Source organism: Phocoena sinus, chromosome 1 (genome assembly GCF_008692025.1).
Source record: "Phocoena sinus isolate mPhoSin1 chromosome 1, mPhoSin1.pri, whole genome shotgun sequence".
Lineage (NCBI taxonomy): Eukaryota > Metazoa > Chordata > Mammalia > Artiodactyla > Phocoenidae > Phocoena > Phocoena sinus.
Window position 1 is genome coordinate 51485312 of NC_045763.1, and position 144179 is coordinate 51629490.

At 38.6% G+C, this 144179-nt stretch overlaps 1 pseudogene; it reads left to right on the forward strand.

The window, feature by feature from the left end:
• Positions 1 to 12500: 12500 nt before the first annotated feature.
• On the forward strand, positions 12501 to 84247 carry LOC116757551 (annotated as a pseudogene).
• Positions 84248 to 144179: the final 59932 nt, after the last annotated feature.

Here is a 144179-nt window from a genome sequence, read left to right on the forward strand (position 1 = left end):
TTGCCTGAGCTGTTTTCTAGGACTTGGAGTCAGCTGTGTCTAGTTTGAGCTGAGCCAGTTAAGACTGGATAAGACCACCGACCCTTCAACTGGGCATGCGCGAGTGTCCACTCAGTGATCTTTTGAACGTGCAGAGGCTTATAGCTCTTAGTTACGCCTGCGCAGAACAACCACTGTTGCACCTTTTCCCAATCACCTTTCTCCGCTTCCCATGCCTCAGGCCTACCACTTCATTATTCATTATCCCATAAATAACCCAAGCCCCTTACCTTCTGGGCGGGGAGGTAGACTTGAGATTTGTTTTTCTGTCTCCTTGCTTGGCTGCCTTGTGAACAAACCCTCTTTGCTGCAAACTTCAGAGTCTCAGCATTTTGACTTGCTGTTCATCTGCAAAATGAACCTGGTTTGTAATATTAACACTTATTGCTCTCAATTGTAATTACTGGTTTATTATCTATTTTCCCTACTCTGTTTCTCTTGTTTATGGTAAATATTATGTCTTATTCATTGTTTGGCCAGTTCTAAGCACAGGGCTGGCATGTAGTATGTGATCATAAGTATATTTTAAATATATGAAAGGAAACAAACATATGTTGGATAATTTGTAATAGCATAATACGAATTATGATAAGTAAAGACCATTTAACAAATGATAGCATCTTCTATTTAAGATGTACAATATGTCAGTCACTGATGTGTGGTATCTCATTTAATTTCAGTAATGTTCCTATAAGGGATATATTATTTATTTTTTCTGTTGAGGAATCTGGTCTCAGAATGCTGGATTAGACAGGACTTTTGATGGTAAATAGGAGAAATTCCACTAAAGCCAATGATAGCGAAAGGGGTATTTCTCATGAAACTCGAGTACAGAAGTGAACTCAGGCCTCTGGCACAGTCAGGGACATGGAGATTTTTTTTTTTTTTTCTTAACCTTTGTCTCTGCTTCTCTGTGTACATCGGCTTCATTTATTCTCTTCTCTGCTATATGTTGGTGTTTTCTGATCCCAGACCATGGGAAAAATTTATCCCCACAATTCATGAGTTTATATTATTTCCATTCAAGAGACCAGTAAACCTAGAATTCCTTGGTTCCATTTACTAGGGTTGGCCTAGTTTGGGTTAGGCCAATTCATCTGAACCAATGAATTGTTGCACTGAGAGAAAGAAGATAATAGCAGAAAGATAAAATTGTTGGAGGAGCCCTTAGCCTTGAGGAAGAGACAGTATCCAGTAAGTTACAAGGTATAGGAACCTGGTAGAGGTTAGTCTGATAGGAGGTTGAATAATTTGCCCAAGGTCTTGCAGCAAATTAGTGGTAGAACAGTGATTCAAATTCACATCTCAGGCTTCCCTGGTGGCGCAGTGGTTGAGAGTCTGCCTGCCGATGCAGGGGACACGGGTTCGTGCCCCGGTCTGGGAAGATCCCACATGCCACGGACTGGCTAGGCCCGTGAGCCATGGCCACTGAGCCTGCACGTCCGGAGCCTGTGCTCCGCACTGGGAGAGGCCACAACAGTGAGAGGCCCGAGTACTGAAAAAAAAAAAAAAAAAAAAAAAAAAAAAAAAAAAAAAATTCACATCTGTCTGACTCTAAAGTATTGCATCTTCTCCTTGGAGCAGCATTTTTAACCTCTAGAGTATAAAAAAAGAGTCCTAGAAAAATGTGGTCTTAATGAAAGGTCCTAGAGAATGACTGCAGACTAGAAGTTCTAAATCACAGAAAGACCATTCTGGTCACCTCTGCCCTGGATTGTTAAGAACATTACCTGATTTTAAGTTTTAACATCTGTAAATCACAGAATTTCAAGGTTGAAAGGAATCTCATAAGTTATGCCCAGTGATTCTGAAGGCCTCAAAGAGGGTATATGGTAGAATTAAGAACACTGACTCTGAGACTGGAAGGTTGGGTTCAAATATCAATTCCACCACTTACTGTTGCATGTCCTTGGGCAATGGGTTTAGCATTTATGCCTTGGTATCCTAATCTGTAAAAGGAGGATCATAACAATAACTACATTATTCTTTTTTTTCAAAGCAATATTTGTTATACACTTATGTGCAGACCCTCTTCTAAGTGTTTTCTATTAACCAACACATTTATTATCATAATAATTCTGTGAGGTAGGGAATATTGTTTTCAATTCAGGAAACTGAGGCAGAGGGAAATTCAATACCTTGTCCTAGATTATACAGTTACTTAGTGGTAGGGCTGGGATTCAAACACATGCAGTCCAGCTTCAGTGCTTATGCACCACCACCATGTTCTACACCTCCCTGCTGCTCTTGGGAAGAAGAAGTGATAAAGTATACATAAAGTGCTTAGCACAGGTCCTGACACACCCTACATTCTCAATAGATGTCAATGCTGCTGCCATGACTGTCCTCCCAGTTCTAATCTTCTTACTGCCAGCTATGAAACCCAAGTGCCATAAACTCCTCAATTCCTGAATGCTTGTGGGGAAAGAAGGAAGCCTGTTTCATTTCCTAATACTGCTTCATGGCCTAGAAGAGGGACCTTGTGTAGATGCAGGACTTTTCAATGCCCAGTATCCCCACCCACTTCTAAAATGGCCTGATTGGGATAATGCTCCCTCTTTTTGGTGGGAAGTAAGAAAGTGGTTGAGAGAAGGAACAATTCTTGATAGAGCCCCCAAATGGTCTAAGTTGATTTTATGATAAAACTTACTATATTAGTATCACTGGTATCTATATCTATTAAATATTTATTGGGCATAATTTTAAGGTACCACACTGAGATGTTGAAGATACGATGATGAATCAGATTTGAATGCCCCTCTCAAGATTACCAATCGGAGAGGTAAAATATGCTCATAAATATTCATAATACAGGACTGGAAAGATTAATATTCTTGAAGTGTCCATACTACACGAAGCAATCGCAGATTCAGTGCAATCCCTATCAAAATCCCAATGGCATTTTCCACAGAAATAGAACAAACGATTCTAAAATTTGTGTGGAACCACAAAGAAATCTAAATAGCCAAAGCAATCTTGAGATAGAAGAACAAAACTGAAAGCCTCATGTTTCCTGATTTCAAACTGTTATGAAGCTGTCGTAATCAAAACAGCATGGTCTTAACATAAGAACAGGCACATGAATGTCTAGATCAATGGAATAGAATACAGAACCCAGAAGTAAACTCATGCATAGATGATCAGTTAATTTACAGCAAAGGAGCCAAGATATACAATGGTAAAAACCAGAATCTTCAGTAAATGGTGTTGGGAAAACTGGAGAGCCACATGCAAAAGAATGAAGCTGGAGTATTATCCTACATCATATACAAAAATCAACTCAGAATGGTTTAGACTTGAGCACACCTCCTGAAACCATAAGACTCCTAGAATAAAATATAGGCAGTAAGCTCCTTAATGTTGGTCTTGGATTTGACACTGAAAGTAAAGGCAACAAAAGCAAAGATAAACAAATGAGACTACATTGAATTAAAAAGCTCTGTACAGCAAAGGAAACCAACAACAAAATGAAAAGGATACCTACTAAATGAGAGAAAATATTTGCAAATCATATATTTGATAAGGGGTTAATATCCAAAATATATAAAGAATTCATACAACTCAATAGCAAATAAAACAAACAATCTAATTATAAATGGGCAGAGGATCTGATTAGACATTTTTCCAAGAAGATATACATGGCCAGGTACATGAAAAGATGCTCAGCATCACTGATCATCAGGAAAAGTCAAAACCTCATTGAGATATCACCTCACATGTGTTAGAATGGCTATTATCAAAAAGATAAGAAATGACAAGTATTGGTGAGGATGTGGAGAAAAGGGAACACTTATGTACCGTTAATGGGAATGTAAATTGGTGCAGCCACTATGGAAAGCAGTATGGAGATTCCTCAAAAACTTAAAAACGGAACTAATATATGTTTCCAGCAATTCCATTTCTGGATATTTATCTGAAGAAAATGAAAAACCTAATTTGAAAAGATGTATGCACCCCATGTTCATTGCAGCATTAGTTGCAATAGCCAAGACAGGGAAACAACCTGTATCCATTGATGGATGGATAGAAAAAAAAATGTGATTGCTGTATCTCTCTATATAGATATAGGAATATTATTCAGCCATATAAAAGAAGGAAATCTTGTCATTTGTAACAAACTGGATGTACTTTGAGGGCATTATGCTAAGTGAAAAAAGTCAGAGAAAAATACTGTATTATATGTGGAATCTAAACAACAAATAAGCAAACAAACAAAAAGTCAAAGCAAAGCAAACTCATAGGTACAGAGACCAGATTGGTGCCTACCAGAGGTGGGGTGGGGTGGCTGAAACAGGTTAAGGGGGTCAAAAGGTACTAATTTCCTGTTATAAAATAAACAAGTCATGGGAATATAATATACAGCATGGTGACTATAGTTTATAATACCATACTGCAGATTTGACAGTTATTATGTAAGTAGATCTTAAAAGTTCTCATCCCAAGAAAAAAAATTTTGTAACTCTGTGTGGTGATGGATATTAACTGGACTCCCAATGATCATTTCTCAATGTATACAAACATGGAATCATGTTGTATACCTGAAACTAATATGTTATATGTTAATTATACCTCAGTTAAAAAAAGAAGTGATTGTATAAGTGTTCAAAGATATAGATGCAGTGTGGCATTTTTTTCTTCTCCTTTTAAATAAATCCTGTATTTAAATCCAAATCTTTTTTTTTTTTTTTTTTTTGGCTGTGCTGGGTCTGTTGCTGTGCGGGCTTTCTCTAGTTGCGGTGAGCGGGGCTACTCTTCGTTGCAGTGCGTGGGCTTCTCATTGCGGTGACTTCTCTTATTGCAGAGCACGGGCTCTAGGCATGTGGGCTTCAGTAGTTGTGGTGCATGGGCTCAATAGTTGTGGCTCGTGGTCTCAGTAGTTGTGGTTTGCAGGCTGTAGAGCATAGGCTCAGTAGTTGTGGCACACGGACTTCGTTGCTCCGCGGCATGTGGAATCTACCCAGACCAGGGCTCGAACCCCTGTTCCCTGCATTGGCAGGCAGATTCTTAACCACTGTGCCCAAGGAAACCCTAAACTTTTTAAAAAAATATTTATGTATTAGGCTGCACCGGGTCTTAGTTGTGGCATGTGAGATCTTCGTTGCTATGTGCACAACCTTCGTTGTGGCATGTGGGAACTTTAGTTGTGGCATGCTAACTCTTAGTTGAGGCATGTGGGATCTAGTTCCCTGATTAGGGATAGAATCCAGGTCCCCTGCATTGGGAGTGCAGAATCTTAGCCACTGGACCACCAGGAAAGTCCCATGGACTTTAAATATAATTTAAAGTATTAGATTTTATACTCCAATAAAGATGTTAGAAAAAAAAGAAGCATTAGATTTTAGATTATGGAACATTCATGTAATGAACCACAGAGGAGTCATTGGAAGTGACGTAATTAAACATAGACATGTAAAGATGATCACGATATATTAAATTTAAAAGTCAAGTTACAAAATTGTATGTGTCATAAATGCCATTTAAAAACATATAGTAAAAATAACATACTCTTGTAATAGAAAAAGAGTTCCGGCAAGACACATTAAAACATTACAGTATATAGTTCAACAATAAAAATATAATTAATTCAATTAAAAAACAGACAAAGGATTTGACATATGTATGAATATTACTCGGTCATAAAAAAGAAGGGGATCTTGCCATTTGCTACAACATAGCTGGACCTCGAGGGCATTACGTTCAGTGAAAAAAATCAGACAAAGAAAGACAAGTCCTGTATGATCTCACTTATTTGTGGAATCTAAAAATAGAAATAAAAAATTAAAAAAAACCCCAAACCCTGAACTCATAGATACAGAGAACAGATTGGTGGTTGCCAGAGGTGGGAGGTGGGTGGGGGTGGTTGAAATGGGTGAAGGGGGTCAAAAAGTACAAACTTCCAGTTATAAAATAAGTCATGAGGATATAATGTACAGAATGGTGACTATAGTTAATAGTACTGTGTTGTATGTTTGAAAGTTGCTAAGAGAGTAGATCTTAAAAGTTCTCATCACAAGAAAAAAAAAACATAGCTATGTGCAGTGGTAGAAATTAAGTAGCCTGGGGTAATCATTTTACTATACATACATATTTCAAATCTTTATGCTGTGCACCTGAAACTAATGTTACGTGTAAAATAAGCATAATACAAAATATACAGTTAGAAGGAGCAGCAAGAAATATGAAAATCTGAAGGAAGAAGAAATCACTTCAGCATAGTGGGATTAGGGAAGGTTTCATTGGAAGAGTTAGCACATGAGTTGGGCCTTTTAAAGATGGCGATTTGATATGTGTGAAGGGAAGAGACAGTATGCTAGGCAAGGGAACGACATAGAAAAAAAAGAGCAAGGAATTGTGAGATGTGGTCAAAGAATGGTGTTTAGTTTCACTTGGAGGATGGTAGAAGGTAATTTCGGAAGGTAGGTTTGGGCCAGTTTGTAGAAGATGTTGAGTATGAGATTAAAATGCATATATTACTTTGGATTAGGACAGAAGGATGTGTATGCTATTTTATGGTATGAGTGAAATGACCTCACCCACAGCGTTAGTCAGGAGGGACCAAGTTATGTCTCTTACGTTGTTAAGAGATGACATTTAAATTTCAGTGGCTTAAGAAAACAAAAGTCAAAAGTTTATTTTTATTTATGCAAATTCTGCCGTGGATTTGGGCAATTCTCCAGGACAATTATCCTCTGTGTGTTGGTTGGCTCCACAGTCTGGTCTCTGTGGACGCTATGGCACCTTCATGTTAACACAGGCTTCCACAATGGCTGTTGCAAGAAAAAAGTTCTGAAAGGTTACCCATTTGGAACTAAGTTACTTTGTTCTAGAAGCCACACACGCACTGCTTCTGCTTACAGCTCATTGGCCAGATGAGTACCGTGGCCCTTCCTAATGCAAGCGGGGCCTGGGAAGTATTGTCTCTGTGTGTCTGGAAATGGGGAGGACATGGATACTGAGGAGCCCTAGTAATGTCCACCACACCCAGACTTGCAGAAAATCACTGTGATTCAGAACAAGATTGTATTTACAAACAAAATAGAGATACGTTAGGCTTCTAATACTCTATTAACAGAAATTTCCCCATCTGTTGCATTTACAACTTTCAAATGAAGGAAATATTGTTTACGGTTTATCCACCCACAACGTATAATGAGAGGAAGACAGCTACTTATTTCTGTAGTCTGCCTGTTATTATCTCTAGGGCAGCACAAATTGGTGTATGTTGTATGGGGCATAAGCTCTGCCAACACACAGCTGACACCTCACTTGGCTTCAGCTGCAAGCTGCAGTCTAGTCATTATAGACCACATCTTCCAAAGGACGCCTCCTTATCAGAATGTGATGAGAGAGAAAGCCATGCTTAGGGAAAGAAGAACACTGATTAAATGTGTATACACACAGTCGCCTGTATGTGGTGTGAACATGTTACACGATCTACATAAAAGGAAGATATTTTGAGAATGGAATGTAGAGCTAGTATGGCCTAGTCAGAAGTGCCTGAGCTTTGGAGTCAAAGATCAATAAGCTAGAATCCTAACTTTATGAACTAATTGCTCTGTGACTTCGAGCCTCAGTTTCTCATCTTTAAAATGGCATTGATAACAACAGAATTCTCCAAAAAGATACTAAGGATAAAAGCTAAATTTAATTAAGAGCCTGGTATGTGTCAAACTTTTTACATGTGATGTTTTATCACATATCTATCATCTATCCTCTATCCATCTCTCTCTATCTTTCTCATCAACATATATAAGGACATTGATTCAGCTCTTATGCAATGGGAGGGAGTGTTCCAGCTTGAGTCTAAACTGGGATTTAATGTATCTGATGTACTGACCTGGTGAATAAGGCCTCAGGTAGTGGGTTTGCATGAGGGATTTTTCCAGGGGTAGAGAGGAGCTACTGAAGGAATATGATAAAGTGGTTTCATGTGGGTTTCTAGGAATTAGCTTGAAATAGGATGGACATTATGGTGTTTGTTGATATTTAGGTATCCCACCACATACCCAAGACTGTACATAGCTAGAAGTAGATGGTAAAGGAGATGATGTGGAGAGACTCTGAGACACAGAGACAGAAGCAGCACTTGTTTGGTAAGTAGGTGACAAAGTGTAACACACAAGAGAAAGGAAGGCTATTTCCCTCCACCTTGGCATGAACACCATAAGAATCAGAATGTGGCTCTGCTAGAGTCTCTTGAGAGTGTGATGCTTTGAGTGCACTGGACCACAGCACCCTTGGGAGGTAATTAATATCCACCTGGTGGGCATCCTCATCTGTGACTGTGACAAGGCTGCGCTATCCTCAAGTGGCTTCCTGATCAGTTACCATATCCTCAAGGGAGAAAAGGAAAATCAACAAAAGTACCATGTTGTTGAGAATGAATGGAATACCCACTGGGAGCCTTTGAAATTTTAGGGAGGCTGTGTGTTTAATAGCCGATCCATAGATTCTAACCCAAGGTCTGACACAAAGGAACTCAGAAAATGCTTTATCAAAGAATAAAAGAAGGAATGAAGAACCATCCCCATCCTCAAGTGAATGCTGTGTTTCTCTGTGGGGACAGTAGTGGAATTCTGGATGGAACATTCTTCATTGTGCAGGACTGTGAAGAACATTTAGCACTAGTTTCCAAGAGCATTTTCCATTCCATATTTTTATTGGCAATCAAAATACCCACCACCCCATGCTTATTGTGGGGATGCTACTCCCTCAGGTTGAAAATCATTGATCTAATGGGACCCAAGACTTCTATGCAGGCTTAGAACCAATATTTCTGTGGGAAGCCATAGAGCTTCTGTAGAGTGGGACCTTTTTCTCTGTATGCTCAGGACATTGGTGACTGGGATTTTCTCTTGCTTCCTTTGGTTGGTGCCCTAGGAATCTCCTAGAAAGGAGCTCTGCTTGACATCCCCATGTGCTTTTCCTGAGCAGTGAGTCCACCAAGGCCATCCCAGTATCATCCTGAGAAGCCAATCCTGGGCCCTCAACACCGCCACCGTCTTGGTCTCTGTCGTCAGAAGTCTAGAAGCTTCTAAGTACTGCATTCCAACTGGTGGAGATTTTTGAAAGAGGAGTCAAATGAGAGTAAAAACATCAGCTTTATTTATAGTCTGGTAGATATTAAAGATAAGGAAGATCAGGGCTCTTTGTCAAAAATGGTTCTGGGACTTTTTCTACTGCATAGTCCGTAAGCCATACAAGAGACTTATAGAATCTGCCTGGAATATTGTGTTTATGTATGTAAGCGGAGGGGATTACTTGGATAGGGAAGGCGAGACGAGTGAGACAGAGAGAAACATGCCTTTTAGGATCATTTGTTTGTGTCTTTTTATTTTATTCTTTTTTCTTTCTGCCTCCTAAAATTCCAGCAGCAATACTGCCAGTTCTAATATTCACCACTAGGTGGCAGTAAAACAGAAATGTCTGCAAAGAAAGCAGAAATCCCTTCAGAATTATAATAAGTTTTATAGACCAAGACAACTACAGTTGTAAAACATTATGGTGTATCAATTGGCATATTTGCTGATCAAATCTTTACAAGGTTCGAATAGGCTCATAAATACCGGTTTCTCTAGTTTGGCCTATTCATGCTTCATGCTTCTGTTTAAGACATTTTGGAGGCTGGGAATCCCGCAAATGGTTGAAATATCAAAGCAATATGCCACTGACAATTTGTTTTCCTGTGATTGAGGGAAAATATATATGCCTCGATTAGAAGCACTACCCAAACAAGCAGAATTTGCTACATTCAAAGATGAGCTCATTTTTCATGCAAGGCACAGCCCAGGCTGGAGTGAAACAACAGCTAAATCGTTTTGCTACTTGATTTTTATGAGTCCAATTCCCTTACCATTCCCACTAGAGTCTTATTATGCAGGGATGTTTCCTTTTTTTTAAATAAATGGTAACCAGCTGATGATAAAATCAGGCTTTAGGAAAAATGCATAAAATCATAGCGAAGGGGGTGACATCAAAATACCCTTTTTCATTAAAGTGTTGGTCTCATGTGGGTGGTTGAAAAGAAAAGTGAATTGGTTTATGACTATCAGCATTTGATAATGGGGAAACTGAGGCCTAGCTGTTAAGTGACTTGCTTAAAGACATGTGACTGATGAGTGATCTAACCATACTGTGAAACTAGGTTTCCCTTAAGGCAATGGGTGGGCTGTGAAACTGATTACCTTTAGAGACCTATTCAAGAATTTTTGGTTACCAAAGCAAGTTGAGTAGCTAAGCTTCTTTCTGTTTTTTGCAGATGTGCACACAGATTGTTTTAGAGAAAAGGGTGACATTTCTTGAAAAGGTAGACCATCATATGGTGACTGCTTATTTTATATACTTAGATAAGGATCTTGTCTCTGGCCAATCACTTGTGATAGACTCTGCCTTAGGGAACATCTCTTTGGCTTCCTTCTCAGAGCTGATGCTTATGTTCGCTTTGCTCTATCTAGAATCCTCTGCTTCTGTTTTCACCTGGATAAATTCTGTTGAAAATGAATTTGGTGGCCCTTTGATGTGTTCCCCAGATATCCTTCCTAGGTACTTTCTCTAGGGAGGAACAGTTCTTTGTCATCATTGCCTGAACTTCCATTAGATGCAAGGTGGAGACCTTATCTGTTTTGCTTGTTGTTATATGCATGGAAGTGCTTGACGCATAGGAGATCCTTGAATAATTACTGTATGAGAGAATAGAGTGATCCTAACCCTGGCTTTTACACAATGATACTCTTTTTGAAGATGGAATATTTATTTGAGAATTTGAAATAATACAGAGTATAAAATGTTTATTGCATATTAAATGTATTGTAATCATTTTAAATAACTGAAAGTTTTAATTTTATCACAGTAATTATATATGCATATAATTATGCTATGTTCATATATATATATATATATAAATTTATCTATCAGATATATATAGACTTGTTTGTTTTGCTCTAGGGAAAGAGAGACTAATAATTATTGATCCTTGCTCTGCAGCAGGCACTGTATTAGGTCCTTGTACATATCGATGCTATATAATCTTCAAATATAAGCAGTTTGAGTGACTAAATTAGAGCTCAGATAATTATATAGCTTGCCACACACTCAGAATATAAGGAAGCTGGGTTCACACCCAGACCTACCTTCCTCAGAAGTTTCTGGTATTCCATTCTCCAGAAGTGAATGGGGCTCAGAGAGCAGGTGTCCCTTTCCTACTGTCAGACAGCTAGTCAGTGGCAGAGCTGAGTGGTAGAATCTGGGACTCCCGACCTTTACAAGATTTCACAAGGCCCAGACTTTCCATCAGCTCTGTTTACACTGAGAAATGCATTAATTTGGCAATTGTCTGGGCCCCATGTGAACAGCTGCTAACTTGTGGTGTTAGCTAGTTCACAGATTCCCTGGTCCTCCTGACTCCAGCTTCTGCAGAAGTTTAGGATTGGGAAATACAGATTTTGTCATTCATTGGCTTGTATGTAAAAATCCATTTTCCAGCTCTCCCACTCCTTAGTCTCGTCCTAAGCCATCTTGCTGTGCATTTGTCAAGGACATTTGCCATTTTCAATTTGGAGAGAATAATTCAAGTCAGAGAAAACTAAGCACCAGAATTCATGAAAAAATATATTAGGAACAGTTTAAAAATGGGAATGGCTGTACTTGCTCTATAACAAGCAGAGCATTAAAAAAAATCAATAATAAGAACAACAACTAATGGTGATAATGTCTTCCCTGACTCATAGGGATATTTAAGAGTAAAATGATGTAATTGATGGGAAACACTTTGAAAAATAAAAGCAGCATGCAGCACAAGACATTATGATGACTATACGATTGTCCTTAAGCACAGCTAAAAGTGAGCCTTATCTCCCTCAGGACCAGATGTCATCAATGAGAAATCATTTGTATAATTCCCTAAGTGCAAAAGATGTCTGCAGGGCTCCAGGCTCTTATACTTGTTGTTATGATCTCTCCATAGGGTGTTCCATGGATGTGGCCCAGGGCAAATTAGAACCTCTCTGAGCCTTTGTTCCCAGGTCTGTGGGATGGGGATTAATCTTATTAGTAATGGCTGCCTTCTACAGAGCAATTATATGTGCCAGGTACCAAGCATCTAGGGTTTATTATTTCATTTAATGCTTACAAAGGAAATGCCTTATTTTATAGATGAGGAAAATGAAGCATAGGGCAGTGAAATATATAGGCCTAGATCACACAGCTGGAGTATCGTGAAGTGTGTAGAAATCCACAGATCTTAACTTAGTCACTGTGTGTGGTGGATTGTGCAGATCTGACTCTCCAACATGCTTTTCTCTATCCCCTCTTCTTCTTTGGGCAGTCACCCCTCCTCCAGAACATAGTCCATAGTATTCCGTGCCTGTCCATGTCACCACAGGGTAAGAGCGTGGCCAGGCCTAGCCAGTCACAATAATACTCTCACTCTAGCCCCATTAACTGACTCAAGGGCTGGGTACAGGATGAAGGCCTGGCCAACCAGGATCCCTAGGATTTATATATATAAAAGTGGGGAGAGAGACTGTCTCTCCTGTAGGATTGCCAGCCAGGATGAGGTACGAAGACTCAAGAAGACTGTTTACAATAGGAAAGAACGAAGCCAACAGAATAACAGAGGTAAGAGATGGAGAGCATTCTGGCTGCATCCTTCAAGCCCCTAGGCCCAGCAGTGCTTGAGGTGAGATCCACCCCACGCTTTCCAGTCATGGGAGTCCGTAAATACCATTTTTTTTTTTTTTTAAAAAGACACTTTTTTAGAGCAGTTTTAGGTTCACAACAAGGTTGAGAGGAAGGTACAGAGATTTCCCATATCCTCCTGCCTCCACACATGCTTAGCCTCCCCCATCGTCACCCACCAGAGCTGTACATTTGTGACAATTGACAAACTTACATTGACCCATCATAATCACCCAAAGTCCATAGTTCACATTACGGTTCACTCTTGACGTCATACATTCTGTGGGTTTAGACAAATTTATGATGACATGTTCCCACCACTGTAGTATCATACAGAGTAGTTTCTGTATGATACTAAATAAAATATTTATTTATTTATTTATTTTTGGCTGCGTTGGGTCTTTGTTGCTGCTCATGGGCTTTCTCTAGTTGCAGCGAGCAGGGCTACTCTTCACTGCAGTGCGCAGGCAGGCTTCTCATTGCAGTGGCTTCTCTTGTTGTGGAGTACAGGCTCTAGGCTCACAGGCTTCAGTAGTTGTGGCTCACGGGCTCAGTAGTTGTGGCTCGCAGGCTCTAGAGCGCAGGCTCAGTAGTTGTGCTGCACGGGCTCAGGTACTCACGGAGCAGGGCTCGAACCCGTGTTGCCTGCATTGGCAGGCGGATTCTAAACCACTGCGCCATCAGGGAAGCCCTAAAAGTCCTCTGTGCTCTGCCTATTTACCCTGACCTCCCTCTCCTTCATCCCTGGCAACCACTGACTCTTTCACTGTCTCCATAGTTTTACCTTTATCAGATGTTGTATAGTTGGAATCATACTTTTCCAGATTGGCTTCTCTCACCTAGTAATATGCATTTATGTTTCTTCCATGTCTTTTCATGGCTGAATAGTTCATTTCTTTTTAAAGCTGAATAATACTCCATTGTCTGGAGGTACCACAGTTTATTGATCCATTCACCTACTGAAGGACATCTTGGTTGCTCCCAGGTTTTGGCAATTATGAATAAAGTTTCTATAAACATCTGTGTGAAGGTTTCTGTGTGGACAAAAGTTTTTAACAAATACAATTTTAAAGCTAATTGAATTAGATTTTTGGCATTTGCAACCAAAAAAATGTTCTGAGTAATATAATAGGTAACAAAGTTTATTTATACACATTGTCTTCCTTGGTTCTTCCAACAACTCTTGTTCCCTGTATTCTTATGAGCGGCTTTTTCTAATAGAAATAGGAACCAGAAAAATACTAATGACACACTTGATATTTATACTCAGTGTTTGTGCCTCCAAAGACCTTGCTCTTTCCATACTACCCTGCTAGGCACAGAAGGTAGAACCAGACATGCTAATGAGCTTTGATTTTACTGTAAAACAAAGGCAGATAATCTGTCATATTAGAACAATCTCTTTTTAAAAATAATTAATTAATTTATTTATTTTTGGCTGTGTTGGGTCTCGTTGCTGTACATGGGCTTTCTCTAGTTGCAGTGAGCAGGGGCTACTGTTTGTTGCAGTGCACGGGCTTCTCTTTGTGGTGGCTTCTCTTGTTGCGGGGCACAGGCTCTAGGTGCCCACAGGCTTCAGTAGTTGTGGCACGTGGGCTCAGTAGTTGTGGCGCACGGGCTTAGTTGTTCCACGGCATGTGGGATCTTCCCGGGCCAGGGCTCTAACTCATGTCCCTTGTATTGGCAGGCAGATTCTTAACCACTGCACCACCAGGGAAGCCCAATAATCGCTTAATTATTCTGATTATCCCCAAGAAGTTAACAAACGTTTTTCTAGTTATTTAGGCAAGTAAATGCCCTGGACTTATTTTAATAATATCTTGTTTTAAATACATTTGACACTTTCGTGCCTTTTTGACAACAGAACTGTAATCATGATTGTACTTTTTACTTGATGATCAGGGTCATAATTTCCCCTGTTATAACAGACAACACTCTTTTTTTTTAACATCTTTATTGGGGTATAATTGCTTTACAATGGTGTGTTAGTTTCTGCTTTACAACAAAGTGAATCAGTTATACATATACATATGTTCCCATATCTCTTCCCTCTTGCGTCTCCCTCCCTCCCACCCTCCCTATCCCACCCCTCTAGGTGGTCACAAAGCACCGAGCTGATCTCCCTGTGCTATTAGGCTGCTTCCCACTAGCTATCTACTTTCTTTGTTGTTAATGTGATTGTTTAACTTTCCAATTAGATGGTAAGGTCCATGTGGGTAGACAGTATGCTGTCATTGTCACTATCATCATCATCGCCATCATCATCATCCCAGTTCTTAGCCCAGTACCTGGTATCTACTGTTAACTAAAGGCCTGAGTCACGAATGCAGGTATAACAAGCATAATTGTAAAATGAAGCTGAATAGTTCTAATGCAATTCAGTTACAGATGTTTAAGAGGCTACTGAAATATGCAAGATTGGTTCTTCATTTAGCCCCAGATCACTAAGGTTTTTGTCTGCTTTTTTTTCACATTCCTTCCTCTTTTCCAAGATGTTTTGCTGTTCATATGGGTCTAAAACCGTGGGTGTTATATGGGTGTGTGTAGAAAGGAATGACCAGTCTCTAGTATCTGATAGGTCCTGGCTCTGTCGTTCAATATTTGTGTGTCCTTGAACACACCCCTTAACATCTCTGACCTTCACTCTCCTCCAATGCAAAATGGGTATCCAATAAGCTACCCCAAAGATGTGTGATAAGGATTAACTGTGATAAGGCTATCAAGTCACCCAGTAGGTGAACCACAAACATGTTTTAATAAGAGTTCCAGAAGAGTAGGACACTGAATGCCAAAGCATTAAAATGAGGTGAGGGACAGTGCTGCCTGGATGGAGGAAGTGCACAGGGGAATGAAGGTATCACTCAGAGGGTTTCCAGTGTGGTTTTGATACTGCACCTGCCAGATCAGCCTGAGGCCAAGATCAGGCTGTGAATAAAGAGGTCTTTCTGAGCAATGGAAGGAACACATTTGTTTTCAAAGCAAAGGACTCTTTCCTTTAGTAAGTGATGAAGTCAGTGTACATGAGTCCCATTGCTTTAGATCCCCATTGCCGTCACCTGTGTGTGCAAACCACAAACACTTCCAGGGACCAACTCCAGACAGCTTTGTGGGACATTAAGCTGTTGCTGTGTCATCACTTTTTCCTTTCCTGAGGAACATCATCTCTGTTCATCAAAGATAAAGGAAGATTTTTTAAAAAGATAAAGGAAGATAAATATTAGGAAAGCAGTTTGGGATTCAGGAGATCCTTAGACCTTGCTACTTACTTAGGCTTTCAAAACATATCTAAATAGATAACTATTGATTACTGTGTTAGCAGGAGAGGGTGGCTGTTGAGAATATGGTCTGGAAGTCACATCGACAGGGATTCACATCCTTGCTTCTGTCTTTACCGGTTTTGTGACTTTGCACAGGTATCTAACCTCTCCAAGCCTCATTACACTCACCCATAAAATAGGTATAAAGTACGTCCTTGGCATGATTGAAGAAGAGCCCAGAGCTTGGTACTTAGCAGTTAACTGACTGTCGCAGTTGCTTGGATTTTTGTACAAGTTATATCAGTGAATCCGAGAGCTAGCAGGACAGAGTTCGCTCAAGGTGGAACATCCCTGGCTGTACTGCATTGTTGGACTCTCCCTCCCTCTCTCCTTTCCTTTCCACTGTTTTTTTTTCAGTCCTTTGTATATTTCTTTCTTCCTGTCTTTGTCAAACATCTCTTTAAAAAGAATTTTTTTTGCAGTATAGTTGATTTGCAGTGCTGTGCCAATCTCTGCTATACAGCAAAGTGACTCAGTGATACACATATTTTTAAAGTCAAACATCTCTTGGTCATTTACTTTGTTCCTACAACGGAGCAATCAAACTTCTTTACAAAGTACTCTTGTGGACATTCATTTTGCTTTTACATATTTTTCATTTTACAAAGTACATTTATATAATGTGTGTTGTTTTATTTCAATACATTTTATTTACCTATGATATATATTCAGAAAAAATGCACGAATCACAAGTGGTCAAGTAATTTTTACAAAGTACGTGTAACCAGCACTGAGATAAAAAAGTGAAGATTTCGTATACCGCCCCCCCCCCCAAATCTCCCCTGTGCCTCTTCCTAACCAAAGGTAACCACTGTTCTGCTTTCCAACAACTTAGATTAATTTTGCCTGTTTTTGAACTTTAGTAAATGGAATTATATACTCTTGTGTTTGGTTTATTCCTTTCAATTAGTTTGTGAGATTCATCCATGTTGTTACTTGTAGCAATAATTCTTTCTTGCTGCTGTATAGTATCTTTTAAAATTCATTCTACTATTAATGGACATTTGGGTTGTTATGAATTCTTCTGTTTGTCTTTTGATATACAGGTAAAACAGAAACACATATCTGCTGGTTATATACCTAAGAGATAAACTGCTGGGTTGTAGAGTGTAAATCTTCAGCTTGATTAGGTACTGCTTAAAGGTTTCTCAGAGTAATTCAAACAATTTATTCCCTCACCAGCAGAGAATGAGAGTTCTGGTAGCTCCACATACTTACCAACAATTCATATTGTCAGAATTTTTATTTATACCCTTTCTGTTGGGTGTGTAGTGGTATTATTTTTATTTCAATTTGCATTTCTCTAACACCTAATGAAGTTGAGTGTCTTTGCATATGCTTATTGGCTATTTGAATATCTCCTTTTGTGAAGTGCCTGTTCAGGTTTTCTGTCTTTTTTCTTCTTGATTTGTAGGCTTTTTTTTTTTTTTTTAATTCTGGATACGGGTTCTTTGCTGTATATATATGGCAAATATATTCTCCCAATTTGTGGTTTACCTTTTCACTCTGTTTATGTATGTATGTATTTATTTATTTATATTTTTAATTTTTATTGAAATATAGTTGATTTACAATGTTGTTTTAGTTTCAGGTGTACAGCAAAATGACTCAGTTTTATATATATATATGTATACATATACACACACACTTTACATCCTCTTTCATTATAGGTTATTACAAGATATTTTGTGTAGTTCCCTGTGCTATATAGTAGGCCCTTGTTGATTATCTATTTTATATATAGTAGTGTGTATACTTTAATCCCAAACTCCTAATTCATCCCTCCCCTCTAACATTTCACTCTTGAAGTGTTGTCTTTTGGCATATAAAATTTCTTAATTTTTATATAGTCTGATTTATAATGTTGATTTTTGTGTCCTGTTTAATAAACTTTCATTTATTTTCAGATCATACAGATATTTTCTTTTTTTCTAGAAGATTTAATGTTTTACTTTCCATATTTAGATCTACTTTTAATCGGGAATTAGTTTTTGTTTGTTGTTAGGAAGGAATTAGAGTTCACTTTTCCCATAATAATTTCCACTTCACTTTCCATTTATTGCAAAGCCCATTATTTCCTGACTGCACTGCAGAGAATATTTGTCCGAACCAAGTGACCGTATATGGATAGGTTTAATTTTGAACACTCTCTTGTCTCCTATTGATATATTTGTCTATCTGTGCACCAGTACTACAATGTCTTAATCAATTTACATTTAAACAAGTTTTGATATTTGGTAGGTAAATCTTGCAGTATTGCCTTTTTCAAGATTGTCTTGCTATTCTTAGCTTTTTGCATTTCCACATAAAATTTAGAATCAGCTAGTCACTTTTTACAATAATAACTAGTCCTGCTACAGATGTCGAATGGGACAGTATTGAATAGTATTGAATCAATAGTATAAGTTTTCCAGTAAATAAGGATGGTATATCCCTCCATTTAAATTGGTGTTAATTTCTCTCAGTAATGTCTCATAGTTGTGAGTTCAGAAATCTTGCACATCTTTTGTTAAATTTTTTGAAGTATTTCATGTCTATGATGCTTCTGTAAATGGTATTATTTAAAATATTTTCTATTTGTTAGTGCTATATAAAAACACTTTTTAAATATCAGCCTTGCTATTTTCACTTATTAGTTCTAATCGTATATTCTTTCAGATTGTCTATTGCATGTAATCATGTCATCTGTGAATAAGGACCTTTTAATTTTTCCATGCCAGTTCTATGGTTTTATTTTTTTTCTTCCCTTATTGTGCTAGCCCAGTCCTCAGTACAATGTTGAAGAGAAATGGTAGTATCAAGCATTCTTGTCACATTCTCCATTTCAGGCAAAAAGTTTTCAATATTTCACTATTAAGTATGATATTTGATATAAGGTTTTAAAGAATAATATTTATCCAATTAAGAAAGTTCACTCTATTCCAAGTTTGCTAGGAATTTTTAGAAGGAAGGGTATTGGATTTTATCAAATGCTTTTATGTATTTAGATTATCATATTGTTTTATTCTTTACTCTGTTAATGTGCTAAATTACATGGATTGAACTTTGAGTGCTAAACCAACCAGGAATTTTTATTTCTGGAGTAAACCCTAGTTGGCCTTGGGTACTATCATTTTTGTATGCTGCTGGATTGGACTTGTTGATGTCTTATTTAGGAGTTTTACCTGTTCTAGAGAGAGATTTCTCTGACATTTTCCTTTTTTCCAATATCCTTGTCAGGTTGTTGAATCAAGGTTATGCTGATCTCATAAAGTTAGCTATTCTTTTCTATTATCTGGAAAAACTTGTGCAAGATTGATGATATTTTCTCCTTAAATATCTGGAAGAATTAACTAATGATGCTGTCTGAGCCTAGAGACTTCTCCATTCAGTGGAATGTTTTAATTGGAAATTTAACTTTTTAAATAGCTATAGATCAAGTTTTCTATTCTTGTGTCAGTTTAGGCAAATTTCCTTCTTTTAGGAATTGGGCAATTTCACTTAACTTTTAAAACTTACTGGTATAAAATTATTTATAATATCCTCTCATTATTCTTCCTCTTTTTGAAAATAGTGTTTGTAGGATATGTTGTGATATGTTCTTTTTCATACCTCAAATCTCTCTCCCCACTCCCCTGTCCTCCTTTCTCTGTCTCTGTCCCTCTCTTCTTGATCAATCTTGCTAAGCATTTATTCTTTTTGTTATTCTAATAGTCACTTTTCTTTGTTTATTTCCTCTACTGTATTTTTTTCCATTTTATTATTTCTGCTCTTTTTGATTTCCCTCCTTCTACTATTTCAGTTAATCACTTAAAACATTGGCTTTGGGCCTTTAAAAATTTCTTTTCTAACATATGCTTTTAATGCTACACATTTTCCTTTAAGTCTGTATTTCAGCAGTATCTGCAAGTTTTGATATGTTTTTTAATAATTTAGTACAAAATATTTTCTAATTTTCATTGTGGTTTATTCTTTAACCCAAGGTTCATTTGGAATTATTTTGCATAATCGTTAGTTTTAGGGATTCTCTGTTTAGATTTTTGTTATTGTTTTCTAGCTGTAAACCACCGTGTTTAGAGGGCATATTATGTATGACTTAAATTATTTGCAAGGCATTGAGACTTGCTTTATAGTCAGGTGTATTGTCAATTTTGATAAATGTTCTATGTACACTTGAAAATACTGTGTGTACTGCTACTGTTGCTCTCAGTTGCAGTGTTCTATAGCTGTCAATTAGTTCCAGAGTATTATTTGTGCTATTCAGACCTTTTTTTGTTTGTTTTTACTGATATTTTTGTCAGTGTATATACTGGTTATTGAGAGAGGCATGCTAATACTTCTATGATTATATATTTATTTTTTCTTATATCAGTTTATATTTCATGTATTGTGAATCTATGCAATTGAGTTCATATTAATAAGTGTTAAATCATCCTTTTCTCCTAAGAAAATTTTTTTTTAATTTCTAAAAATGTGTCTTGGGACTTCCCTGGTGGTCCAGTGGTTAGGACTCTGCGCTTCCAATGCAGGGGGCACGGGTTCAATCTCTGGTCAGGGAACTAAGATAACACATGCTGTGCGGTGCAGCCAAAAAATTTTTTAAAAAATGTGTCTTACCTACATTGTCTGATATAGTTGTTTTTCTTTTTTTTAAATTAGTGTTTGCATGGTATATATATTTTCATTTGTGGCTGAAGCTATGGATGCCCTGCTGGTATCTCCTTAGCACTCAGTCTTCCAGGAAATGCTAAATCATCCTACTGAGTCCCATAAGCACCTTCAACTCTCTGCCTGACATTTTTAATTGACTCCTGTGGCAGGCAGGAAGTAGGGGGAGTTAGTAGTTCTCCAGGCAGAGCCCTCTGCCAATAAGGTGTGGGAGTTTAGCGATAAATACCTCAGTTTTCTAACCCCTCAGTTGAGACAACTGTGATATATATTTTACACCATCCCGCATCAGTCCATAGCAGAATTCAGTTATAATTGCCCCAAGAATTAAACTGTTCATTAATGCATCCAGTATCCTTCCTTTCCCTGTCTTATTTTATCATTCCCTTACATATGATCCTGTCATCACTTAGTAGTAAATTATTTGCACTCAAATACTTGTGTCAGGGTCTGCTTCTGAAGAAATGCAGCCTAGGAAGCTATCTTTTACTTACAGTTTGTCTAATATCTTTATATTTAAAGATGGAGCATATTGTTGTGTTTTGTTTTATTCAGTCTGTTAATTTTTGTTTTTAATCAAAATATTAATCCACTTACACTTAATGTGTATACTGGTGTATTTGTGTGTTCTGTTTTCTCTCATGTCTAGCTTCATTATTTCTCCTCTATTAACCTGTTAGTTATACATTCTTTTACCATGCTTTTCGTGGGTATCCTAGAAGTTACAGGCACACTTAACTAATTACAGTCTAATATAAATTAGATCTTTTACCACTTCCCAGATATTGCTGATTGAGAACATTCATACTCCTTTTATTCTTTTCCTGATTTTTGGTTATTAATGTCAAGCAAAGTAACACATACATTTTAGAGTTCGCAAGACATTATTACCATTGTTTATAGATAATATTCATTTAGGTTTATATACTTGATGTACCTCAACCAATTGTCCTTAATTCTTTCCTGCATTTTGATTTTATTGCTTAGAATCATTTTCCTACTGTCTGAAGAGCTAACTACTTTAGTGGGATTCTGTTGACAATGAATTTTCTCAGGGTTTTTTGTTTGCTTGTATAGAAACATTTTTATTTACTCTTTGCTTTTTTCTTCTTTATATGTGACATTGTTTTTACTTAGGAACAACTTACATACATTCAAAGCACAAAATCTCAGCATTCAGCTTGATGAAGTTTTATGTATACCATCCAAATCAAGGTTTTGAACGTGTAGAGCACTCCAAGACGTTTTCCCATCCTTCCCTACAGACACCACTTTTGCTATAGAAGTAACTGCAATTCTGTGTTCTTCAACAATACGTTAGTTTTGCCTGTTCTTGAACTTCATACAAGTGGTACCATACAACATGTACTTTTGTTTCTGGCTTCTTTGACTCAACATCAGGTCTGTGGAATCATCTTTTATGTGTAATAGTGGGTTTTCTTTTTATTGCCATGTAGTAACCCATTGACTCTATTACAATTTATTTATCCACTCTATTATTGATGGACACTTGGGTTGTTTTTCATTTTGGGCTATTAATAATAAAGCTGTGATGAACATTATTGTACAGGCTTTCTTTTGGTAGGACATAAATACTTATTTCTGTTGAGTATGTACCATTTCTCATCGGTTTTAGCTTTGGGAGTTAATAGTTACTTCCTTTAAGAACTTTAAAAAGCATTTTTATAGTTTTATAGCCTCTAAAGTTTCTATTGAAAAGTCAGGCATTAAGTTTTACTATTGCTCCTTTGAAGATAAATGTGCATTTTCCTCTGGCTGCTTTTAAAATGATTTTGTTTTTGTTTTTTAGTAGTCTTATTATGATATTCCTAGGTGTGGTTTTCTTTTTATATGTCCTACTTTAATCTGTGGCTTAATATCTTGTCAATTTTTGATAATTTTCAGCTGTCAACTTTCAAATATTGCCTTTGATCCTTTCTTTTTCTTCCTCCTTTACACAATTCCATTATATACATGATAGAGCTTTATATCCTCTCTCATATGTCTTTCTTGGTACTTTCTAAAATTTTCATCTTTTCTTGCTCTCCCTGTGTTAGCTTGAATAGTTTCTATTGACCTAACTCCTGGTTCACTGTTATGTCCATATAGAATTCTTAATTTTGATTACTATATTTTTTAGTTCTAAATTTTTAGTTGGATTTTTGTAAGGGCCAGTTCTCTGATACATTCTCCATCTTGTCATCTCCACATTTTACTGACATTTATTTTTTTAATTAAGTTGGACAAAGGCTTTTTAAAAATTTTATTTATTTAATTTATTTTATTTTATTTTTTTTTTAATTTTTGGCTGTGTTGGGTCTTTGTTGCTGCACGCAGGCTTTCTCTAGTTGCAGCAAGTAGGGACCACTCTTTGTTGTGGTGCGCAGGCTTCTCATTGTGGTGGCCTTGCCCGTTGCAGAGCATGGTCTCTAGGTGTGCAGGCCCCAGTAGTTGTGGCATGTGGGCTCAATAGTTGTGGCTCGTGGGCTCTAGAGCACAGGCTCAGCAGCTGTGGCACACAGGCCTAATTGCTCCTTAGCATGTGGAATCTTCCCGGACCAGGGCTCGAACCCGTGTCCCCTGCATTAGCAGGTGGATTCTCAACCACTGTGCCACCAGGGAAGCCTCTACTGACAGTTATTTCAAAATTCATGTCTGATGGGTTCCCAAACCAGGTCATCTCCCGTTCTTTTTCCATTGTCTGTGGTTTTCCTGTTATTCTTGTTTGTTGATATGTCTGTTATGTTTAATTGAATGGCAGACATAATTTATGGGAATTTGTGGAAGCTCTTGGTGATGTCATTTGCCTCTAGAGTGAGTTTGCCATATGCTTAAGATCGTCAATAGAGGGCAGGTCACACGAATACAGTCTGAGACTGAGATGCATTGAAGCTGGGTTGCAAATTTGGTAATGTTCCATTTGCGTCTGGTCCATCCCATATCTGGAGGGTAGACCCCCATAGACATTATTTATTTGATTCTTATATTGTATCAGGTAGGATTCCCTGGGATGCTGCAAGTAAAACAAAAAGTAGCTTAAACAGAATAAATTTATCATCTTACATAACAAGAAGTTCAGAGATAGGCTGGTTCTTTGGCTGCTAATTCATAAATGCACCCCGGATCTAGCTTGGGTTCTTTAAAATTCTCTTGGCTTTGTTCTCATGGTTTTATGGTTGCTGCAGTTATGGGTCTCATATGTAGCTAACACTATCCTGAGGTAGGAAAGTGAAATTGTCTTTATGGGGCTCTGTGTAAGAGTGAATAATCCATCTTCTGGAGGCCTCCTTCCCCCAGAGTCTTCCCTTCATGTCTCTTTGGCAAGAATTTTGTCACATGCCTATGCCTAAACCAGATTTTGTCAGGAGCAACGGAAGGGCCATGTTTGACTTAGACTAGTCAAGATTAACCACTGAGGCCTGGGGAGGGGTCCTTCCTCTGAGCATATAGCCAAGGAGAGTGTGAACACCTAAGCAAAACTGGGACCTGATTAACAAAGAAGAAGGAAATAATATGTATCTGTCACTTGGAGAGATAGCTGGGTCTCATACAGCAATCCTATGAGAAGCATATTATTGTTGTCGATCCAGTTTTAATTATGAAAATTCTGTGATTTGTAGAGTTTGAATACCTAGCACAAGGTCAGTTATTTGGTGTCAGAGTCTCTATTAAAATAAATATCATCTGATTCCAGATTCTGTGTTCCTTTTCTTAAAATTAATAAATAAATTTATTTATTTATTTTTGGCTGCATTGGGTCTTTGCTGCGTACAGGCTTTCTCTAGTTGCGGCGAGCGGGGACTACTCTTCGTTACGGTGCACAGGCTTCTTATTGAGGTGGCTTCTCTTGTTGCAGAGCATGGGCTCTAGACGCACGGGCTTCAGTAGTTGTGGCACATGGGCTCATTAGTTGTTTCTTGCGGGCTCTAGAGTGCAGGCTCAGTAGTTGTGGCGCATGGACTTAGTTGCTCTGTGGCATGTGGGATCTTCCCAGACCAGGGTTTGAACCCGTGTCCCCTGCATTGGCCAGGGAAGCCAATGTGTACCCCCAGGGAAGCCCCTCTGTATTCTTTTGAATGCCTTGCAGTCTTCTGACAAGGATAGAAGTTTCCTTTTTTTTTTTTTTATAACCGCCGCTATAAGATGTTCACACATACAAATTGAGGTAGATGTCACCATTTTCTTCACCCTGCCTTTCCAGATCTTAGCAGAAATGTCATAAATGGTCAATCAGGATGAGAATGTTGTGGGGACGGTGTTAATCACCTATAGATGTAAGATTGCCTAAACTTTTAATTTATATATTTATGTGGCCATTCCTCAATAAGTAGTGGACATAAGCCACCTAGGGCCTAAGCATTATAAGGTGTTGCTATTCAAGATGTAACCACAAGGGACAAATTAGATTTTTCACTTCCATTAGCAAATATGATTTGTGTCCATTCTCTGCTGCCATTCATAATTTTGAACTCCACTCTACTTAAGATGTTCCCTCTCAGCGTCAGCTGAATGATTTTCACAAGAATCTGTCTCTTTGAGAAGTACCCTTAGAATGATGGATTAGTGGTCCTGACAACATTTGCTAAGTTGGGAGCCCGTTAGCCCTTTCCATTTCTCTCCTCCAGAGTGGAGGTGGGGAACCATGAAGCCCTGCCATCAGAAGAATTGGAGAGTAGACCTCTTCATGACAAAGCAGCTGGAACAACCACAATTGCAGCCCTTGAGAGCAGCTCCTGCCACGGGGTCAGAGGAGCAGCATTTTATGTTCCTTTGTATAATAAACTGAATATTTTTATAAGAAACAAATCTTCCATCTATAATCCTGTTCCCATTAGTGGGTCAAGGCAAGAGCAAACCGGAGAGGCTTAATTTACTTAGGAGACATTCAGTATAAATACTATATTCCCTTGTGTGATGTTCTTGTTCTGTTAGCCTTAATACGTGCAAACAAAGATGACTTACCCAAAGTTTTGATATGCTCGAAGACCATCCTTCTTATAACAGGGTGTTCTTTCTCGGCTGGGTGTCAAGAAGATCTCAAAAGTCTACATCAACACAGCATGTATTTTCCCTCTGCTAAACTACCATACAATCTGTAATTGCTAACCCCACAAGTTTGAAAGTTTACCTTAACATTTGTGGGAAGCAGATGGTTTTCATACACTGCCAACCTGTTGTTACCAAAGCATTTTCCAAGAATTGTTTCCCGACCACAGTCACTAGCATATTTAACCTTTCTGTGGATTGAATAAACAAGAAAGTGATCACCGATCTGCCTGAAAGCCAAATGCACCATTCAAGATTTGCCTCAGAGCAAGCTCTGGGACACATGTAAAACCACATGTGGCATGATGAATAATCAAATTTTGGTATGTTTTCTGGTGGCCACTATTCCTTCCTCTGTCTCCTCCTCTATTCCATAGTGCACCCTCTGGTTCTGGTCCTGTGTTCTTATTTACCTGTTTCTGTCTGCAGCCATTGGTCTGGCTAGGTCCCGAGATAATCTTCTGAATAGAATAGTAACCAGGCAAGAAGTGTCTAGGCTGTGAGAGAAAATGGCCTCAGATGTGAAGCTTTAGGATCAGTGCTTCACAGCTGTTTGTTTCCCTACAGGCTTCATCTGGTCTTTTTCAATACCTGTGAATTTCCTGCCGCTGCCCCTACCCTCCCCACCTTCCTGGTCTTTGCCTTGTGTTCTGTTATGGGTATCTTGCTGATTTCTCTCACTCTCTCTTTGGTTTATATTCCACTGTTTCTTCTGACTTTTAAAAAACTTTTTATTTTGAAACAATTATAGATTCATAGGAAGTACCAAAAAAAAAAAAACCCAAAAACCTAACAAACAAAACGTGCAGAGGTCCCATGTATAGCTTTCAATTAGTTTTTCCTAATGATTACATCTCCCATAACTATAGTATAATATTCATACCAGGAAGTTGACATTGGTACAATCCCCCAGGTGTATTCAGGTTTCAACAGTTTTAGATGCACCCGTGTGTGTGTGTATGTGTATGTGCGTGTACATGTGTGTTCTGAGTTTTAAAGAGGAAACATCTGCCTGACTTTGGAATGGCTCAGAGTCAGATTCAATAAACATTCATTAAGTATATGTATGAGACATTGACAGATAATTCACATGAGCTCGGTCAGTTGATCTTCACATCAACCCTTTTAAGAAGAGATTATGTTATTTATTTTACCTGTGAGGAATTCAAGCAAACTCCACAGAAATCCTGTGACATTCCCAAGGTCATCTAAGTAACAACCTGATTCCAAGGCCAGGGCTCAACGATGCTGCTTGCCTGGTCCTTCAGCCTCTGTGTAGACCATGGCCTTTCTTTTCATGCACTTTATTCAAGTCATAGCCTGTCTTGGACCTTAGCTTTGCAGGGGCCTCCTACTTTCCCGCCTCACTGGCTACTGGTCCATAGCCTAGACTCACTCCAGGACAGAATAAAACTCAGGTCTTTTAACTCCTGGTGAAAGTTCTCCACACTGATTCTTGTCAGAGTGGGGGAGGATGTTTTCCCCTTCATAATAATAAGTACCACTGACTGAGGACCTACTATGTGTCATGAGCTGTGCTAGCCTTCTTGCCTCATTTTCACCCTGAGAAGTCCTATGAGATAACTATTATTATTATCCCCATTTTACAGTTGAGGACACAGGCTCAGAGAGCATAAGTGACTTCGCATCAGGCACAGAATTATCAGGTGGCAAAACCGGGACTGGAACTTGTGGCTGTCTGACTCCAGACCTGTATTTGGGACTTATACTTCTTGCTTTGAAATTGTCAACTGAAAAAATGCACAATGTGAGGGTTGTGAGTGAAGTTTTATTGGGGGCAAAATGAGGACTCTAGCCTGGGAGATAGCATTTCAGAGGGCTCTGAGAAACTGCTCCAAAGAGGCAGTGGGGGAGGTCAGTGTTACATACGATGTTAGTGAACGGGGTACGTGCAGTCAAGCACACATTTTGGCAGAGGCTGGCTGCTAGTCACGAGGAGCAGATGTCACCATTAATGATTTTAGTGCTTTTGTAGACATGAGGAGAGGCAAGAATTGGGCTCATAAAATCTCCTGAATATATCTAACTATATGAAGACCTCTTCTGCCAGTTTTTCCCAGAGCACAGAGTGCCTCATTCCTGATCTCCACCCTAAACTCCTTTTAGGGAGTGTTGAAGGTCAGCAGCTACAGTGACTCATGATTTAATTATTGCAGAGGTAGATGGCATGTGCCAATTTGTAGTTGGCAAAAGAAACAAATAATTAACTCATTTTCCTCTAGACATAAAAACAAAACAGAAAAGTTCAAATTGTGTGATATAGAGATAAAAGTTAGAGATTAACCCTATCAAATTACCAATGGAATTTTTCACAGAACTAGAACAAGAAATTTTACAATTTGTATGGAAACACAAAAGACCCCGAATAGCCAAAGCAATCTTAAGAAAGAAAAACGGAGCTGGGGGAATCTGGCTCCCTGACTTCAGACTATACTACGAAGCTACAGCAATCAAGACAGTACGCTACTGGCACAAAAACAGAAATATAGATCAATGGAACAAGATAGAAAGCCCAGAGATAAACCCACGCACATATGGTCACCTTATCTTTGAAAAAGGCAAGAATATACAATGGAGAAAAGACAGCCTCTTCAATAAGTGGTGCTGGAAAAAATGGACAGCTGCATGTAAAAGAATGATATTAGAACACACCCTAACACCATACACAAAAATAAACTCAAAATGGATTAAAGACCTAAATGTAAGGCCAGACACTATCAAACTCTTAGAGGAAAACATAGGCAGAATACTCTATGACATAAATCACAGCAAGATCCTTTTTGACCCACCTCCTAGAGTTCGGGAAATAAAAACAAAAATAAACAAATGAGACCTAATGAAACTTAAAAGCTTTTGCAAAGCAAGGGAAATCATAAACAAAATGAAAAGACAACCCTCAGAATGGGAGAAAATATTTGCAAACGAAGCAACTGACAAAGGATTAATCTCCAAAATATACAAACAGCTCATGCAGCTCAGTATCACAAAGGCAAACAACCCAATCCAAAAATGGGCAGAAGACCTAAATAGACATTTCTCCAAAGAAGACATACAGATGGCCAACAAATACATAAAAAGCTGCTCAACATTGGAGTAGCTTTTGGAGTAATCCAAAGCTGTAATCCAATGTATGCTCCAATCCAGCATCATTGGAGTAATGCAAATCAAAACCACAATGAGGGATCACCTCATACCAGTCAGAATGGCCATCATTAAAAAGTCTACAAACAAATCCTGGAGAGGGTGTGGAGAAAAGGGAACCCTTCTGCACTGTTGGTGGGAATGTAAATTGATACAGCCACTATGGAGAACACTATGGAAGAGGTTCCTTAAAAAATTAAAAATAGAACTACCATATGACCCAACAATCCCACTACTGGGCATATACCCTGAGAAAACCTTAATTCAAAAAGGTTCATGTACCGCAATGTTCATTGCAGCACTATTTACAATAGCCAGGGCATAGAAGCAACCTAAATGTCCATCAACAGATGCATGGATAAAGAAGATGTGGCACATATATACAATGAAATATTACTCGGCCATAAAAAGGAACAAAATTGTTATTTGTAGTGAGGTGGATGGACCTAGAATCTGTCATACAGAATGAAGTAAGTCAGAAAGAAAAACAAATACTGTATGCTAATGCATATATATGGAATTTTAACAAGCGGTACTGATGAACCTAGTGGCAGGGCAAGAATAAAGATGCAGATGTAGAGAATGGACTTGAGGGCAGGGGGTGGGGGAAGGGGAAGCTTGGATGAAGTGAGAGAGTAGCATTGACATATATACACTACCAAACGTAAAATAGATAGGTAGTAGGAAGCTGCTGCATAGCATAGGGAGATCAGCTCGGTGCTTTGTGACCATCTAGAGAGATGGGATAGGGAGGATGGGAGGGAGGCTCAGGAGGAAGGGGATATGGGGGTATATGTATACATATAGCTGATTCACTTTGTTGTACAATAGGAACTAACAACATTGTAAAGCATTTATACTCCAATAAAGATGTGAAAAAAACTAGAGATTAAAATTAATTCATGTAGTATATTAAAATTTTGAATTATTTCCTAATAATTAAAAATTGGGAGATTGCACATAAAAATCTGGATTTCTAGATTTTCATGGTAGACCAACACAACTGGCAATGGATTCTTGGCACAGCCCTGAGTCTATGCCTTCTGGGCTGCCATTGTTCCCTGACAGCCCCTTTTCCCTGCCCTTCCAACCCTGCAGGCTTGTGAATCATTGGTGGTTCCTCAGATAGAGCATCAGGGAATGGGACAAAGTTGTGGCTTTAAATCACGATTCCAATAGTACCTGTGCACCTATGGCAGTCTTGAAACATCATCACGGGTCCTTTGCCATTTCATTTCATGTTTACCTTCCCTCCTCTTGAATTTGCATGTGTTTATGACTGCTTTGGCCAATAGAATCTGGGAGAAGTGACTATGTGACTTTCAAAGTTAGTTTATAAATGTCATGCAGTTTCTTCTTGTTCGCTGGAACACCCTCTTTTAGAACTAACCTAGGACCATCATGCTGGAGAGGCCATGTGTAGGCATTCTGGTCAAAAGTCCCCTTGATCTTGGTAATCATTCCACAATGTATATGTATGTCAAATCATCACGTTGTACACTTTAAATCTAAACAATGATATTTGTCAATTGTATCTCAATAAAATTAAAAAGAAAAAAGTCCCAGCTGAGTCCAGCCTACCAGCTATACCTGACAAAGCACCAGACATGAGTGAAGCCATCTTCAGTCCTCCAAACCAGCCCATCTGCCAGGTGAATACTACTGAGAGATTTCAGTGCTACTTGGAAGAGCCATACAGCTGAGCCCTGCTCAGATACTTCACTGCAGAATCATGAGATACAATAAATTGTTACTATTGTAAGCTATGGGGTAGTGAGGGGTTTTGGCAGTCAATTAGACAAAGGATTTAAAGCTCTGTGCCTTAGTTTGATCAGGTATAAGATAGAATTCAGAAAATATGTCTTGTCCTTTTCATACAGATGAAAATAGGAGCAATTTAAAGAATGGATTTAGCAGCACATTGGAAAATACCAAGTACTATTCAAATAATGTTATTATGATTATAAAAGACTGATGGCTTTGTGACCATCTTTACCACTTCACCAAGTCTCAGTTTCTTTATCTTTAAAATAGAGATATTAATAGCTATCACTGGATGTGATTAAGTACTTAGCACAGCACAAAGCATGTAAGTAGTTCCTTTTCCTTTACTTCTTTTTAGAGCCTTCTAATTATTGTTTCTTCTTTGTAAGGTGTTTCAAGTTTGACTCTCCTTGGACTCATGTACCTAAACTCCAATCTCTCCCTTTTCCACATCAAAACTGAGCAATCCTGAGTGAGCTTCAATTACTCAAGATCCTTCTAAAAGGTATGGTGGGGGAGGGGAGAATGGCATGCCCCTTCTTTCAGAAGCAGCATATTGCAATGAAATGAGCACAAATCTTGAAATCAAGAATTTGGTACCTGTAGGATTTCATGATGCCTCTCACATCTAGGCAACTTCAAATCAAGGCAGCATATTAGAACACTTCACGAAAAGAGATGCAATGGCATGGTAAGGGAAATGGGACAGTTTACTGTCTGTGGTTCTAAATCAAATTAACTCGTCCAGCTCAGGAGAAGAATACTTCCTTGATCTATTTTCAATATATAGCTTTTGATGTGTATTCCAAAGGATCTGATTCCAGATGTTTCAGATTTGCTGGTTGTGGTATGGTTATTTGGTACTTTTCTCTAAGGTGCTCAGCAATTTCAAGGCGAGTAGTTTGTTTCATTCCCTCTGCAATTAGTTTGGAAAACTAATATTCAGTATTTATATCTATATCTGATATGCCCAAGGAGTCTGCCATTTCTTTACTTCCTATAGCCTAAGAGGGAGAAGCCTTCAAGTGATACAGATGTTGTGATAAAGACAAACTTGGTGGGGAACTTAGAAGGCACAACCTCTTTTTCCAAGATTAGATTGTTGATGGTCTGGGCCTCTTCTATTTACTTTCCCAGAGCCTGGGGTAGACCAAGGACGTGAAGATCATATAGGATAAGTGTGCCATGCAGTTTTCGGGCAGATTGTCGTGCAGTTAAACACTTGCTATAGGAGTCCATGTGTTACTGACCCTCCCAAGTTGGGCCCCAACAAGGGTCCTCCTGCTGGGTGTGGCTCATGCCAATAGAACGAGACCGAGTTTGGTTCAGAAGAAAAGGATGATCAAAGAATGGAGAGGTGAGAGCTTGCACTGGAGAATTGTTAATGGGCTTTGCTTGGTGACACCTGAAGTTGGTCTCAGTGTGTGTGGATCAGACTTACGTCATGAAGCAAGATGCAAAAAGCACTTTGTTAGTAAAGCCTGTGAATGTAGTGTATATTTTATGTTTGCTCAGCTTGAAATGCTTTTCCCTACATCCACATCCACATAAACCTAGCAACTCTCATCCATATTTTAAGACATTCTTTTTGCTCTGGAAAAACCTTACTTGAGTCATCTGAGCAAAGTTATTCACTCTACTTGTTGTAGCCCTACTTTTTGTAGTACTTACTTTGATTGCAGGATAGCATTTGTTTCTATACATTGGTCTTCCTGACTAGACTGTGAGCTCTTTCTAGATAAATGCCATGCCTGTTTCTTCTATGATAACTCACTACACAGCACGGGGGTTGATTTTGAGAAAATACCTAATAAATAATTGGATAATTATTTACAAGGCTTTGGAAACAAAATAAAAGCAGAAAAGACTTAAGGGATTTTGGAGAAGAGAAAGGGAACTTGTACAATATTTATTGAATGCCTAATATATGCCATTTAACGTAGAATAACTTATTTGTTCCTCAAAGCACCCTTTAGAAAAAAAAGTATTATTGTCCTCATTTGACAGAGCAGGAACTGAAGCTCAGAAAGTGTAATAAATATATCAAAATCACACAGCCAAGGTTTGGTTAATTCAGAATTTGACTTGAAATCTGTGTGATTCCAAAACCCTAAGTCTTTTATGCTATCTTTTCTACTTCTCAGTGAGGTTAGAACTCATAGTGTATGCTCCTAGTGAACAGGATTTCTGGAAGTCTGATTTATTTTACTCCATTTTGTCAGAAAAGAAGGCTTAGCCACTTCCCAAACATCAGGCCTATCTCCACCTAGTGACTTCCTGACTTACCGGCTACTTCTACGATCCAATATTCTCAGACGGTGAAGAGACCAAGAACTTGATTAGGCTTTGGTTAGCAGTAAGTGAAAGAACTGTGCTTAAATCACATAATTTTTAAAGCTTTATTGAGGTATATTCAATATACAAAAAACACACACATTTTTGAAGTGTATAATTTGGTAAATAGGCATGAAAACATAGTTCCCTTGTACCTCTGTGTAGAATGGCCAGTAATGTTAAATAGAAGTGGTCCAAAGTAGTCCCTTGATTTGCTCCTCATCTTAGGGGAAAGCATTCAGTCTTCTACTATTAAGAATGATATTTGCTTCACAGTTTTTGTAGATGTGGTTCATTAGATTGTGGTTGTTCCTTTCTATGCCTTGAGTGCCGAGAGGGTTTTTGTTTGATTTTGTCTTTTTTTTTCTAGTCAGAATTGGATGCTGGATATCATCCGAGGATTTTTCTGAATCTACTGAGATGATTATATGTTTTTCTTGTTAATCTGTTAATCTAATGGTAAATTACCCTCAAGATTCTTTATAACTTTTAGATTCCATGTATCTATGATTATAGGGTATTTAAATACTTGGATATATCTTATCAAAATTCTAGTATTGTTTTGGACATCATAAGTCTAAAGGCTAATAACTAAAGATGATATAAATATATATCTTAGGTAGTGTAGCAAATTTATACTTATTAGACTTGTAGCTGGAGTTCTTTTCATCACATGGGCTTTGATATTTATTAACTTTTTCTTACCTAAAATAAAATTATTCCTGACTATACAATTCTGTAGGTTTTGATACTCAGAGTCATGCAACTACTCCTAAAATCATGACAGAGATTCATCTCTCTCTCTCTCTCTATGCCAAAATTCCCTTATGTAGTCTCTATGCCAAAATTCCCTTATGTAGTTTCTTTCTAGGTAAGCCCAACACCCCTGTGATTTGTTCTCAATATTTATAGTCTCACCTTTTCCTGAATGTTGTATGCATGGATTCACACAGTATGCAGTCTTTGGGGAGGGCCTTCTTTTGTCCAGTAAAATGCATTTATGATTTGTTGATGATGTTTTGCGTATCCATAGCTTGGGAGCACATTTTCTTGCCAGCTTCCCGTACGGAAATGATTATAAGCTGTTGGGAATGTGGTATATTTATTAAAAGAAAATGGAATCATATACATAAGTGGTGAAGTGGGGAGGCTATGATTTGGTTCATTGTAGTATAAAAGTCACATTTTTCAATATACAAAAAACAAAACAAAGAAAAAATGCGAACTATGGGCCAGCAGGTGACAATATCCTTCAAGCGCACAAACAGGAGGGACCTTATAGGAGGTCCAAGTCCCTGCCATAGTCATTCTCTGTCTATTTTGTGTATTTAGTAGTTATTCATTAAATTCTTGCTTGATGAATTAGGCTGGATTAGATAGCACTGTTGTATGTGTAGCCTATATGGTATTGATAGTGTGAAACAGTTAAATAAAGATGGGGTAGGTGGGGTAAGGTTTAGTGAATGGAGTTAAAGTTTTCTTCCTAATGAGGGATACATTTTCAGCTCAGGCCCCCATTGGTCAGATCCTCTGACAGAATAGGCAGTGTGAGACAAGAACAGCATGAGGCCCAGAAGAGTTTCAGCAATGATAGGAAAAATGACAGATACGGTAGATCTCATTTGGTTAGCCATTTCACTCTAAAGGTTTTCTCTAACCCTTTGGGGAAGTTGAATAGGACATAAATATCAGGTTGCCATTGTATAGTATATTCAATCCAATGCAAAGTGTGCTTTTGTTAATTGTATTACAAACTGAATATTCTTAGTGTGTGAAGGAGATTCAGCTCTCAACTGATGCTCTGGATGTCTCTGTAAGGTCTTGCATAAAAAGAAACTCTCTAGATATTCTGAAGACTGGCAGGTGCATCTCAGGAGAAGCCCTCCCAATCCCAGTACAAGTCATATCTGACCTGTAGCTAGGAAACCTTCAGGTCAGGGTCGCTGGTATTGGTGGGGAGCAGTGAGCTCTGGGGTGGGTTGGGAGACTGACACTGACACTTTGTAGGACATCTGGGAAAGTAAAGTTCCCTCCCCTTAGACAGCAGGGAGCAAATTACTAGGCAAAAGAAGCCCAAACTTACAACAAAAGCTGTCAGGCACTCATTCACAGCAAATGTCAGACTCCAGACACCAACTGCTAATGTGTTAAAAAGCACTGATTAGGAATTATTGAAGCTGCCTATAAACTTTCAATTACCATTATTTAAGAAAGTCTGAAATGAGATGATTCTAATTCCACCAGCATTTTATGTTTTTCTTAGAGGTTTCAAATCTGTGAATGTCAGCATTTACAAAATTTAGTTGAGAGATATAATTATAATAAATGCATTATAAAAGAAGGAAACAGGATTGAATAAATATAAGCATCAACTTTAGATCATATGTACAGCATTAATTTTGGAATTGGTTTGTATGATGTACATAAAAAATGTACATCATTTTTATGGGTAAGTTTCATGAGGGTAAGTTTCATGAGGGTAAGTTTCATGAGGGTAGAATTTTAATTCTATTTTGTTAATTGATATACACTAAGCCCCCAGAACAGTTTCATGCATCCAGTAAGTTCTCAAAATATGTTGAATTGAAGTAGAGATGAGAAAGTAAAATAAAAATAAAAATTTGCAAACCAGAGGGCCTGTATAGTTGCTATGATTGGGCAAGAAATTTGACTCTAAATTTCCTAGAAGCTAAAGTGAATATGAAATCATACTTGGTTACATAGCTTATATTGTAAAAAGGATGCCAAATCCATTAAGGGGAAATTAAGTTCTTCTCGGGCTAAACTTTCTAAGAACTTCCCAATATAGAGATTCATAAGAATCAGCAGTGAGTTTTGGGGGTTATTTTTAATAGCAATTTTCAGTGAAAGTTGAGAGCATAAAGCTAAATTTTAACATATCAGAGATAACCATGAATGGGTGGTAAAAAAAAATGAATAAACAGAAACTTCAATTCAATAGAGTTGGGAGACCAGAAGGGGGGCTCTCATGCCCTGTGACAATAGGCAGAGCCCAACAGGAAAATGAAGGGCTTCCTCTTCCTTGCTGGCAAGAGCTCCCAGTGAGAGATGTCAGAACTCAGCCAATGAAAAGCTGTGGGCTCTTTGTTTACTACAACCCTCCTACTTCCTTTTCCCCTCTATGAAACAGTTCTTCTCTCCATCTTTTCTGGAGACTTGCGCATGGCTCACCATGGTTGCAGACCCCGAAGAGCAATTCTTTACTGATCCTGAGAAATAACTGGCAGTCTAATTGTTTTAGGTCAACAGAAATTATAATATATACTTATAAGAAATTTCTTATACTAGAAAATATCCCTTCTAGTATAAGATGAGAGGAGTGGGGGCAGCAGGGAGTGATATGTGAAATTGTACAGTTAGGTAAAGCCATACTGTGGCTGAAAGAATTTGTCTTCTCAGAAATTGTCTCCCATATGTCTTGTTAGTCATCTCCTGATCAACCTTGTTTTTAATCATTTACTCACTCAGAATCATTAATCACTTTTTATGCCTCAGTTGCTGTAATAGATGCTGAGGATACAAGATAAATTCAACATAGTCTGGTTCTTAGGGAGTTCTGAATCTGGTAAAGGAGAAAAGCAAGTCAATGAGTCATTATGGAGAATAGTTAGGAGTTTGGCCCCCATGGTATGTGTGGGGACACAGAGCAGAGGCATCTAAATTAAGCTGGAGTCAAAGCAGGCTTTCCAGAAGAGGAGACCATAGAGCTGATTTTTAAAGATATATTTGAGTTAACTGAATAAATAAGGGAGAGAAGGCACCCTGAGTGGAGGAGTGGCATGTGTACTGGGAAATTGTAGCTACTGTCTGGGGTGGAGGGCAGTTCTGTAGAATAAGATAAACTTCTGGGGATTAAGGAGAGAAGAAGGCAAATGAGTAGGAAGAAAGGTGATGGAGAGCCTTGTGGGTTTTGTGGGTTAAGGTAAGAATGTTGAACTTTATCCTGAAAGCTATGGACAACCATGGTCATCGGAAAAACAAGATTGTAGTGATTACAAGGCACTTTTTAAAACAATTTTTATTGTTTTGGCTCCATTGGGTCTTCATTGCTGCGCATGGGCTTTCTCTAGTTAACGGTGAGCGGGAGCTACTTTTCGTTGTGCTGTGCGGGCTTCTCACTGTGGTGGCTTCTCCTGTTGTGGAGCATGGGCTCTAAGACACGCGGGCTTCAGTAGTTGTGGCGCGCGGGCTTAGTTGCTCCGTGGCATGTGGAATCTTCCTGGACCAGGGCTTGAACCCGTGTCCCCTGCATTGGCAGGCAGATTCTTAACCACTGTGCCACCAGAGAAGTCCCTACAAGGCATTTTTAATTTAATGATTAGTAGTTTTAATCTTGGTCAAAGAGGGATTCTTAATGCTGTTCTTTTGGTTTTAAGAGGCAGTTAGTAACAAAGACTTAGGAGATCTGAGTTCAGATTTCAACTCTGCAATAATCTTGGGACCAAGAAAGTGATGTAACTTTTCAGAGCTCCAGTGCCTTCATTATAAGTAAAGTTAATAATGACTCCTTAAAATGTAAGTTTGATGCTGAAATAATGTGAAACAGCCCCCAGTTTTCACTGGGCACTTACATCAGTATTTACTGATTCTGAAACTCACATGGTCTGATTTCCACTTTGAGGTTGTTTTCCCAGAGCCTTTTTCAGAAGGTGGTGTCTATATTGTGACTCTCTCTGCTCTTTCTTTAGTTCACAGTATTCCTGTGCCTTTTGGACTCAAGCTCCAGTCATATCCAAACTCATCCTTCAAGCCAGGGCAACTTGGGTCTGTAGAGAGTTCCTTAAAAGTCTCAGAGTAGCAGATCTTGTCACTAACTAGAATTAGAGCAAGTGGCAGAAACATGTGGTTCTCATCGAAACCTCTGGATAAGAACATTGCAAAACTTAACACAGTCAAGATCCACCAGTGCATCAGCAGATCGAGTCGTGAAATCATCCAGAAGTTAACACTGCTCATTAATGATGAAAATGTTATGAGGATGTGCTCTGGGTATGGAGAGGAGGGTGGCTGTGACTTAAATAAAGACAGGGAGGCAGAGGTATATTTTTGAAATCAATTTTTCTTAAAATCAACCCATTCAAAGTAAGTCATTATAAAGCTAACCAAGGATAACAGCTCTATCCATCAAATCTTTTGCCTTCACAGTCGAGTGAAATCTTTTTCTTCCCTTTATAATCAAAACTGAGAGGGCAGTTGAATTTCCCAGTTAGAGGCAAAAGAGTCTTTTCTTGACCCCTGCTCTTTATCTCCATTGAATAGCTCACTCCATTTTAATGTTACATTTTGTTATTCATGTTATTTTTTTGCAAAATTATTCCCAGAGGAAGAAGAGCATAATGAAAAAGTATCAGGCTTTTTATTAGAAGAACTAATCAGATTTCAGGAAGACACACCAGTGCACTGTAGGCTTTCTGGGCAGGAAGCTAAAATGATCTCTTCCTCACTACGGTTATGGTTATGTAAGTACTCGTTTAGCAGAGAATGAGTTTTCTGGCCTTTATAGGGAAGGCTCATAGAAGGAGGTGGAGGGTTCTATTGTTAACAGCAGGAGGGATACCAGGCCCATGTTAAGAACATTTCCTTTTGAAAAATTGAAATATTATCCTAATAGCTGCAGTGTATTAATTCTTCAGTCTAATTCCAGGAAGAAATGAAGTTATTGTGGAAGAGGACTGCCTCAGAGAGGATGCCTGCCTCTTAGTCAAGATAGGTTCATTATGGCTAATGAATTACATGTGGCTTATTGTATTTCACAAAGCCCAGAGTACACAATAATATACTCATGAGACCAAGTTGGATTCAGCCATGTGCTAGGATTCTACCCATAAGGGTAAGAAAAATCAACAAAGAAGTGTGGTTTTTTCTATTTAATATTGTTCTGAGTATTATGTAAGTAAACTGAGCTTTCTGAAGACATACCATAGCTTCAGCATTTGAGGAAATCTAAGGCAGTATTTAATCTAGGGCCTTCATGTTATAACTGAAGAATCAGAGGTGTCTGATTTGCTAAAAGTCATGGAGGTGATTAGGGCCAATTATAGACCAAGAGACTAGGTCTTTTGAATTGCAGTACCAGCCTCTTTCTTACATTGCATCCTTGAGGAATTCCTTAACTAGTCTAACTTTATTAAGAGCATAAATTTGAGGGGTGAAAAGGCATCTAGTACCTGTTGAGCAGTTAATAGATGTTTAGAGTGGTGCTTGGGGGCTCTTAAATTTAATATTTCTTTTAATCTACAGTGATCTTGTGAAATCAGTATTATACTCACTCTACAGTTACAGAAACTGAGGCTCAGGGAACTTGATTTGGTCAAGGTACCAAAGTTAGGATATGGGAACTGGAATTAGCTCCAAGGTCAATTAGGCCCCTAAATTACCACAAACTACTACCTAACACTTAGTATGAATGTAGGAAATCATAAATTCTGAGTTGGTATTGAAATTAGAGGAAACCAACTTCCATCTTCAATTTAAGGCAAGATTTTTCTTTACAGAATTCCTGAGAAATGTTCACCAGTTTCTATTTTAGCATCTCCAGTCATGAAGAACTCTCTCTCATAAGATATCTAACCCTTGTAGATATACAGTATAAAGTATTGCCCATATTTGATTTCTTAGTTTACCCTTATAACTAATATCCCCTAGGTCATACTCTTATATTCCATTCTGCATGATATGCTCAATCATTCATTTATTAATTCAAAAATATTTATTGAGTATCTATCACATGCCAGTCACTATATTCTGAGAATACAATGATAAGTAAAGCAATACCATACCTATCTTCATGGATTTTGCATTGTTTAAGCAAGGATTTGGGTGTAATTCATACTTGAGTAACTGGAAGAGGAGAGAATTAATAACAGAGCAAATAGAATTTTTAAAAAGAGATAACCCAGGCTCTAAAATGTAGCTTGCTCAAAACTATAATAAAATGTTTATGTAGAAGGCAGCTGACATGCCTTTGAGGGTCACTTAGAAAATGAAATATGGGGAGAATTTTTCCTTCGAGAAAGCAATGAAAAAATTTGCTTAGAGCATCTAAATGGCTCCTTAGAGATCTGGCTGAGTTATGGCCAGTGACATAAAGGAATCCCCAGCAAACAGGGCTATATGTTTGGCTGGAGGCAAATTGTGTTAGATGCTAGACTTTCCATTGTGCAAATATTGATTCCAGAACATAGTGTAAATAGGGCTATGGTCCAGTCCTGAAGTAGCACCTGATTAGACAGGGTCTCAGAGGATTCACTGGGAAGATCCAGTTCTATCATAATAGATAAGAAGCAGACCTGGGGAAGGCTTGAACAGAGGCTGCTGGGAAAATACCTTTCCCAGGGAAAGACTGACTAATCTCTAAGCACTTATTGTAAGCTAGAACCTTTACATAGTTATCTCAGATAATCCTCACAACAGTTCTCTGAAAGAAGAATATTATCCCTCTATTATAGATGAAGTAGACCAAGTCTCTTGGAAGGTAACTTACAAGCCGAGGAGTTGGAATTCTCACCCATGTGTATCTGACTCCTAGTGCTATGCATTTTCCTTTACATCATGCTGTTCTCTTCACATTTCTATGAAGGCAACTGGCAGATTCCTTGAAACTCTGAGTTGAGATTTCAGAAGAGGCAGGTTGAAGCTAGAGAAACTTAAGTTTCAGGGCCCTTCATTTGCATAGGACCCATTCAAGGTCTTTTGGGGCCTTAGCAATAAGGTCATATATTTTTATAAACATTGCAACACTGAGATATTTGCATATTCTTTTTCTTAAAGAGTGCCTCCATAATTATAAAAAGTCTTTGCCTCCATAAAATCTGTTCTAAAGCTATTTAGAGAACAGTCATCATTCGTTCAACAAATTTATCTCGAATGCCTAATACATGCCAGGCACTGTGCTAAAGTGCTCTTGATACAGCAGTGAATAACTTAGAACAAAGATCCCTGTCCTCATGGAACTGATAGCCTACAGGCCACGTGCATTGTCAGAGTCCTGTCAGGAAAGGCATGCCACACATTAAATGGATAATTTGAAGAAAATATAATAAAGGGGCTATTTACCAAGATGTGGTTGGGTGTAGGTAAACTGGAAAGAATGGTACAGTGTTCTCTGGTTAGTAACAGGAAAGCACTAACCTGATGAACAAGGGTAGGGAATGGTTACTAACTAGGGACAGAGATAGTTGTGTGAAGAGAACTGCCTGATAGGGGATGAAACCTTTAGTTGATGGCAAACCAACCAGTCATAATGGGAGGTAGGAGGGCAATAAACAGCCTCCTTTCTCTTGTCCTCTGAGTTCTTGCTAGTATTCCCCATTGATCAAACCCAGCTGGAAGTTAGAAAGCAGGTTATTCCATTAGTATATTCATACAGATCAGCCTCCTGGATGACGTGATACAGAATAGTAGAAAGTGGATATGGAGGAGAAACAGATGATATACATCATATGTGTTCAGTTCAACCCTTAGAACTCTGGTGAGGATGTAGTCTGGGGAAAAGGGTTACATCAAGTAGAATGCCAGTTCTCTAATATTGATGTTGCTTAGGAGAATAATATAATACTATTAATGATAAGAGAACATACTTATTGACAGCATACTCAGTTGTAGACATGACCTGAGATTTTGCAGCATCTGATACCACATAAGTTCTCTCCTTTAAACAATATTCTAAAGGATTCTAGAAGTTGTTTTTTTGCCAACTTTGAAGTATTTTCCATCAATATAGGAAGAGTTAAACTTCCTGAGGGATCCTTTCATATCTCTCTATGTTTTATATCTTAGGGTCTGTAGAACAAAAAATAAAAACCATTGTGTAACTGTATATATGAAGAATTCACATTCAGTCAGCCATAGTGAGGATCACAAAAGACTGAGAATCACTAACTACTGAATCAAAATGGATACTCTTTTGCAAATGCCTTAGTTACCCCCTGATTCTCTCTCAGACTGGGTACTTGTTAAAGGTCCATTGGACCTATGAGGCAGAATGTGAAAGACACAAGGCATTGAATAGCTCCCATTTCCTTCTTAAAACATTCTCAAGCAGAAAGGCTATTCCCAAAGAGAACCAAAAAGGACTGACTTATTTATGAGAATGAATTGATTTGTCCACCTAAGAGACATGTATCAAATCACTCATGCCACTAAGATTGGATATGCAAATGAGTTCTTTCAGAATTCCTCAAAGTTTCCCAAAGTAAACTTGGAAAAGTTCACAAAGTTAACAATGACTTTTTCCACATCCGTGACATCAAACATACATTAACCATTACTTAATATCCAGAAAGTCTGATCCTTGTTGGAGTAAATGAGGTACCTAAAAATACCAGGGAAATCTAGACCCCAAAGTATTCTTTGAATTAAAGAATTATTAAGCTGTAAATTGTACTTACAAATTATTCATTGAATGCCTTCATTTGACAGATGAAAAAATTGTGACCTAGAAAAGGAAAATGACTTGTTCAAGGTCACAATATGAGTTAGTGGCAGAGTTGTGATCAGTAGATTTTGTGTCCAGTGTCTGGGCCTATGGTCCTTATAGTTACATTATACTGGCTTTCAGAGACATAGACAGGAAGACCAGCGGTCTGAGAGTCCCTGAAGTTTACTCACTCAGTCCATGAGAGAAAGAATGTTTATCATTCCTCCGATAACATAGAGGGAAAAATCCAGTGTTAAAGAACTCAATTGGAGAAAAACTATAGGAGAAAGGAAGGTGCCCAAAATAGTCTCATCTGTCTACACTTTCAAAAGGAGAGTTTAACCTGTGCAATCTTGTTTGACATCACCAGGTCGTTAGCTTCATGAAATGTGAGCAGGGCAGTCACTTCTGAGACTATCTGTGGGCAAATGATCGTACCTCTAAGATATGTTAAGAAATTTAATCAGTATATCATACTGTACAAACTAGATTAGATGAAAAATGAATAAATGGAGTCCATGCTCTGATAATTGCTGGACAACTTCATTCTTCAAGAGTCATTCAACTGACCCACACAACTGATGATCTACTCCTTTTCTTGAGCAGGCATGGAAAACTTGAGACTTCTGTGTTCAGACTCCCACCTTTCCCAAGACTCCACTATCTGAATTTAGCTTTTGATAAAACAAGAAAATTCAGCTGTGCCCTCTTTTGAACCACCATCTTTCCATTTAACTGGATCTGGTCCAAATGAGTTTACCTGAGCTGTGATATAGTCACACTTTCCAAGAAGCCATTGATTCTACTAGCTGTTATCTGCCTAGCATCAATTGCCACCTGAGTCACAAATAATATGGACTTTTTGTCTGATGTCACCAGGGATGAGAAGCACTTACTTCCTTTCATTGATAGCTAATATCTTGCTCTTTATATTTTGTTATTTTTGTTGACCAGGGGGTCATTTTCTATTCCCATGGAGTTCTCCGAGAATGTCCTTGACTTATTCTTCCAACAGTCAACACTCCCAATGTATTTTCAGTTGGTTGGTGTTGACAAAGCCAACTTATATATTAGAAATGTTGAATCTTGAAACAGATTAAATGGTACAAGAATACTGCCAGAATGGAGAACTGGTGAGCTCTCCTTCTACTTCAGATTGTTATTCTCTTTCTCATTTTGCCTAAACATTAGTAACTTATAGAAATATTCTGGGTTAGCTAGGAAGTTTCTCAAGATGTTAGAGAATGACATTTCTATATTTTGAGGGAGAAAAATAATGCCCTTCTTAGTACACTTTATTTTGAGCCTATGTCAGTTAACTGTTCATTTCCAGTTCTGTTCATGACATAGAAAATCATCCATGCATCCATGCTCTGGACTACAGGCCATGATGAATATCAAAGTTCAGGCTTATTTTTCTATGACTATTAACAAAGGATTGAAGCATATCAAATAAGATAAAGTCAGGAAAAAATGTTGCTTTCAATAGGGAAATTTGGCCCATGGTAGGCAAATAATGAATCCAGTGTGAGTCACTTGTCATATAAACCTACAAAAAGACAATCTGACATTTGTCTTTTTATACATTTAGAAGGAAAATAAATATATCCTGGAAATCTATGAACATTGATATGCTACACCATCAAAAATCCTTTGATGGGGGCTTCCCTGGTGGCGCAGTGGTTGAGTCCGCCTGCCGATGCAGGGGACACGGGTTCGTGTCCCGGTCCAGGAAGATCCCACATGCCGTGGAGCGGCTGGGCCCGTGAGCCATGGACGCTGAGCCTGCGTGTCCGGAGCCTGTGCTCTGCAACGGGAGAGGCCACAACAGTGAGAGGCCCGCGTACCACAAATAAAAAAAAAAAAAAAAAATCCTTTGAAGGTACCTAAGTTACCCTAGATGACCGTAAAAGTTCAACTGTGCCCAACTCATGTATTAAACTCATAGCATTCTGAAGGCTCATCTTTTAGCCACGAATTTATACAATTTTCAATATTAATATTCACTACCGCGGAAGAGCTATGAGAAAGATTGGGAAGGCCTACTCAAATACTGTTTAATAAATTTAATTTGTACTTGACATAGAATCAAACTTCAAATGGGGTGAACCAAGAGCAATGAGAAATGACAGATGGAAAAGTGTATGAAACCTTTTTGAACTGATTAATTAATTGACTTATTGCATCATCCAATAAATACTAAATGAATGCTTACCAAGTTTGACATACTACATCCATTGGGTGACTAAAACCTATGGTCTGTGCTCTTACAGAATACATAATCCAGTAGTCTTTAGATAGCATTTGTAACAACAGTATGAAAGTATATATCAATGAGGGAGCTATATGCTTTCTTGACCATACTTCTAGGTAAAAAAAAACACTTTTGGTATGAGCCCAGAGGTACTTCAAGAGGGGGTACTCCCTAAGCTATCCCTTTGCTTCTAGTTTACATCAAGTGCTGGCTTTGTTTTATTTTTTAATTAAAAAAATTTTTAATACATCTTTATTGGAGTATAATTGCTTCACAATGCTGTTAGTTGCTGTTGTACAACAAAGTGAATCATCCATATGCATACATATATCCCCATATCCCCTCCCTCTTGAGCCTCCCTCCTACCCTCCCTATCCTACCCCTCTAGGTCATGGCAAAGCACCAAGCTGATCTCCCTGTGCTATGCTACTGCTTCCCACTAGCTATTTGTTTTACATTTGGTAGTGTATATATGTCGATGCTACTCTCACTTTGCCCCAGCTTCCCCCTCCCCACTGTGTCCTCAAGTCCATTCTCTACGTCTACGTCTTTATACCCGCCCTGCCACTAGGTTCATCGGCACCATTTTTCTTTTTTTTGCCATACGCGGGCCTCTCACTGCTGCAGCCTCTCCCATTGCAGAGCACAGGCTGCAGACGTGCAGGCCCAGCGGCCATGGCTCACGGGCCCAGCCGCACCACGGCATGTGGGATCCTCCCGGACCGGGGCATGAACCCATGTCCCCTGCATTGGCAGGTGGATTCCCAACCACTGCGCCACCAGAGAAGCCCTTCTTTTTTTTTTTTAGATTTCATATATATGCGTTAGCATACTGTATTCTTCTCTTTCTGACTTACTTTGTATGACAGACTGTAAGTCCATCCACCTCACTATAAATAACTCAATTTCGTTTCTTTTTATGGTTGAGTAATATTCCATTGTATATACGTGACACATATTCTTTATCCTTTCATCTGTTGATGGACATTTAGGTTACCTCCATGTCCTGGCTATTGTAAACAGTGCTACAATGAACATTGTGGTATGTGACTCCTTTTGAATTGTGGTTTTCTCAGGGTATATGCCCAGTAGTGGGATTGCTGGGTCATATGGTTGTTGTATTTTTAGTTTTTTAAGGAACCTTCATACTGTTCTCCATAGTGGCTGTATCAATTCACATTCCAACCAACAGTGCCAGGAGTGTTCCCTTTTTACCACACCCTCTCCAGCATTTGTTGTTTGTAGATTTTCTGATGACGCCCATTCTAACTGGTGTGAGGTGGTACCTCATTGTAGTTTTGGTTTCCATTTCTCTAATGATTAGTGATGTTGAGCAGCTTTCCATGTGCTTCTTGGCCATCTATATGTCTTCTTTGGAGAAATGTCTATTTAGGTCTTCTGCCCATTTTTGGGTTGGATTGTTTGTTTTTTTGTTATTGAGCTGCATTGAGCTGTTTATATATTTTGGAGATGAATCCTTGGTCCGTTGATTCGTTTGCAAATATTTTCTCCCATTCTGAGGGTTGTCTTTTCGTCTTGTTTATGGTTTCCTTTGCTGTGCAAAAGCTTTTAAGTTTCATTAGGTCCCATTTGTTTATTTTTGTTTTTATTTCCATTCCTCTAGGCAGTGGATCAAAAAAGATCTTGCTGTGAGTTATGTCAAAGAGTGTTTTTCCTGGGCTTCCCTGGTGGCGCAGTGGTTGAGAGTCTGCCTGCCGATGCAGGAGACGTGAGTTTGTGCCCCGGTCTGGGAGGATCCCACATGCCGTGGAGTGGCTGGGCCCATGAGCCATGGCCGCTGAGCCTGTGCATCTAGAGCTTGTGCTCTGCAACGAGAGAGGCCACAGCAGTGAGAGGCCCCATGTACCGCAAAAAAAAAAAAAAGTGTTTTTCCTATGTTTTCCTCTTAAAAGTTTTATAGTGTCCGGTCTTACTTTTAGGTTTCTAATCCATTTTGAGTTTATTTTTGTGTATGGTGTTAGGGAGTGTTCTAATTTCATTTCATTCTTCTACATGTAGCTGTCCAGTTTTCCCAGCACCACTTATTGAAGAGATTGTCTTTTCTCCATTGTATATCCTTGCCTCCACTGTCATAGATTAGTTGACCGTAGGTGCGTGGGTTTATCTCTGGGCTTTCTATCTTGTTCCATTGATCTATGTTTCTGTTTCTGTGCCAGTGCCATATTGTCTTCATTACTGTAGCTTTGTATTATAGTCTGAGGTCAGGGAGTCTGATTCCTCCACCTCCGTTATTTTCCCACAAGACTGCCTTGGCTATTTGGGGTCTTTTGTGTGTCCATACAAATTTTAAGAATTTTTGTTCTAGTTCTGTAAAGAATGCCATTAGTAATTTGATAGGGATTGCATTGAATCTGTATATTGCTTTGGGTAGTATAGTCATTTTCACAATATTGATTCTTCCAATCAAAGAACATGGTATATCTCTCCATCTGTTTGTATCATCTTTAATTTCTTTCATCAGTGTCTTATACTTTTCTGCATACAGGTCTTTTGTCTCCCTAGGTAAGTTTATTCCTAGATATTTTATTCTTTTTGTTGCAATGGTAAATGGGAGTGTTTTCTTGATTTCACTTTCAGATTTTTCATCATTAGTGTATAGGAATGCCAGAGATTTCTGTGCATTAATTTTGTATCCTGCAACTTTACCAACTTCATTGATTAACTCTAGTAGTTTTCTAGTGGCATCTTTAGGATTCTCTATGTATAGTATCATGTCATCTGCAAACAGTGACAGTTTTACTTCTACTTTTCTGATTTGTATTCCTTTTATTTCTTTTTCTTCTCTGATTGCCGTGGCTAGGACTTCCAAAACTGTGTTGTATAATAGTGGTGAGAGTGGACATCCTTGTCTTCTTCCTGACCTTAGAGGGAATGCTTTCAGTATTTCACCATTGAGAATGATGTTTGCTGTGGGTTCGTCATATATGGCCTTTATTATGTTGAGGTAGGTTCCCTCTATGCCCACTTTCTGGAGAGTTTTTATCATAAATAGGTGTTGAATAGTGTCAAAAGCTTTTTCTGCATCTATTGAAATGATCATATGGTTTTTCTCCTTCAATTTGTTAATATGGTGTATCACATTGATTGATTTGCGTATATTGAAGAATCCTTGCATCACTGGGAGAAATCCCACTTGATCATGGTGTATGATCCTTTTAATGTGTTGTTGGATTCTGTTTGCTGGCATTTTGTTGAGGATTTTTGCATCTGTGTTTATCAGTGATACTGTCCTGTACTTTTCTATATTTTTAGTATCTTTTCCTGGTTTTGGTGTCAGGGTGATGGTGGCCTCATAGAATGAGTTTGGGAATTTCCCTTCCTCTGCAATTTTTTGGAAGAGTTTGAGAAGGATGGGGGTTAGCTCTTCTCTAAATGTTTGATAAAATTCACCTGTGAAGCCATCTGGTCCTGGACTTTTGTTTGTTGGAAGATTTTTAATCACAGTTTCAATTTCATTACTTGTGATTGGTCTGTTCATATTTTCTATATCTTCCTGGTTCAGTCTTGGAAGGTTATACCTTTCTAAGAATTTGTCCATTTCTTCCACGTTGTCCTGTTTATTGGCATAGAGTTGCTTGTAGTAGTGTCTTAGGATGCTTTGTATTTCTTCAGTGTCTGTTGTAACTTCTCCTTTTCATTTCTAATTTTATTGATTTGGGTCTGCTCCCTCTTTTTCTTTCTTTCTTTCTTTTTTTTTTTTTTTGTGGTACATGGGTCTCTCACTGTTGTGGCCTCTCCCGTTGTGGAGCACAGGCTCCAGACACGCAGGCTCAGTGTCCATGGCTCACGGGCCTAGCCCCTCCGTGGTATGTGGGATCTTCCCAGACTGGGGCACAAACCTGTGTCCCCTGTATCAGCACGCGGACTCTCAACCACTGCACCACCAGGGAAAATCTCCCTCTTTTTCTTGATGTGTCTGGCTAATGGTTTATCAATTTTCTTTATCTTCTCAAAGAACCAGCTTTTAGTTTTATTGACCTTTGCTATTGTTTTCTTTGTTTCTATTTCATTTACTTCTGCTCTGATCTTTATGATTTCTTTCCTTCTGCTAACTTTGGATTTTGTTTGTTCTTCTTTCTCTAGTTCCTTTAGGTGTAAGTTGAGATTGTTTATTTGATGTTTTTCTTGTTTCTTGAGGTAGGCTTGTATAGCTATAAACTTCCCTCTTAGAACTGCTTTTCCTGCATCCGATAGGTTTTGGGTCATCCTGTTTTCATTGTCATTTTTCTCTAGGTAATTTTTGATTTCCTCTTTGATTTCTTCAGTGATCTCTTGGTTAATTAGTAACATATTATTTAGACTCCATGTTTTTGTGTTTTTTACATTTTTCCCCCTGTAACTGATTTCTAATCTCATAGTGTTGTGGTCAGAAAGATGCTTGATATGATTTCAGTTTTCTTAAATTTACTGTGGCTTGATTTGTGACCCAAGATGTGATCTATTCTGGAGAATGCTCAGGGAACACTTGAGACGAAAGTGTAATCTGCTGGTTTTGGATGGAATTTCCTATAAATATCAATTAAATCTATCTGGTCTATTGTGTCATTTAAAGCTCCTGTTTCCTTATTAATTTTCTGTTTTGATAATCTGTCGATTGGTGTAAGTGAGTTGTTAAAGTCCCCCACTGTTATTGTGTTACTGTCGATTTCCTCTTTTATAGCTGTTAGCAGTTGCCTTATGTATTGAGTTGCCCCTATGTTGGGTGCATATTTTATATTTGTTATATCTTCTTTTTGGATTGATCCCTTGTTCATTGTGTAGTGTACTTCCTTGTCTCTTCTAACATTCTTTATTTAATGTCTATTTTATCTGATATGAATATTACTACTCCAGCTTTCTTTTGATTTCCGTTTGCATGGAATATCTTTTTCCATCCCCTCACTTTCAGTCTGTTTGTTTCCCTACATCTCAAGTGGCTCTCTTGTAGACAGCATATATATGGGTCTTGTTTTTGTATCCATTCAGGAAGCCTGTGTCTTTTGGTTGGAGCATTTAATCCATTCACATTTAAGGTAATTATTGATATGTATGTTCCTATGACCATATTCTTAATTTTCTTGGGTTTGTTTTTGTAGGTCCTTTTCTTCTCTTGTGTTTCCCACTTACAGAAATTCCTTTAGCATTTGTTGTACAGCTGGTTTGGTGGTGCTGAATTCTCTTAGCTTTTGCTTGTCTGTAAAGCTTTTGATTTCTCCATCGAGTCTGAATGAGATCCTTGCTGCATAGAGTAATCTTGGTTGTAGATTCTTCCCTTTCATCACTTTAAGTATATCATGCCACTCCCTTCTGGCTTGTAGAGTTTCTGCTGAGAAATCAGCTGTTAACCTTATGGGAGTTCCCTTGTATTTTATTTGTTGTTTTTCCCTTGCAGCTTTCAGTAATTTTTCTTTGTCTTTAATTTTTGCCAGTTTGAGCACTAAGTGTCTCGGCATGTTTCTCCTTGGGTTTATCCTCTGTGGGACTCTCTGCACTTCCTGGACTTGGGTGGCTATTTCCTTTCCTATGTTAGGGAAGTTTTCTAATATAATCTCTTCAAATATTTTCACTGGTCCTTTCACTCTCTCTTCTCCTTCTAGGACCCCTATAATGCGAATGTTGTTCCATTTAATGTTGTCCCAGAAGTTTCTTAGGCTGTCTTCATTTCTTTTCATTCTCTTTTCTTTATTCTGTTCTGCAGCAGTGAATTCCACCATTCTGTCTTCCAGGTCACTTATCCATTCTTCTGCCTCAGTTATTCTGCTATTGTTTCCTTCTAGTGTAGTTTTCATATCGGTTATTGTATTGTTCATCTCTGTTTGTTTGTTCTTTAATTCTTCTAGGTCTTTGTTAAACACTTCTTGCATCTTCTCGATCTTTGCCTCCATTCTTTTTCCGAGGTCCTGGATCCTCTTCCCTGTCATTATTCTGCAATATTTATCTGGAAGGTTGCCTATCTCCACTTCATTTAGTTGTTTTTTGGGATTTTATCTTGTTCCTTCATCTGGTACATAGCCGTCTGCCTTTTCATGTTGTGTATCTTTCTGTGAATGTTCCATTTTTCTTTCTTAAGATTGCTTTGGCTGTTCAGGGTCCTTTGTGTTTCCATACGAATTGTAAAATTTTTTGTTCTAATTCTGTGAAGAATGGCATTGGTGTTTGACAGGGATTGCATTGAATCTGTAGATTGCTTTGTGTAGTGTAGTCATTTTCACAATATTGATTCTTCCAATCTGAGAACATGGTATATTTCTCCATCTGTTTATGTCATCTTTAAATTCTATCATCAGTGTTTTACAGTTTTCTGACTACAAGTCTTTCACCTCCTTACGTAGGTTTACTCCTAGGTATTTTATTCTTTTTGTTGCCATGGTAAATGGGATTGTTTCCTTAATTTCTCTTTCTGATCTTTTGTTGCTAGTATATAGGAATACAAGATATTTCTGTGCATTAATTTTGTATCCTGCAACCTTACCAAATTCATTGATTAGTTATAGTAGTTTTCTGGTAGCATCTTTAAGATTATGTATGTGTAGTATCCATGTCATCTGAAAAGAGTGACAGGTTTACTTCTTTTCCAATTTGTTTTCCTTTTATTTCTTTTTCTTGTCTGATTGCCTTGGCTAGGAGTTTTAAAACTATGTTGAATAAGAGTGGCGAGAATGGACATCCTTGTCTTGTTCCCGATCTTAGTGGAAATGCTTTCAGTTTTTTACCATTTAATATGATGTTTGCTGTGGTTTGTCATATCTGGTCTTTATTATGTTGAGGTAGGTGCCCTCTATGCCCATTTCCTGGAGTGTTTTTATCATAAATGGGTGTTGAATTTTGTCAAAAGTTTTTCTTCATCTATTGAGATGATCATATGGTTTTTATTTCTTAATTTGTTAATATGGTATATCACATTGATTGATTTGCATATATTGAAGAATCCTTACATCCCAGGGATAAATCCCACTTGATCATGGTGTATGATCCTTTTAATGTGTTGTTGGATTCTGTTTGCTAGTATTTGTTCAGTATTTTTGCATCTATGTTTATCATTGATACTGGTCTATAATTTTCTTTTGTTGTGATATCTTTTTCTGGTTTTGTAACAGGGTGATGGTGGCTTTGTAGAATGAATTTGGGAATGTTCCTCCGTCTTCAATCTTTTAGAAGAGTTTTAGAAGGATCAGTGTTAGCTCTTCTCTAAATGTTTGATAGAATTCACCTGTGAAGCCATCTGGTCCTAGACCTTTGTTTGTTGGAAAATTTTTAATTACAGTTTCAATTTCATTACTTGTGATAGGTCTGTTTGTATTTTCTATTTCTTCCTGGTTTAGTCTTGGAAAATTGTACCTTTCCAAGAATTTGTCCATTTCTTCATGGTTGTGCATTTTATTGTCATATACTTATTTGTAGTCATTTGTTATAATCCTTTGTATTTCTGCAGTGTCAGTTGTGATTTCTCCTTTTTCATTTCTAATTTTATTGATTTGCATTCTCTCCCTTTTTTTCTTGATGAGTCTGGCTAATGATTTATCAATTTTGTATATCTTCATAAAGAATCTGCTTTTAGTGTTTTTTGATCTTTGCTATTGTTTTCTTCACTTCCATTTCATTTATGTCTTCTCTGATCTTTATGATTTCTTTCTTTCTACTGACTTTGGGTTTTGTTTGTTCTTCTTTCTCTAGGTGCTTTAGGTATAGAGTTAGAAGATTTTTTGAGATTTTTCTTGTTTCTAAGGTGAGAGTGAATTGCTATAAACTTCACCCTTAGAACTGCTTTTGCTGCATCCCATAGGTTTTGGGTCGTTGTGTTTCATTGTCATTTGTTTCTATGTATTTTTAGTTTTCTTCTTTGTTTTCTTCACTGATCTCTTGGTTATTTAGTAATGCTCTGTTTAGTCTCCATGTATTTGTGTTTTTTACATGTTTTTTTTGTAATTGATTTCCAATCTCATAGTGTTGTGGTCAGAAAAGATGCTTGATATACTTTCAACTTTCTTAAATTTTCCAAGGCTTGATTTGTTACCAAGGTGTGATCTGTCCTGGAGACTGTTCCGTGTGCACTTGAGAAGAAAGTGTAGTCCACCACTTTCTGGTGGAGTGTTCTATAACTATTAATTAAAACTATCTGGTGTATTGTGTCATTTAAAACTTGTGTTTCCCTATTTATTTTCTGTTTAGATGATCTGTCCATTGGTATAAGTGGGGTGTTAGAGTCCCCTACTATTATTTTGTTACTGTCAATTTCTGCTTTCATGGTTGTTAGCATTTGCTTTATGTATTGAGGTGCTCCTATGTTGGGTGCGTAAACATTTATAATTGTTATATATTCTTCTTGGATTGATCCCTTGATAATTATGTAATGTTCTTCCTTGTCTCTTGTAACATTCTTTATTTTAAAGTCTATTTTCTCTGCTATGAGTCTTGATACTCCAGCTTTCTTTAGATTTCCATTTGCATGGAATATCTTTTTCCATCCCCTCACTTTCAGACTGTATGTGTCCCTAGGTCTAAAGTGGGTCTCCTATAGACAGCACATATATGGGTCTTGTTTTTGTATCCATTCAACCAGTCTGTGTCTTTTGGTTGGGGCATTTAATCCATTTACATTTAAGGTTATTATCGATATGTATGTTCCTATTTCCATTTTCTTAATTGTTTTGGGTTTGTTTTTGTGGGTCTTTTTCTTCTCTTCTGTTTTCCGCCTAGAGAAGTTTGTTTAGCATTTGTTGTAAAGCTGATTTGTTGATGTTGAATTCTCTTAGCTTTTGCTTGTCTGAAAAGCTTTTGATTTTTCTGTCAAATCTGAATGAGATCCTTGCTGGGTAGAGTAATCTGGGTTGTAGGTTTTTCTCTTCCATCACTTTAAGTATATCCTGGCACTCCCTTCTATCCTGCAGAGTTTCTGCTGAAAAATCAGCTGATAACCTTATGGGAATTCCTTTGTATGTTATTTTTTGTTTTTCCCTTGCTACTTTTAAGATTTTTTATTTGAATTTAATTTTTTTAAATTTGTTTAATATGTGTCTTGATCTGTTTCTCCTGGAGTTTATCCTGTATGGGACTCTCTGTGCTTCCTGGACTTGGGTGACTATTTCTTTTCCCATGTTAGGGAAGTTTTCCACTATAATCTCTTCAAATATTTTTTCAGGCCCTTTCTTTTTCTCTTCTTCTTCTGAGACCCCTGTAATTCAAATGTTTATGTGTTTAGTGTTGTCCCAAAGATCTCTGAGATTTTCTTCAATTCTTTTCATTCTTTTTTATTTTTTTAATATTTTTAAAAATTTATTTTATTTATGCTCATTTCTGCATGCGGGCTTTCTCTAGTTTCACAGCACAGGGGGTACTCTTCATTGCAGCATGCAGGCCTCCCTCTGTGGTGACCCCCCATTGCGGAGCACAGGCTCCAGGTGTGCGAGCCCCAGTACTTGTCGCTCGTGGGCTCTAGAGGGTAGGTCCAGCTGCCACGGCACACAGGCTTAGCTGCTCCATGGCATGTGGGATCCTCCCAGACCAGGGCTCGAACCTGTGTCCCTCATGTTAGCAGGCAATTGTCAACCCCTGTGCCAACAGGGAAGCCCCATTCATTTTTCTTCATTCTGCTCCTTGGCAGTTATTTCCACCATTTTGTCTTCCAGCTCACTTATTCATTTCTCTGCCTCAGTTATTTTGTTATTGGTTCCTTCTAGTGTATTTTTCATTTCAGTTATTGTGTTCATTCCTGTTTGTTTGTTCTTTATTCTTCTAAGACTTTGTTAAACATTTCTTGTATTTTTTCAATCTGTGCCTCCATTCTATTTCCAAGATTCTGGATTATCTTTACTATTATTACTCTGAATTCTTTTTCATGTAGATTGCCGATTTCCTCTTCATTTATTTGGTTTTGTAGGTTTTTACTTTGCTCCTTCATCTGTGACATATTTTTTTGCCATCTCATTTTTTTTTTTAATGGGCCAGATTGTGTTCCTGTCATACTGGTTGTTTGGCCTGAGGCTTCCAACACTGGAGTTTGCAGGTTGTTGGATAGAGCTGGGTCTTGGTGCTGGGATGAGGACCTCCAGGAGACCTCACTCTGATGAATATTCCCTGTGGTCAGAGGTTCTCTGTTAGTTCAGTGGTTCAGACTCAGAGCTCCCAACACAGGAGTTTTGGCCCCACGCCTGGCTCATGAACCAAGATCCTACAAGCTGTGCATGGTGGCAAAAAAAAAAAAAAAGGTGAATAACAAAGAGTAAAAAATAAAATTAGACTAGGAAACTAACAGATATGTTAGAAAGAATATAAAAATAAAAATATAGATGAAACAACAACTGGAAGGTAAAACAGAACCACAATAGTGAAAAAGAGAAGAGAAAAAAAAAAAGGAAAAAAGAAGGTGGAAAAGACCTTGGCTGTGGAGGGTGGGGCCTAGGCAGGGGTGGGTTTTTGGATGGTGGCCGGGGCCTATGCTTAGGACCCACAGGGCTGGAAAAGGCCCTGGGGGAGTGTGAGGGGTGGGGCTTAGGCTCAACTGAACAGAGGGAGCCCAGGCATGCCTCTGGTCTCAGAGGTTGGGGGACCCTGCCTGGGAGCCCAGCAGGCTTCCTGGGCCCGAGTTTGCAGGACAAATGCACTCTGCTCCTCTCCCACTCCTCTTGTCCTGGAGGGCCCCTCTCACCAGCCTCTCCTGTTCTCCCCTGGCCTCCTTCTTATACCCCCAGGGCCATGTGGCCTGGAGACATCCTCTGAGGACGTAGGACCTGGCCTGAGAGCTGGGCAAACTTCCCCGGCTGATTGGGCAAGGGAAAACATTGCCACGCTCCCCCTGATCTGAGCCTGTGAGGGTCCCTTCAGGTGTGGGAAATGCCCCCCCACAGCCACCCCTCAGGGGTGCCAGTCCTGTGTGGCCTCCACTTCTCCTCTACCCTCAGTCCCCCCCATGTCCTACCAGTTTGCTTGCAGGTTCCTCCCATCTCCTTGGGCATCGAGGTCCCCCACCAGCATCTGGCAGGTGCCCTAGTTGTGGGGAGATACGAACTCTGTGTCTTCATATGCCTCCATCTTGACTCCACCCCCGGCTTTGTTTTAAAGATAAAATATATACACCAGCTTTTAAATAAATTTTATTTTTTGTATATTGATTTTCATGTCATTGCTGTTTCATTGTAGAAGAAGGAATTTATTTTATGGTAGAATTATGTAAAATATATTGTAAGTTTTATTTCTTGATTTTTAAAATAATCATGGATATCTAAACATATTTTCATATCAATGAGATGACAATTCCCAAGCATTCTCTATGAATGTTTGGTTCTATTGGTTCTTTCTTCCCCAGTCTTCTCCACATAATATTAATTACCCACAATATCTTATTTAAGAGTCAGCTTGATATGTCTGTCTATTTTATTTCATGAACTCGTACTGTTATATATGGCTTCCAAACATTTAGTCACTTTCAACATTTTTGCAAACAGGATCCTGTGGCTCATATTTGCTATAGAAGTTGATCTAATGCAATGAGGAAAACCAAGAGCAATGACAAATGAGAGATAGAAGGGAGCTAGTCAGATAATTCCATCTCATTTATCTTTTGGGGGATTTCTCCAGGGTGAAAAATTTCCTTGTAAACCTTCCAAAGAAGTCTTGCAGGTAAAGCAAACATGTGTGACAACAAGCTGCTATAAGTCTTCCTGGCCTATTCAGAAAAAGTGGCCAGTGTCCTAAAGTACACTGCATTTCTTCTCATATTTCCTTGCCCCATTCCCCTTTTCTTTCTCACCTTCATTTCTCTAGGCTTGCTTCTTCTAAATAAAGTATCATCATTTTAATCCTTGCCCCAGGCTCTGCTTTATAGACACTTGGCTGAACCCAGGAATGATTCTAGAAAACAAGATTTTAAAATTGTATTGCCCACTTGTCTAGAAGTAGTAAAACCCATTGCCAGTAGTAAGATGCTATTCATTGCAATCACTCAAGTTTTTACCTGTGGAAAATTGGGGTAGTGCAGTTGGAGGCAAGGCATTGGCACACCAATAAGTTGCAGCCCTTAATTGATATGGGAACAGGGTGTTGGTTTGTTTGTTTCTTTAATAAAGGTTGTAAAGTGGGGTGGCTGCTTTAGGTTGCACTAGAGACCTAGTTTAGAAAAAAGAAAAGCAAAGGAGAGTCAATTTCGACTTAAGGAAGAATGTAAAAACCAAAATGTTTTTAATCAAAGCTCTAACGGTCAGTCTTCTCTGCTGTAGTTTCAGGGATGAAAATCAGGTCCAGGAACTGATTATAAGGGTGACTGAGCTACCAAAAGGATCAGTACTTAGTCTCAATAGGTGTTCTATGCCAAAGCTAGGACCTTGATAGATAAAGAATAGAACCATGAGACCTGGGGTGGTAACATTTGAGTAAGCAAATCTGAGAATCTTGAATCTTCAAATTCTCTCGCACCTTTTTGGCCAGTAAAAGCAGCACTTTCATCTTTTCCAGAGGAGAATAGCCTCCCTTTCCTTGGAGACCAAGTAATTATTTCACCTGGAGCAGGTACCTTATAAAGTGATTATCTCAAGACTCACCCGTACCACCCATCATTACCTCTTGGCTAATGATCAGAATTAGGTCTCAGCACAGCCCTGATAGAGATGTACAAGCATAGCTCTGAAAAGAAAAATCCTCAAGCCAAAGCAATCTCAGGATTTGTCTAATGTGTATCAGGAGTAATAGGGGAGAATAGTTGTTGGGATGTGCAGATCTCTGTGTTTCACATTTAATGCCTCCAGACAGCATCCAGTGAAGGAGGACAGAATGACCTATGCTTAGGATGTCAGCTATATTCTTTCCTCAGTATCCCAGTGCTTGTGCAATTAACAGATAGCCTATGGTGGCAGATATGTAGGCCGTGCACTGACTCAACAACTTAAGCTCCTCCACACCAAGGCTGATCTAACCATTGTCACTGCTAAATGCAAATCTGCTAGCAGAAAATACCAAGGAACAATTCTTCAGGCAGGCCAAGCAGATCTGGGAGTAGATCATAATATCAATGGCCTTCCAGTTTGGAGGAAGAAGTCACTTATGTTTTACTGGAATGGACATGTACTCCAGATTGTGTTTTGACCTCCCTTCCGGTAGAGCTGTTGCCATCAGTGCCTTCTGAAAGCTTATAAAAAGTTTCATCCATTGGTGTGAGTCCAACACAACATTGCCTCTAATGAAGAAACCTATTTTATAGCAAAGGAAGTGTGACAGTGGGCTCATTATTATGGGTTTATGGTCTTACTGTGTACCCTAAAACCTAGCAACAGCCAGCCTGTTAAAAGATTGGAATGGCCTGTGAATGCTCAGCTAAGGCACTGGTGGTGGGACAATGCTTGCAGGGTGGGAAATTGTCCTCCAAGATGTGGCATATAACTTGAACTGGTGGTATTTTGTCCTGTTTAACTAAAAGATATGGCTCTGGAAAATAAGAGGTGAAAGTGGCCACCCTAACTCTCATGCCCTGTGATCTGCTTGTGGGATCTGTGCTTCCATTTCCTTAATCTTAGTCTCTGCCAGGTTACAGAATCTAGTTCTGTGGTGGGGGCACTCTTTTCCGGGGGATAAAGTAGAGTTCTACTAAACTGATTGTTGTAACTACCATTGAGCCACTTTGGACTTCTCACAAGTGAGTAGACCAGGAGGCTAAGAAGAGCATTACTGTACTGGCTGTGGCAATTTAACCTACCTGTCACTATCAGGAGAAAGGGTGACTGCTATACTAATCTAGAGGAATCACTGGGGTGTCTCTTCATACTTCCATGCCTGGTAATGACTATGGTCAACTACAGCAAACATACTTGAACAAGGACAGAGCACTTAGTTGCTATCTACTAGGTATTAAAGTCTGGGTCACCCCACTAAGCAAATGACCCGGATCAGCTAACATGCTAGACAAGGGTGAGGGGAATCTAGGATGGACAATTGATAAAGGAGTTGAATATCAATTTTGCCCTTTAGACAAACTATAGCAGTAGGGCTGTAACTTGTACAAACTCTCTTGCTTTCATGTTCCAGGATATTACAACTGGCCACCATATTGAATGTGAATTATTGGACCTCTCCTCTCAGAGAAGGAGTGATAACACCTTCATGTATATATATATATATATATATATATATATATATATATATATATATATATATATATATATATATTTAAAAAGGATATATATTATAGCCCTGGAGATTCTTAGGACAGGATAGAACAAATGGATCTCAGTGGTGCAAGAGGCTGTCAGTGGCCAAATTAAAATTTGCTTTGGAGCTCAATGTTTTTCTGGATGGATTCACCAGTCCCTGTTTGAACTTTGCTAATCCATTCCTGTGTTTTTGTTACTTTCACCAGATCCTTTTGAATCCATCCCAGATGCTCCCAGCAAGCTCACACTACAACTGACTACCAGCAGAGACAGAACCTACATCTCCCTGGTTAGCTCACATTAATAATCAGTGAGCTAAGTAACTCAAACCACTAACTCATAAATACATAACCTTAAGGAGACTTAAAGATAAAACAGCACAATAGGAACAATAACAGAACACTGATTTGGCTGGTGGTGCATCACTAGACATTTTATTAATCAATTATTAAGTGCCAGACATTGAATTATATAAAAATATACAGTAAGGCACAGATTCCTCACTCAAGAAGGTAACAGTCTTGCAAAAGTGATAAGAAAAATAATGGCAACATAAACTAAAAAGATTCACAGACACTAACAGAGTTGAGAACAAAGCAACTTTGGGATTTTTCAGGGCCTCAGGAAAGGCTGCAGAGGAGAGCTATTTAGAAAACTAGCAGCTGTAAATTTTCATTTCTTTGTTGGAGGTTTGAGAGATGACATGGAAATCCTATGGTAGACAGAAAGTTCCTACTGGTTAAAGTGTTCCATTAGGACATGCTGTTATACTTCGGAGTGTTATAGGATCCTTCTGTTCTTTCAAGTAAGAAAGTCTACTTTCTGCATGCTCCCACAGGGACATTTATTGAAATCTGAGGCAGTTGTGTTATCTCATCAAGTTGTATGCTGGGGTGAGCAGGGGAAAGCTGAGCCCAGTGCCTCTCAAGATAGCAGTGCCCTTTGTTTGAGTCGAAGAGACCATCATATCCTCAGTTTTGAATCATAATTAGCACCAATTGCTCATAGCCATTTCAGACCATTTTGGGTTTCATTGTGTGGACACCAGCATGGAGCTTTCATTTTTGCAGCTTGGAGTTTACATGAAACTCAGCAAGAAGACAAAAATTATAGGAGGAAGTGTGGTACCAAATGTATCTTTCATAAAGATAAGAAAAATAATTTTTGCTCTTTCTTGATATATTTTTCTAGTTTCTAGTTACACTTATGAATGTGTTTAAAAGTTTACTTTTATTTCTTCCCCAACCCCTTTTTCATCATCATGTACATTAGACAATTAATTATTATTGGTTCAGTCCTTGCCTAGCCCAGCCAACTCTTAGAGAGAATGAAGGCATCTCATGGAATTAGAGGAGATTGAAATAAGAAAAGATGGAAATCTGCTTCTGGCTGTTTTAGGAAGCTTGTGGATTGCAGGAAAGCCACCAGGATATCAGTGCCTGCATTGAGGCCATGTGGCTGCCAATGAAACACTAGGACTTACTTCAGGTTTGCAATATCTGTGGTAGGCACAATTCTAAGAGTAACCTCGATGATCTTTCTCCCTGTATAATAAGTGCCTTCCCTTTGAATGTGGGTAGAACCTGTGAATATGATGCGATATCACTCCCATGATTATGTTACATGATTATATGGCAAAAGGAGGTTATCTGGGTGGGTCTAATATAAAAACATGAACCCTTAAAAAGCAGAGAGTTTTATGTGGCTGGTATCAGCAGAAGTCAGAAAGATTACAAGTATGAGAAAGACTCCATGACCTACTACTGGCTTCAGGGGGCCATATGATGAAAAATGTGGGTGGTTTCTAGAAGCTGAGTACAGCTTGAGCTAACAGCTAGCAAGTGATGGGGACTTTAGTCCTACAACCGGAAATAATTGAATTCTGCTCATAACAGGAATGAGCTTGAAAGAAGTCCCTGAGCTGCAGATGAGAACACAGCTGGCTCATATCTTAATTTCAGCCTGAGCAAAGGACTCAGCCATACAGTACCAGATATCTACCCTATGGAGCTGTGAGATAATGAATAGGTGTTGTGTTAAGCTGCTAACTATGATGGGCTTTTTTTCAACAGTAGAAAACTAATATAAAATCCAAGGGTGGAAATAGTTTGAACTGCAGATTTACAGTCACATGTGGGTTCATCCTGAGCATTATTTCTCACATGCTGGGTGACTTCGGGCTTAATTTCAGATGTTTATTTCCTCATCGGTAAAAGGGATAGAATAATACCCACCTGACTCCTGGGGCTGTTACTACACTTAAATGAGATACAGCTTATAAATACAATGCCCAGCTTATAAATACAATAACATAAATGTTATTTCCCACTCCGAAGTAAGATTGACCAGGGCAATCCATTCAGAAGAGATAGAAAAAACCTATGCTAGATATTATGATTTGTAGGAATTAGAACTGTATACATCTTTGGAAGGGGAGGAGGAGAAAGCTCAGAAGACTAACATTTAAGTATTATACAGGGTAGGGAAGCACATGATTCTCCTGATAGTTTGGAGCCAGAATAGAGCCCAAGAGTTCTAGGGTCAATGCTAAGACTTAGTGACTCAAAGCCAGGAGCCATAGAGTCCCACACATTCTGGTCTAGATAGGACTGAAAAATCTATAGACTGGCACTGGTGCCAACATATGTCCCCAGGAAAAAGTCTTTCCATTCATTTATTTATTCATTCATTCATTCACCAAATATTAATTGAGCACTTGTATACATGGTAATTGTACAGTGTACTGAGTTACAGCAGTGAACAAAACATGAAAATTTCTGCCCTCTTGGACTTTATCTTAGTAGGGAGATGCAGGCACTAGACAAGATGGTTTGTCAGATGGTGATAAGCACTGAGGAAAAAAAATAAGTCCAAAAAGAAGGGTAAGAAATGTAAGAAAAGAGGCCCCCCTCAGACCACAGTTTTAAGTAGGGTAATGAATGTATGTCTCACAAAGGAGGGACCATGAAGCAAAGATCCAGTCGATGAGGCAGATGAATATCTGGGGAAACCACACTCAAAGAAGAGGAAACCTGGCTTAACAAGCTCTCCATGATCTGGCTCCAACTAAGCAAAACAATAGCATCAGGATAGCTCTTTTCACAGTGCCCAGACAACATTTACCAATCTAGTCAAGAAGGTGTTTAAACAACAATATTTGACTCTCAGAGTTTGAATAGAGCCCAGCAATATGTCTGATAAGGTCACAAAAGCACATTTAGCTAAATATCTCCATTACTGGGTGTTATTTAAACCCTTGCTATGTGGCAGGCAGTGTCATTAGTGCTGAGAACAACTCCTCGGTGAATAAGTAGATAGGGTCTCCTATCCTTAAGGAGTTGACTTTCCATAGAGAGTAGAGGAGGCACATTAAACACAATTGACAACCTCATTATAAATTGTGATGAAGGATGGACCTTCAGGATGGCAGAGGAGGAAGACGTGGAGATCACCTTCCTCCCCACAAGTACATCAAAAATACATCTACATGTGCAACAACTCCTACAGAACACCTACTGAATGCTGGCAGAAGACCTCAGACTTCCCAACAGGCAAGAAACTCCATGCATACCTGGCCGTGTGGCTGACAGGGTCTTGGCATTCCGGCCGGGTGTCAGGCCTGAGCCTCTGAGGTGGGAGAGCCAAGTTCAGGACATTGGACCAAGAAAAACCTCCCAGCCCCATGTAATATCAATCAGAGAGAGCTCACCCAGAGATCTCTGTCTCAACGCTAAGACCCAGCTCCACTCAACAACTAGCAAGCTCCAGTGCTGGATACCCCATGCCAAACAACTATCAAGACAGGAACACAGCTGCACCAATTGGCAGAGAAGCTGCCTAAAATCATAATAATTTCACAGGCACCCCAAAACACACCACCAGATGTGGTCCTGCCCACCAGAAAGACAAGATCCAGACTCATCCACCAGAACACAGGCACCAGTCCCCTCCACCAGGAAGTCTACACAACCCACTACTGAACCAGCCTTACCCACTGAGGGCAGACACCAAAAGCAATGGGAATTACGAAGCTGCAACCTGCGAAAAGGAGACCCCAAACACAGTAAGTTAAGCAAAATGAGAAGACAGAGAAATATGCAGCAGATGAAGGAGCAAGGTAAAAACCTACCAGAACAAACAAATGAAGAGGAAATAGACAGTCTATCTGAAAAAGAATTCAGTAATGATAGTAAAGATGACCCAAGACTTCGAAATAGAATAGAGAAAATACAAGAAACATTTACAAGGATCTAGAAGAACTAAAGAGCAAACAAACAATGATGAAAAACACAATAAATGAAATAAAAAATTTTCTAGAAGGAATCAACAGCCGAATAACTGAGGCAGAAGAATGGATAAGTGACCAGGAAGATAAAATAGTGGAAATAACTACCACAGAGCAGAATGAAAAGAATTGAGGACAGTCTCAGAGACCTCGAGGACAACAGTAAATGCAACAACGTTTGAATTATAGAATAAGAGAAAAAGAAAGGGCCTAAGAAAATATTTGAGGAGATTATAGTTGAAAACTTCCCTAATATGGGAAAGGAAATAGTCAAGTCCAGGAAGCACAGAGAGTCCCATACAGGATAAATCCAAGGAGAAACACACCAAGACACATATTAATCAAACTATCAAAAATTAAATACAGATTGGTTCAAGATGGTAGAGTAGAAGGACAAGTTCTCAATCCCTCCTGCAAGAACACAGGAATCACAACTAACTCCTGAACAAACATTGACAGGAAGACACTGGAACTCACCAAAAGAGATAACCCACATCCAAAGACAAAGGAGAAGCCACAATGAGATGGTAGGAGAGGCGCAATCACAATAAAATCAAATCCCATAACTGCTGAGTGTGACTCACAAACTGGAGAACACTATTACCACAGAAGTCCACCCACTGGAGTGAAGGTTCTGAGCCTCACGTCAGGCTTCCCAAACTGAGGGACTGGCAACAAGAGGAGGAAATCCAAGAGAATCAGACTTTGAAGGCTAGTGAGATTTGATTGCAGGACTTTGACAGGACTGGGGGAAACAGAGACTCCACTCTTGGAGGGCACACACAAAATAGTGTGTGCATGAGGACCCAGGGGAAGGAGCAGTGACCCCATAGGAGACTAAACCAGACCTAACTGCTAGTGTTGGAGGGTCTCCTGCAGAGGTGGGGGGTGGCTCTGTCTCACTGTGAGAACAAGGATACTGGCAGCAGAAGTCCTGGGAAGTACTCCTTGGTGTGAGCCCTCCCAGAGTCAGCCATTAGACCCACGAAAGAACCTGGGTAGGCTCCACTGTTGGTTTGCCTCAGGCCAAACAAGAACAGGGAGGGAACCCAGCCCCACCCATCATCAGTCAAGTGGAATAAAGTTTTACTGAGCTCTGCCCACCAGAGCAACAGCCAGCTCTACCAACCACCAGTCCATCCCATCAAGAAACTTGCACAAGCCTCCTAAATAGCTTCATCCACCAGAGGGCAGACAGCAGAAACAAGAAGAGCTAGAGTCCTGCAGCCTGTGGAACAAAAACCACATTCACAGAAAGATAGAGAAGATGAAAGGCAGAGGGCTATGTACCAGATGAAGGAACAAGAGAAAACCCCAGAAAAACAATTAAATTAAGTGGAGATAGGAAACCTTCCAGAAAAATAATAAAAAAAATAATGATAGTGAAGATGATCCAGAACCTTGGAAAAAGAATGCAGGCAAAGATTGAGAAGATGCAAGAAATGTTTAACAAAGACCTAGAAGAATTAAAGAACAAACGAACAGAGAAGAACAATACAATAACTGAAATGAAAACTACACTAGAGGAATCAATACCAGAATAACTGAGGCAGAAGAATGGATAAGTGACCTGGAAGACAGAATGGTGGAATTCACTGCTGCAGAACAGAATAAAGAAAAAAGAATGAAAACAAATGAAGACAACCTAAGAGACCTCTGGGACAACATTAAACACAAAAATATTTGCATTATTGTGGCCCCAGAAAGAGAAGAGAGAGAGAAAGGACCTGAGAAAATATTTGAAGAGATACAGTCGAAAATTTCCCTAACATGGGAAAGGAAATAGCCACCCAAGTCCAGGAAGTGCAGACAGTCCCATACAGGATAATCCCAAGGAGAAACATGCTGAGACACATAGAAATAAAATTGACAAAAATTAAAAACAAAGAAAAATTATTGAAAGCAGCAAGGGAAAAATGACAAATAACATACAAGGGAACTCCCATAAGGTTAACTGCTGATTTCTCAGCAGAAACAAGCCAGAAGTGAGTGGCATGATATATTTAAAGTGATGGAAGCGAAGAACCTACAATCAAGATTACTCTACCTGGCAAGGATATCATTCAGATTCGATGGAGAAATCAAAAGCTTTACTGACAAACAAAAGCTAAGAGAATTCAGCACCACCAAGCCAGCTGTACAACAAATGCTAAAAGAATTTCTGTAAGTGGGAAACACAAGAGAAGAAAGGGACCTACAAAAACAAACCCAAACCTATTAAGAAAATGGTCATAGGAACATATATATCGATAATTACCTTAAACATGAATGGATTAAATCCTCCAACCAAAAGACACAAACTCGCTGAATGGATACAAAAACAAGACCCATATATATGCTGTCTGCAACAGACCCACTTCAGACCTAAGCACACATACAGACTGAAAGTGAGGGGATGGAAAAAGATATTCCATGCAAACAGAAATCAAAAGAAAGCTGGAGTAGCAATGCTCACATCAGATAAAATAGACTTTAAAATAAAGAATGTTAGAAGAGACAAGGAAGGACACTACATAATGATCAAGGGATCTATCCAAGAAGAAGATATAACAATTATAAATATATATGCACGCAACATAGGAGCACCTCAGTACATAAGGTAACTGCTAACAGCTAGAAAAGAGGAAATTGACAGTAATACAGTAATAGTGGGGGACTTTAACACCTCACTTACACCAATGGACAGATCATCCAAAATGAAAATAAATAAGGAAACAGAGGCTTTAAATGACACAATAGGCCAGATAGATTTAATTGACATTTATAGGACATTCCATCCCAAAACAGCAGATTACACTTTCTTCTCAAGTGCGCACAGAACATTCTCCAGGATAGATCACATCTTGGGTCACAAATCAAGCCACAGTAAATTTAATAAAATTAAAATCACATCAAGCATCTTTTATGACCACAACACTATGAGATTAGAAATGAATTACGGGGGAAAAATGTAAAAAAACACAAAAACATGGAGGCTAAACAATACGTTACTAAATAAGCAAGAGATCACTGAAGAAATCAAAGAGGAAATAAAAAAAATACCTGGAGACAAATGACAATGAAAACACGAAGATTCAAAACCTATGGGATGCAGCAAAAGCAGTTCTCAGAGGGAAGTTTATAGCTATATAAGCCTTCCTCAAGAAACAAGAAAAATCTCAAATAAATAATCTCAAATAAACAATCTAACCCTACTGGAACCCTACAGGAACCCTAAAGGAACTAAAGAAAGAAGAACGAACAAAACCCAAAGCTAGCAGAAGGAAAGAAATCATAAAAATCAGAGCAGAAATAAATGAAACAGAAACAAACAAAACAATAGCAAAGATTAATAAAACTAAAAGCTGGTTCTTTGTGAAGATAAACAAAATTGATAAACCATTAGCCAGACTCATCAAGAAAAAGAGGGAGAGGACTCAAATCAAAAAATTAGAAATGAAAAACGAGAAGTTACAACAGACATGGCAGAAATACAAAGCATCCTAAGAGACTACTACAAGCAACTCTATGCCAATAAACTGGACAATGTGGAAGAAATGGACAAATTCTTAAAAGGTATAACCTTCCAAGACTGAACCAGGAAGAAAGAGTAAATATGAACAGACCAATCACAAGTAATGAAATCGAAACTGCGATTAAAAATCTTCCAACAAACAAAAGTCTAGGACCAGACAGCTTCACAGGTGAATTCTATCAAATACTTAGAGAAGAGCTACACCCATCCTTCTCAAACTCTTCCAAAAACTTGCAGAGGAAGGAAATCTCCCAAACTCAGTCTGTGAGGCCACCATCACCCTGATACCAAAACTAGACAAAGAATCTACAAAAAAGAAAATTAAGGACCAATATCACTGACGGATATAGATGCAAAACTCCTCAACAAAAAACTAGAAAACAGAATCCAACAACATATTAGAAGGATCATACTCCATGATCAAGTGGGATTTCTCCCAGGGATGCAAGGATTCTTCAGTATATGCAAATCAATCAGTGTGATACACCATATTCACAAATTGAAGTAGAAAAATCATATGATCATCTCAATAGATGCAGAAAAAGCTTTTGACAAAATTCAACACTGATTTATGATAAAAACTCTCCAGAAAGTGGGCATAGAGGGAACATACCTCAACATAATAAAGGCCATATATGACAAACCCACAGCAAAGACGTCATTCTCAATGGTGAAAAACTGAAAGCATTTCCTCTAAAATCAGGAACAAGACAAGGATGTCCACTCTCACCACTATTATTCAACATAGTTTTGGAAGTCCTAGCCATGGCAATCAGAGAAGAAAAAGAAAGAAAAAGAATCCAAGTTGGAAAAGAAGTAAAACTGTCACTGTTCATAGATGACATGATACTCTACATAGAGAATCCTAAAGATGCCACCAGAAATCTACTAGAGCTAATCAATAAATTTTTTAAAGTTGCAGGATACAAAATTAATGCACAGAAATCTCTTGCATTCCTATATACTAATGATGAAAAATCTGAAAGAGAAATTAAGGAAACACTCCCATTTACCATTGCAACAAAAAGAATAAAATACCTAGGAATAAACAAACCTAGGTTGACAAAGGACCTGTATACAGAAAACTATAAGACACTGATGAAAGAAATTAAAGATGATACAACCAGATGGAGAGATATAACATGTTCTTGGATTGGAAGAATCAACATTGTGAAAATGACTATACTACCCAAAGCAATCTACAGATTCAGTGCAATCTCTTTCAAAACACCAATGGCATTTTTTATAAAACTAGAACAAAAAATCTTAAAATTTTATGGAGACACAAAAGACCCTGTATAGCCAAAGCAGTCTTGCAGGACAAAAACGGAGGTGGAGGAATCAGACTCCCTGACCTCAGACTATACAACAAAGCTACAGTCATGAAGACAATATGGTACTGGCACAAAAACAGAAACAAAGATCAATGGAACAAGATAGAAAGCCCAGAGATAAACCCAGGTACATATGGTCACCTTATCTTTGATAGAGGAGACAGGAATATACAGTGGAGAAAAGACAGCCTCTTCAATAAGTGGTGCTGGGAAAACTGGACAGGTACATGTAAAAGTATGAAATTAGAACACTCCCTAACACCATACACAAAAATAAACTCAAAATGGATTAAAGTCCTAAATGTAAGGCCAGACACTATCAAACTCTTAGAGGAAAACATAGGAAGAACACACTTTGATATTAATCACAGCAAGATCTTTTTGATCCACCTCCTAGAGTAATGGAAATAAAAACAAAAGTAAACAAATGGGACCTAATGAAACTTAAAAGCTTTTGCACAGCAAAGGAAACCATAAACCAAATGAAAAGACGACCTTCAGAATAGGAGAAAGTATTTGCAAATGAATCAATGGACAAATGATTGATCTCCAAAATATATAAACACCTCATGCAGCTCAATATTCCAAAAACAAACAACCCAATCCAAAAATGGGCAGAAGACCTAAATAGACATTTCTCCAAAGAAGACATACAGATGGCCATGAAGCATATGAATCACTGCTCAGCATCACTAATTATCAGAGAAATGCAAATCAAAACTACAATGAGGTATCACCTTACACCAGTGAGAATGGGCATCATCAGAAAATCTACAAACAACAAATGCTGGAGAGGGTGTGGAGAAAAGGGAACCCTCTTGCACTGTTGGTGGGAATGTAAATTGATAAACCACTATGGAGAACAGTATGGAGGTTCCTTAAAAAACTACAAATAGAACTACCATATGACCCAGCAATCCCACTACTGGGCATATACCCAGAGAAAACCATAATTCAAAAAGACACATGCGCCCTAATGTTCATTGCAGCACTATTTACAATAGCCAGGTCATGGAAGGAACCTAAATGCCCATTGACAGATGACTGGATAAAGATGATGTGATAATATATACAATGGAATATTACTCAGCCATAAAAAGCAACGAAATTGGGTTATTTGTAGAGACATGGATGGATCTAGAGACTGTCATACAGAGTGAAGTAAGTCAGAAAGAGAAAAATAAATATCACATATTAATGCATATATGTGGAACCTAGGAAATTGGTACAGAGGAACCGGTTTTCAGAGCAGAAATTGAGACACAGATGTAGAGAACAAACATATGGACACCAAGGGGGGAAGCGGCGGGGGGTGGGGGTGGGGGTGTGATGAATTGGGAGATTGGGATTGACTTGTATACACTGATGTGTATGAAATGGATGACTAAGAACCTGCTGTATAAAAAAATAAATAAAATTCAAAAAAAAGATAAAAGAATGTATTTATGTATCCCATACAAAAGTATACTATATAAAGAAGATCAATGATTCTCCTGAAAAAGTGCCAGGGAAAACAGCTTATTTTGAATAAAATATTTTCTTCCATTAAAAAAAAAAAAAGAAAGAAAAGAGTCATGTACCACAATGTTCACTGCAGCTCTATTTACAGTAAGCAGGACATGGAAGCAACCTAAGTGTCCATCGAGACATGAACAGGTACAGAAGATGTGGCACATATAACAACGGAGTATTACTCAGCCATAAAAAGAAACAAAATTGAGTTATTTGTAGTAAGGTGGATGCACCTAGAATCTGTCATACATGGTGAAGTAAGTCAGAAACAGAAAAACAAATACCATATGCTAACACGTATCTGTGGAATCTAAAAAAATATGGTTCTGAAGAACCTAGGGGCCGGAAAGGAATAAAGACTCAGACGTAGAGAATGGATTAAGGACATGGAGAGGGGGAAGGTTAAGCTGGGATGAAGTGAGAGAGTGGCGTTGACATATATACATTACCAAATGTAAAATAGATAGCTAGTGGGAAGCAGCTGCATAGCACAGGGAGATCAGCTCGGTGCTTTGTGACCCATTAGAGGGGTGGTATAGGGAGGATGGGAGGGAGATGCAAGAGTGAGGGTTTATGGGGATATAAGTATACATATAGCTGATTCACTTTTTTATACAGCAGATATGTAAAAGAGTATATATATAAATATATATATGTATACTGACTCACTTTGCTGTACAACAGAAACTAACACAACAATGTAAAGCAATTATACTCCAATAAAGATATTTTTAAAAAATTGTGATGAAAAAAGGAAACAAGGAAGAGTGTGAGGTAGAGACTTGCAGGGTGAAGAGCTTGTTAATGTAGAGTAAAAGAAGAGGGACTTGGAGAAGATGAAATTGAAACTGATTCACCAGTGTGGGAGTGGAGCTGGCAGCCTGTGCAAAGGTGTGAGGCCTAGGGCACTTGGGAAAAGAGTGGAGTTACTGCGACTGTCTTCAGCACTTGACAGATAGATTTGGGTGCATCTAAAATGATCTCCAAGAAGCACTATTCAACAATAGTCAAAAGGTAGGAACATCCAAATGTTCATCAGCCGATGAATGGGTAAACAAAATGTGGACTATCTATACAATGGAGCATTATTCAGCCATATAAAGGAACGAAGTACTAATTCATGGTATATTGTGGGTTAATGTGGAAAACATGATGCTAAATGAAAGATGTCAGCTATTAAATACCACAAATTGTATGATTCTATTTTTTTTATTAAATTTTTTTGAGTATAGTTGCTTTACAATGTTATTTTAGTTTCTGCTGTACACCAAAGTGAATCAGTTATATATATATATATATATATATATACTCTTTTTCAGATTCCCTTCCCATTTAGTTCACCACAGAGCACTGAGTAGAGTTCTCTGAGTTTATAGTAGGTTCTCATCAGTTATATATTTTACAAATAGTATCAATAGTGTATATATGTAAATCCAAATCTCCCAATTCCTCCCACCCTCACCCCCTTTCCCCCTTGGTATCCCTATATTCATGCTGTATGTCTGTGTCTCTATTTCTGCTTTGCAAATAAGATCATCTATGCCATTTTCTAGATTCCACATATGCATGTTAATATATATTTGTTTCTCTGTTTCTGACATGCTTCACTCTGTATGACAGTCTCTAGGTCCATCCACATCTCTACAAATGACCCAATTTCATTCCTTTATATGACTGAGTAATATACCATTGTATATATGTACCACATCTTCTTTATCCATTCCTCTGTTGATGGACATTTAGGTTGCTTCTATGTTCTGTCTATTGTAAATAGTGCTGCAATAAACATTGGGGTGCATGTGTCTTTTTGAACTATGGTTTTCTCTGGGTATATGCCCAGTAGTGAGATTGCTGGGTCATATGGTACTTCTATTTTTTGTTTTTTAGGGAACCTCCATACTGTTTTCCATAAGAGCTGTATCAATTTACACTTCCACCAACAGTGCAAGAGGGTTTCCATTTCTCCACACCCTCTCCAGCACTTCTTGTTTGTAGATTTCTTCTTTTGTGTAGATTATGCCTATTGTATTTTATTTTTAACAATTCTTTTAACATCTTTATTGGCGTATAATTGCCTTACAATGGTGTGTTAGTTTCTGCTTTATAACACAGTGAATCTCTACATAAGAGTATATCCCCATATCTCCTCCCTCTTGCATCTCCCTCCCACTTTCCCTATGCCACCCATCTAGATGGTCACAAAGCACCGAGCTGACCTCTCTGTGGTATGTGGCTGCTTCCCATTAGCTATCTATTTTACATTTGGCAGTGTATATATGTCTTTGCTACTCTCTCACTTCATCCCAGCTTACCCTTTCCCCTCCCTATGTCCCCAAGTCCATTCTCTATGTCTGTATCTTTATTCCTGTCCTGCCCCTAGGTTCTTCAGAACCTTTTTTTTGTTTTTAAGATTCCATATATATGTGTTAGCATATGGTATTTGTTTTTCTCATTCTGAATTACTTCACTCTGTATGTCAGACTCTACGTCCATCCACCTCACTACAAATAACCAGTTTTGTTTCTTTTTATGGCTGAGTAGTATTCCATCGTATATATGGGCCACATCTTCTTTGTCTGTTCATCTGTCAGTGGACACTTAGGTTTCTTCCACATCCTGGCTATTGTAAATAGAGCTGCAATTAACATCATGGTACATGACAATTTTTGAATTATGGTTTTGTCAGGGTATATGCCCAGTAGTGGGATTGCTGGGTCATATGGTTGTTCTATTTGTAATTGTTTTTTTGTTTTTGTTTTTTTTTGTGGTACGCGGGCCTCTCACTGTTGTAGCCTCTCCCATTGTGCAGCACAGGCTCCGCAAGTGCAGGCTCAGCTGCCATGGCTCACAGACCCAGCCACTCCATGGCATGTGGGATCTTCCTGGACCAGGGCACGAACCCATGTCCCCTGCATTGGCAGGCAGACTCTCAACTACTGTGCCATGAGGAAAGCCCCTATTTGTAGTTTTTTAAGGAAACTCCATACTGTTCTCTATAGTGGCTGTATCAATTTACATTCCCACCAACAGTGCATGAGGGTTCCCTTTTCTCCACACCCTCTCCAGCATTTATTGTTTGTAGATTTTCTTTTTTTTTTTTTTTTGTGGTACGCAGGCCTCTCACTGCTGTGGGCTCTCCTGTTGTGGAGCACAGGCTCTGGACGTGCAGGCTCAGTGGCCATGGCTCACGGCCCCAGACACTCTGCGGCATGTGGGATCTTCCCAGATCGGGGCACAAACCCATGTCCCCTGCATTGGCAGGTGGACTCTCAACCACTGCACCACCAGGGAAGCCCTGTTTGTAGATTTTTTGATGATGGGTATTCCGACCAGTGTGAGGTGATACTTCATTGTAGTTTTGATTTGCATTACTCTAATGATTAGTGATGTTGAGCATCATTTCATGTGTTTGTTGGCAATCTGTATATCTTCTTTGGAGAAATATCTATTTAGGTCTTCTGCTATTTTTGGATTGCATTGTTTGCTCTTTTGATATTGAGCTGCATGAGATGCTTGTAAATTTTGGAGATTAAATGGAATATCTTTTTCCATCCCCTCACTTTCAGTCGTATGTGTCCCTAGGTCTGAAGTGGGTCTCTTGTAGACAGTATATATACGGGTCTTGTTTTTGTATCTGTTCAGCCAGTTTATGTCTTTTGGTTGGAGCATTTAATCCATTTACATTTAAGGTAATTATTGATATGTATGTTCCTATTACTGTTTTCTTAATTGTTTTGGGTTTATTATTGTAGGTCTTTCCCTTCTCTTGTGTTTCCTGCATAAAGAAGTTCCTTTAGCATTTGTTGTAAAGCTGGTTTGGTGGTGCTGAATTCTCTTTCCTTCTGCTTGTCTGTAAAGCTTTTAATTTCTCTGTCAAATCTGAATGAGATCCTTGCCTGGTAGAGTAATCTTGGTTGTAGGTTTTTCTCTTTCATCACTTTAAATATGTCCTGCCACTCCCTTCTGACTTGCAGAGTTTCTGCTGAAAGATCAGCTGTTAACCTTATGGGGATTCCCTTATGTTTTACTTGTTTTTCCCTTGCTGCTTTAAATATTTGTTCTTTGTATTTAATTTTTGATAGTTTGATTAATATGTGTCTTGGCCTGTTTCTCCTTGGATTTATCCTGTATGGGACTCTCTGTGCTTCCTGGACTTGATTAACTATTTCCTTTCCCACATTAGGGAAGTTTTCAGCTACAATCTCTTCAAATATTTTCACAGTCCCTTTCTTTTTCTCTTCTTCTTCTGGGACCCCTATAATTCAAATGTTGATGTGTTTATTGTTATCCCAGAGGTCTCTGAGACTGTCCGCAATTCTTTCCATTCTTTTTTCTTTATTCTGCTCTGCAGTAGTTATTTCCACTATTTTATCTTCCTGGTCACCTATCCATTCTTCTGCCTCAGTTATTCTGCTGTTGATTCCTTGTAGAGAATTTTAAATTTCATTTATTGTGTTGTTCATCATTGTTTGCTCTTTAGTTCTCCTAGATCCTTGTAAACGTTTCTTGTATTTTCTCCATTCTATTTCGAGATTTTGGATCATCTTTACTGTCATTACTCTGAATTCTTTTTCAGGTAGACTGCCTATTTCCTCTTCATGTGTTTGGTCAGGTGGGTTTTTACCTTGCTCCTTCATCTGCTGTGTGTTTCTCTGCGTTCTCATTTTGCTTAAGTTACTGTGTTTGGGGATATCCTTTTCGCAGGTTGCAGGTTCATAGTTCCCGTTGTTTTTGTTGTCTGCCCCCAGTGGGTAAGTTTGGTTCAGGGGCTTGTGTAGGCTTCCTGGTGGAGGGGACTGGTGCCTGTGTTCTGGTGATGAGGCTGGATCTTGTCTTTCTTGTGGACGGGACTGTGTCTGGTGGTGTGTTTTGGGGTGTCTGTGACCTTATTATGATTTCATGCAGCCTCTCTGCTACTGGGTTGTGTTGTGTTGGTGTCTTGCTAGTTGTTTGGCATAGGGTGTCCAGCACTGTATGTTGCTGGTCCTTGAGTGGAACTAGGTCTTAGCATTGAGATGGAGATCTCTGGGAGAGCTTTCACCATTTGATATTATGTGGAGGTAGGAGGTCTCTGGTGGACTAATGTCATGAACTCTGCTCTCCCACCTCAGAGGCACAGGCCTGGCAGCTGGCTGGAACACCCAGACTCTGTCAGCCACATGGCCAGGCCCTTGGGGAGTTTCTTGCCTTTTGGGAAGTCTGAGGTCTCTGCCAGGGTCCAGTAGGTGTTCTGTAGGAGTTGTTTCATATGTAGATGTATTTCTCATGTGTTTGTCGGGACGAAGGTGATCTCCACGTCTTACTCCTCCACCATCTTGAAGGTTTCTCCCCTGTTTGTAGATTTTTTAATGATGGCCATTCTGACTGGTGTGAGGTGATACCTCATTGTTGTTTTGATTTGCATTTCTCCAATAATTAGTGATGTTGAGCATCTTTTCATGTGTTTTTTGGCCGTCTGTATGTCTTCTTTGGAGAAATGTCTATTTAGGTCTTCTGCCCAATTTCTGATGTTGTTTGTTTTTTTGATATTGAGCTGCATGAGTTTCTTATAAATTTTGGAGATTAATCCTTTGTCAGTTGCTACATTTGCAAATATTTTCTCCCATTCTGAGGGTTGTCTTTTTGTCTTGTTTATGGTTTCCTTTGCTGTGCAAATGCTTTTAAATTTAATTAGGTCCCATTTGTTTACTTTTGTTGTATTTTCATTACTCTAGGCAGTCAAAAAGATCCTGCTGTGATTTATGTCAAAGAGTGTTCTGCCTATGTTTTCCTCTAAGAATGTTATAGTATCTGACCTTACATTCAGGTCTTTAATCCATTTTGAGTTTATTTTTGTGTATGGTGTTAGGAACTGTTCTAATTTTATTCTTTTACATATAGCTGTCCAGTTTTCCCATCACCACTTATTGAAGAAGCTGTCTTTTCTCCATTATATATTCTTGCCTCCTTTGTCATAGATTAGGTGACCATATGTGCATGGGTTTTTCTCTGGGCTTTCTGTCTTGTTCCATTGATCTATATTTCTGTTTTTGTGCCAGTAGCATACTGTCTTGATTACTGTAGCTTTGTAGTATAGTCTGAAGTCAGGGAGCCTGATTCCTTCAGCTCCGTTTTTCTTTCTCAATATTTCTTTTGCTCTTTGGGGTCTTTTGTGTTTCCATACAAATTGTAAAATTTTCTGTTTTAGTTTTGTGAAAAATTGCTTTGGTTATTTGCTAGGGATTTTATTGAATCTGTAGATTGCTTTGGGTAGTATAGTCATTTTCACAATATTGATTCTTCCAGTCCAAGAACATGGTATATCTCTTCATCTGTTTGTGTTGTCTTTCATTCCTTTCATTAGCATCTTATAGTTTTTGGTGTATAGGTCTTTTGCCTCCGTATGTAGGTTTATTATGTAAAACCTTCAGAATAGGAAAATCTGTAGAGGCAGAGAGGAGGTTATTAGTTGCAAGGAGCTGGGGGAAGGGGGAAATAGGAAGTGACTACTAACAGATATGTGGTTTCCATTTATGATTAAGAAAAATTATGGAACTAGATAGTGGTAATGGTTGCACAACATTGTGAATGTACTTAATGCCACTGAACTGTACACTTCAAATTGTTGAAATGGTAAGTTTTATGTTATTTATATTTTACCTCAATAAAAATGTAGTAAAGAAATGATATCAAAGGCAGATCTGTCTGTAACAACTCTAACTTTCCAGTTTACCAGACTTCTTACACTTCAGCTCACATGCTTGGAAAGCAGGCAATGGATAGCAGAAGTGGGTGGACCATATTTTCTGTCCCTCCCAAACCACTTCCTCTCTCTTGCCCCTTTGAAACTACAAAAAAATTGCATGATTTCCCTCCTTCTCTCTTGAAAAACATGTGTACAGGGAAAAACTGTACCACCTTACAGTTTCACCATAAATAGTGAATGCCAGAGGCAATAATATATCATATAGCAACTGTTTATGCTTCCTATCATCTGTGGGCTCTCAGAAGCCTCTCCCAGGTCTTACTGGTTTTGTTCTTATTGAACTGTGTTCTTTTTCAGAATGTGTGCTTCTAATCATAACTTTAAGGTCAACATCATTTCTGACTGGTAGCATAAAAGTTTAACAAGTATGACTAAACCATGCCTGGCTTCCTATTTTATTTTCCAGTATGTATCAGAAAGCATACTAGCAGGAGATCAAATGCTCAGGGTGAGCTTCATTGTAGAAGTTGTAGAGGTAAAGACCCTACATCTTCTTCCAAGAGCAAGAACAGGAGCAGGCAAAAATATTAACCGTTTAGTGAATGGACAGTGATATCTCATTGATTCATAGGTTCTAGGGCACCTTCTTATGCACTAGCATGGGGCTATAGAGAAAGCACAGGCTTTGGAGTCAGACAGGTTTTTTAAAATCCCAGGTCATCAATTCAGCTAACTGTTGGACAATGGACAAACAACTAAATTTCACTGAGCTACAATTTTCTCATCCATTAAATGGGATGGTTGTTAAAAGAAGTAAGAAGTATATATCAAAAGCAACTAGCACAACATAATAGCTCATAGAAAACACTCAATAGATGGAATATTGATTACTCAATAAAAATATTAATATTGGCCAGAGCAATAACCAGAAACTGCTTTTCAGGGAAGAAAGTAAGCAATTGTTTGAAGTGGTGATTCACTAATGTAGAGAAGACAAAGACCAGCTTTAGCCAAACTCAATTTCCTTAATAGATATAGGCCTATTCTTATTGTCTTGTGTGAGTTTTGGAAAATTGTGTCTTTCAAATTATTGGTCTATTTCATCTCAGTTATCACATTTGTGGTCATCGAATTGTCCATAGTATTACTCCTTAACTTTTTAATGTCCATAGGATATGTAGTAACGTCCCCTCTTTCAGGATGGAATGTTCATTTACAGATTGAAGAAGATTAAGAGAGAATGAATATTTGGAGGGAATATCATCAAATCCCCAGTTTTGGGCTGGTTAAATCAGAGATACATATAAAACATCTAAATGGAGAAGGTGAGTAGCAGTTGAATAAACAAGTTACAATTTAGTATATCCTGTCAGCCTTTCAGTTTGAAGAAGAGGGAGTGATGAACTGTATCAAATACTGCTGGTAGAGCAACTAAAATATGGAGAAGTTTAATCTTTCAATTGAGCAGTCGTGGAATTTGCTGACAAGAACAGTTTCAATGGAGTTGTGGCTCAAAAACTTGATTAGGATGGATTCAAGACAAAGTGAGAGGAGAGAAATGGAGAGTGAGGAAAGTAAACTCTTCAGAGGAGTGAATTAGTTTGAATCCTCTGAGAAGCAGATTCCCAGATGAAATTAAATGTGCAAGGATTTTATTAGGAAACATACCTGTGTTAGAGAAAGTGGGGAGAGAGCTTAAAAAGATTGGGATAGTCCTTCAACTGCTTGTAAGTCTGACTTTCATGAGGGAGAAAGGGACTGCAGGTTGGATGGACACGTCATAGACTACCACGTGGCTAAAGGACATTTCCATAAGGCTATCAGAGAGTTGTAGCCAAAGGCATCAGAGGAGTCTTATTTAGTGGACTAAACGTACCTGCTTTAGTGTTCCTGCTATACTTGGCCACTGACTAAGTTGCTTGTGCGAAACATGGCCTTGGTACAAGTGTAGAGGTAGATTATAGAGCATAGCAATTGGGTTCTTTGTCAGCAGACCTGTAGTTGGAGGTCACCAGATGCATTCTCATAGCTACTGTAAGGATTTTTTTCTGTAAAAGGGGAGAGGGAAGTACATGGAGGAAAACATGTTCTCTTTATAAGATGGGAAAATTTACATGTTTGTGTGATTATGAAAATTTGTGACATAGGAAATAAGGTGGAGAAGTGCAGGAGCTATTCTTGAGTGGGTGACAGAAAGTGGGACTTGGTGTAAAAGTGGAGGGGTTGAAGTCCATAGGGTACATGAAGAGTTTATGTGTCACAAGAAAAGCTAAAGAAGAAACAGGTGAATATATTTTCTGATGTGAGCTTGTTAAAGTTATCTTCTGATTGCTTCTTTCTTCTGAGGGAAATAGTAAGCAAGGTCTAAGCTGAGAGGAAGTATGGGAGTGGGTGTCGTGGTTTGGGGAAAGAGAAAAAGGTGTAGAGTAGTTACATAAGAGAGTAGGAGGATGAGTGAAATTAGCATGAATACCAAGCAATCTTAAAGTTCTGCTTGAGTTTAATGGTCATGAATGTAAAATGAGACCAATCAGCAGGGTTTTGGTTTTTCTCTAATCAGTTCTGCTGTGAGGATGTTGGAGAGTAGGTAGAGAATTTTATTTAACTGGGGTTGGCATTAAAGTAAATTTTAAAATTTCCAATTTTATATTGTGTTTAATTATATTTTTGTGAGTAACTTTTCACTGCATTAGTTACATTATGGTCAGAGAGGATGGTCTGTATGATGACAATTCTTTGAAATCGGTTGAGATTGCATTATGGCCTAGGACAGTTTTTCATAGAGTCTGCATGTGTTTAAATAGGATGTGTGTTCTCTGACATTGATTCAAGACTGATATAGATAAATAGATAGATAGATATTCATTAAATCAAACATGTTAGTTGTGTTGTTCAAATTTTCTAGATCTTTACTGACCTTTGTGCTTATTTTTTCACAGATAATTGTGTTATAATATTCTAATAGGTCATAGGTTTATCTATTTCTATCTGAAGTTTCACTTTCATTTTTTTGCATTACATTATGTTGAGGTTATCTTAAGGCCATATAGATTTAGAATCATTAAAATTACCAGGAATTTAAAACTTACTGTTTTGTAGTAACCTTTTCTATTTTAAAAAATGCTTTGGACTTTCACATCAGTTTTATTTAATTTTGACTAAAATTAAATAATAAATAAAATAAATAAATAAAATATAAATAAATATTTTATAAATAAATAAAATAATATTTTATTTATATATAACTGATATAAATTTCTTTTGGATAGTATTTCCTAAGAAATCTCATTTAATCTTCACAAAAGTCCCTGAAGTGGAACTTAGCATTCTCTCTTCTGCAGCAGGAAAACGGTAGCTCAAAGGGCAAAAGCATCTGTCTCAATGCTAGTAAGCAACAGACCTGGGAGTTGACGTCAGCATTTCCTACTTCTCGTGTTACCCTCACTTCAGCACACTGCCTCTGAGGAATTAAGTGGTGAAGTAGAGTGAAGGACAAGGTGCTCTAGGGACAGGGCAGAGCACCTGGCAATTGATAAATTCTTCCTGGGAAGAATCTTCCAAGGAAGCATCAGACAGCAGGTGATATTGGAGAACAGCCTTGAATAATTAATACAAGTTTTCCAGGTGAACAAGGAAGGAAAAAGCATTCTAGGCTAAGAAGACATGAGGTATATAATGTAGGTAAGTTTTTGTTCCTTAAAGGAATTAATCTAAACTTTCTATTTCATCTCCAGACTTAAAATAGGTGGTTAGTAAGGGTTTATTGGCTTAATTTTATTTAGTCATTCTCTTTGTTCCATGTAGCAGACATGCTATTTGCCTCTCTAATATTGTCCTACCCTTTCTTCTTAGTAAGATAACCCTAGTTACTATGGAGGCAGCAGTGTGCCCAGATAAAAGACTATGTATGGTTCCCAGTTTCCCTTACAGCTTGAGATCTAAACAGAATCTGTTGCAAGGACCTATGGGAAATTCCCATAAGTGATGGAGAGACAGCTGATCTGTCCCTTTTGCCCTTTACTCTATGTTCTGATTCCTGATTAGAATCATAAATTTATAGGCATGGGTCCAGTGGCTATCTGAGACCATAGGTCAGCTGTGAGGATGGAAACTACATGGTAGTGACAACAAAATTGAAAGGCAGAAGGAGCTTGGGTCTCTGATGACAATGTGAAGTCACCATACCAATCCTGAATGTCTATTTTAAAACATATTTTATGTGAAAAATAATGTTTTCTTGTTTATGCCACTATTATTTCTATTCTCTGCTATGAGCAGCCAAATACAATTCTCAACTAATATATCCCAAATTCAGCATCCTTTTCAGGAATGTAGGTGAGTGGCACATTTAAAAATAATTGTGGCTAGAAATTACTATTTGGAAAATGCACAGAAATACCGAGAGAATTTCCCAGCTGGACCCCATTCCCAAGGAGGATCTCAAAGACAGTTTTATGCCAACTGTATAACCTGGAGGAATTCCAGAATCCCTTCAGGAAGAGAAAGTGGCTGCTGTGGCTGCTGATACTGCTATACTTTAGTGGAAACTGAAAGGCTGGAATGATGACCTTTCAAGAAGAACAAATGTTATTAAATAATGGAGTTTTTCCCACCTCCTACAACAGTCAGTAGCAAAAGGATGAAAAGGGAATCCTATTCTTCTATTAATAACTCCTCAGTCAGTCTCATGCTGAGGAAGCGGAAAGCAACTGTAAAATTAGCAGTTTTGCCTGCAAATTAGCCTCTTGCGAAGCCATAAAGAGAGAAAAGGAATTAAGGAAAATTCTATTAAGTCAAGGAGTCAAGGATGGAAAACCAAGAGCGATAGGGCATAAATACCCAGACAACTGATACGTATTTTTAGGAAGATATTACCCAGGTTTTAAATAGCTGCTTATAGCTGTGTATGAAGAGCGTGTTAATTGATAGCCCTTGGATCAGTATCCTTTCTTAATGGCTCCTTGGAGCAAATCTCTCAGAACTTGAAGAACACAAGGTTTAGGTTGATATTAATAAAAACCACTCTGTCCACCTCTAGCTGAGATATTACTACTCCACTTTAGAATGGCAATGCAGTAATTGGAAAGAGGTTTAACTTCAGAGGCAGACAAAGTTAGGTTTGACTCTGGCTCTGCTCCTTCACTAGCCTGGGGAAAGTCTTTCATCATTCTGTGCCTCTACTTTATCTTCTATCAAAGCAGGTGGTGATTGTGCTTCATTGTGTTAAGAGCATTAAATTAAGTACCATGCAAAGAATTTGGTCCCTTGTAGGTTGTTAGAAAACGTTAGCCCCTTTCTACTTTCCCTTCCTCATTAGAGGGCCAGGGACATCAAACCTTCTCGCAAACCTATACAAAGCAGTTAAATTTAGTTCTGAGTAATTCTCCCCATAAGATGATCAGTCCCTACAGAGGAGCTGAACACATTTTCATAATTTATGACTGGTCTCAGGCAACAGGCTCCCATGTGCAATTTTATGAAAATAATAAATCAATATCCAATAATGGGGGATAATCTCAAGAAGGAAACTGAGGCTCCTTTAACACTAAAAAGTCAGGAGGCTCCATTTCCAACAAGGAACATAGGCCAGAAACCTTTGAAATTTGTGCAGTTTTTTAAAAAATTTGCTTTTTATTTATTTTTGACATCTTTATTGCAGTATAATTTGCTTTATAATGGTATGTTAGTTTCTGCTTTATAGCAAAGTGAATAAGCTATACATATACATATAGCCCCATATCTCCTCCCTCTTGTGTTTCCCTCCCACCCTCCCTATCCCACCCCTCTAGGTGGTCACAAAGCACCAATCTGATCTCCCTGTGCTATGTGGCTGCTTCCCACTAGCTATCGATTTTACATTTGGTAGTGTATATATGTCCCTGCCACTCTCTCACTTCGTCCCAGCTTACCCTTCCCACTCCCCGTGTCCTCAAGTCCATTCTCTACATCTGTGTCTTTATTCCTGTCCTGCCCCTAGGTTCTTCAGAACCTTTTTTTTTTTTTTTATATTCCATATATATGTGTTAGCATACGGTATTTGTTTTTCTCCTTCTGACTTACTTCACTCTGTATGACAGACTCTAGGTCCATCCACCTCACTACAAATAACTCAATCATTTGTAGGTTTGGTGGTTTCCACAGTCTTAGGCATCTAATACTTAAATTCTAAGAGCAGGTAAGGAGTTTGGGGCTCTGTTGGAGGGCTTGGGTGAGTCTTAGTCACTCCTGCTTTCTTAGTTCAAGACAGTATTTCACACCTGAAACACATTTTCACTCCTAGGTCTGAAAAATGGCAAGATATAGACAAAGCAATTAAATCCACAGTGCACATGGAGGGCGAACTTTGAAAGTGGATAAGTCATTGAGAAAGACCTTAACAGCACTTTAAAAAAGTCTTTTTCTGGGCTTCCCTGGTGGTGCAGTGGTTAAGAATCCGCCTGCCAATGCAAGGGACACGGGTTCGAGCTCTGGTCCAGGAAGATCCCACATGCTGCCGAGCAACTAAGCCCGTGTGCCACAACTACTGATCCTGTGCTCTAGAGCCCACGTGCCACAACTACTGACGCCCGCGTGCCTAGAGCCCGTGCTGCACAAGAGAAGCCACCTCAGTGAGAAGCCTGTGCACAGCAACAAAGAGTAGCTCCCACTCACCATAGCTAGAGAAAGCCAGCGTGCAGCAACGAAGACCCAATGCAGCCAAAAATAAATGAGTAAATAAATTTAATTTAAAAAATATTTTTCTAATTGGTGGCTGTAGCTTATAAGACTGGGCCAATTTAGAAAAATCTAGCTGTCCTGGTAATACTCATCAGAGTCACCTCCAAATGTTGTAATGTAATGCCAGAATCATTCCCCTCCAAGCTCTTCATATCTTAAGATCATAGAATCTGGCTTACGTGGGACTCTTAAAAATAAGTAATAATTTAAATTCCTCAACAACATCACCACTGAGTAGTCTTCCTACTTGTGTTTGAGCACCTCCAGCAACAGAGAGGAACATTCTTCTGAGAGAATCTCTAACAGGCTAGGCAATACTTTGCACAGAGGATATGTATTCATTTCCTAGGGTTGCCATCACAGAACATCACAAACGAGGTGGCTTAAAAGTATTGAAGTTTAATGTGTCACAGTTCTGAAGGCCAGAAGTTTAAAATCAAGTCAGGGCCATGCTCCCTCTGAAACCTGTAGGGAAGAATTCTTCCGTGTTCCTAACTTCTTACTCCTGCATTGCTACAACCCTACAAGCACACTTTGTATATGTAATGTTCCATACATATATTTGTGTTCCATGCATATGGTTGTGTTGACTTTGTCCTTGGCAGAATTTTCCACTCTAAGTAAAACAAGTCTCCTTAAAAAAAAAAAAAGGAGGACCGAGTTGCAGCTGAAATCCTGGCAGCAGGGCCACGATCACGAACATGAGCTGAATTCCTTCCAAGACTGATCAGCAGTGGAGAGAGACTGTGAAAGGAAGTATAGAAAACTCCAGCAGCTGGAAGAGCAGACCAGGAGGCTGAGAAAGGACATGAAGAGTCCCAGTGCTGACCTGGTCATCAAATCTGCTGTGAAGATGTCCTTAGACTTACTCTCTAATCCCCTCTGCCAGCAAGACCAGGACTTACTGAACATGGTGACCACCCTGGACATGGCCATGAAGTGGATGGATACCTTCAACCAGGAAAAAGTGAACCAGATCTGAAAGACCATTACTGAACCCTGAAGAAGTTTGGCAGTGTCTTCCAGAACCTCAACATGGTGGTGAGAAGGTGGTGGGAAGCAGCCTTCCTATATACCAGGACTATAGGTGATTGCAGACCACGGTGGAAAAGTATGAGGAAAAGGAGAAGGCAGGGCTGGTGCTGCCCAGAAGACCTTTGGCCTGTATGGGATGACCTTGAAGCCAAGAACAAACAGCTCCTGGATGAGCTGCTGAGGTTCTACAACAGCCAACTCCACTCCTTCCAACTCAGTTTTGAGTCCCTGATCCAAGAGCAGGTCAGGAGACACATAAGATCTTTGGAGACTTGACCCAACATCTTGACCAGCCTGGACACCTGGATGAGGTCTGGGCAGCAGGAGACTCTGGGAGAATGAGACCAAACTGAGGGAGCCCAGAGCCTCTCTATTGTGTTTGATGACTAAATCTCTGTTCCCTTCAGAAGATTCCTAGGACACCAGTCAGCCTCTTGAGCCTTTGACCTTTTCAAGTTCAGGTTCAGACATCAACCTAGCAGAAGGCCCTCCCTTGGGAGAAGTATGGTACCTGGCAGGTTGGAGACAGAGGCGGCTCCCACCCTGCCTCACCAGCCCTTTGGAATGAGCTTGGCACCAGGAATCCCAAGCAGGTTGCTGTCTCCCCACCCAATAGCAAGAGCCAGGAAACACAAGTAAGCAGTGTAGAAAACCCCAGGGACTTTCTTATTTCCAAACTGTTCAAAGTATATCCTGGCCTAGAGCCAGAGCAAGCTTCCAGCCTTCAAAGGGCATGGGCTTTCTCAGCTTACTTGAGGTCCTAGTCTTGCCTGAGTGGTTGAGATCACATTTACCTCCAAAAGAACTATCCTGGGAGTCCACGCATCTTTGTTTCCTTTCCACTTCAAAGACTCTCCCCTGTCCCAGAAGAGGCCCTTCCCTCCAAGAATGTGTGTAGCTGCGAATTCAGCCTTCCCTCTGAGAGCTGTGGTCCTGCAGCTTTAACAAGCTCCTCACTCCAACCTCCCAGCATGGCAAAGCCTGGTTTAGCCCACTTCTACGCCTTAGGTCAAGTGCAAGGAAGTGCTCCAAGTCTTGTAAGTTCCCTAGATAACCAGGATTCAACTCATGTAAATATCCTACCAAACAAAATGTCATAGATGGAGTCACAGCCTCAAAGCAAGGACAGTGGATTTGTGCTGGCAGTTGGACTGGGTCAGAAAGAGAAAGCTATGTCCTGAGGCGATTCTTCAGGGAAAGGCACTAGGAACAGGCAGTCCCATGGACATCTGGGATGAATTCTAGACACCTTGCAGCTGCCAGGAGGAACAACTGCCTGAGGATGTTCAACGGAAGATGCGTTTGGGTTTGTGCACCCTTGGACCTTGGTAGACATCGAACTGAGGCCTCAGAGTTCCCTGCCAGAAGCCTGTGTCTCTCTGTTCTGGGTGTTGCCTCGTGTTCAGTTAACTGAAGACAACAAAGGTGGGGTTCAGGTCAGAGAGTCAAACCACACCTTTGCAGCAATCAGCCCCAAGTGGTCAGGACTAAACTGACAGCTTGCCATTTTTGCCCACACCCATCCTCTTAGGACCAACAAGGGGAAGCCAAATATGCTCTCCCTCAGCAGTTACGTAGGATGCCCATCTTCTAGTCAGCCCACCTCCAGCTTCCCCACTCCCTCAACCTTCCATCAGCCTGCACCTTCCCCTTTTGCCACCATAAAGCTTTTCAATTCCTCTTTCTGCCTTGGATTTGGGTCTGTGCCAAATTCAAGCTATAGTCGGGGCTGCCTCCCTTGCTGACAATAAGCAGTGCTTGTTCTTATTTGGGGGTCTTTGTTTACCTCTACAGAGATTGTTAATTTGAGGAGCAAAAAAACACTCAGAATAACATGCGCCCCACCCTCTACCCCCAAATATCTAGGCAGGTTTTCGTTATACTTTGCTTATTGATGGGCTAGTTCCATTTATGAAGGTTTTTTAAAAAACATCTTAATTGGAGTATAATTGCTTTACCATGTTGTATTAGTTTCTGCTGTATAACAAAGTGAATAAGCTATATGTATACATATATCCCCATATCCCCTCCCTCGTGCGCCTCCCTCCCTGCCCCCCTATAATTTATGAAGTTTTATACATCAAAAAGCTTTGAATTTGACCAGGATGTTGATTAATTCATCTCTGAAAAAGTAAGTGGCATTTAATTTAGGTAGTATATTTTATAGCATTAAACAGCTTATGCATTAGGTAGCTTCTCAAGATGTTATTCTATACACAGTGGCATTTAGCAGATTGAACAGAGTGCCATCATCTCATCCAGAAACACAGATGAGTCTCATTTGAGAGCTGTGTGCTAAATAACCGATACTTGGTGACAAAAGTACTCCTAAACTGAGTTTCCTACCACCAATACGGACTTCTTACTCTGAGGGCCTGTCTTTCTGGCCACATTTTATAATGCCAATGAAGACATGCCAGAGATTACCTAGTGTGTAATAACTCGGCATTAGAGCACCAGGTCTGTCCAATGGTGGTGGCGGGCACTATTATTATATCCAGGTAAATAAGCGTCCATTTTTAAAAATGCCAATTCAAGATACACATCAAGGGTATAGGATACTCAGAAATGAGTTTTGAGCAGTGTTGGTATCCTGAAGGCTTCCAAGCTTCAGTTGTTTGCCAGCCATTCTTGGCATTCCTTGGACTCCACTCCAGTCTCTGCCTCCATCATGAAATGGACATATTCCTCCTGTGCAAATCTCCCCTCTTATAAGGACACCAGTCATATTGGATTAAGGGCCCACTCTACTGCAGTATGACCTTATCTTAACTAATCACATCTGCAATGACTCTATTTCCAATTAAGTTCACATTCTGTACTAGGGGTTAGGACTTTGAAGTTCAGCCAAACCCACTTAGTTACCAAGTGACCTTAGCCAAGTTACCTAAGCCACAGTTTCATCTTCTAAAACATGGGACTAAACTTTGAGAAAATTAAATAAATTAATAGCTGGAGAGTGTATATCAAGACGATTAGCACAAGGTGGGCACTAAAGAAATGCTATTTTTTCCTTTCTCAATACCAAGATGTTATTGTCTGATCAGTTTATTTATTTATATATTTTTTCTTTCAGCAAAGATTTTTTGAGCACCTAATATATGCCAAGTACTAAGGTATCATTCATATAACAGAAAAAGACAAACACAATCCTTTTCCTTACGGAGGTTACCATCCAACTCTATCCTGGATTTTAACTGAAGAGTTTATTTAGCAAAATGCCCAAGGACCTTCAAGATAAGAAGAATGTTCATTAGCCCACAGCCTGACTATTGAAGAGTAATAAAAGGAAAAAGAACTAACATTTATTGAGTGTTTATCATGAAGTAGATGCTGTGCTAGATGAGTTATATAATATCTCATTGAATCCCCTCAAAATCTGGGGACATATGTTCAATTAAGTAAACTGGGATTCAGAGAAGTGAAGAAAGCTGCCTATGAGCTCTCAGCTAGTAATTACTAGAGCTTCTTTCCCCTCTGCTACACCTAGGAGTCTATGTGTTGTTGGTCAGACATTTAGTCATCAAATTGAAGACATAGGATGTAGAGATGCATGAAGAAGAACAGTGGCCCAGTCCTCCTTTGTGAAATCCTTGACTCTATGCATTGGGTGGCATTTTATCTTGAAGCAAACTTCCAGGCCATTTTTCTACCCAGTTATGACTTTACTTTCTATACACATATGAGAGCAATTGAAGCAAAGCTGAAATTGTGCCAAATTCTGCTTACTTCATGCTGAATGGGTTTTGGGAGATCCACTAGCACCCTCTAACCATGGTCTCTTGAAATCAGAATGGTAGGGGATACAATCAGTGGCCACATATGTAGACTCATTACAAGATTTTGACCCCTTTAATTCTGTGATCTAAGAAACCAGACACCTATGCATTAGCTGAAAGGGATTCCTTTACAGTCTTCCTTATTGATTGCCAGAGTTTTCCCAAGGCCCTGTATAACTACCCAAGGATTCATAAACACTAGTGCCAGGTAACAAGCCCTCCATATGGTTTGTCTTTTCAGAGAAATCCTAGGAGATTAGCAGCTTGGAAGACCAAGATAGCTGTGGAGTTGATGTCTGTTTCTATGTTCTTTTCCTTCATTTTATTGTCTGTGTGGATCATATATTCTGTTGGACACCAGCAGGAATCCTAAAAGCCTTTCAGAATAATATATTTCTTCTTGTTTTTTGGAATAACCTATTTCAAAACTCTTACGGATATCTTATCCTGAATTTGTTGAGGTTTAATATGTAAGTTACACTTGGTTCATTTGTCCACATATAGTTGTGAATCAAAGTCTATTCAATATTGAAAAAGTTGTCTTGTTACTGTCATTTCTGTCAATGAGAATATGCTTTCAGATCAAAGTAGCAGGAAACTTTTAGAGCAGTGGTTCTCAACCAAGGGCAATTTTGCCAGCCCCCGACCCGGGGGACATTCGTCTGCAGATATTTTTGGTTATCATAACTGGTATGTGTGTTGGGGTGCTATTGGCATCTATTTGGTAGAGGCAAATGATGCTGCTAAACATCCTACAATCACAGGATACTCTCCCAGAAGAAAGAATTATCTGGTCCGAATATCAATAGTACTAAGATGGAGAAACCCCAACCTAGAGAAATATTTTTCTCCTATAACCTTTAGGCATCACCTTGGAAACTGTATGAACCTGTGTTCCAGGCTCAGGTCAACTACTTATTAATTATTTTAACATGGTCAAACAGCTTAATGCTTTTGGACGTGGGCTTCACTACCTGTATGTAAAATGAGGGAAGTGATTTTGGGGAAAGAAATTGGAACATCTTGAGCCACTAGTTACATTTTGTGGTCAAAGGAAAAAGAGGAAAAATGTTTAGTATTCAAAGATGTTTTTTGAAGACTGATTTATAATAATGAATATTATAAGAAAGTTTTTTTAAAATAAATGACTGTTTATCTATTTCATAGAATATTATGAGGATCTTATAAAACATAGTTCTTATACATGGAAAATGCCTTTATTCTAATGTTAAGAAAGAGAGTAATGGGATTCTAATTTGTATGTAAAGTAGGCCAGAGGGGAATTGGTTACTTTGTTTTCTGAGCTGCCTCTATCCAAATTTCTTACTGTTGCACTCATCACAGTGCCCAACACTCACTTGTTTATGTCTATGTCTTTATGACCAGACTGTATACACCATGTCGATGATGGTGGGGTTTTAGTCACTTCTGTATCCCCACTGTCTTGCATATAACTAACTGCATTGTCCCTCAAGAGACAGGTTAGTGCTACCTGCTTTGGTTTCCTCATCTGAAAAACGCAGGCAAAATTGTGCATTTGTTGAGAGCAATAAATGAAGCAATGTTTGTAAATGTCATAACACTCTGTATCTGACACATAATAACCATTCAGTAAACTTAGTTATTGTTATTACTTGCATCCCAGCTCTGTCCATAACAAGAGGTGTAAACTTGGAAAGTAATTCAGGTCTTTTCTTTTTTTTTCTCCTTTCCTTTCCTTTTTCCTTTCCTTTTTCCTTTCCTTTCCTTTCCTTTCCTTTCCTTTCCTTTCCTTTCCTTTCCTTTCCTTTCTTCTTTTCTCTTTTTCCCTCTATAAATGAAGACTTGTACTAGACTTTCTAAATACTTCCCAGATTCTAGATTCTTATATCCTTTGATTCTAAGGATTAAAGGCTTTAGGAGCCTTGTTGGAGACTGTGCAGACTCTTAGAGTTGAAAATGGCTCCATCGACTGTGGTCTAATGAGGCTTTGAGGCTTTGGACAGTCATCAGGAGGGAGAGTGTAGTGGGTGGGCAGGAGATGACCTGGTGTTGGGGAAAGAGCACTGGGTTAGGCGTCAGAGAACTGGGACCTAACTAGCGTGTTGTGTGGTTGCACATATTATTCCTCCATGGCAGCTTCCAGCTTCCTCTCTAGTAATAACAGAAAGAAATAGCTAGCAAGTTCAAGGGCTCTCCCAGCTCCTACCTGGTATGATTTTGGCCTCTTCATGTCCTGTCGGGCATGCTACACTGAATTTACTCTTCTATGCAGTGGTTGTTCCCCTACCCACCATGTGGCTGCCCTCTTCCCTCAATCTTTCTGTGACTCTAGGTGTTGAAGACAACTTGTGTTGTCTTCCCATTTAGATGCTACTTTATTAAGGACTCTTGTTTGCTGTCTAGAAATCCCAGAAGTAATGCAAGGTATTTGTCTGAGTGTCTTAGGGTTCTTTTTGCATCAGAATGACATAATGAGGCTTGTGGGACTAACTGAAATTTAGGGAAAAACCATCTAGTACTGTACTGAGAAACCAAAGGCAATGGGAAAGTCCTTCACAGGAACCAGAGAGGTTCTAGAAATGACAGATCAGAAGCCACCTGGAAACAGATTAATAATGATGAATAAATCATTAAATCTTAGATTTATCCAGTCTTGCTCCAGAAAGAACAGCAGATTAAATGAAGGCAAATTTAAACTCAGTATTTGAATCAAACTTGTAACTAACAACGGTAATCTATCAAACAATGGAACTGCCTACCTTTCAAGGAAGGGAGCCTCCAGCTGGAGAGTGAACAGTTTTAAAGCTGGAGAAGATTCTTGTTTCTGATGAGAGAAAGAATTTAATAATCTCCAAATTCTTTTCAGCTCTGAAATGGTGGTTCTGTCCATGAATGTGGTAATACTTGTTGAGGACTGATACCGTGGAATGCCGTCATATCAGATGCCAGGCACTACGCTAGAAGACTTTACCTGCTCACAATGACCCTAAAAAGAGGTCCTTAATAATTCCATTTTGCAGATAAGAAATTGTGACTCAGAAAGGGAAACTGAGTGTTTTTCCCAAGCTTATAAGAAGTGTAGTAGGGTCTGACTCTATATCTGGTGAAGAATCCTTAAGAAGTCAGAAATCAGCTGGTTCTCAGTGTTTTGACTGTACCAGTTTGGGCTCGTGAGTTCCTCCATAGGGGAACCAATTAAAGGTCAGATTGTTAGCTGCTTTGCACATAGGAGGGGAGAGGAGGAGAAACAAAAGACTCTACGTCTTGGTGAAGAGGCGGAAGGAGGATGCCTGTGGGGAGAGCTTGTCTAGGAGTTCCTGCCACCTGCAACCTGGAATTTCCCCCTCCTAGAAGCCAGACAGACTGTCCCATGCCAGCCTGTCAGTAGAGAAGCTAGCAAGGAGAGAACTCCGAGGCCATCAGACACAAGAGTCTGCCTACAGGGTACACTGTGAAAGGGGGGACCCTGGGAACAGGGAGCAATGGCCAATCCTAGTGGTCAGCAGGTAAAGGAAAGGAAAGGGACACTGAAATGTACTATGTGTCTTAAGTACTGTGTTGTGCTCAGCACTTTTAAAATATTTCCTCTTTTAATTCCTTTCAACAGTCTTATTAAGAAGGTATTATTTTCTTCATTTTTCCGAATGAAGACACTAAGGCTTTTAAGAAAATTGTCTTACATTATTCAGTATGCCTTGGATATTAAGCCAATCTTGTCTGACTCCAAATTCCACATTTTCTACCAAATTATGGTTTTCCAAATTCTATTCACTGGTGTTCCCTTTCTCATTTTCACCATAACTGCATAGCCCTGTACTTTTGTTTAACATTTTTCTGTAAATCAACTTCCATCCTTCTTAAATTTTACTTAAATGAATGCATTTTAAAAGGAAGATGCATAATGCCAACATAAATGGAAAGCAATTTCACTTGACATAAATAGATGGTAATAACAAAAAAAGAGTGTTATTAAATTCCTGCTGTAGAGTCTTATGTCTAGAAGGCTCTGTGCCTAAGGCATAATTTCTTTGTAAAACTGGAGATTAGCAAAGTGTTAGATGCTAAAGATACAGAGCACCAAAATGATGTTTTCCTTGTTGGTATCATTGAATGGATTAAAAGATAACTGAAATTCTTGTCATGTGTTTCAAAGCTATTTAATGCCCTCTCTCTGGCCCATCCCACACCATCTCCAGGACCATCAGTATTCCATAGCTATGCTTTGGGGAGTTCATCATGATAGTGGCAATATTATAAGCTCTTCTGAAATCAAGCAAATGCTCACTTTGAATACCATTGCCCCAAATGAAACAACACAGTTACTAGATAGGAAGCAGAAAAGGATGCAGAAAATAAATAGATCCTTCCAAATGGTTTTCCTACCTCAAGTCGTCCATCCAATGTGTTATAATTAAAGATCATCTGGGCTTCCCTGGTGGTGCAGTGGTTAAGAATCTACCTGCCAATGCAGGGGACACGGGTTTGAGCCCTGGTCCAGAAAGATTCCACATGCCACGGAGCAACTAAGCCCGTGCACCACAACTACTGAGCCTGCGCTCTAGAGCTCACGAGCCACAACTACTGAGCCCATGAGACACAACTACTGAAGCCCGTGCACCTGGAGCCCATGCTCCACAACAAGAGAAGCCACCGCAATGAGAAGCCCGCTCGTTGCAAGGAAGAGTAGTTCCTGCTCGCCACAACTAGAAAAAGCCCACATGCAGTAATGAAGACCCAATGCAGCCAAAAATAAATAAATAAAATAAATAAATTAAAAAAATTAAAGATCATGACAATTTCCTACTAAGAAAAATGGTTTCTTGTTGCAGATATAAGTAATTCTCAGTACCTTATCCTAGAATTTAAGGCCTTGTTAAATTCTATTAGGTCCCACCACCACCATCAGACTCAGGCCAAAGTGAGTCAAAATGAACCACTCGTGGTTTCTCTTATATGTTCTCAAAATGTCCTGCCTCCATACTACTGCTACTCTGTTCCTCTCTCCGTTCCCACAGTGTATCTATGTGGGTAACTGTGGTGGGCAGAAAGAGACAAGCCTGGAAAGATAAGAGAAAGATAAGGTCATTTTTAATTGTTTGTTTGTTTCTTTGTTGTTGAATTGTTGGATAGAATCCCTAGTATTATTAATTAATTCCTAAATGTTCTGTTCTTTCACCTAAATCTGATGGAAAAAAAAAGTTGTGCTAAATAGAATCAGAGTGCTCATCAAAAAAACAAAAACAAAAACAAAAAACACCCAGCATAGCTGACACTTTTAGGAACAGAAAATGGACAAGGTTGAAGACAAATTACCAGTGATTTTGTGTTTAATAACTCAAACATCAAAGGAACTTGTGGCTATGAGGAGAGATTTAATATTTGAAATCTCAGGACTACTCTGGCTATAAGCTCCAGGAATGCTCATGGAAATTTTGAGATTAAAGAAATCATGTGACTGTCACATTGATAAGGTTTATAGCTGTCTTATGAGGAAAATAAAATGATGCATTTTGAAAAAGAAAAAAAACACAGTTGAATATTTTAGAGATTTCTAAATATATACTGTTACCTATTTTTGGCCTTTTCTGTTGAATTTATCTGAAAACATAATTGCAGAAGATTGTGAAAAGTAATAATAAACTTTGGAAGGATTCAAAAAAAAAAGAATAAGAGAAGGAGAGCATGCAAAGATCTGAAAGATGACTATTGGGTTTGGCGATAGGGAAGCTCTGAGACACTTGCTGTAATTGTTTCAGTTCTAGATTAGGGAGGTTGGTGGATTGAGGAGTAAGTAGGGGTTGAGTACCCGGAGACAGCAAGAGCACCTTATCAACTGAGATAAAAGACGAAAAATGAAGTGTTAGGTAGAAACACAGGAGAGCTTGGAGCATATTTTCAGGTTGAGGTTTGGCTCCTTTTCACAGGAGACAAAAAATTAGAGAGGAAGAGGCTTAAGAGCTAAACCAAGAGACTATGAGGGAGAACAGAATCAAGAAGAAATGTGAAGGGCTTGGCCTCGTACCCGAGGAAGGACACATCACAGTAGAGTGATGACTTTCTATAAACAGAATGGAATTAGCAGAATGAATTTGTAGCACACATTACCACTAAGTAGCTGGAGAGACAGGATCTGTCTGGATTTTTGCCATTCAATGTATAATAGTAGGAGAGTCAGCCTGCTAATCATTATGTGGAGTCACAGAACATTTAAGGTGAAAGGAAGTCCATTCCTCTACCTTATATCCAGATCCATGTCATACTGAGCGTAGGCCTACTCTTTTAACTGTAGTGGCAGGAGATTAACATCTACATGAAAGAGAAAATTCCACTTTCAGAAAGCCTTAAATATCAGGAGGTCCTCTTCTAAATAGAAGTGGTATCAGCCTCCCCATCAGATGGTTCCAGTATTGCTCTTAAAAATCCCTCAGGACTTGAATCCCTCTTCAAATATGTATATAGTGATGGATTTTTTTCCCCCTTAAATCTAGATAATAGTCTATTCAATCATTTTTCATATGAAATGATTTCAAAACCTTTCATTGTCTCAGGGATTCTTTTTTGGATGTGACGTCCTAAAATAAGATTGTGATGTCCTAAAATAAAAATATCACCTGAGCAATGGTTTGATCAGAGAAAAGTTTTGAAGAGTTCATTCTAGGCATTAGGTTTCATTAAGTCCAGCCAAATTGCTGATTGAGATTTATGGAGTACTTATTATATGCAGGCAATTTCTTAAGAGGTTTAATGCATTATCTTATTTAATCTTTTCAATAACCCTATGAGGTAGGAACTATTAATGTTCCATTTTACAAATTGACAACTGGAAGCCAAGATGGGCTAAGTAATTTTCCCAAAGTAACTAAGCCAGCAAGTGGCTGAGTTGGGATTTGAACTCAGGTTTGTTTGATTTCACTACGTGATGACCTTCTCACATGTTGGTTTGTTTTTTATTCATTTCCTTTCCATCCTGTACTTGTACAGGTTTCTTGAAGAAAGTGCTGAGCAAAGACTATGGCATACAGAGGCTCTTGTTAAATATGGGTTGAAGCTCCCATTTTGCAGATGAGAAAATTGAGGCTCAGATAAACAACAAATATTTATTAAGAGCCTACAAAGTACCAGACACAGCACTGTAACCAACAGTGTAACAAAAGTAAGCACAGAGGTATATACAAAAAAAGAGTCCTATCTCTGGACTCAAAGGGCAACACTATTTCCATAACATCACAGCTTTTCCTTCCAGCAAAAAATCCTCAGAATCAATCTAGAAGAATGGAGTTTGCCCTCTCTGCAAAAAACAAAAATCAACCAACCAACAGAGTAAAACCTGTCCAGAAAAGCAAAGATGTCCTTAGAGACAAAGAAGGAGTTCTGGTGAGGAAGAACAATAATGTATATTTCAAGGAGTAGAGGCTCTCTTTACCCTCTCCCCACAAATCTAAAACACTTTTTATTAATGCCCCCCCGCCCACAGCAAATGTGGCATTCTTTTAAATATGCCCTAAAAGTGTAAATCAGAGCAAAGACTATATTTCACGCCAAGAGGCTTATATATCCATCAGGTATTTATGGCAGTGCTGTTAGCCAACTCTTCCATCTGGGATGTCTTTAGTCATCTTTCATCTGGTACACCTCTTAGAGAAACTCCAGAGCCACAAAAGGGCTCATCTTTTAGACCTCCTTTGGCAGGAGGGAGAAATCCAAAGTTTTCCCATAAAGCCTGTATTCCGCATTGCGTTTAAAGTGGTTGTTTGATATGATAATGTCTTTGGTGGGATACTTGGCCCTGCCTCCCAAGGATAATAGAGGACAATTATTTTATTCTGTTGTGCCATCTAATGAGGAACCATCTCTTAAAAGCACAAGGGTTTGTGTAATCTACAAATTATTGGGAGAAGAGATTGAAGATTGTCTCTGCATTCCCCCTCCCCCAAACAAAAACTTCATCCAGAAGAAGAGAACTTTTTATCCTTTGTAAATTTGGTAGTGAATACCTGCTATAACCTAAAACCAGTTGGGGAAAAAAAAAACAAAACAGAAGAGGAAAGATTTAATAGACCCTTCCATTAAATATGATTGAATATTCCTGGAACCAAGTTGTTTCCCATATACTTTCCAGTTTGACTCTGTTCAAGCAGAGATGAAATCTAAACATGAGCTTTTTTTTTTAATAATCATTTTGAAAGAGATGAATGCATCACTGAGAAAAAACAACAGCTTTAATTGTCACTTTGGACACCGCAAAGCTATTCCATTAATCCCTCAGCAGAATGCCTCATTATTAAAATAATATGTGGGGAGTTTGTAGTCCAAAAAAGCCAGGAAACAAATTCACTGCTAAAATGTTCCAGAACGTCTCAGAAAGAAATAAAACTACCAGAGCTTTCATCCTATTCCAATCATAGACACCATGTCCACGAGGAATAGTAATTCGTCTTGACATGACTGCTCAAATGGTTCCAAACACACAAACCCATGCTGGAGACCACTCCAACTGCTCCCATTCTTGGCCTGGATGCAGAGACATAGGCCTGCGAGTGTCTCCTATCAATTAGACAGTCAGAACAGAGAGGGGCTGGCTAAATGCATGGGGGTGAGGAAGCTGCAGGGTTTTATACCTTATTAATTGGACATCGCTATTTAAACTCTTGAAGTCTCCAAATGGCTTTGGCATGTGGTCAGACCCATAAAATAAAGGGACTCAAGAAGTGAAAAGGAATACTCTGAGCTAGGCCATTTCCTGTTCCTCCCTAGAATCCTAAACTGTATCTGGTACCAGAACTTCAAGCTCAAATCTCAGCTGAATGCTCAGCCAGCCTTTACATGCTGCTACAACTACAATCAAGACTTTTCTTTTTCTCGTTTTGCTGTAGCCTCTTCAAGAATAACCACCTTTATTTTTAATCAGCCAGTAGGTATGCATCGGTTGAAAGAATTTGTCCAGCAAAATAAAAACTCGCTTGGGTTTTTTTTGTGGCTGGTATTTTGTCAAGCAGTAGTGCCTCCTCAGCCTTTCATATCTGTCTTTCTGAGTGAATCATCCTGAAAAGGTTATCTCTGGCACTAAAACTGGAAAGGTTCTGCTTCTGGGAGAGAAGGTGGTGGGAAAGATCAGTATAGGTTTCTTTCTGTCTTTGCTTCCTTGAAAAGCAAGTCTTCTGAGACCAGATGGCTTTATCCCATGAAAATGAGCAGAGAGTCAGGCAACAAAGTGGACACCTCTCTCACAGCATCACCCCATCGCCAACCCTACTCACACTTGTGAGGACTGATAGCAGATTACCCTTTCACACCTGGTCTCCGAGTGGTGGGCCAAGGGAGATCTCCTTGAGGGTAAAGAGGTGAAGCCAGATTATGAATTGATGGCGTGCTATTTAGAGTGTAAAGAGATAAATTGACTAGAACTATTGGGAAAGCCTGGGAGAAAAATATTATGCAGCTAAATCCAGTTCAGAGGTTCCTTAGCAGAGGCTCTGCTGTGGGAGATTTAAGGGAGGGGAGAAAGAAGCATCCTTTTACTAGCCACCTACTTGGTACCAGACGGACTCTTTAGGGCTTCACAGACATATCACATTTAAACTTCACAACAACACTTTGAGAGAGGTCTGACTGTCCCATTTTATGGATGAGGAAACTGAGGCTTAGAGATGTTAAGATGCATGTTCATGGTGCATGAGGTAAACTTTAAGGTTGGAAATGATATCTGTATATCCCCCAATCGTGGTAACTGCCAAAGGCTCTCTATACCACTTCGAGTGGACAGCTGTGGCCCGCCCTTCCTCAGTGCCTCCTGCCTTCCCTGGTGGTTGTTTCCACCAGCTGTCATCCTAGTGCTTCATACTGGGGTCTGTTAGGTGCCTTCACACTGGGGTCTGTTAGGTGCCTTCACACTGGGGTCTGTTAGGTGCGTCACCTGGACCTTTGCTCATAGTCTTGCCATTGGTAACCAACACTCTGTTTCCTCCAAATAAAACCTGATCTTGGCACCAACATTCCACTTCCCTGCACTCATGTTAGCACACTGTCAGGAAGACGAGCAGCCCAGGCAATAGGCAGAATAGTATGTCGTAGTTTCCATCTGACCTCTATATTCTCTGTTAATTTATGTTTTAATTTAGTGCTAAGAGCACAGGCTTAGGGTTTACTCAGAACTGGGTTCAAATCCTGGCGTTACTTCTCATTAAATGGGTCACCTCGAACAAGTTTCTATGTCTGTTAGCCTCAGTATTCTTGTCCACAAATAGGGGATAGGAATGCTTTTCTCACACTTATTGTTAGGATTGTGTGAGATAATATATACAAGCACTCAGCATAGTGTGGCGTGCCTAGTGAGTACTTAATAAATGGAAGCTATTATTTAGGGTAGATGTTTGAGATTAAATGGTCTCCACATTTATATTAGAGTGATAAATGAAGCTAACATCCCAGGGAAGGAATGAGGCAGTACTATCAGACAATACTGACCCACCTTCCCCTAGGATGCTGAAGTCTCTTCCTACCCTTGGTGGAAATATTCCTTGCACTACAATTTTTCATGTCTAGCAAGGTCCAATCAATACAATTGATTTAATGATTAATTTATTGTGTTCTCAGTAAAAGCCCTGCATCGACTTCTTAAAATGGAATCTTATTGCATTTTAGACAAACAAAGTTAATTGGCAGCAATCATTTAAAGGGGAAGCACAAAGCATTCTAAACACACATACACAATCAATCCCAATAATGAAAAGCAAAATTCTTGTACTATTTTAAAAATGCAAAACTGGAGGGATGAGTGAGAGTATTAGCGTCTTCTGAGTTGCTGAGCCACAAAGAAGATCATCTGGGCCAGTTATGCTCATCTGTGTACTGACCTTAATCATGCCCTTTATTTATTGCCCTCTCTGTAAAGACATCAGGAGAGGTGTTTTTTGGTTTGTTTTTTTCCCCTGCTGTCCCTATTAGGAATAGTTGTGTCCTCTTTGGCTTATGGTTTGTTTTTGTCTCATAGACTGTAACCAATGAGGCCTTCATCCTTTCATTGGTTTACAGAAGACCCAGAGGCAAATCCATGTCCCAACCATACCTTTGGGCTGCGTTTCTTAGTGATGCATGTTTATAGGTTTCAATCTAGACCTGTGTTTTTGTTTCTCTCATTGTTTACCTTTGTTTCATCTTGCTCACCAAATTATAAAATGGATTACCTAACCAAATATCAACACATCTTTTTAAGTTGCCTGTATTTGGAACACAGTTAAGGGATATATAAATTATTGAATAATGAAATACAGAAATTAGGAGGGAAAAGTCTAATTTCCTGTTCTCTCTTTTTTTTTTTAACATCTTTATTGGAGTATAATTGCTTTACAATGTTCTGTTAATCTCTGCTGTATAACAAAGTAAATCAGCTATACGTATACATATATCCCCATATCCCCTCCCTCTTGCGTCTCCCTCCCACCCTCCCTATCCCACCCCTCTAGGTGGTCACAAAGCACCGAGCTGATCTCCCTGTGCTATGCGGCTGCTTCCCACTAGCTATCGATTTTACGTTGGTAGTGTATATATGTTCATGCCTCTCTCTCGCTTTGTCACAGTTTACCCTTCCCACTCCCCGTGTCCTCAAGTCCATTTTCTGTCTGCTTCTTTATTCCTGTCCTGTTCTCTCAGGCCACGAACTAGCTTTGTCGTCAGTTACCTGCAGCAGTATTTGCCTTCTGATGGGAGCAAAAATGGACTCTACTGGCAGCTATCTCAACCCAGTTGTTGGTTCTTTCTCAACAGTTCTGTCCTCCTCAGCACACCCTCCCACCAGGGGCTGTGGGAGGAGATTCAGAGAGGTCCTGGGGAGGGCTGACTTGGCCACTGGGTGTCAGTGTTGCTGCACTTGAGGGAGGCCTCTGGACCTTGTCTTTGGCAGCAAGAAATGCTTCCTGCTTTCCTCGATTAACTCAGGTGAACCGGGATGAAATAACATTCATTAGATCTGTTTTTTTCTGCTCCAGAGAGAAGGGATGAGAACTCTCTTTGATATACACTTTCCCAACTGCTGTGAGTGTTAAGTTTAAGGCAATGGAGGGATCAGTAATTTTTAAAATTACTTTTCTTCACCAGAAAGCTGTCTTGATAGAATTGCCTACCCAGCACCACACCAACAGAGCCCACTGAGACAGCCAAGCACCTTGGCCAAATCCTAGGCTTTGCAGCCTGAAGACCTTGGGTCTTCATCTGAGGTACTTTTTCCTCCACCCCTGTGTTCTAACCAGCTTTGAGACCACCAACAATTTTGAAACTTGCTGTGCCGCAGTTTCCTTGTCTCCAAAATGCAATTTATAATACCTGTTTCAGAGGAATGCTGTGAGAATTAAATTGGGTTGGGCATGTACAGCAGAAGCTCACAATAGGTGCTCAATAAATGAAAGCTAATGTGGATAAAATGTAAGCTGGGGAGAGCTGTGTGGTAGCTCAAAATATATTTTGCATATTTTTTCCAGTGTCCTCAGAAAGCATGCAGAGGATGTGTGTGTGTGTGTGTGTGTGTCTGTGTGTGTGTGCGTGCGTGTGTGTGTGAGAGAGAGAGAGACAGGACGGGAGGTGGGATGAGCTGCGTGTGTGTGAGAGAGGGGCTCTCAGGTGAACATGCACAGGAAGCACAGTGATCACAGTATATCACATGAGATAGTTGCTGAATTTGTATCCTATCCTTTTTTCCCCTGCCTGACGGTTCCTTCTAGTGGTAGTCAGCACTTTTGAGATGCTCACTCGTGACAGAGAGCACGATGTAGAACAAGGAGCAGCCTCTCCCCAGGGCCAGAGCTCAGCATCCCTGGGGTCTACCATCATCTGTACCAACTCTCTGACATCCTCAGACGAGACAGTTTAGTCAAAGGTACATGGCTTTGGAGTTGTGCTCCCATGGTATTTGGATTAGGGATTAAATAAGATAGGACCAGGGAAAGCACTGAGGACAAAGGAAACTGAAATCCCTAGTAATACTCTCCTGTCCGCTTACACCAATGCTGTGAGGACCACTCAATGTGATGCAGGAAGTTGCCTCCCCAGACCTGCAGGATCTCTTCAAACCATCTTGCTTCAGAGTTATGTAGAGGAGGAAAAACACAATTTCTATTCTGAACACATTAAGTTGGAGCTGTCTGTTCGGTAGGTGGAGATGGTTACTGGACAGTTACATATATAGATATATAACTTTGGAAGAACTCTGGGTGAAGATTTGGAAGTCTCCTAAACTGGTCACATTGCACTTAAGCAAATAACTTTCTTCCCAGTCTTCTCTGTCTCACTGTCCTCCTTCAACTCCTTTTTAACACAGGCTGTTAGTCCTTATTTTCTTTCAAAAAGCCATAGGCTAGATGGAGATACTATTCTCTTTCCATTTGGCACATCCGTTCTTTCTGGGAACTGTTACATTACTGCCCAGGTATCACTGAGTATGGAATCCACCTGGAAGTATGGAATTCTGTTCCGTAAGCCATGGCTTCCTGCCTTACCAAGTTTAGAGGTTTGAGACTGAGTATTCTCTAGGTTGACCTAGGATGTGATATTGTTGCAGAATCTAAGAGAAGGGCTGATAGATGATGCATAACAGTATTTTGTTTTTCAGAATTGGAAATGGGCCCAGAGAATCTAATTGATTCTTCCCATTACTATAGAGCTCAGAGTCACCCTATCAGGCTGCCTCCTTGCTTATAAAGCAAGGGGTTATCATTCTAGATGGTAGTTCAAACACTTAAGAGACCAGGGAGTGAAGTCCAGCCCTTCTCACAAATCAGCTGTTCTAAAGCTGAAACTCTTCAATGCCTTTACACACATAGAACCCTTAATCACTGTGGGTCATTGTGACATAGACTTCAGTTTGTCATAGGACAAAAAATATTCTGGCTTTCAAATATAGAGGTGAACTAATGAAACACAGTTTCCCTAAAGATAAGATAGATTAAAGCTGTGCTGGGCATCCCGTGTTCTCACTGGCCAGTACTTCCCAGTGCTATTATGGAACATGAGTCTTTGGGATGCTTAGTTAGGAAAAAAAAAAAAAAAAAAACTTTGGAAAAGCCTAAAGTATATTCTCTCATTTCCTTAAAGGTCCATAATGAGAATTAGCATATTAAAGGTTCCAGTTAAAGAAATCTGCTCAAAGTTTGAAATTAGTCAACTCCATATATGCAACTTAACAGAAAACACCTATTAACATCCCATAGAAGAAATGTTTTATCTTTCTTTGAATTTCTGATATGAACAGTGTTCTGGGTACTTAATTGGTTTTCACCTTTAATCTTTGCAACCAGCTAGTGACAGAGACATTGTTGATAATCTTTTTATGATGAGGAAACTGGGACTCAGAAAGGTAAGGGAATTTGCCCAGGCTCACACAGTCAATATGCCCTGCTTTTCACTTTATGTTTTTTTATAATTTTTCATACATGTGACCTTCCTATGTGTCTTCACTTATAATGTAATCAATGCCTAAAATTGGATTCTCACCATTCCTGGCTGGGATATCTTCCTTATGTCTTAAGACCTAGGTCAGGAATCATCTCAGCTGTGCTAAGTGTTTCTCCCTCATGCTCCTATAGTATTTTTTTTTACCTTGATCTTAATATTGTCCACTTTATTTTGAAAGTATCTATTTATGTGCCTCTTCTTCCCAGTAACTTGTAAGCTTCTTAAGAGCAGGTACTGTGTCTTCACTCTTCTTTGTATACCTACTCCTAAGCTCAGTGCTTACCTTAAAGTCATACACATTTATTAAGACTCCTGTGGTAGAGACTCAGCGTCTGTCTGTTGCACTGAATTGAACTGAGCTGAACCGAAGCCAGTTCTCTCTAACTTCAAAGCCCCAAACATTTCCCACTATACCTCACTGTCTCCCATTCCAACTGTAAAAGTTCTATTAAGCTTTGGCCCAAATAAGCAATGAACCTATTTTTGCTCCCATGGTATTTGGTAATGCTGTGGAGAATTATAGGGAGCAAATCTGGGAGGAGAATAGGCACCTTAAATGAAATTTATATTGCATCACAGGTTGCATTAGCAATCTGTGTATAAATCCGTTAGTACAGGACAGGGAACAAAGAAAGTTCCAAGCAAACATCAGCTATTATTTAAACTATTGCAATTTCAGAGAACAGGTTCAGTCATTATCAATAACACTTTTATTTCATTCATTGAGTTACAAATTAGATTCCAGCATTTTTGTTGATGAATATCTTGGCTGGGTAGATTGAACCTGAAAGTTAACATTCTGGTGCTCAGAGTAGATATACGTAAATGAAAAGCCACTAGTGGGAAATTCTGCACAGACAGGTAGGTTACAAACCCACACTGGACACTATAGCCTGCAGTAGGGGTGTCATTAGGACTTGGACAGAAGAGCTGCACTTGGAAGTCAAGTTAAATCTCTCTCTTTTCCTGCCTTACCACCCATGACTAGCACCATCTACCCATCAGGAAAACAGGAGAATGAAGCTTAAGCTTTGCCCATTTATTTGGCAAGTTTGCAATCATAATTCTTTAACAATAGGTTTATGGGGTTTTAGTGGTTGTGTTTATTTCTATGTGTCACTTTCCCTTCTGTTGAAGGCTTTGAGGCACACTCTTCAATCCCTGCCTCCTCTCTCTCCATATCTGACACTAAGCCCTGAATGTTAGTAGTTAAATAGCCCCCGAGTTTATCTCCGGCTTATTCACAAACCCACACTCTCTGAAAAACTGAAATAGGCTCTTGACTTGTCTTCCTGGCCCTGGTCTTATTAAAATAACTCATGCCAGTTCCATGCTTCAAGATCTCCCATGAACAATTAGAACTACTCCACTGGACAGGCTAAATTCTTTATCATCTATCCCAGTGACTCCTAGAGCCTCCTTCTCCCTGTTCAGGTACCCAGGTACACTTTGGATTTCTTGACCATTCCCATCCTGTGCCTCCATACATTTCTGCTCTCAGGAATTCTCTTCTTCCCCATGTGTTTGGTATTTCCTAGTCGTCCCTGAAACATCCTCTGCTCTGTGAAGCCTCTCTTTCTCCTCAAACAGGTGTGCATACGGTTCCTCTGAGATTCCACTGCACTTGGCCAGCCCTCTGTCATGTTGACACAGAGTCCGCTCCTTTTCTTTAGCCAGAAGGAGCATCCTGGTCATGTGAGAAGGACCTTTCGTTGGAGGAGCAAAGGGGTCAAGGTGACTCCTTACCTTATGACACTCTCTCCTCCTCTGTGGCTGGAATGTAAAATTTAGGCTGGGTAGACCTTTTGCTAGGGAGTTTCCAAGACTTAGAGGGCTAGGAGGGACCAGGTACCATGAGAGACTGAAAATGGGGAAACTAGTTCTAATTACTTGGGCTTCATCTGAGCTCTGTCTTAGAGTTCTCCCCTGAAATTTACTTTTGATTCGCTTATTCCACATGGGATCTATTCTAGTTCCCTAGAGTAGGCAGGGATTCAGATGAAAACCACGGCGAGGAATAACCAGGGTGCATATGGTTGGCATCTTTTATGTTATATTTTCTCAGGAGCTTGAAGTGACTGAGCAGGCATTTGGGATCCTGGCTCCATCACAACCACACAGTGTAACACCCAGCACGTTGAATGGTATTTGTTTCTGTGTCTTTCTTCCCTGTTAGACTGTGAGCTTTTCATGTCCAAGGTCTGAAGCACATTTGCCCTTGTTTCAGTCCTGTGCTGGGCCTTGCAGCTATCTCAGCAAAACAGAGCAGGGCTGGCCTGGTGGCTAACAGTGTGGCCTTCACAGACAGTCAGCTTTGGTTCAAATCTCACTTGTACCACTTATGGGATGTGACCTCAGGCAGGTTATATAAGCTTTCTATGCCTCAGTTTCTTCCTGCATCTAGTGAGGATAATAACAGTGTCTTTCCTACATAGTTGTTGAGATGATCTGATGAGCTAATGTGTATGGAAAATTTGTGACTGCCACATAGCAGGCATTGATTAGATGCTAGTTAAACATAATTTTATTCCTCTAGGGCATGACATTTTATCATCATGTAGTAGACACTTAATAAATGTAAGCAAATAATAAAGCATTGGATGAAAGTTTTTCAAGGCCCTGTACAGATTGGCTTGAGGCAGGGTGATGTTCTCTAAAGAGCATGGGTTAGGAGTTGGGATGATGAGTTTGAACTATAGTTCTGCTACCTCCTGCTTTCATTAACATGGGCAAGTCATTAATCTGTCTCAGCCTCAATAATATTTAATCCCAGAGGTAGGTGTTATTTTCACCTTCTATTTTATTTGTGTCTCTGCACGGTGTCTGGTGCCCTGTTCTCCAGACAGAGAGCCACTTCCTTATGAACTGAAGCTTTGTGATGGGGAATGCTAAAACGGGGAGCAGAAGTGAGGGCTGTGAGAAGTCTCAAATGACCAGGCCCCCCTGAGGACTCCTGAATTCTACCTTCTAAGTGGTTATGTGTGATTGTGACTTATGTTTTTGACTTGGGCAATGGTTTTATTAAAATAGGAAAAAAGTCTTGTATTTCTTATTTGTCTCTACCATTTCAGGTATTTGGGACACCATTTAGCAAAATCATTAATTTCAATATATTCTGATAAAAGGCCTTTTGATTTAGTTAATACAGCTGACTTTTGAGAATTAAAAAAAATTAATGTAGTTATTTTAATTTTGACCATATTCACAATCCCAAGTAGAGGCTATTTGGGATCTATTTTGATGAAGACATGAAACAGTTAAGACTAACTGGGGTCTGGTAGTGGGAGGTGGGCAGTGGTTGGGTGTTAAAGTTTATTGAGTGCTTATTTTATACTAGTCCTTTTCATTATCTGTCATGCTAATAACCACCCTGTTAAGCATTATTAGGCCCATTTTATAGATTAGGAAAGTTGCACAAAATCAGAGACCTGAAGAGTAGAAGTTCCTGAATTTGAAAACTGATTCATGCTCTTTGGGCTATAACACCCTGCTTTCTGAAGTGGGAAGAGTGACTTCCAGACAGGCCGTGGCACATAGGACAGGTTCAATCAACATTTCTGGGATGTTGGATGGATGCATGCATGGATGAATGGATGGATGGACTGATGGATGGATGGGTTGATGGACTGATGGGTGAATGGATGGATGGACTGATGGGTGGATACGCCCAAAATTAGCAGCAAGGCAAAATGTGTTAAAATCATTGGAAGTGTGAAAAGGTTTAGGTATTTTAGGGTGGCAGAAAGTGTTTCAGCCTCTACGTTAAGTGCCAAGTGACCGAGAGGAGGACGGTACCAAATTCAACAAGTGCTGAATGAACCCACAGACATCTGTAAGAAAAGGAATAAGCGTTTCAGATGCCTCCCCTCCAACCCCATTTGCTGAGTTGACAAGTTAATTACTCAGCTATCAGGAGGTAACTTGGTAGCAGTAACACGTGTAACTGTGTAATTATCAGGGGTTCCAGTAGTCGCTGTGTAATTATCAAGTAGTTTTCATGAAACGACATGTGTTTGCTTGTAAATATACAATTAAGCAGTGTTGCCACCATTAACTATAAAATAAAACCGCATCTGGCACTTAAGGTACCAGCTGTCGGTCCCCACAATTAAACTTTTCTTTAAATAGGATTAACTTTTCAAAAGGTGCCAAATAGTAAAAGCTCACAGAAGCACATCTGATACTACTGATCATTCTATTCCTTTTGCTTAAAATGACACATGCCTATTTTCATATAACACCTTAAAATTGTTGATTTATTCTTTAAGGTCAAGCTCAATGCCAGTTCTTTTCCTTGTATTTTGCAGATTCCTTTAAACAAGATGTAAATTCTGCTTCCCTAAATTCTCTAAACCTCTTTGTATCTCTCATGCCTTTTAATACATCCAATTTAGCTGGGAATTTTGGGCATATCCATCTATCAATCATGCCACAAATATTTATCAGGACCCCAATTATGTAGCAGGCTCTGGGCTAGGCACTGAGAATACAGTTATTGACAAAGCAGATATGGCCTCTGCCACCAAAACTTTACAGTTTAGGAGGAAAGACATGTATACATAAATAATTGTCAGTGTGATAAATCTTGTAAAAGAAGAAGCAAAGTCTAGGGCTCTGGGTGTTAATTCTCACTTAGTCTAAATTGCTTGAAGGTGGTAGCCCCAAGTCCTATTTCCTAATGTATTCAATAATTACTTATTTAGCACATACTTTGTACTCTTTGATGTGTGGGTGCCAGGGATTTTACAATAAACAAGATAGGCATTATCCCTGCTTACATTTAAACTCCCAAGTTATCTACCTCAGCACCTGGAGCATATCAAGTACTCAGTGTGTATTTGTTCTTGCCAATGACATTCACTAACCACCTTAGTATAAAATTATTAGCATCCTTATCTTTATGTTGTCCAGGAGAACCTAGTGACATATATTTTGAGTATTTTCATAGAGTACAGATATTATTACTGGTCATATAAGATATTGCCCCAGAAGTGAAAACTTAGATTTATAATTTGCTACTATATTTTCTTAAAGTTCACATACTTATTATAAAAGCCTTTGATAAAAAACTTGACAAATATACAAAATAATCACACAAATGCTCCCATTCAGAGGGACCTGAATTTTCTCCCTGATATTTTTAACTCATAATTTTTTTCAAAGGTGAAAATTTTGTGTTCTGCTTTTTTCCCACTTAGCATTACAGCATGAACATTTCTCTGTATTATTAAAAATATCATCTCAATCTTTGCCTGAATAGCATTAATTTATTCAACCTATATTTATTTAATGACTACTTCTTTTTTCAACACTGTTCTGGGCACTGGAAATATACTTAAAATGAAAACTGAGAAGGACCCATAAGGAGTTCAGATTCTGAAAGATAGATAATAAATAAAGAAGTAACTACATACTATGGATGGTGATCTGAGGTAAAAGAAGGGTAAGAGGATAGAGAGATGGGGGAGATGCTATTTTCCATGGAGTGCTCAGGGAGAGTGTCACTGATCAGGGAATATTTGAGGAAGACCTGGAGGAAATGGAGTTCACATGCAGGAATCTGGAGCAACAGAAGAAAAGCAGGTGCAAAGGCTCTGTGGTGGGAGTGTGCTTGACTTGTTCAAATAATGGCAAGGAGGACAGTATAACTGAAGGAGAGTCAGCAAAAGGGAAGAGCAGTAGTGAAATCAGAGCAGTAAAGAGTGACGGGGATATATGGATCACCTAGGGCCTTGCAGGCCACTGAAGGTCTTTGGGTCAAATAGGGAGCTAAAATGCCACCATTTAAAAATATCACCCTGGTTGTCATGTTGAGAATAGATCATAGGAAAGAAGACTGGAATACGAAGCCCAGTGAGAAGACTATTAGCAGTGATGCAGAACTATGTTTCTGGTCTTTGAATTAGAAATAACTTTTAAAAATCAATAAAGGTTTTTATAGAGTAAAAAAAAAAAAATGGTATAACGAACCCTGACACTCAGCTTCAACATGAAAACCACATGACTGATTTTGGTTTATCTATACACATTCTTATTACCAACCCCTATGCCTTGTTGGATTAAAAAAAAAATTCCAGAATACACTGTTATCTGTAAATAAGGGAACACTTTCTAAAGTAAGGAAGAAAAAAAGCAGTGAAGAAATGTGGAAGGAAAATCTTATTTCTGTAGACTAGAATTAAAGGCTCTGGACATAAAATAACATACTTGGGAAAGTATTTACATTAAATATACAAAGTTTAAATACACAAAGTTTACATTGTCATGTGTAAAAAATTCATAGAAATTGATAAGAAAATTTACTAATACAATGGCATATATTTGGGTGAAGTAAATAAAAACCTTTTAAAAAAATGGGTAAGAAGATGACACCAAAAACTTTAATCGTACAAGAAATCAAATACAAATAAGCTAAAACCATAACATGCTACCCCCTACCCTGAGACTATAACATACTTCTCTTTAGCAAAACTAAGGGTGTAGGGCCAGGTGCAGGAAAAGTACATTGAAGCACTACTAGAGGGCAAGCAAATTCCAAGGGCTTTGGAATTATATTCCCTTTGACCCAGTAATACCAATCCCTTTGATATCCATTCCAGTATTATTTAGAATGCAGAAAAATTAGAACCAACTTTGGTACCCAACTGTGGGCTAGAATCTTCATTATTGCATTCAATTAAAAATTTCTTTGAGTCATTTAGGCTTATAGTTGAATCACATACATGAACAGTAATTATATTCTGTCTAACATTTTAATTCTTTCCTCTATACTAGGTCTCTCTTCCCAGTCAGTCCCATCCCATTCATAGGATGGTACATTCCCTGGAGCAAGTTGGCTAATGTTTGTCTAGGTCTGGGAAATCCCTATTTGGAAATTGATCTATGGTTGTAGTTTCTCTGCTTGTTTCCAAAAAATATTACCTAGGAAGCAGGTAATTTCTTGTGGGAATTAGACAGTCAGTAGGTGATGGGCCTCCTCCTGTGAATAGTGTGTGTATCTTTCTTAGTTTTGAGCCTTGAGACCTAGCATTCCAGTGTTCACAATTTCACATGAATGAAACCACCATCCATCTGGCCAGGTAAGCCACAAATCTTGATATTTCCCAGGGCTCCCCTCCCCCATCCAATCCATCAGCAATTCCTAGTGATTTTACCTCCTAAAATTTTTCCAATATGCTTGCTTCTCTTTACCACTACCCAATTCCACTCCATCATCATTTCTTTTCTAGATAACCTTCTAACTGGGTCTACCTGCCTGCACACAGGTATCTCTTCAATCCATTCTCCATACTCTAGCTGGAGGAAACCTTTAAATGCAAATGCAAATATGCTGCTCCCCTGCTCAGAAGCATTCAGTGTCCTCCCATTGCTCTTGGATGGAAGTCAGGGCCTTAACCCAACCTATGACCAGCCTTCACCTGCCTCTCCAGCCCATCCCATGCCAATCTACAGTCTTGGCTGGCTCTAACCATTCTGCATTTCTTTCAGGCCCTCATCCTGGCAAAGATTTGTTCCACTGTAGGAGCTTTGCATATACTGAAATACTTGGCCCTCATCTAGAGTAAAGGACAATACTAGTGCTTCCCACTATCTCCTAGGAGCCATTTTTATCAATTCTGTGTACCTTACCCTTCTGTGCAGCACCTTCAGCTCCTTTGTTGATGGTTGCCCTCTGGTTACTGGAGTGGCATTGCTAGCCGGAAGTTCCTGGGTGTTTAAACTCCCCTCGCACAAGGACCTCTAACCAATGGTTCTAAGTGACAGTTTGAAAAGCCAGCAAAATTGCATAGATCGGGGCAATTCTGAGGCAAGGCTTACAATCCAGAGGTCTCCCCGCAGGGTCTGGCTGAAGCTATTCTCTGCACAGCTGTGCCTGAGATCACACTGTTGCCTGGCTTCCCATCTCTCTGTGATAAACCTCTAGTGCAGGAACCAGTGTCTCAGGGCTGCCTTTAGGGAACCCCATCTAAGACACCTAGAGAAGCATGTACTCACTCTTTAGATCTCAGGACAAATGTTACTTCTGAGAAATTTCTATCTAAAGTTCTTTTTCCACTCGAGCTGATGAGCATGTCTCCTTCATCCCAATAAAAATTTGATATGTGTTGTGAGAATCTTTGACCATAAGCCACATAAGGCAAGGACCATGGTGTTTGATTTATCATTGTGTCCCCAGTGCTTGGCATAGTAGCCCAAGAACAATAAATAAAGATTTATTAAATGAATGAACACAAGTTGACAAGCTATAAGTGTGATGAACATGGGTACAATGACAGATGAAAAATTGCATTATTCAAACCCTTTTTACTGAGAAGCTGCTATATACGAACCAAGGTAGGAACTGTAAGTTTTCATAAGGCACTCAATAAGTATTTGTGAAGTGAAAGAATGAATACATGATATATGAATGAATTGTACAAAGAAAATTACAATCCAGTTGGAGAAAATAAAAACATCGGAATGGGAAAAATATTTTTGAAAGTCAGGATTTGTTGACATATCCCAGAGGTTGTCTAGTTGGTCTCAAATTTGCCTTAACAAAGAGAAGGGTTTATTCTTTTTGAATTTCAGCCCGATGTGCTATTTCCAATGTTATGTGACTATACTCGGCTGAAACTAAGGTAGCTGCAAGGAGCTAAGGCTCATTATAACCCAGCTATTTTCTGTGCCTTTACCCTTACTTCTGAGATTTTACTTGGCACAATCTCCATTAGAGAGATTAGAACTGAAAACAGTTGAAGTTTCATGATTTTATAGCCTGTTTATTTTTAAACAGTGTGGGGGAGGTCCTCAGTTTGACAAACCTAAAGTTGTAAGATCCCATAACCCATATTTTAGGGTATTCTGATTGCTGAGAGTTCATAAACTAAAATCAGCATCTTAAGGTGGAAGATATTGTTCTCAAGTAGAGACTAGCTTTTTTTTTTTTTTTTTTTTTTTTGCCATACGCGGGCCTCTCACTGTTGCAGCCTCTCCCGTTGCGGAGCACAGGCTCTGGATGCACAGGCTCAGCGGCCATGGCTCACAGGCCCAGCCGCTCCACGGCATGTGGGATCTTCCCAGACCGGGGCACGAACCCGTGACCCCTGCATTAGGCAGGCGGACTCTCAACCACTGCGCCACCAGGGAAGCCCAGAGACTAGCATTGAATTTATAGGTTCTTACTCCAATTTCTGCCTCTTCCCCCAAAGTTACAAGAATGAGCTCTTGCCTTATGACAACATCAGTATTACAGAGTGAATTTTCCTTCTAACAACCCCTATTCTAGGCAATTTGGGTTGGTTTTTAGATGAAGGGATTAACATGTTTTCTGTACTAAGATCAGATTGCACAACTGAAGGTGCTTGAGGATAAATTCCAAGCCAACTCTTGTTGAAAGACTCATTCTAGAATATCATATATTATGCTAAGGAAAGGGGGCATTTGGCCAGCTGAATCATTAGCAATTGCTTTGATGTATGCTGTATTTTGAATTTTTTGATCTGACTCAGATTATGCTTCACAATGTGTATTTCAATCATAACATCAGCAAAAATTATTGGGCATATACTAAATGTAGCACATCAATGTGTTAGCCTAGGCATAAAAATGGAAAAACATCAAAAAATTTTGTAAACCACACACATGAATCAAGTCCACCATGCTCCAGTTTTTAGCCATCCCCTCACTAACTCAGCTGACTTCAATCAAAGGAGGCTCAATAGCATTTGATATTTATTTTAGAATCATTTTAGGTTTCTGAGACATGCTGGACTGTGATGGCTAAGTGCCACTGAACTATGTGTGTTCAGATCCTACCTCTCCACTATGTACTGAGTTCAGAGGCAAATTGCTTAATCCCTAATTTCTGTGGGAAAATCATTTACCTTTTGTGGTCCCAAGTTTCTTCATCTGAAAGCTGATGATAATAAGTTACCACCTCAAAGCCTTTTTTGGTAAAGATTAAGTAAATTTAATATTTGTAAAGTGCTTAGAATAGTGCCTGCAATAATAAGCACTATGTTCAAAAAAAAACTTTGAAATTAAAAAAAAAACATGTATTTGCTCACTTTTTCATTGACATTTGTATGACCATAGAGAAATTCCCAATGTCCTCAAGTTCTACTTTATTTTTATCTCTAATGTGGACCTACTGGCAAAGTCTCCCCACAGTATTTTATAAAGATTAAATGAGATAATCTAGCAGAATATTGCCTTGCCAACCACAGAGCATGTGGCCTTGTACATATCAAGCATTTAAAAATATTTATTGTATGAATGATTGAGGGAGGTGAGTGAAAGAACAAATTAATTTCTATGCCACCCCATGTCATATTCATTGATTCATTTCAAAAAAGTTACTGAGGATCTTCTAGGTGCCACGTATTTTATTAGATCCTAGGGGATGCTGGGATGAACAAGACAGTCTCTCATGGAAATTTAGAATCTGATGTGAGAGACAGATATTAATCAAATAAGCAAGCAATTCATTATAATTGTGACATGTGCTAAAAACACTATAAAAGCAGATGTGCGGGCTTCCCTGGTGGCGCAGTGGTTGAGAGTCCGCCTGCCGATGCAGGGGACGCGGGTTCGTGCCCCGGTCCGGGAAGATCCCGCGTGCCACGGAGTGGCTGTGCCCGTGAGCCATGGCCGCTGAGCCTGTGCGTCCGGAGCCTGTTGCTCCGCAACGGGAGAGACCACAACAGTGAGAGGCCCGCGTACCGCAAAAAAAAAAAAAAAAAAAAAAAAAAGCAGATGTGCGATTATCACATTTATTCAGCACATTTCTCTCACTTTACAGATAAGGAAAGATAGGGCCAGACAGTTGGAACTGAATCAAGGTCAGAGTGTTAAATTTTTTAAGACTTTTTTTTAGAGAAGTATAAGTTTTACAGCAAAATTAAGGGGGAGGTACAGAGACTTTTCTTAAACGCCCTGCCCTCACATGTGCATAGCCTCCCCCTTTATCAACATTGCCCGCCAGAATGGTGCATTACAATTGTTATAATTATGATTACACATTGACACATCATAATCACCCAACGTCTACAGTTTACATTGAACTTCACTCTTGATGTTGTACATTCTATGGGTTTGGAAAAATGCAGAAGGACATCCATCATTATGGTATCATGCAGAGTGTGATACCCTAAAGATTCTCTGTGCTCCACCTATTCATCTCTCCCCCACCCCCAACTGCTGCAACCACTGATCTTTTTACTGTCTCTATAGTTTTGTGTTTTCCAGAATGTCATATAGTTGGAATCATACAGTATGTAGCCTTTTCAGATTGGCTTCTTTCACTTAGTAATGTGCTTTTAAGTTTCCTCCATGTCTTTTCATGGCTTGATAGCTCATTTCCTTTTAGCACTGAATAATATTCCATCGTTTGATGTACCACGGTTTAGTTATCTATTCAACGACTAAAGGACACCTGGGTGAGTGTTAATTTTTTACTTTGAACTCCATGTTGGATGAAATTGATAAATGGCTACTTATTATGCCTTACAAGGTAGTTAAATTCTGCTTTTCAGATCAAAGTGTGCGGCTTAGTAACAAGTAAAAGGATGGGGAAGAAACACCTCAAATAAATACAATCATGGTTTCTAGGAGTTGACTACCTTCCACATACCAAGCACTTTATATCCATCGTTTGATTCAGTCCTCACAACCTGTGAATAAGTATTATTGCAAACTAAGGCTCAAAGGGACTCTGGGCAAGACTGCTTCAAGATCACATGGCCAGAAATCGCAGCAAGCACTGTCTACTTGATAATGAAATTCATGCTCTTCTACCATAGCAAACTATTTCTATTTGGGAATAATTTGGGCTCAAATCTTAGCCTCAGAGTGTGCAATCTTATAGCTCTTTAGGCTTCAGAGTCAGTTCCTGAATTACTGGCCGATGAAGACTGTGAATACGTAAACATATATCTTATTGCTTTCTCCCCTTGGGTACATTAGTTACTTTTTCCCTCTTGTGAAACTCATACTTGACATGGTGGGATAAAGAGAAAAAGAAAAAAAGAAAAAGAGAATTAGGATATCAGAGAGCATCGTAGAGAAATTGGGACGTGACTACAGGATGTTTTTGGTGTCCTGAAATTCCTGAATTTTTCCAGGTACCTCTGAATTAGTAGACAGTGGGACTATACTTGATGGAAATTCCCAACACAGTCATTATTAATCAGCAATATTCTTTTGAAAAGACCATTTTCTTCTACTTTTCAGAGATCCTGTTTCCAGAGGAATACTCAATAATGTGGGTGACTATGTGTCAGGGAGAGGGTTGTGTTGGTCACTCACCCTTGGAGGTCTCTCAGGGAGAGCATAAGAGAACCTTTACTCTGTAAAGAACCACAGCTCAACTGTGTAGAAGGGGCAGAGATAAATAAGATATCCATTTGCTGAGTCATGGGCCAAGTGTTATGCTAAGACTTTACATGTATATTACATGGATACCTCATTTTCTCAATAACTCATTACATCCTCATTTTACAGATGAGGAAACTGAAGCACAGAGAAGGTAAGTGGATAGCCCAAACAAGGTGACAGAAGTGGGACTGAGAGTCAAACCTAGATCTGAGTGACTCCAAATCCAGCCTTGCTTTTTCATGGAAACACATTCCATAGATATTAGTTAGGAAGGAAGACAAATCTGATCTACTGGCAGGCTTGTTTTATTTGTCCACTAAGTTCATGGTTTCATTTTGCCCTACATTTCATATTGATCAGATGCTCTACTAAAAAACAGAAATTTAAAATGCTCCTAGAATATCTGACATTTTCAGTGACTTCATTGTTAAAAGGACACTGGGGAGGAAGGCAAGAGTGGAGTTTTCCAAGATCCATTACTATGTACAAACTGCTCTCTCCCACATCTCTCTTAAAATATCATCATGCATTCAGTTTCATGCTATTACAGTGGCAATAAAGCAGCTCTCTGCAAGATACATGGAAAATTCTTCATTCTCTGCTAGGGTAGAAGAATTTAAGCTCCAAGGCCAAAAGGAAGAGTCATCATTTTGGTAACTTTAAACTCAGAGAAAGAGTACATATATATGGTGGTAATATTTATGCACATTTTACTCATAAACTTTTAAAAAGATCATGCCAGTTTTTAAATAGAATATGGTGGGATTTTGTCTACCTGTTAACCAGACTTGTTTGAGCATGAAAAAGAAGAAACAAAAGCAAACCTAGAAGTAATACTTATGGTAATAGTTTTAAATAATGATAGGTATTCAGATTCTGAGAGAACTACACATATATAAGAGAAAGGTTTAAGGCTGAAGTTAAGTAATTTAAGGCTTCTATAATTACGTGCATGATTATCATGTATTGTAGTAATAAGGCATACATGCTAAATCATTTACAATAAGAAAATAATGACTATTATTTGTATTCTGTCACTCCTAGCTTTCCTGGCGTCAGCTGGGGAAAGAAGTAATCAGGGAGAAGAGCCAGGCAAGGGAGAGGAGGCAGTAGCTTCTTCCTGTTGCTTTTCTTTTGAAGTTGGGTAGAGTCAGTCAGTGTTCCACCCACCTGTCTCCTGACAGATCTGATCTGATCCACCTGAAGCTGATCCAGTGCATGTCCTGTGTCATTTCCTAGGAAGAGTCACACAGGATCTCTATATGACACCAAGACAGAAAGGTTCTGTTCAGTGCCTTGGAGAAGGCTATTTCTGTTTCAGTGGGTAGGTGGTATAGTATAGGTCGGTGGTTCTCAAATGTTAGCATGCGTCAGAATCACCTGAGGGCTCGTTAAAACACTGGCAGATGGGCCTAAGCCCCAGAATTTCTGATTTATTATGTCTGGGGTGGGGCACAAGACTTTATGTTTCAAACAAGTTCCCACATTGTTCTGATACTGGTGGTCTGGGGACCACGCTTTGAGAAGCACTGATGTAGAGGTTAAATAAAACCACAGGCTCTAATATTAGACCTGGGTTCCTATCCCAGCTCTTCTACTTGCATGACCCTGGGAATACAACTTTACCCTTCCAAACATTTTTTTTTTTAAATTTTGCCCTCAGTGGGCTAAATATTGTTCTGTGTGTTTTTATATATGTAACCTCATTAGGATCTCAGATCATCAGTGTGAAATAAATATCATCTTCCCCACTTTACAGATGAAACATGAACTCAATCTGGAGACTAACTTTTCACACAAGTAGTGAGTTGCATGATTTTCACCAGGTGCAGTAACTAATTCTTTAAAATGGCCTCAAGTTTTCTTCCTCAAATTCCTCTTAAATACTTGGAAAATGTTTTCCATTGGGTTGGGATAAAAACTGCATGTCAAAAAAAAAAAAAAAAAAAAAAAAACTGCATGTCAACAGAAGAGAGGAGAGAACTTATTCTTGACCATAGGCAGGAAATTGAGCCTCCTCTTTTTCCAGGAAGGCAAAAGAACCATCAGCCTGAATGTCCTTTTGTAGCTCTGCTCACTGTGTGTCTGAGAAATAGTTCTGAAAAGAATACAGCTTTTATTAAGTTGATTTGCTTACTTCCTTAGATACTTGATTGGCCCCAAAGTTTTCCATCATCTTCTCACTATTTACAGTATTGGACATAAAAATAAAAAAATTTATTAAACAATAAAAATGCTCTAATAAAGTAGATGTGGTAAATCCTTCCAAGTGTCAGCACAGAAGGCAATTCCATGAGAGCCAAGAGAATGGGCCTGCATCAGGAAATGCAATCCTAGTTACAGATAATATTAAAACCTATTTAAAAAAAATAAAACAAATAAAAACCCTATGTATTTAGACTTACAGAAGAGACATAAAGTGCTGTCTGTGAGAGATTAATGAAGACCTTGGAATGTACAGACAAAGCCTCAATATTTCCACTTACATGTGTCCTGCATTGACACTTGGCATTCAAAACTATCTCAAGTCACTTTGGTGGAGGAATTTATGAGGTACTGCGTGGCAGTCTGATTTAAATGAGTCTCTGCAAATATACTTGGCATAAACTTACCTGTCATAGACAATGGCACTCTTTTAAGAGGGTTTTCAGATTCATCACAGTCTCTATGGTATTTTTCTTTAATCTTGGAAAATAAGGTGTTTAGCTAAGGCTGCTAATTCTTTGAAACTCTAATCATTTAAGCTGTCTAACCTTGTTCAGGGTAATTATTTCTATCCATTATCCATCATACTAAGAAATGACAGCTCAGGGACAAGGAGACTTTTCAAGCAAATGCTTTAAGACGGTGTTTTAGTTTGCAGGCACTGGCCAATGTTAATTAAATTAAATAAACAATGACTCATGGTATAAATAGAGAATAGAGAAGCTTGCAAGAAAGAAATACAGTTCAATAACTTTAAAGCTATTTTTTCTTTCCAAAAGAAAATAAAAGAGAGCCTTTATTCTCTTGACTTTATGTTTATCTTTCTAAAATTTCAGGTGTTGTCAAAATACATTGTCTCTGAAAGTCACTTTAGACTAGCAGGGAATTCTTTCTGGATTCTATTTTACGAATCTATTCTGTATTGGGGACACATTTTTCTAAAGGGAGAAAAGTAAGCTTCTTTAGGAAACATAGGACCATGAGTTAAGCCCCTAGCCATTGCAAGCAGGGAAACAAATCCCAGTGGATGGGAGGTGTAGGTAACATTAGTGTAACTGCCAGTATTTCTCCAATACACATCATCGTTGAGTATAACTGTTAATATCTCTCTAATATGTATCACTCTTTTCTGGCAAGTTTTAGTTGATTACCAATTTTTTGAAAATTTGTCCTCAAAGATGGATAATAATCTCAGAACAAGTGGCATGTATATAAGTACATGTAACTATTACCCACCACCTATTGCCCACATCCTTTACCTTGAGGAGGAAAATATCTGACAATCTGTCCATGTCCTTTAACTTATTGTAAAATCTGCAGCCTATCAAGCTCTTAAAATTTCAGAATCTTGGAGTGCTGAATTTACATCTATGAAAAGAAAGAAGCTGCTGGGCTGCCCTTAGTTTCTTTTTTCTTTTTTTTTTTTAAACATCTTTATTAGAGTATAATTGCTTTACAAAGGTGTGTTAGGTTCTGCTGTATAACAAGGTGAATCAGCTATACATATACATATATCCCCCGATCTCCTCTCTCTTGCCTCTCCCTCCCACCCTCGCTATCCCACACCTCTAGGTGGTCACAAAGCACCACGCTGATCTCCCTATGCTATGTGGCTGCTTCCTACTAGCTATCTGTTTTACATTTCGTAGTGTATATATGTCCATGCCACTCTCTCACTTCGTCCCAAATAACCCTTCCTACTCCCTGTGTCCTCAAGTCCATTCTCTACGTCTGCATCTTTATTCCTGTCCTGCCCCTAGGCTCTTCAGAACCTTTTTTTTTTAAGATTCCATATATATATGTTAGCATACGGTATTTTTCTCTTTCTGACATACATCACTCTGTGTGACAGACTCTAGGTCCATCCACCTCACTACAAATAACTCAATTGCGTTTCTTTTTATGGCTGAGTAATGTTCCATTGTATATATGTGCCACATCTTCTTTATCCATTCATCTGTTGATGGACACATAGGTTGCTTCCATGTCCTGGCTAATGTAAATAGGGCTGCAATGAACATTGTGGTACATGACTCTTTTTGAATTATGGGTTTCTCAGGGTATATGCCCAGTAGTGGGATTGCTGCATCATATGGTAGTTCTATTTTTAGATTTTAAGGAACCTCCATACTGTTCTCCATAGTGGTTGTATCAATTTACTTTCCCACCAACAGTGCAAGAGCATTCCCTTTTCTCCACACTCCCTCCAGCATTTATTGTTTGTAGATTTTTTGATGATGGCCATTCTGACTGGTGTGAGGTGATACCTCATTATAGTTTTCATTTGCATTTCTCTAATGATTAGTGATGCTGAGCATCCTTTCATCTGTTTGTTAGCAATCTGTATATCTTCTTTGGAAAAAAGTCTATGTAAGTTTTCTGCCGATTTTGGATTGGGTTGTTTGTCTTATTGATATTGAGCTGCATGAGCTGCTTGTAAATTTTGGAGATTAATCCTTTGTCAGTTGCTTCATCTGCAAATATTTCTCCCATTCTGAGGGTTGTCTTTTTGTCTTGTTTATGTTTTCCTTTGCTGTGCAAAAGCTTTTATGTTTCATTAGGTCCCATCTGTTTATTTTTATTTCCATTTCTCTAGGAGGTGGGTCAAAAAGGATCTTGCTGTGATTTATGTCATAGAGTGTTCTGCCTATGTTTTCCTCTAAGAGTTTTATAGTGTCTGGTCTTACATTTACGTCTTTAATCCATTCTGAGTTTATTTTTGTGTATGGTGTTAGGGAGTGTTCTAATTTCTTTCTTTTACATGTAGCTGTCCAGTATTCCCAGCACCACTTATTGAAGAGGCTGCCTTTTCTCCATTGTATATTCTTGGCCTCCCTTATCAAAGATAAGGTGACCATATGTGTGTGGGTTTCTCGCTGGGTTTTCTATCCTGTTCCATTTATCTATATTTCTGTTTTTGTGCCAGTGCCATACTGTCTTGATTACTGTAGCTTTGTTGTATAATCTGAAGTCTGGGAACCTGATTCCTCCAGCTCCGTTTTTCTTTCTCAAAATTGCTTTGGCTATTCAGGGTCTTTTGTGTTTCCATACATATTGTGAAATTTTTTGTTCTAGTTCTGTGAAAAACCCCATTGGTAGTTTGATAGGGATTACACTGAATCTGTAGATTGCTTTGGGTAGTATAGTCATTTTCACAATGTTGATTCTTCTACTCCAAGAACATGGTATATCTCTCCATCTGTTTGTATCATCTTTAATTTCTTTCATCAGTGGCTTATAGTTTTCTGCATACAGGTCTTTTGTCTCTTTAGGTAGGTTTATTCCTAGCTACTTTATTCTTTTTTGTTGCAATGGTAAATGGGAGTGTTTCCTTAATTTCTCTTTGAGAGTTTTCATCATTAGTGTATAGGAATGGAAGATATTTCTGTGCATTAATTTTGTATCCTGCTACTTTACCAAATTCATTGATTAGCTCCAGTAGTTTTCTGGTAGCATCTTTAGGATTCTCTATGTATAGTATCATGTCATCTGAAAACAGTGACAGATTTACTTCTTGTTTTCAGATTTGGATTCCTTTTATTTCTTTTCCTTCTCTCATTGTTGTGGCTAAAACTTCCAGAACTATGTTGAATAAGAGTGGTGAGAGTGGGCAACCTTGTCTTGTTCCTGATCTTAGAGGAAATGTTTTCAGCTTTTCATCATTGAGAATGATGTTGGCTGTGGGTTTTTCATACATTGCCTTTATTGTGTTGAGGTAAGTACCCTCTATGCCTACTTTCTGGAGGGTGTTTATCATAAATGGGTGTTGAATTTTGTTGAAAGCTTTTTCTGCATCTATTGAGTTGATCATATGGTTTTTCTCCCTCAATTTTTTAATATGGTTTATCACATCGATTGATTTGTGTATATTTAGGAATCCTTGCATTCCTGGGGTAAACACCACTTGATCATGGTGTATGATCCTTTAATGTGCTGTTGGATTCTGTTTGCTAGTATTTTGTTGAGGATTTTTGCATCTATGTTCATCAGTGATATTGGCCTGTAGTCTTCTTACTTTGTGACATCCTTGTCTGGTTTTGGTATCAGGGTGATGGTGTGCTCATAGAATGAGTTTGGGAATGTTCCTCCCTCGGCTATATTTTGGAAGAGTTTGAGAAGAATAGCTGTTATCTCTTCTCTAAATGTTCGATAGAATTCGCCTGTGAAGCCATCTTGTCCTGGGCTTTTGTTTGTTGGAAGATTTTTAATGACAGTCTCAATTTCAGTGCTTGTGATTGGTCTGTTTAAATTTTCTCTTTCTTCCTGGGTCAGTCTCGGAAGGTTGTGCTTTTCTAAGTAAGAATTTGTCCATTTCTTCCAGGTTGTCCATTTTATTGGCATATAGTTGCTTGTAGTAATCTCTCATGATCCTTTGTATTTCTGCAGCATCAGTGGTTACTTCTCCTTTTTCATTTCTAATTGTATTGATTTGAGTCTTCTTTTTTTTTTCTTCATGAGTGTGGCTAATGGTTTATCAATTTTGTTTATCTTCTCAAAGAAACAGCTTTTAGTTTTATTGAGCTTTGCTATTGTTTTCTTCATTTCTTTTTCATCTGATCTTTATGATTTCTTTTGTTCTGCTAAATTTGGGGATTTTTTGTTCTTCTTTCTCTAATCGCTCTAGGTGTAAGGTTAGGTTGTTTATTTGAGGTGTTTATTGTTTCTTGAGGTAGGATTGTATTGTTATAAACTTCCCTCTTAGAACTGCTTTTGCTACATCCCCTAAATTTTGGGTCGTCGTGTTTTCCTTGTCATTTGTTTCTAGGTATTTTTTAATTTCCTCTTAGATTTCTTTGGTGATCTCTTTGTTACTTAGTAGTGTATTGTTTAGCCTCCCTGTGTTTGTATTTTACAGATTTTTTCCTGTAATTGATATCTAGTTGCATAGCATGGTCAGAAAAGATACTTGATATGATTTCAATTTTCTTAAATTTACCAAGGCTTTATTTGTGACCCATGATAGGATCTATCCTGGAGAATGTTCTATGAACACTTGAGAAGAAAGTGTATTCTGTTGTTTTTGGATGGAATGTCCTATATATATCAGTTAAGTCCATTTTGTTTAATGTATCATTTAAAGCTTGTGTTTCCTTATTTATTTTCATTTTGGATGATCTTTCCATTGGTGAAAGTGGAGTGTTAAAGTCCCCTACTATGACTGTGTTACTGTCAATTTCCCCTTTTATAGCTGTCAGCATTTGCCTTATATAGTTTAGTCCTCCTATGTTGGGTGCATAAATATTTACAATTGTTATATCTTTTTCTTGGATTGATCACTTGATCATTATATAATGTCCTTCTTTGTCTCTTGTAATAATCTTTATTTTAAAGTCTATTTTTTTTTTTTGATATAAGACTTGCTACTCCAGCTTTCTCTTGGTTTCCATTTGCATGGAATATCTTTTTCCATCCCCTCACTTTCAGTCTGTATGTGTCCCTAGGTCTGAAGTGGGTCTCTTGTGGGTAGCATATATGTGGGTGTTGTTTTTGTGTCCATTCAGTCAGTCTATGTCTTTTGGTTGGAGCATTTAATCCATTTGCCTTTAAGGTTGTTATCAATATGTATGTTCCTATTACCATTTTCTTAATGGTTTTGTGTTTGTTGTTATAGGTTTTTTCCTTCTCTTGTGTTTCCTGCCTAGAGAAGTTCCTTTAGCATTTGTTGTACAGCTGGTTTGGTGGTGCTGAATTCTCTTAACTTTTGCTTGTCTGTAAAGGTTTTAATTTCTGTGTGAAATCTGAATGAGATCCATGTTGGGTAGAGTAATCTTTGTTGTAGGTTTTTCCCTTTCATCACTTTAAATATGTCCTGCCACTCCCTTCTTGCTTGCAGAGTTTCTGCTGAAAGATCAGCTGTTAACCTTATGGGGATTCCCTTGTATATTATTTGTTGTTTTTCCCTTGCTGCTTTTAGTATTTTTTCCTGTGTATTTAATTTTTGATAGATTGATTAATATGTGTCTTGGCACGTTTCTCCTTGGATATATCCTGTATGGAATTCTCTGCACTTCCTGGACTTGATTAACTATTTCCTTTCCCATATTAGGGAAGTTTTCAACTGTTATCTCTTCAAACACTTTCTCAGTCCCTTTCCTTTTCTCTTCTTCTGGGATCCCTATAATGTAAATGTTGGTGTATTTAATGTTTTCCTAGAAGTCTTTGAGACTGTCCTCAATTCTTTTCATTCTTTTTTCTTTATTCTGCTCTGTGCAGTTATTTCCACTCTAATCTTCCAGGTCACTTATCCGTTCTTCTGCCTCAGTTATTCTGCTATTGATTCCTTCCAGGGAATTTTTAATTTCATTTACTGTGTTGTTCATCATTGTTTGTTTGCTCTTTAGTTCTTGTAGGTCCTCGTTAAACATTTCTTTTATTTTCTCCATTCTATTTCCAAGATTTATATCATCTTTACTATCATTTCTCTGAATTCTTTATTTAAGTTGACTGCCTATTTCTTCTTCATTCCTTTGGTCTGGTGGGTTTTCACCTTGCTCCTTTGTCTGCTGTGTGTTTCTCTGTCATTTTGCTTAGCTTACTGTGTTTGGGTTCTCATTTTCGCAGGCTGCAGGTTCATAGTTCCTGTTGTTTTGGTGTCTGCCCCCAGTGGGTAAAGTTGGTTCAGTGTGTTGTGTAGGCTTCCTGGTGGAGGGGACTGGTGCCTGTGTTCTGATGGATGAGGCTGGATCTTGTCTTTCTGGTGGGCAGGACCGTGTCTGGTGGTGTGTTTTGGGGTGTCTGTGACCTTATTATGATTTTAGGCAGCCTGTCTGCTAATAGATGGGATTGTGTTCCTGTCTTGCTAGTTGTTTGGCATAGGGTGTCCAGTACTCTAGCTTGCTGGTCATTGAGTGGAGCTGGGTCTTAGCGTTGAGATGGAGATCTCTGGGAGAGCTTTTGCCGTTTGATATTACATGGAGCTGGGAAGTCTCTGGTGGACCAGTGTCCTGAACTCAGCTCTCCCACCTCAGGCGCACTGGCCTGACACCCAGCCGGAGCACCTAGACACTGTCAGCCACATAGCTTTTGGGAAGTCTGAGGTCTTCTTCCAGTGTTCAGTTGGTGTTCTGTAGGAGTTGTTCCGCATGTAGATGTATTTCCAATGTAGTTTTTGGGAAGAAGTTGATCTCCACATCTTACTCCTCCACCATCTTGAAGGTCTATTTGCTGTTATGACTAATCATAAAGTGTACTATATTACAGGTTCATTATAAAAGGTTATAACTCAGGAACACCCAGATGCAAGAGATGCATAGGGCAAGGTATGTGGAAAATGGCAAAGAAGTCTGCATTCCCTCTCGGAGCTGCCCTTCTCCCCAGATCTCCACATGTTCATGCCACCCTTATTTTCTTTTTCTTTTTTTCTTTCTTTCTTTCTTTTTTTTTTTTTTTGCGGTACACGGGCCTCTTACTGTTGTGGTCTCTCTCGTTGTGGAGCACAGTCTCCGGACGCGCAGGCTCAGAGGCCATGGCTCACGGGCCCAGCCGCTCCGTGGCATGTGAGATCTTCCTGGACCGGGGCACGAACCCGTGTCCCCTGCATCGGCAGGTGGGCTCTCAACCACTGCACCACCAGGGAAGCCCCCACCCTTATTTTCTATTTATTTCCCTTTCTCCTTTTGCCGTGCCTAATAGAGCCATAGGAAAGATTAATGCTTCACAAATGTATCAGTGACCTTTTCTATATGAACATATCCTGCTAATTTTGGGGATTTATGTAAAGTAACTTGCAAGTTCCTTGAGTTCAGAGACTATGTGTTATTCATCTTTGAATGGCTCTCATAGTCTGATGGCCCCCAGTAGGAATGATATATGTAGCATTTTTTGCAGCCTGAGCCTAAGTGGGATCACCACTGCATCCAAACATGTCTAGAAGCCGTTTGGAAGATGCCTTTAATGTTTTATTTTTTGAGGATGCAGTAAACTTGAAAAGAACACATTCTACAGGAAGAGAAAATCAAAGATCACAAGTTGGGATAAAACTTAGTGTTGGAGTAGAAGAATAAGTGTAATTTCACATCTCTCATTCAGATTTTCTGTCTACCCAATTCCTATCAGTTCATGGTTGAATCCCATCTTTCTAGAACTCCAGTGAAACACTGAATAATAAATAAGTAAGCAGACAAATAAGTAAACAAATAGCTGTATGTTACACTGTGAACAGCAACTCCTGAAATAAGAGGAAATAATACTAGTGGCTACAGCAATAATGGAAGACAGAACCTTTGATGAAAAACTCAGTACCCTCAACAGCAACCTTGGCACAGATCTCAATGGGCAGACCAGCAGTGGGTAGGGATGGTTTGTAGACAGTAACAGACTGCACGTTGGTGTGATCAACATGAAGCACCACACTTGAGCAATGTTCTTGATGACTATTAAATGTAGTGTTGGCCAGCTCACCAAGGACAGGACATGACATACTGGAGCCATTTCCTTTCTTTTCTGTCATCAACCTCTTTCCTGCCTAAAAGAGAACAGTATCTGAAAGGTCAGCCATATCATCTTTTCTACTTATGATAGATAGCATTATTAAATGAAGGAAATGCCATGGGCTGGTATATCTGGATTTTAGCTAGGTATTTGCTGGTGTTTCAAATTCATCTTATAGGCAACGTGGAGAAATACATCTTGGTTATTCTAAAATGTTTGAACTACTTACTCAAAGTAAAAGGCCTCCAGTGTCATAACTATTCCCATAGCAGACTGAGAAAGCTTATGGGAAGGAACTTACCCTTAAGGGAAGAGAGTCATGGTGTAAAAATCTGTTTTAATGACAGAAAAGCAGAATGAAAGTGTGAATGATTTCTGAAAGATGCTTACCAAATGGGGAGATGGCCCAGAGTAGAAAATGACAATCAAGTCAGATACAAATAGTTCCCATAGGCTGGACCATTGGGCTGAATCTAACATAATGAGTGAAGTATAAGTGAAAGAGTGCTTTTCCTTTTTCTAAACATGCAGGCTGGGGTAGTGAGAATTATATGATATATTCAAATAGAATAAAACAAGTTAAATTGACTTTTTTTGGTTTATATTCTTAACATTAAATCAAACCTATTTCTCCAGTAAATTACAAATTATATCCAGTTTCCTTTCCAATTCTTAAGAGATGAGTACTTTCTGGGATAATAATGTGGATAAATAAAGTTTTCGAGTTCTCTCCATATGAAAGTCAGCAGTTGCATGGTGACAAACACTAGTGAGGAAGGATAATTCTCGGTTGGGGGTTATTAGGCTATTGAATGTGAAATTAACATAAACTATCCCCTATATCCTTAAGCTTTTTTCACAGGCATTTACCTCAGGAAAATTTCCAAATGTTTGAGGATTTTCCAGATACTGTTCTGATCTGACTTCTGATTTAATTGTGTTGCAGTCAGAGAAGATACTCTGTGTGATTTTAGTCTGTTGAAACGTATTTAGACTTGTTTTGTGTCCCAGCATATGGTCTATTATGATGAATGTTTCATATGCACTTTAAAAGAATGTGTATTCTGCATTATTGAGTATAGTGTTCTATAAATGTCAATTAGGTGAAGTTGGTTTATAGTGTTATTCTATATACTTACTGATTTTTTTTGTCTACTTGCTCTATCAATTATTGAGAGAAGGGATGTGAAATCTCCAACTATAATTGTGTATATGTTTATTTATCTCTTTAGATTTCAGTTTTTGCTTCATGGATTTTGAAGCTCTGCTAATAGGTACATATACATTAAGACTATTGCATCTTTTTGATGAGTTGGTGGCCCATTTATAACTATGAATGCCCCTTTTCTATTTCTGCTATATTCCTTGTCTGAAAGTCTACTTTGTTTGATCATAATATAGACATCCTAGTTTTCTAATGATGCTTGTATATCTTTTACTCTCTTTTTACATTTAATCTGAGTCTTTATATTCAACATTTGTTTTTCTGTAAACAACATAGAGTCTTGCTTTTCTATCCAGCTTGACAATGTCTGCCTTTTAATTGGGGTTTTCATCATTTTCACTAATGTATTTGTTTAAGTCTAACATCTTGTTATTTGCTTTCTATTTTTTATATTTGTCCTTGTTACTTTTCACTCTTTTCTGAAGAAAAGTTACAAGACATTCTTATATTTCCTCTCATGTATGCTGTGTGTCTTCTGACCAAACCCCTTCCTGGCTGCTTTTAAGATTTTTCTCATTCATTGATATTCAGCATTTTGATTATGATATGCATTGGTGTGATTTTCTTTTTGTTCATCCTTTTGTGGGTTTTGAGTTTGCTTTTGTTTCTTTAGTTTCTTGGATATGTGGTTTTATAAAATTGATAGAATATTTAACCATTATTGTTTCAAATGATGTTTCTGACCATCCCCTCTCTGGGACTTCAGTTAAATATACACCAGCATCCTTAATATTGTCCCTTTTGTCACTGTAGCTTTGATAATTTTTTAGTGTTTTTTCTTTGTGTTCCAGTTATGATACAGTCTATTGCTATGTCTCCAAGTTCAATGCTCTTTTCTTTCACAGTGTCTACTTTGTTGTTAACCTCATCTAATGATTTTTAAAATGTTTCAGATATTATATATTTTTAACTCTAAAGATTCTTTTTTATATATTAAATTTCTCTCTTTATTATGTTCAAATTTTCTTTTAAATCCTTAATCATATTTATAATAGCTGTTTTAAAGTCTCTATCTGCTAATTTTACCAGTTCTTACATTTCTGAGTCTGTTTCTATTGACTGTTTTTCTCCTGGTTATGAGTCAGATTTTCCTGTGCTTCTTCACATGTACTGTAACTTTTTATTAGATGCTCAATTTGTGGATGTAACATTATTGAGTGTATGGATTTTGTTGTCATCCTTTAAAGATGTTGAATTTGGTTTTCACAGGTCATGAAGTCCCTTGCAGATCAGCTTAATTCTTTTGAGCCTATTTTCAAGATTTTAAAAAGGTGACCAAACATATACTATACTCTATTTCTAACTTAGACTTACTACACAGTCATGATCCTTCTAAGGGCCCTACTGAGTGCCCCACATGTTCAACAAGGTTTCTGCACTCTGGATGGTTAGAACTGGAAATTCTTCCAGTGCTGTGTGTGCTCTGGAAATTGCTCAGCTACAGCCTTGTAGTAATTGTTCTTTCCATGATAGTTATTCTTTGTTTGGCTTCACATATTTTCATGTTATGCATGTGCTGCTCATGTTCAGCCAGACTCAGGGAAATCCATGCAGATTTATTGAGCTTTTTCTCTCCATAACTCCTTTTTTCCCTATTATTTTACCTTGGAAATTACATGTGCATCAGTCTCCCAAATTCTGAGTTCTATCCCCTTTCAGAGAGACCATTGTTCTGTCTGGGCTCCCCCTTTCCTGCAATGATACAGAAAATGCCTCCAGGCAGAAAATTTGGACAACTGTAGGACTTACCTTGTTTGTTCCCCTTTATCCAGGATCACTCTCCTGTACTGCTTGCTGCTCAGTGTCAGAAATCAACTGTTCACATAGTTTGTCTAGTTTTCTAGTAGTGTACTATACGAGGTTAACTATACTACCAGTTACTGCAATATGATTGGAAGCAAAGTTGATAATGTAGATTTTAATACCTTATCTTGATGTAAGTTTTTCCATTTTTACATTCTTCCAGAACAGATTTTTAAAGTAACGTATATAGTTTTTCCATGTACTTTTGACAGTTCTATTACATACACTACACTTGCAAGTTTTGTGAATTTCAGTAAGTTCTTAAACATATCCAAGACTCAGTTTCCTTAATTAAACATGGGAATAATAGTACTAATCTCATGAAAATATAAGTAATCAGATATATAAAGCCTGGGCTTTAAAAGAAGATTGATAAATAGTTCTGTCACAAAAATTTTCTTAAAAAGAGGCAGAATTTTATGGTTACTTATATTTGTCTCCAGTCAATTGTAAAATAATCCTTATCTCTCCTATAAATCAAACAACCAACTAGATGCAAGTTAAAAACAGTGATCTCATATTACTGTATTTTAATTATTGCCCTGTATCACTAAAGAGTAAACTTGTTCCCTCTGTGCCAAAATTTAATTGACTACTCAGGTCAATAATATTTTTATATAGCACCTTTCAGAAACCACAAGGAATTAAAAACTACACATACAGGATCACTTAAATTTTTTCTATCCCTGGCTCTTGGCCACCACTATATAGTTTGATCCCACATAGGATTCTAAAATGATATTCCAATTTCAAAGCCAAGATACACATACCATTCTTTTTCTTCATTAATAGGATAGAATACAGACCCCAATAAACCAGCCAACAAACATTCTAAATGCCAAAACAGAGCTTATTGACTTCCACAATAACTTGACTTCCTTATGCTGTCAGGCTTACAAAAATAAAACCCAGTGAAGATGGAGATGTACCCCAGGGCCTGGGAAAGGGGCACATCAGTGAGGAAGAGGTCAGTTCAATTTATTACATAAGTAACCCAAGAGTGTTTGGGATGATTGTAATCTTATAGATCACCTAGTTCTGTGGTTTTCAAACTGTACTCCAAGCATGGAGCAGGTGGGGATGGGGCAATGGGAAAGGGGAGGTTAAATTGTCAAGGCCCTAGACAGCCTCCTTTTGTCATGCAGAATAGCTCCAGTGTTTTATTTGGGTTTTACAATATGATTTAGTTGAAAAAAATTAGTTATGCTGCTAACCAAAATTGTTGACTGATCATGGTTTAGTCAAATAACCTCATTTTACAGATGGAGAGTGACAACTAAAGAATGACTTCATGCAGGGCTTCCCTGGTGGCGCAGTGGTTGAGAGTCCGCTTGCTGATGCAGGGGACACGGGTTCGTGCCCCGGTCCGGGAAAACCCCACATGCCGCAGAGCGGCTGGGCCCGTGAGCCGTGGCCGCTGAGCCTGCGCGTCCGGAGCCTGTGCTCCGCAACGGGAGAGGCCACAACAGTGAGAGGCCCAAGTACAGCAAAAAAAAAAAAAAAAAAAAGAATGACTTCATGCAAGTTTACACAGCTAGTTAGTGGCATTGCTATGACTATAATTCAACTTCCTGGTCTCCCAGGCTACTGTTTCTCACAAAGAAAAAGGAGGTATCTAGAGGACAAGTTTTTCAACTGTTCCTTATTTGTTCTTCTTGATGTATTCCAGTTCACGTGCTAGGTTCTAGGGAAACAAAAATAAGGTTAATGTCAAATAGGAAAAAACATACTAGTATAACAATAATTATAATACAGTGTTGTGAGTGCATTTTGAAGGTAAAACAGAGTGCTACCAGAATGCAGAGGAGGGACATATAAATCTTACCGGGGGTGAGAGGGTAGGTCATATCAGAGAAGCATCTTGACAGATGTTAAGATACTGGCAGAAAAAGAGGAGAGAGTTTTCTTCCCAATAGAGGGAACGACATGTGCAAAAGCCCTGAAATGAGAGAAAGGTTTGTATTCCAGGGTGGTGATGTCAATAAGAGGGAGGAATAGGAAGCCCTGGACACTCCTTCTCCCCATGGGCACACCAGTTGAACAATTCTACACAGACCAACAACGCCCTTTGTGATGAATCCAGAAACCAGTCGAGAGGCTCCTGCACCCAGGGCAAGCAGGAAACCAACCATATCAAAGCCGATTGAGAAGCTCCCTCACCATAACCCCTCTCCCAGCACAGCATCACATGATTGGGAGCAAATGCCCAGCTCCCAGATTCTCCCTGGGAAGGGAGGAAAGGGACTGAACCAGATGTCCAATGTTCTGATGTTTGTGGAGGCTGCTCGAGGGGCTGGTTTCTCCCTTGTCTGAGTCTGATCACTAACAGGAAAGCTCCCAGATTCAGAACCTCTGAGAACGAAAATGGTGGCCTGACTAGCATGTAAGCACGTGCCATAGCCTCTCCCCTGGCTCAGCACAGAGCAAGAGGGTGAAAAACCCCAGATCCCATCTTCTCCCTAGGGGGGAAAGAGTTGGGCCATGTGTCTAATGTTCCAAATTTTCCAGTGGCGGCCCAGGGGATTGGCTCTGTCTCAGAGTGCTGACAGGACCTGATGTGTTCTAGATGTCTGGAAGCTGCTGAGAACTACACAGCAGTTTGGAGTAGCATGCAAGCACTCACGATAGCCCCTCCCACTGTCTCAGCACAGAGCAAGAGGGTCAAAAATCCCAGATCACAGATTCTCCTTGGGAAGAGGAAGAGTTGACTGTGCATCCAGTGTTCTGACATGTCAAGCACCTGCCAGAAAATCTGACTTCTGTCTACCCAGTCTCAGAACACTGACTGTGCCTGGTGTACACTAGATGACTGAGAACCACTGAGAACAAAGGTAAAGTTTTGGACTAATACCTGATTACCTAACAGAGTTCCTTTCTGGCAATAGAGGAACGTGTTTAGTAAGACTCCCAGCCCCTGGCTTTTCCTGAGAAGGGCAATAGAAGATTCAAACAATGTTCAGACTTTTCAGTGGCTTACCAAGGAACTAGCTTCAGTCTCTCCAGTTTCAGAGCATGGGAAAACTCAGCATACTCCAGATGTCTAGAAGCCACTGAGAACAAAAAAAGGAGCTGGAGGCATGCTGCTGCTCCAGAAGACTCATGGTACAGCAGACAGACACCAGAGGGAGCAAGAAATTATGAACGCCTGAAAAAAAAGGAGACCGGGAAATTTCTCTAATTGGTAATTTACACACAAAAGTGCAGAGAAGACACATAACACAGAGAAGGTTTGAGTGGCCCCCAGAATTTCGGCTCAAACTGATTGATGAAGGTCTTCTCCTGGATGAGCCCAGTCCATGAAGACTGAGTGAGGTGGCTGTTTTCTCCTAATGCACAGACAGCAACACAAAGCATAGAATGTAGGAATGAATGAATGAGTGAATTAAAGAAAGGAAGGAAGGAAGAAACATGAATAGAATGAAACTGGACCCTTCTCTTACACCATATTTGCAGACCATATATCTGACAAGGAGTTAATGCTTAAAATATATACCGAATGCCTACAACTCCATAACAAGAAAGTAATCTGATTAAAAAATAGGCAAAGGACTTGAACAGACATTTTCCCAAAGAAGACAAATCACCAACAGGTATATGAAAAGATGCTCAACATCACAAATCATAAGGGAAATTCAAATCAAAACCACAATGAAATATCACCTCACATCTATTAGGATGGCTACTATTAAAATACAAACCAAAAAAAGAGAACAGTTTTGGCAAGGATGTGGAGAAATTGGAACCTTTGTACACTATTGATGTGAATGAAAAACAGTCCAGCCATTATGGAAAACAGTTCTGAGGTTTCCATATAAGTAAGATAGAGCTACCATATTACCTAGCAATTCTACTTCTGGGTATTAATTCAAAATAATTGAAATAAGGATCTTGAAAAAATATTTACACTCCCATGTTTATTGCAGAATTATTCACAACAGCCAAGATGTGAATACAACCTAAATGTCCACTGAGGGACTGATGAGTGGATAGAGAAAACACACAACAGAATATTATTCAGTCTTAAAAAATAAGGAAACCCTGACTTGTGTAATAACATGGTTGCACCTTGAGTACATTATGCTCAGTGGAATAAGCCAGTGACAGAAGGACAAATACTGCATGAGTCTACTTAGATGAGATATTTAAAATAGTCAAACCCAAAGAAGCAGAGAGTGGAACAGTGGTTGGCAGGGGTTGCGGGGAGGAAAAAGTGGAAAGTTACTGTTTCAAGGGATGTAATTTCATTTATGCAACATGGATAAATTCTATAGATCTGCTGTACAACATTGTACCAATAGTTAAAAATACTGTTTTGTATACTGAAAAAATTTATTAAGAGGGTAGTCATGTTAATGTCCTTACCAAACACACAGACACAGACACACACAAATTGTGTTCTAGGAATAGTAAAAGATTAGTGTAGCAGGAAAGCAGGCTACAAGGTAGACATTTGCATGACAGATGAGAAATAAACTGAGGTTAGTCACACAGACCTTGTATCTTTCAACCTAAAGAAGCTAAGGAAGTAGCCACAGTCACCAGTACCATACCACTCAATCCCTCTAGACTCCAGAGTGATGGCCCAGCCCTTGCTTCCCTCATACATTCTGATCACTTGCCTAGTAAGGTCTACACCCTATTTCCAGGTCACTGCCTAATTACCCACAACACTGCCTCTGCTCTGCTGTTCTTAAGGGATCTTTCTTTAGCTGTCATCTTATTACAACTGATTAGTGAACTCTGGAAAGAAGTTTAAGAAATGTGGAACTCAGATACTGATTTCCATTGACTATTTCTCTGCCTGATCTGTAAAAATATTTCAAGGAAGAGAAAAACAGTGAAGGCATTTGTATTTGTGGATAGTTCATATCAGCTGGACGTGGTTCACATCTTCAGCTATATCGGCCATGAAGGAAATATTCTGAATCAGAGCTTGGATTTTACACTGCTCTTGAGGTGCCAAACAACAGCAGCAGCATAAACACAGGTGCTGAGGATAAAATTATTAATAGAATCAGAAATGGAATCCTCTTATAATAAAACATACATCACAGCAATGATATTATTGCTCCCAGTGGAAAAACATGTACACACATATCTATACATACAGATGTTACATGACTGTATTGGCAAAGGCAAATCATGATAAGTTGAAAAGTTTTATTTCTCTTTTACTCCGACTTTGCCAAAATTCTGGAACTCCATGATGTCCAGGGTGAAATGTGCTTTGGGTTACAGCTTTGCTTCTTGCTAACAATGTGTTGAGAGGTTATGTAACCGTTTAAATTTTAGTGTTCCTATCTATAAAATGGAAATAACAGTTAATCGGCTTTTCTCCTAAGTGAATTAAATCCAATTTATTTAATTTAGATTATATACCTGCTTTATCTTGAGTTGTATTTAAATCGAGGTTACACATCAGAAAGTATGGGGTTAAGACTTGACTATGTTCGTTCTGGGACTTGTAACTGAGAGCTGGTCAAAACTAATCTTTCTACAAGACTGACTCTTGAACCAATACCCAAGTCCCTCTCTCTGGTGGTTGTGATGCTGATTTCACTGACACATTAAACCTGACAGGTTGGACAAGGCAGCTGAAGGAATACTACAACCATCAGTACCATTAAAGGTGGAGCTGTATTTATTTCCATTTCTCTAAGAGTTGGGTCAAAAGGACTTTGCTGTGATTTATGTCATAGAGTGTTCTGCCTATGTTTTCCTCTAAGAGTTTTATAGTGTCTGGCCTTACATTTAGGTCTTTAATCAATTTTGAGTTGACCTAATGAAACTTGAAAGCTTTTGCACAGCAAAGGAAACCATAAACAAGATGAAAAGACAACCCTCAGAATGCGAGAAAATATTTGCAAATGAAGGAACTGACAAAGAATTATTCTTCAAAATTTACAAGCAGCTCATGCAGCTCAATATCCAAAAAACAAAAAACCCAATCCAAAAATGGGCAGAAGACCTAAATAGACATTTCTCCAAAGAAGATATACAGATTGCAAACAAACACATGAAAGAATGCTCAACATCACTAATCATTAGAGAAATGCAAATCAAAACTACAATGAGATATCACCTCACACCAGTCAGAATGGTCATCATCAAAAAATCTAGAAACAATAAATCCTGGAGATGGTGTGGAGAAAAGGGAACCCTCTTGCACTGTTAATGGGAGTGTAAATTGATACAGCCACTATGGAGAACAGTATGGAGGTTCCATAAAAAACTAACAATAGAACTACCATATGATCCAGCAATCCCATTACTGGGTATATACCCCGAGAGATCATAATTCAAAAAGAGTCATGTACCACAATGTTCATTGCAGCTCTATTTACAATAGCCAGGACATGGAAGCAACCTAAGTGTCCATCGACAGATGAATGGATAAAGAAGATGTGACACATATATACAATGGAATATTACTCAGCCGTAAAAAGAAGCAAAATTGAGTTATTTGTAGTAGGTAGATGGACCTAGAATCTGTCATAGAGAGTGAAGTAAGTCAGAAAGAGAAAAATAAATACCGTATGCTAACACATATATATGGAATCTAAAAAAAAGAAAAATGGTTCTGAAGAAACTAGGGGCAGGACAGGAATAAAGACACAGACATAGAGAATGGACTTGAGGACATGGGGAGGGGAAGGGTAAGCTGAGATGAAGTGAGAGAGTGGCATGGACTTATATATACTACCAGATGTGAAATAGATAGCTAGTGGGAAGCAGCCACATAGCACAGTGAGATCAGCTCAGTGCTTTGTGACCACCTAGAGAGGTTGGATAGGGAGGGTGGGAGGGAGACCCAAGAGGGAGGAGATATGGGGATATATGTATATGTATAGCTGATTCACTTTGTTATAAAGCAGACACTAACACACCATTGTAAAGCAGTTTTACTCCAATAAAGATGTTTTTTTTTTTAAAAAAAAAGGTGGAGCTGTAATTTAAGTGAGAACCCCAGGCCTGGCACAGTAGGCAAACAATGGCTATATTACAGAATCAGAATCATTTGCCTGAAAATAAAAAGAGTAATTAGCTGTTCACTACCTTATAAACCTTAGGTAATTACAGAGCTGAGAATTCTGAAAAATTAAAATAAACATAATTTAAAAATGGGGAAAAGTAATGAGAGCTATTTGTAGGCTGCCGAAGTGATTTTCAGCAGACCAGTCTAGTCGGACTGTCAAGATCATATCTCGAATCATGTTAATGTGAACATTTATCACTCAAACCTCATCTCTACATTAGCTAATTGAAGCCATTTAAATTAAGCAACAGGACAATTTAGGCTAGACATAGGGCATAAGACTTGTCAGTGAAGTTCAAAATAACTCATCTTACTCCCAGAAGATCATAGAATCTTTGTGTTGGAAGGAATATTAGGGTGTCAGCTAGCTCAGTCTCCCACTCACCCACAGAACCCCACTATAATATCCATCTCTGTGCTTTGTCAGATTTTTTTGGTGTGTAATTTTACAGATACAAAATTCACTAACTCATAGGAAGTTTTTGTCAGTTCTAATTGTTAAAAAGATTTTTCTGTATTTTATATGAAATCTCTTTCTTTTTCACTTCCATTCATTTGTTTTAGTTTGGCTCTGGACCACAAAACACCCCTACCCACTACAATGCATGTGCTTTTCTGCTGTCTGAAGACATTTCTCAGGCCTTCCTTGATCCTCTCTTTTCCCAGCTAAATATCCTGGTTTCCTTGGATGTACTTCATGAGACAGAGTTCTCATATTATGCTCCTAGCTGTCCTCTGCTCAGTGTAATTCAGTTTCTCTGTGTTTTTTCTTAAAAATGATCTTGCATAACAGAACATATCTTTTTGACATATGACATCATCTATACACAATTTTTGTTTTGTTTGTCTTTAGTTTTTTTTTTTAGTTTTTTTAAAATAAAATGTTTAAAAAACATTTATCTTTAAAAACTTATTTATTTTTTGTCTGCGTTGGGTCTTCATTGCTGCACGTGGGCTTTCTCTAGTTGCAGCGAGCGGGGGCTACTCTTTGCTGTGGTGCGCGGGCTTCTCTCATTGCAGTGGCTTCTCTTGTTGGGGAGCACAGGCTCTAGGTGCAAGGGCTTCAGTAGTTGTGGCACATGGGCTCAGTAGTTGTGGCACATGGCCTTAGTTGTTCCATGGCATGTGGGGTCTTTCCGGACCAGGGCTCAAACCCATGTCCCCTGCATTGGCAGGCCGATTCTTAACCACTGTGCCACCAGGGAAGTCCCTGTTTTTAGTTTTCATATTGACCTGTTGGATTGTCCAAATTTCTGGACAAACAAAAGTCAGCTTTTGGCTAAGTGAACAATTATGTTGCAAATCCTAGATATATGCCCTTTCAAAATTAATACAGAATTCTTCTAAGTTAACAATCTAGTTGCTAGAAGACAAGCAAATAATTATCAGAAGAAATTAGGATAGTTTAGTATGACTGATTTTTGAATATTGAACAAGCTTTGCATCCTTGGAATAAACCTCACTTGGTTATGGTATGTAATTCTGTTTTAGGTTACTGATTTCTATTTGCCAGTATTTTGTTAAGCATTTTTGTGACTATATTCATGTGAGATATTGTTTTGTAGTTTTCTTTTTTTGTATTGTCTTTGCCTGGTTTCGGTATCGGGGAAATATGAACTTAATAAAATGAATTGAGGAGTGTCTTCTCTTATATTTTATGAAAGAAGTTATGTAGAATTGGAGTTGATTCTTCTTTAAAATTTTTATAGATTTCTGTAGTGAGACCATCTGATCCTTACCTCACACTATATTCATGGATTAACTCAAAATAAATCATAGACCTAAATGTAAGAGTTAAAACTTTAAACCTTCCAAAAGAAGATATGAGAAAATCTTTGTGACTTTTGAGCAGGCAAAAATTCCTTAGGTAGAACACAAAAAGTACAACTTGTACTCTGTTGCATGTGTCTCACAGTGATCACTAATGGCAGATTGAACCAATTCGTACTGGAGCATTTGATTGATAACTAGCAGATTAATTACCTGATATACTTATATTGAAATAAATGTCATGCTTTTGATGAGGTTTAGGTCTGATTTAAGGACTTATTATTAGAAATATCAGGGAAATGAAAATCCAAGTTGTTAACTCCAAAGAATTAATTTGTACAATACAGGATATGTAATTTTAATATCCTGAGTAGCTCAGATATGAGCAATGATTGTATGATCATGTAAACACTGATTATTCACTTAAACAAAATTGTTGACAGCTATGCATCTTAGGAGAGTGAAAATAGAGGAAAAATAGGATTGGTGGGGCAGGTTGTAAAAGAGTTAATATGTAATCTTCAGTAGCAGGAAGTCAATAAATAATGTCTAAAGTTGAAAAAACAACAAAAAAGCCATATAGTCATGTTATTAGAAGTAATCTAAGTGCCTGAGTGGGAAATGAGATTGCTAAATGAATTAAAAGTTAAGTGGGGAGTTAACCTAGGGAGTAGATGAGGAAACATGTGGCATGAGAGGGGGTGTGGAAGAGCAGAGATGAATGAAGCATGGGATTTCAATTTTTAAAAAATATGTTAGTAATATCTATATTTAGATACAAGGTCTTTAGATACAGTTCTTACTTTGATAAAAATAAACAGTGCATCAAATGAAAAGGAAGTGGGGAAGGGAGAAGGGGAGAGGAGAAAGAACACTGTAGTTAAGTTGCTTCACTGCACAGATAATGAATATAACCTTGCAGGATAAATGAACTAAAACTAGCTGCATGTTATGCAGATAGGTATTTATTCCTTGGAATAAAAATTGCAGTAACAGCATCTTATGGTTGTAGGAGAATCTCACATAACTTAGACAAAAATGAAGATGCTTGTTAGATGATTTCATATTGATAACCAAGATATTAATCACTACTGATAATCAAGCTATTAGTGTGTAAAATGCATATACAGAAACAAATAGTAATAGGTAACATTTATTTAGCACTTACTATATGCTGGGTAATTTTCCTAAATACTTGTTTTTCTAAAGTTAAATCCCCACCCAGCCCTAGAAGTAGTAATTATTATTATTGCTGTTTTACCATTTAGTTTCTGAAACTTGTCCATGGTCACTACTATGAAGTGATGGAGCCCAGATTCAATCCCAGGCAAGCTGACTTGGTAGCCCATGAATATCAAGTGGAACAAAGCAGTATTTCTAATGTAGTTTATTATTTTGCATAATATAATATGTATAATTAAATTAATGCATGAAATATTAAAAGGAAACATTTCATTATTTCATCTCTAGTCTCTATTCTTCTACTAGAATTTTATTTATTCAAGGAAGTAAAAAGCATTTTGGTTGGTGGAGGGTAGGAAATATTATTGGGAAAATCAGATCATTTTTATTCATCATTGCTCTGTTTTATGGTATATTTGTTAATATAGGAAGCTTTCCCTGAACAACAGTATAGGTTATATATTTACTATTATGAGCTTTCATAGCATCCCACACTTTTCCTTTTATGACAACTAACTATAATTCAAATTTTAAAATTACATTGTAAATGTCTGTCTAATTTTCTAAACTATAAGTTTTACAATGACAGGTACCTTATCGTTTTTCACTGTTGCTTAGTATCCATCACAGTGGGTGTCACATGACATACACTGAACATTTGCTAAATAAATGAAATATCCGTGATGTGAATGCAGTGGCATTTTAGCTAATTTTCTATGGAATTGAATTAACTTTTTTTTCTCTTTGCTATTATAAACAATGCCTAAATGAGTATCCCTATACATATATCTTTTACATTTATATAATTATTTCCTTATGATCAATATCTATATGTGAAATTCTTGGGTCAGGTTGTGTGCACATTGCCGGACTGCCCTATCCATTTATTATGAATTTGTACTCCCATCTATAATGTATGCAGTTGTTAAGGCAATGTTAGATGTTTAAACTGATAAATCCGTGTCTTAGTGGCTTAACAAAAGGGAAATTTATTTCTTATTCATATAAACTTCATTTAATGGGGGATTTTGTAGTGGGAGGCCATGTAGTCACTGAGACCCAGGTTGATGGAGTCTGTCAACTTCCATATATGGCTACCAAAGTCTCCCTGACCTTCTAAATCCACCCAGCAGTTAGGGAAAGAAGAGAGTATATGTACACATGTTGAGAGTGGGAGTGAGAAGGACAGGGGATGTTATGAGCCTGACCTAGAAGTGGCATATATCATTCTGCCATATGTCATTAGTCAACACTAAGTCAAGTGGCACCTATGTGCAAAGAAGAAACATAACCCAGCTGTTTACATCAGAGGAAAGAATCACCTACAGTGAATAGCTAGTTGTTATCTGCTAGTGTATGCTATGCCTTGTCAAAAAAAAAAAAAAAATAGAAGCCATCTTTTAAACCTTTGCCAATATGAGAGGGTAAAAGATAACCTGTATAACTTTCATTTATGGTTTAAAAAACCTCTAAAGAGGTTGAACCTATTTTTATACATATTTTAGCCCTTTGTATGTCTTCTTTTGTGATTACTTGTTAATGACCCCCCCCACCCCCGCCCCCGCCAACTGGACACCCTTTATTATTAAGCTCTTTACATTTGCCTCATGTCTGTCCTTCAGATTTAAACTTAAATTAGTCTAATTCTAAAGCCTATTCCTTTCAGCATCGTCATGATCCAATATAAACTGAATACTTATTTCCAAGTCCTATAACCTTGAGTATTGTTGACTGAGAACTTGAATTCTAGAATCAAATATAAAATAATAGTGTATAAAATAATAGCATAACTTAAATATTTTGCTTTTTCCATGCTTACATTTCAAAAAACAATTTTATCAGGAGAAACTTTCAAACCAATAGAATTGATATAAATATGTTGGGGGGTGACGCTTGGAGTATTAAAAAATATATGGTTACTTAAAAAAATTTAAGAAAAGGAAAAAATGACTCTAGTATTTATAAAGACATTTAGTTCAAATATGCAGGTAAAGAGTTCTAATAAAATTGTTTCTACTTTTTATATTGGGGAGTTGGAAGGTAGTTGAAGCTGGTTAGCCCACCACTGTCTGTTCAGTTCATCATTTTAACTGGATTTTGAATCTGCTTATTAGTTTAGAGGTAACTTCCTCATCTGCATAAGAGTATAACTTAGACCACGTGATGAGAGAGAAAACCAGAGTTCATCTTTATCTCATTGTATTGAACATGTAAATAAAGATAAATGAAGTGTGGTTCAAGATGGCAATTTCAGGACATGGAGTGGGTGATTAGCATGTGACTAAAATAATCTTGAGAACTTAGTGACAAATGAAGGCAGTATGAATAAGATGTATATTGGTAGACTGTTAATCCATGAGAACAACGACTGAATTTACAGTTTTTTTTTACTGCTTTATCCCTGACACCTAGAACGTTGCTTAGTGGGTGCTCAATACACATTTAAAAAATATTTCTAAGCAATTGCCCTAATTCATTCCTCACCCTTCATCTCATTGGCACTTGGCTATCCCATCCTATCAATGTTGTTCCTTGTTTTCTCATTTTCATACTTACTTCATTCTCAATACCAGTTCCAAGCTGTTATCTTTTGGGCTATTGCTTTCTTTCTTCTCTACAATAATTCCTTTTCCCCCAGCAGGGATGCTACCTACATAGAGCCATATCCAATAGTTCTAGGTCTTCAATATGGTCTCAGGGACCCTTTCTCCTGGTACTGCCCCTTTGGACAATTCTCTAAACATTCACATTGTATTTATGATTGAAGCTCAAACACCTAGACACAAAACTACAGAAATCAGGAAAGGTCTTCCTTTCATATTTAAATTGAATGAGATTCAAAGCATAGAACAATATTCTAATTTCACTAATGTGGAAAGATTAAAGATTTTTATAAGCTTTGTCTAGGTGTACATATGAAAAGAGTATTAGATTTGTTAATTTTTAGGGTTCAATTGCAGGTAACAGAAACTACTCTTAACTATTTTAAATAGAAAGTGATTCAATACTCAAATGTAGGGGCTTGTAACACTGTTGAATAGGTAGGTATATAAGAATAACTCCCCCAAACTACCATACATTTAGCCTTTCATGTTACCTCTGCTATTATCAAGAAGCTGGAGCATCAGGAATCCATGGGACCAAATGCTGTTTCCAGGATCTTACTACCTTATCCTTCATTCAGTCATCTTGGAGGGGCCATAGCCAACTGTTGACTCCAAAATCGCATCACCTTAGCTGCAATTTGGAGATCAGGAAGCTGGAACCAGAACTGTTGACCCCTTGATCAACTGAGCCTGCTGGTACCACACCTTGGAGTCAGACAGACCTGGGTTTGAATGCTGGTTCTCTTATATCTTAGACTTGTAAACATGGGAATATTGTTTTACATCTCTGAGCCTCAGTTTCTTCCTCTGTAAAATGGAGATGATAATAATTCATAAGTTTGTCATGAAAATAAATGAGCTCCTGAGAAAAATATCTGATACATAGTTGATACATCAAACACATTAGTTACCTTCCGAATGTTGCCTATGCCTTAAGCTTGCTCTCTGAGTCAGTCTATCTGTGCTTATATTAACTTCCTCATCCAGAAACTGCAATTTATGATATTTTTCTTGTTTATTCATAGGTTCACTGTGAGAAACTAGTGAGAGGGTATATATGAAAAGTACAAAAGACTGTGAACCGTTAGGCAATATTATTTCTTTTATAGACTGATTGGACTGCTGTAATTGATTTGACCAACCAGGTCAGTCTGAGGAAATAGTCAAGTTCTTTAGAAAATCATTTCCTGTATTGCTTTTCTTTCACTGACCATATATCAAGTTAGTCAAAATTGTTAATTAATTTATATATATATATATATATATGTTTGTATCTAGAAAGACAGATGATAAAATAGTAAGAAAATGATATCTATGAGGCAGGCTTAAAGGAACAGAGATTATTCAGCCTATAAAGATGATTGATGGTGGATCTTTAGGCATAGAGACAGACCTTGTTTCAAGAAAACCCAGTATCTGAACATTGATGTTTACAAAACCCAAATGAAGGGATAATCAATCACTCCACAAGAGGACTCTTCACCTCCCAAACAGATTCTCTTTTACACAGGGGATATCCCAAATAGAAATCAATTCATTTCATAAAATTTAATTTGCCCAAAACGTTTCAGAAAAAGGAGGTCCATCTGTCTAAATGCCTCTTACACTAAGAATGGTCACCATCTGTTTTCTAATCCTCACAGGACAGCAAATAAGAGATTGGATTCTAAAATGTGAAATTTAAATTGATCTAGGGAAGAATTTCATATCTTGTTAGTTATAAGTGCAGGTTAATAAAGACAAGACATGGACTTCACCACGTCTTCAAAAACAAAATGACCTTCTCTGCTTTTTCCAGGAAACTGCCTTAGGAGTGGGCCTATCTAAAGACTAAGGTAGATGAGATGACCTTTAAGTCCCTACAGGCCCTAGGAGGCCATGGCTTCTCGGAGCGCAGATAGTACTCAGAGCTATTTGTGAAAAGCGTTAGGAGAGATGGTGCCATATGGAAGAGATTCACAATTGGAGATTGTATGTAGAAGACAGTGTAAATATAGAGGCAGCTGAAGGGCTGGAAGAAATCTCTTTAGAAATATGCTTTCTGAAACCCTGGACACCTGTTTTGCCAAATTGAGTAGGAAACCTGGATAGAATATACTTTCTTGTAAAGATTTTCCTGGAGATCTCCACTTCTTCCCATTTTCCTCTTTAGCACAACCCAGTATGCACACAGGTACAGAGATACAGAGCAGAATAGAAAAGCTTAAAAAACATTTTATGAATGTCTAATGTCAGCAACTGAATTCAGATTTGACTTTATTCATTTGTTTGTTTGATGATTGGGTTAGTATAATGAGATGAGAGTTTAAGATCATTGATCTTTCCCTCCTGAAAAACCTGGTCTTATAACTGCCTATCTCTGGTCATATGCTGGTAGATATGGCTCTACCAACTGGCTCTCTGAGGGAAAACAAACAAACCAAAAAAAATTAAAAAGCCCTGATTTGTAGTGCTTGCCAATTTCCTTGGTGTAAATTGTTCTACCATGGACAATTTCAAACTACCAACAGGATGGCAGTAAATGCAAAGCTGTGAAGAATGGCACATAATCAGTTCTCCTGAAACAACTACAGCATATACTGTATCTTCTTTATGACATTTGCCATACTCATCATCACCCTGTAGCTTCATACACTCCTTATCTTCTCTGTTCCATTGTAAACATTAGTCTCTGGCTCTTAAGTGCTTTTATCTTTTTCTGATTCATCTCTGTCTTCCACTCCTCCTACCACAATGCCTGGCATTTGTTGAGTGCTTGAATAGTACCTATTGAGAGAATGACTGACTGGCTGAATGGCTGAGTTTTAAATTCTAAATTAAACATAAGTCCAATGATGAGGAATCAAATCTTATTTTATTAGCATTTTCCTGAATTCCAAAAGACACCGCTTCACCAATTCTCCTTTTGGTATCCAAACCCCAGTTTTGTTCCTGTACTGGGCAGAAGTTTACTCAAGAAATGTGGACATTCCCAGAACCAATATGCTAATAACAGTACTTCTGAGATAATTGTTTACAGAGGGCATGTGATCCAATTCTGTCAACAGTATACAAATGCAGATTGGCTAGGAGACTTTTGACAAATCTTCTTCTCTACAGTAAACAGAGCTGCACTAAAGGAAAGCCCCTCATCTTGTCTTTTCATAGTATGTGAACATGTGATGTTTAGATCTGAGCAGACTCCTGGTGTTCTTTAGTGAAATCCAAGAGAATCACAGAGAAACTGACGTAGAACCTTGACCCTATTGACCTGCTGAATTAATAAACCCCAGACTGCCTGCCCCTTTACTTCTTGTTAGACGAGCTAATAAATCCATATTGTGTAAGCCACTTTTTAGTGGGTATTGCATTATATACAATATGAAAGCCTCCTAACTAATGCTCTGCCTTATAAATTCCATAGACTCTTCTCTAATTTTCTCATGATATGCAAGTTCTCCATTGGCTGGTTTCTACCTACCTTTGCTT